Consider the following 143,249-nt stretch of genomic DNA (forward strand, 5'->3'; position numbering starts at 1 on the left):
TCTTTGCTCTGCTCAGCCTTCTCATCTACCTGCCACGCCCCTACGCCCCACACTGCTGCTGTCACTCGCCCCTCTGGGGCTAGCTGGCTGTTTGCGTAGGTGTTTTGCGTGTTGCTATTTGCATAACATTTTTACTATTTGCTTTCGACTGAGCAAACGAGCAGCTGTCTGTGCTAGAGAGGTCACACTGTATGTATTACTCGCAGATTGATACGAGTTGCCAGCAAACGTTCGCCTTTGAAATTTAAATTTAAATTCAGCTTCAGCTTAGGCAACAAAATAAAAACGAGTTTCGATTCGCTTGCGATTCTGTTTGGCTATAATAAGTAGACGCAATTTTATGCTAAATATGCAAGCAGACAGAGATGGAATGAAGTTCTGATAATATGTATAAATATATACAGATAAATATATATATATATATAAATATATATTCAAGTCTTTAAAGATCGATTGCAGCAACTGAAAAAGCAGTTCAAGCCTTGACAGCAGCAGCTTCAGCGCATCTTCGCCCTCTCTGCTGCAACATGTGGCAACTTTTCATTCATTTCTATTATCCTGCTAACAGACAACTAACACAGTTAGCAAATTGGCTACTGATTGCGGCTGTAACTTTTAAGAGGGCCAAAACAATCAAATAACTGAATGCAAACAATATTTGTTAAGCTGTCGGGTCAGGGGCTGAGGCGGGGGCGAGGGCAGTTTGATTGATTCTATCCAGTTCAAGACAGTTCGCATTTACAATGGGGCGCCAAAGTAAATGTGGGCTCTGCACCAACATTTCTAATTAACTAGTTAAGAGCCCTCACCTGGATGCTGTCTGTCAAGCAACTAAACGAAGCGAGATGTGAATCGAGATGCCGTTGTCGATGCCATTCCTGCTTGCCAAATATCCTTTGCCAGGCCAGGCGTGCAGGTAAAACTGTAGATAAATCATATATCTATAGAAAACGGAACAAAAATAAATATAGCCTGAGTAAAAAGAGTTGGTTTCTAGAGCGAAATATTGAAGCCAGCATTTTTTCTATTGCCATTTTCAAGTGAGAATCAGGTGAAAAGTAAGTGAACAGAAAAGCAAAGTAAAGAAAAGTCGAGATTTCGGTAGCTTTATAGTTTAAGAAACTCCAAATATAGCGAGAGATATGGGCCCTAAAAAATGAGACATTTTTTAGGCACAATAAAATGTTTTTGAATAATTTAAAAAAAATATTAAAAATTAAATAAGATTTAAATTTACAAAAAATGTTTAAGAGCATAATATAATTATATTAAGCATCATTATATAATAACTAAACATGGGACCTAGAAACACGAGAAAAATAGGTATTCAAAAAAATATTTGAAATAATTTTTAACAAATCAAAAAAAAAAAACAGAACTAAAATAAAAATTAAAAAAAAATATATAAAAAAATATAATAAAATAAAACTGAAAAAATAAAGCAAATAAAAATTTTATACTTTGTTAAATAATTAAGTTAAAGTTATAGAAAGCATTAATAAACTTAAAGCATAAATTCAGTCCCTAAAAATACGTTGATAATTTTCAATTATTTTTATTATTATTTTATTATAATGAAATATTGATTTTACCATAAATATTTACTCAAGCTTAAATAACCAAAGCCAAGCAAATTCCACTTCAAGACATTAACCCCAACAAATCGCTAGAGAAGCAATAATTGAGAATGTAATTGCGATGCCAAATCGATGCTAGATTTTGGCTTTCTTAAATATCAATAGCAATCGCAATGAATAGCCACAATAGCAAGGATAATGCTGCATAACTACAACAACAAGTTGGAAAACGTTTCATTTACTGTTAAAGAGGGGGAGGGCGGCAGGGCAGGCGTGTGGGTGGCTGGGTCAGTTAGCATTGCTTGAGTGACATGTCCTAAATTTTGTAAGCGCTGCTGTTGCTGCTGCTGTTGCTGTTGCTGCTGCTCGCCAGACTTTTACCGGCATTTCAATTAACCCAATTAATGGACGGGACCTAATTAAATTTTGAAATCATGCTGCCAGCCAACACACACACACACCCGTCCGCCCGCACACACACAGACAGGCAAAGACAGGCAGACACACAGACAGACAAATCAGTCAGCTGTTTTTGCCAGCTGCGTGTGTGTGTGAAGGAGATGGCGCGAAAGCTTTTACAGTTGTAGCATTACATGTTGTATATATATGCATGTGTGTGTGTGTGTCTGTGTGTGTGCATATACTAATGTCAGCGTCTGGCTAACTGCGACAGGCCATGAGTGAGCGTAGTGGCCCAATAGAAGCGGAGCTGATGACCTTGATTACAACATGACGAGCAGCAGCAGCAGCAGCAGCAGTAACAGCAACATTCACCCGCTCGCCGCTCGTCAGCGGAAGCAGCGGCAAATAAAAACGGTAAAAATAAAGGCAAACTGTGTAACAACTGGGGAATCAGGCAGCAGACTGCCAACTGACAGCTAAAACAAATCATCAGAGCAGGCGGAACTGGGTGCCAAGTCAACGAACTGGCTAACCGCAACAGCACACACACACACACAGTTAGTGGGGGGAGCAGGCGTGGCACATGTCATTAAAATTGCAACAGAGCCTTGAACAGTAAACGGTAAACGAGACACAAGCCCAAAATCAAAAGATCAATAATTATTATGATGTTAGCTACGAGGCCAAAAGACGTTGCCACAGCCGCAACAGAAGCTGCTGCAGCAGCAGCAGAGGCAGCCGCAGCCAAGAGTCAAGACAAGGTGCGGCTGTGGCTGCCAAAAACTTCGACAAGCGCATTACACAGCCAACAATTGCAGCCAAACATGATAGAGGGAGAGCGAGGACGTAGAAGGGTATTAGGTGGGAGCAGACTAGCGGCATTTGCTTACAAGTGCAACCATTTTGTAGTACAAACTTCGAAAACCAAAAGCGAAATTGGCAAAACAAAGGCAAAAGGCAGCAAAAAGGAAGAGCAAGCAACACACACTCACAGACACACACACACATACATACAGACATTCGAAAATAAAAAAGAAACGCAAGGCGAGATGGGGTTGACTGCCTCCATTGCCTGTAGATTGTGGCTGAAGTTAGCGACGGCAACGGCAATTGCAACTCAGCTGTGCCGCCCGCCAGTGGGGCGACTCATGCGCACTGGCGCCAACCGATTGGCCCGCTTGGACGCCATTTAGAAAACGTGCGAAGTGAGATGGCATGCGAGGCGTGCGAGCAGCACAGCCAAACACCTGTTCCTGTTGCCCGTTTTCGAACAGTGAGACGCGCCCCAGACCCGAAAACGAACGAAACCGGTTGCAGCTGCTGCAGGCAGCCAACATAATCGCCAAGCTAGCTGTGCTGCTCTAACTAAGCGCTTGTGCGGCTGCTGTGCGAACAGTGCCGAACTGTGACTAGCCAACGAGGGGTTAGCTGTGACGCTGGCGTTGACGTCGACAGCGACGCAGGGCACGAACGCAACGAGACGAGGAGAGACGAAGCGCGACGAAACGAAGCGAACGTTTCTGTAAGTTTTGCCTTTGTGAATCCGAAAGACACACACGGTCAGCCGGTTTAGTCGTTCAGCAGTCGCAGCGCCGTCAGCATCGTGTGGTACGCGCGTCGTTTCGTAAATATTTATCATTATTATTGTTGTTGTTGTTGCTGTGCCGTGCGCGTTACGTTTAGAGAAAGAACAACAACAACAACAACAGCAGCAGCAGCAACATCAAGCAACGAACGTACGAGCTCTACGCACCCCAAAACAAATTCGCCGTCGTTCGCCGTCGCCTTTCGCCGTCGTCGCCTTTGGATACGAGAATACGAAACTCTGCGCTTCCTCGACCTATGGCGTTATTACATTTACCTGTTCGCGTGTGTTACCAACTGTGACAACAACAACAGCAACAACAAGAGCAGTTCACAGCCAAAGAGCCCAAAGAGTGCGTGCAAAAATTAAGATACAAAAAAGTATCTTAGCCTAACTAAACTGTACAAAAAGTGCCTTAAAACGCAGCAGCTAAACAAAAATATCGCTAAAACTTCAACACACACACAAACACCTTCACACTTACACCCACACACACACACACATACAACGAACCAACACTTGATGCTCAATGTGGAAAATCGTGTTCGAATTTTGAGTTGCGCTTTCTTTTCTCATCATTTCTATAAAAGATCTGAAGTGTATTTTGGTTGGTTGCCGGTCTTTAAGCCAAATATATGGTAATGGCAGAGATTGGTGGCCATTTGGCTCACCAGCTACCGTTGCACAATCATAATCACAATCACAATCACAATCACAGTCACAGCCAAACTGGATTACAGCCATCGCTGGTGATGAATCATCACCTGGATTTGGATTGTCACGGCCACGATGTGATAAGTAAGTAAATCTATATACAACAGTCTAACTATATACTTATATGTAATGCAAACTAGAAATCGCTTCATGAATCAATCAGCTTTAACAGCCGTCGGTAAACCAGTTTCCAAATCTCAGTAGCTGCCGCATTTCTATCGCAATTTGTTGTTGTTTTCAAAAGCCTTTCAAGCACTGGTTTTTCACCTCTTCTTCTTGTTATCCTTAGAAAAGTTTCAATAAACAAATGATTTTGGTATTAACTAACTGATTTATAGGCCTCGGATGGATTGAAATGTTATTTAAGGCCGAGAATATGTTTCAGTGCCTTTTGGCATATTCCTTTTGTTGCACAAATTTAGCGAAAATCTTTGTGGAGAGTTAATTACAATAGTCAGACAGTTACAATATATATCATCCATATAGGATAGTTTCGATTGGGCTATTCTGCTATACTGTTTTGGCATTGACTTCTCACCTTCTATTTGGGTATCATTTTCTATATATCTTCATTAGTTCCAGTTTCCATCTTCTAATCTAATAACTTCTTTAATCTTTACTTTATTTTTATCTCTAATTTTACCTTCAATAGGGATAGATTGAAGGTAAAATTAGAGTCTTCCCTTAATCAAAGGTTTTCCTTCAACGTGTTCTTCAATCGTTTCTCCAAGTTTTAGCTGAACATTTTATTCATTTCTTTCTTTCGTAACATCAATCTTTACTTAAGTCTGTCTTTCAATGCAGTCCTTCATGCGGAATTTTAATCTTAACTCAATTCATGCCTCTCTTCTATAATTTTTTAGTTCAACTCTTCTTTCAACTTTCATGTTAAATATTCCTTCAATATTTTCTTCCTACTTCCGCTACATCAATCCCTAGCTTAACTTTTCCTTCAACATTTATTTCATATCATCTTTCAATACTGCCTTTATAACTCAATCATTCCTTCAATCTGCTCTTTTATCTTACCTTCAATGCTTTTCTAATACTTTTCCAGTTTTCATTCAACATTTAATTCAACCTTTTCTTCAATTTCTTCTTCAAACTCTTCTTTAATATCTTTTTTTTAATCTCTTCTTGAATCTCTTCATTAAACTTTCCTTCACCTTGTCCTTTTCAAACCAAATTGCCACACATATTTTATCGACTGCAAGCTTAAATAAATCTTCTCTGTAGTTTAGCCAATAATTTCATAACTAGCTCACCTGAAAAAAAACCTTTAACTAACCCAATTATTGTCACACCTGGTGCCCAACAGAATCAGAACCCAAAACCCATTCCGTAACATTAGCAAACGTATCATATGCGACTAATAAAGCTATTTAAGCGCGTTAATGACTTATTTATGGCCAATGTCGCACTCAAATACAAATTAGACACAAAACAACGAAAATTTGCAAATTAAATTGTCATTAACCTTTTCCACAAAACAACAACAAAAAACAAATAAAATATTAAACACAAATATAATAATAAAACGAAAAAAGCAGAAAGTAAAAAGTAATTTATGCAGCAAAAGCGAAAATAATTGAGAGTTGGCATCAAATGGGGAGAAATGGGGAAAATATTAGAAGTAGATAAAAGGGTAACTAAGCTAAGGAAGTTAAGATAAATAATATATATTAATAAAATTTCGAATTTCAAATTTCGAAATCAAATTTCTTCTATTACTTTATCTTTGAGTCATAAATAAAATTTTTCAGTTGAATTTTGTATTGAAACTTATTTCCTGATGACTAAACGTCAACTTGCATTTTTAATTAATTTATTTGAAATTTATCGTGGAACATTTCCGTTAAAGAAATTTCAAAATCAACATAATTGTTATTTGTTTTCATTCTATATGTCAAATATATAGTTTCATAAGCCCAAACTAAGCTTCAATAAGTGCAAAGACAGGAAGCTTTTATTTCCTTTATCGTGAATTTGTTTAAATTAATAAATTGTTTATCTCATTAAATTATTTAGTCGTAATTCGTGTTACAATCGACAATTTTAATTGCACAAATAAATTTTAGTTCAAATACAATGCAATTGCATTTTGATTAAAATTATTGAAGCTCATCGTCGATAAGAGCAAAATTTGTTTGATCAAAAAATATTTGTAATTAATGCAAAAGTTTGCCAATCTGCAATTAAAGGCAGTTTATGAGTAAATAAAAGTGTATATAAATAATATATGTATAAATAATATGTATTCAATGTGCATATAGAGTGTGTCTTAAGTTATAAAGAACCTAAGCAAAAGCAGCAGGATATAGGCTTGACTAAAGTGAGCTATACTAAAATATTTTACAGAGTCAATTACTAGACTTTGAAACTATGAAGAAAGCTTTCTGAATTTATATATATATATTTACATATATATATAATTATATATATTTATTTATTATCATATATTACATATACTTATATACCTGAATTTAAAAGCAAAATTGTTCATAGTTTGCTTGGTTTCGATTCGCCTCGTGCTTCGTATAGAGAATTGATTTTTATCCATTATAAATAAAGTTTTTCTATCAAAACTTGCTTTGACATTTTACTTTTATTATTTATTCATATCATTTTGAAATAATTTTTAATTTGTATAGCAATTTTTTCATATATTTTCTAAAACTTAAAGAATGAATTTGATTTTCTATAAACTGCGAAGCTGTCAATATTTTCAATTAAATAATTCGCTGAAGATTTGAGGCCTAAACAGTAATTGTAGCTGATAGCTAGATAATAGATAATATGTATCTAGCAAGTATCTGGCTGTGCTTTTTATATCTATAGCTTGCTTTGGGCTTTTGCCTTTCTTTTACTCAACTTTTCGCTCTTTTAAAGCCTTTTTATTGCAGTCAAATATGATTCGATTTAAAGCCGCTTACAGTAACTATCATTGGCTTCAGCTACGTTTCGTAGTTGAAAGCTGATTAGGAGAACTTTTTCGTGCCAGCTTCTGCAGTCATCAACTCTAGTTATCAATGCTTTGCGGTTGGATTTGTCTTGGAAGATTCTGGCCAAATTTTGCGCTCACCTTTCAGTTGCAACTGCATTAGCTAAAGACTCATTTCATAGCAAAAACTTTCAAGTTAAGAAAGTGATACTGACTCTTGCTCTCTAGTAAGGCTTCAAGGCCATTTGATATCTGCAGCCATTCATCGGTTAATTGCCATTGAAGCAATTTACTCTGCCTCTCACAGCCGAAAGTACTTGTAATTGTTTTTTATTTAACACAAATATATATATCTATGTATCTGTATCTGTATATGAAGTGTAAGCATTGGCATTAACTTGGCGAAATTATGGCTATATATTATTTTAAGTAGAATATAACTTTTGTGCCCCGCCGCCAATTAACGGTTGAATGACATTTTAATGCTTGGCGGCATTTAAAGTGCGATTGCAGCAGCAGCAAAAAATTTATGTCGCATGCGAGAAAATTAAATTCAATGAAAATTTGTCAGTTGACAAATTTGCCAAAAAAAGAAAACAGCAAAAAATTAAATATAATTGCTGACCATATATGAAACATTTGTTCCCTATATATATATGATTTATATATATCTATTGCATTTCTAAATTATATTCATGAATTTTTCAAACGCAGCCAAAAGTGTCATTAAAAAATGTGTGTGCGTCGAGTGTGTGTGTGACAAAATATATTTTATTTAAATTTAAATTTGACGCTAAATTGTGACAAATGTTAGCTGCCAATTTTGTAACCAGACAAAAGACCGCAAAAGCCAACAACAAAAATAAACCAAAAAAAAAAAAGAATTGAAACAGTTGCAAGTTGTGTGTGTGTGTGTGTGTGTGTGTGTGTGTGTGTGCGTGTGTGTTGTGTCGTGTGTGCCAAAAAAAGAGACAAAAAATAGACGACAAACTCATAATCATAAACACGTTGGCCCCGTCGAGCGTATTGAATTATAAATGAGCCAACAGCAATGCCAGCAACAAACTAGCAACTAGCTGCAGATACATTTGTATCTCATAGATGCATTTGGCAGCTTACAGTTCGGCTTGGCTTCAATGTAAATACGTTTCTTAATTTTAAGTTAGCTGAATTACATAGGAACAAAGAAACAACAAGTAGTGAAACGGCTGTAGATACACTAGTATCTCATAGTTACAATTGTATCTCAGTTTACATTTAGCGGTTTTTATTATTTTACTACGTGCATTCGAAATGAATAGAAAAAACTATAGCTACAAGTACTAGCTGCAGATACATTTGTATCTCATAGATACATTTGCATCTCATAGATACATTTGTATCTTTTAGCCATATTTCAAGCGCTTAGCTGACAAGTAATCCGGCTAAAAGTCTGTAATAAATTAAAGCATGGCTGCAGATACATTTGTATCTGATACCTTTGTATCGCATAGTGGCATTTGCATCTCATAGATACTTTAGACAATTTGTAGTCGCCTTTTAATTGCGATTCGTAATTTGTGTTTGCTCACGCATTAAATATATGAAAAGCAAATCAAATTTTCATTTGAAAAACTTTATTTGCCAAAGTCACAAAAACGAGGGAAGAAGAAGAGGAAAAACTAGCTGCGAGTTTGTCTTTTGAGATATTTGAAAACAATTTCAGTTGCTGTATTTAAGTTTGAACTTTTTTTGTTGCTTTTGTTTTGTTTTCGTTTCTGTTCAGTTTTTTCCTCATATTTGTTCGTTGAGTCGCTTTTTGTTGGGTTTCTGTGTTGATTTTGTGCGCCTGTAAACATTTTAATGAGTTTTTCATGTAGCTGGCCCTCTCTCACACACACACACACACACACTCAGGCTCGCACACACACTTTTGCTGACTTCTCAAGTAGTCGTTAAATTAATTAAATATAGTAGAAGGAAATATATACAACAAACCGCTCGACTTCAAGTTTTGTTTACACAAAAGCGCGACAAAAAATGTTTTTTTTATTTCAATGTTTTCTCTGAGTTTTTCCTGTTGCATACTTCGCGGCGCTGCAAGCTTTAAGTTCTAATTGCTGGAAAAATAGAATTCAATTGATTTTTGGCTCATACAAAATTGACAATTATTTGTGCCTGCAGAAAATCAAAACAATTTCAATGAATATTAATTAGTTTTAAATGCTTAAAAGTTAATTGTGAAAAATTGGCTGAGCAGCAGCTTAAAAAAAACATTTGTAATAAATTCAAAATAAAAAATTAAATTTGTATAAAAATAGAAATGCTTTGGCCATAAAAGTCGGGCCTGTGTTAAGCTTTAGCCATGTCATAGATGGATGGATTAACTGCTTATATAGAGATTGCCTGGCAGCTGCTGCTGCTGCTGCCGCTGCTGCTTTTATTTTTGCATTTATAAGCGTGCGACAGTCGTAAAGCTCGTGAAAGGCGTTTGGCTTTGGTTTTGCTTTTGGCTTTGGCTTTTGTTTTTCGGTTTTCGTTTTTGTTTTTTTAGCTGGCCATAAATGTTCTCAACACATCATTAATCGTCTCTCAAATTGGACAGCGTCTCTGAAACCGAAAGTCTTCAGCTAATTAAAAATTAAATGCATATCGAGCATAACTAGTTGTGGCTACTCGATTCGAAAGTGCACAAACTGAAATCGATTATGCTTTCAATGACAGCAGCTGAAAGTGAATGACAAAGTTACGAAATCCAGTTAATATAAACTCTTAATATATACAAAAGATTTCCAGTTTAATGTGATGTAAAAGATATGGAACAAATTATATAAATTCATCAACTATTCAATCTACCCACGTTAAAAGCTGTTGTAACTGCAACAAATTCTCGTCAATTCTTAAGCTTAAGCTTTGTATAACATGTTGCTTGTAATCTGCTTTAATGAGCTTTTCAGAGCTTTGAAAGCTATCTTAAGTTAAATAAAACTAATATAATTTAGGTTAAATAATTGGAATTAGTATTTATAAAATAATAGTTTATGGTCGTGACAGTAAATGGGCTTTAATGAACTTTTGAACAACATTTTGCCATAGAATTATATCAATATGAATGCTGTTTTTACAATTGTTGTTATTTGGGACTAAGAGCAATTCAGCTTGTCAGTGTTGGTATTACATATGAGTATTCCTTCACTTAAAAGCTTTAATGAGCTTTCAAAATCTGTGAGAACTACCTTAGTAAATATTTGCATAGACTGATTTACCTCAGAAATCAGTTTTAATAAGCTAATAAGTAGATTGTTGAATACTTTCTGTTTAGTCATTAGTACTTCCTACTATAATATAATATTCTTATTCTACAAGCTCTTTTTAAAGTCTTTCATAAGCCTTTGTTTTCCTACCCCACCTACTAAGCTTTGCAACTTTCAGCTATTTATTTTAGCTTTTATTTATAGCTTTTAATTAGCGCTCAATCTAAAGCTATTTTCCTGAACATATTTAGAGAAATTTTCGCTCAACGACCTTATGAATCTAGGCAATAAAAATCAAATTGTTCAACTCATTCGACTCATCAAATTGATTTCGAGCTGTAATTCAATCTAATTCGCTTCCTCTCCGCAGCAATTTATGATCTTTTTACTGTTTTATGATCGACGCAGAGTTAGAACTCATTATCATTTTTGGAGGCTAATCAGCAAGGCAAATGCGCAAAATGCTTGGAATTTATTTCGAGCGGAAATTCCAGGCATAATTTTCTAATTTCACAAGTCAAACCAGAGCTGTTAATTAACGACAGGCCAAAAAACCAGCTCTCGAGAGGCAAATTTACCTGAATTAAATTCAAACGTATCTCTAAGTCTCGGTTCTCTGTCCCGTTTTTTGTCCTTCTCTCTGTGTTTGTCTGCTTTGAATGTGACAAGAGGCGCAGGCGCAGGCGCACAGCTGTCTTTCCTTTGCTTTTCTTTTCTTTTATTTTGGGTTTAGGAATCTGTAGCCCGCACAGGTTTCCAGGTTTCCAGGTTGCCTGGCCAGAAACATATTGATCTAGTGCCCGGGGCCCAAGTGCAAAATCAGATAAGCTTCGTCGCGCTGGGTTTCTCGTTTTGGAATTTATGATTTGCGCCTAAATAACTTTATCACACCGTATCCAGACAGCCCGACAGCCTTAGAGTGGGAGACAACAACAGAACCAGAGCCAGAGCCAGAGTCAGGAATAACTAATAAAAAAAACTTTGACCGGAAACCCGAAAAAGCAAAGCCATAAAATATAGACGAATTTGTTTCGTATTTTTTCTTATTTTTCCTTTTGTTTTTTATCGAGTGGCGCATAAATTTTAGCATGTGGGTGTGCCACAGCCTGAACAGCTGAAGGAGCTATAAGCGAAAAGGGTTCAGATATATGTGTGTATATGCGTAAATGTATATATATATATATATGTACTATGTAAAACAAGAGCGTCAAATGTTGCCTGTGAAATACGAAATTTATTGATTTTTGATTTTTCATTGAATTTGTGTTACAAATAGAAACGAAAAGGCAAAGAAAATATATTAATTTTTATTTAAATATTCATTTTCAAGCTCTAAATTCATTGAAAATCGTAATTATTATTTTTTATGAATTTATATTATTTATTATTTATTTTAATATAAAAAGAATTATTTTAGATAATTACTTTGGCTTGCTTTTACATTTAAATATTATTTGCATTGTCAGTCAGTTAACAGTGTGCAGCGCTGTTAAATTTCATTAGCAGACCAATACTTGGAACTTAACAGTTCTCGCTGTTAATTAACAGAGTTTTCTCCCTTGAGCTTAAATTGCAAATGTTTTGCATGAGATTTGACTTCAATCAAGACTTTTATATATTTATATATATTATTATTATACTCTTATATATGTATTCAATAAAAATATATATATATTTAAAGAACTATTTTATATAAATTACGAATATAGCATGCCTTGTGCTCTTGTATAAGAATTTATATAACCTTTGAAAGATATTTAATAATATATACAAATTCAGACTACTTTCCCGTTTCAGTTCCAGTTTATTAATCTATTTATATGTGATTTATGCCATTTATATAGATAACTAATAAAATGTATAGTGAATATTTGTAACAGATTTGAAATGTCTTTAGCTCTAGACATCTCTAGTGCATAGAGATGGCAAGCGAATGATAATTATATGAGAGAAATTAGAATTTGTATATATATATATATATATATTTGTAAACTGAAACTAGTTGCCTGTTTCTATATTTATTCATGAATATCTATTGTGCGCCCTTCAGTTATTTCCATCAGATACTGGACCGTTGTGCCAACCTTTCTTTTTCTTTGTTATCTTATTGAGTGGTTCCTCCTTCGATGCCATCTTTATCTGCTCAATCGTAGCAACGCGCTGTTCTTTCATGCTACTCTGCAGTTTTGGGCACATGAAAAAGTCACAGCGAGCCAGGTCTAGGCATTAGTCTGTTGTTTTGAGCCCATCATTTGATAGAGATTCATTGCTCTATTTTACGGCATAGAAAAATATCAAGCAAAACAGCTGCCTAATGGACGAACTTGAAGGCATGCATCACAACCCAAATGAAAAATAAAAATTCTGTATACTTTTTGCGCACACCTCGCATATAGTAAGCTGTATCAATATAGCCTAAGCTAAAACCATTTCAATTCAAACCTTAATGGAATACAATTTTGTATTGGCTTATTTTAAGGTTTTTTGTGAAGTAGCTAAGCCCTGTTAAGTGTTGCATATAAGCAGTGTTTACTGTGCTTCGACATAGCTGCATAGAGACAAATATATTATTCATTCTCTCAATGTTTATGGAATCTCTCAAGGTTCAGCCAAGGCTATAAAGCCTTCTACTCCGTCTCCCCCCCTCTCCCTCTACCCCACTCGCACTAGACTTTTCGCTGTAAAAAATAATAATTCTCTGATGACATCATAGTAGCTGCAGCTTAAAGCGAACTGAGCTTCGCGTGGCCAGCAGACAGTGGAGTGCGCTGCACTCGGCGTCATTTAAAGACCAAATGGCCATTTTGGCCTAATTACACAGGCCAGGCCGGACCGGGCCGGGCCAGTGGAGCTGCTGACCCGGGCGGGCACAGTGGGCATATTAAAGCAGCGGCCAGCTATTAAAGTGCAATTAAAAGAAGACAAAAAAAGAGGAAACCAACAAATTGTGGAGCTCAAGTTCAGTCAAGGTGTCAGCGCTTGTCAAGGCGGCAGCGGCTACCGAAATGAATATTAAATTTCCACAAAAAAGAAGAAATTTAAAGGAGTGCAAGAGAGGGGGGAACGGCGAGGGGGCCCCGGCGAGTTGCACATAAATCAACTGATAAATAATGCCAAAATTTGTGGTGCCACGCCCGTTTATCGCGTGAGTATGTGTGTGTGTGGCAGTGGCAAGCTCAAGCAAGCAGCAGCAGCAGCAGCTAAAGTTCCGCTCGTGCCGCTCTCCAGGCGCTCATTAAATGGCGCCTTGCCCGCTGGGATTTCGGCTAAGTTTTGGCTGCGCAGAACACCCGCTGCGCCATATGACACCTCTAAAGGTACACACACACATGTGAGTGTGTCTGTGTGTCTGTGTGTGTGTGCTCAGGTGCATTCGCCTGGCTGCGCGTGCTGCATGCAATGTGCGGCACGTAGCGCGCTTTAATGGCGTTGCTTTTAAAGCTCTTCAGAGCCAGCAGCTGTTGCCCTCTCGCTCGCACGCTATTTACATATAGCTAACTCCCTCTAGCATTGCCTTTTTATGAGTGTCATTTTTATGTGCGGTCGCCCCCCTATTTTAATGACTAATTAAGCAGAGCTCCATAAAAACCAAGAGAGGGAGAGGGAGCGGGTAGATGTTGGCTCAACAGGATGCAACAACTGAGATTTGGTTACATCAAAAAAGTAGACGCCGCGCCTCGCTGCTCTTAACTCCAGACACAATTCATGGCGTCAGCGAGTACTCCAAAGCAGCAGAAATCTAAAATCAAATTCGAGGCGACACTTGAGGCAGCAGCAGCAGCCTCTTGCATAACTGCCTCAGTTTCTGTATCGCATTACAAGAACTACTTTAACGCTTCACTTAGAGCGAGAGAGGGAGAGAGGGTAGCGCCAGTGGCTTGATTTGTATTGAGAGAGCTCTTAATCTCAAGTAGCGTCTGTTGCGGCTATCAACAGGTTGACCACGCCCACCCCGCGCTGTCGACCGCTCGCTGTGCGCGCGCCGCGGGGCAACTCATTCAGAAATTAGAAGCAGACGACCACGGCTTGGGTTACGATTACGCTTACGCTTAGCAGTCTGCCAGACGGTAGCCTAGTCGCCTAATTACCGTTACCTGCTAAGAAGAAAAAAGTATTTTGACTCCACATAGATAGATGTCTGCCAGCCAGCCTACCTGCCACGCAACTTGTTGCCAAACACGTTTCATACTCTCTCCCGCCTTGCGTCACATAGAAAGCGGAACCAGAACTCACATCCAGCAAAAAGGAATTGCCAACAATATTATAAATCTTCCTATCAATGGATGTCACTCCAAGCCAAGACTTTGTTCTATGCCAAATGTGGTTTCAGTTGCTATTTATGAGAGAATCTGAAGGCAACAACAGAGTCAAGTCACGTCGAGCGCTGCTAACGAAAGGGAAATTTGTGATTTGAGTCTTAGAATTTAATCTGAAAATTCAGCCTGAGTTGAAGCTGGTTTTTATATGAGAAAATATAACTTTCATTACTATTATTATTTTTATATATTTGCTGAACTAAATTGTCAACTTAGTTTTGCAGTTGACTCTTGACAAATATTTATATTTTATAAATATATATTTTATTTATATATTTATATTTTTATAAATATATATCTTATTTATTTATTTATATTTATATAAATACATATTTTATTTATATATTTATATTTTTATAAATATATATTTTATTTAGATTTAGATTTTAAAAGATATTTTAGGGATAGATTTAGATTTTTTAAAGATATTTATTAGATATTTTTTTATTTATTTATATTTATATAAATATATATTTTATTTATATATTTATATTTTTTAAATATATATTTTATTTATATATTTATATTTTTATAAATATATATTTTATTTATCTTTTTATATTTATATAAATATATATTTTATTTCTATATTTATATTTATATAAATATATATTTTATTTATATATTTATATATATATAATATATAAATTTTATTTATTGAATATCTATAATTTTCCATGGAATATATACAAGCCAATTAATCAATAGGTTTGTTTTCTCAAGAACTTCTCTAAGACTGATTTCAGATTGGGCCTTATTATATTTATGCTTTCATCTTTATTTGCCTTTGTTGTTCACAGCTTCAAGACTTATTTTCAGCAATGCTAAACGTTGCTTAGCTTCAAGTGAAGTTTACTATATGACACAGCCAAGCTCTGTCACACAATTTTGATAAATATTCTGGCATAAAGCTTGGGATTGTTAGCTCAATAAGCTAAATAAAACTGTGAGTTATCCTTTGGCAGCTACAGAGGACTCATAGATGATATAATGATGCCTTTATATAATACCTAAAATATAATGCATAATATAATATATAATATAGATGTACGTAGCCTCAGCCTTATGTATAATAAACCTTCATCCTAGCTAGCTGAAGTCCAAGTAAACACAGTGTTAACTAACAAACAAAGACTCAGCCGACATTGGCAACATTGAATCAGGTCTAAGATGGCCTACAATGTGAGGCTGCAGTCTTAGCCAGCTCAGCTGAGAAGTGCTAAGCCTCGATAGTTTTGATAGATTGAGTCAGAGCCCAAAACACAGCCAAATGGGCTTACAAATGATATAACCCACAATTAAGTTGCTCTGTATTGATTTATGCGACTGTGTTGAGGCTGTTGCTGTTGCTGTTGCTGTTGTTGTCTCGGCAGCCCTCGCGGCCTGAGACTGTTTCTAGCTGAGGTAGCCTAAGCCGTATGTGGTAATGCCTACTGGTAACAAAATGTGGCTCATTATGTCAAATTGAAATGTTGCCAACGAGGTGAGAAAACTCGCTAAACAAGTTGCGGACATTGCAGATCGACTTGAAGAAAAGGCGAAGAAGCAGAAGCCGAAGCAGAAGATGAAAAAGGTATCATCTTTGCTGTGGAGCGGAGCAGGAGAAGCGACAGCCACAGCGTTTTGTCTCCTAAGTGGGCAGCAATAAGTCTTCACAGACAACAAGAACAACGACGATGATTACGACCACACAGCGCCAATGAATCATAGCAACAGCTACCTTGCTCTCTGTCCCTCCCTCTCGCTCTCACACTCTCCGCGAACTAAGCTGGATCTGAACTGCAAAGCCCATAAAGCAGGCCTACTTAAAACGCCATAAAACCAGCAATTTATATGCCTTCATTGGCCAAGACTTCAGAGTCGGACTCGAGACTTCGATCTAGACTCGAGCTGGACTTCAGTTCCACACCGCGTGGCAATCAACGCGGGTTGAACATGCCGCAGCGGTGCAATGCTCCTTTGAAATTCAAATTTTATGAAGCTCATTAAATATAAATTTGTCGTGCCAGATGCAGAGAGCAGCGCAGCAAAGTAAACACACAGAGAGCGAGAGGGAGGCAGAGCGTGTGGAGAGTGAGAGAAGTCACAACAAAATGGAAAATTCAATAAGTAAACACGACTGCCTAATACCTGCTCTCAGTGCACAAAGTAGGCTAAAGATTAAGCTGAAGATTACTATAAACTGATGCTGTTTTTTGACTTGCTTTGCCTCTATGAGAAGCTTATAGATCCATCATATTATATCCTATCTATACCTCATATCTGTAGAACCTTTTTCAATCTTGCTTTGAGATTGTGAGAGCTGAAGTTAGGGAGAAATAGTTCAGATAATAGTTAAATAGTTAAAAAGATATAGTTAGAGAAATATATATTTATGGAGTTATAGTTTATAAATAGATTTTTGGATCTGCTTCAAGTTGATATAGTTATATAAATTTGACATTGGACAGGTTAAAGCTGCATCTCGAGGGGAATATTAAACTCAAATTAACCTTTAATATATCTCCATATAATGTGTATGTAAGTCAGCTCTATAAGCATCTTCAACTTCAATTTCCAGTCTCTAGCCATAGCCCAAAGTGACTCTTTCAAAACCAATATACTCGCTTTACGTGTGTGCAGGGGCAGAGAGAAGAAACGTCTACAGGCTTGTCAACGATCGTCGCTTGTATACGACACCCAAATAAAATAATATAAATTAATTAACAAAACGAAGCCGAAATGAAGTTAAAATTTGCATGAACAACGCGCAGCCTTTGGCGGCTGCTGCTCAGAAAATAAAACAAAAACAAAAATAACAAAAAACCTGGCTAAATGCAGCTCAGCCCTTGCGTGCGCGAACAACCTCCACACACACACGCATATATATAAAGAGTAATATATATAGCCTTATATATACTTGCATTTAGTTCTTTTAAGCATCTCTTATAAAAGGACCACAACGAGGCTCGTAAGACGGCGTTAAATGTTCGACTCTCCCTCGCTCGCTCGCTCGCAGCCATAAAGCAGCGGCGGCCTCTTTTAATGAGGTTTTAAGTTTTTATAACGGTGCTTACACACACACACAAATACACAGAGTTATACGCACATACGCCAAGTGCATCCAGCTTAGGAATGTGGCAGCCAAGGCACACCCAGTTCAAGCTGCTTAACTAGAGATGAACTCTTGCCCAAGGCCCAGCCCAAGACAGCAAAAAGGGCTTCCTTTTTGCTCAGTGCTCATTAAACTCAATTATAAAAGTGGGCGCGAGAGAGAATCTATAGATGAGGCATGCAACTACAAGCATAGGAATAGGAGAGCTAGAAAATATATTAAATTTGTGTATATTAAACAAAGCTTTGAGCGAGAAATTAAATAAATAAAAATAGTTTAAAATATATTTGCAATGAATTTAAATTGATTTTAGCCGAGTCAATTTTTATTTGATATTATTTTCTAAAAAAACAAACATTTAAGAAAATACATTTACGATAGAAAAAGAATCAAATTCAAAATTTATATTTATTACTAAATTTGAACTCAAGATTAAAATGCTTGAAAACGAGTTTGAAATTTCTTAATTTTATTTTTTAAGAAGTTGATTTAAAATGTAAAATTTGTTCAGTTTTTAAGTAAAGGAAAATTTTCAAAGCCGAAAGAGCTTTGTTTTCTCTCAATATTTGTGAATTCAAAGTGAAAGAATAATATTATATTCAAATAGACAGAGCGAGGAAGATCCATAAATTACTGATTAGCAGCAACGCTAAGTCGCTTTAATTTTTTAATTCAATTTATAAAAAATTAAATTATAAAAAAAATATTTTTGAGGCAGTCAAAATTTGCTTTCATCTTATAGCTGCCCAGAATAAAATAGAAGCAAATTTGAACTGACTCCAATTTGTAATAAATGCAATTAAGAAACTTCATAGACTTTGTGATTAAATTTAAAAAAATATTAAACTACTCATATAAAACATATTTACTAAATATGAATCATATTCAGTTTAATATAAATTTTAAATTTAACAAAATACAAAATATGTAGAAATTTCTTTAAAAATTAAAAAAAAATATTATTAGCATTAAAATTATTTTTTAAAAATATTTTAAATTTTGTATTTCCTGAAATTCTTCCAATTTCATGGCGAGCTAGTAAGGAGTAGTATATATTTAAGCATGTGATTAAATGAACATATATCTTCAAGCTTTACTTTCATGTACTTCGATTATGGCTTACTTAAGTCGTAAAGCATAAATTTATCTCTATATAAATCTGTAGATATAAATATATATAAATCTATATATTTTTATATATATTTGCTCGCTTGACTCCTCTCTAGTTGCATCTGTTTGTAGAATTCGCACCATTCAACTGATATTTAGCCGACTGCAGAAAGTATGTTGCTAACGCATGTTGCATGCTGGCCAAGTAACAAGGCAACTACAACAACAACAACAGCAAAAAGAAGGCAACATTCACAATGCTCAAGTGCAAAAGGTGCGCATGCGCAACAACAACAAAAGCAACAGCAACAGCAAATGCAAACAAGGCAGCTTCGTTGTATGAAAAAAAGAAGAGGGAGGTAGAGACAGAGAGAGAGAGAGAGGGAGAGGCAGCAAGCTGAGATGAGGTGCTGAGCTGGCTCTGTTCATGTTTGCGCAATATTTGCGACAAATAAAGCATAAAAACTGTTAAAGTTCACACGCGTCGGGTCAAATATTTACACAAGCCAACTGCCAGCCAAGGCAAAAGGCAAAAGGCAACAGACAACAACAGCGACAACGGCGACAACAGCAACAATTGAATGCAACAATGTGGTCAATTCTTTTTTGACCAAAAGCGCTCTAACTTTGGCTAATTAGACAGCCGAAAAAATAAATGCCAAAAGAAAAAAATTTATGATAAAATATAAAAAATAGTTAAAAAATGGGAAAAAAATTAGTGGCTGCCTGTCAGCATTTGCAACATGTTGCATTGACCATAAAAAGTTTCAACTGCATTTTGATTGCGTTTTACGTATTTTTTGTTGATGAATTTCAATTTGTTGTTGAGCTTTAATTGAAATTGTGTAGCTGTTGCTGTGTGCGTGCGTGTGTGGCATGCCACATGTGGCTGCCCCAAGCTGACATTAATTTGACACTTTTTCGACTCATTACTGACGTTGAGCTGTCAGATTTGAATATACAAAAAGGGTTTTGCGGGCATCGAGGCGGCTTTCACCTTTGCTCTCTAAGCTGGCAGGCGGGGCGCCCTTGGCCACTGGCGACACTTGTGTTAAAGCAACATAAATAAATGTCGCGCTTATCTGGCACACACACACACACATATATAGAGATGTATATGTATATATCGATTCGATCCTGCGTCGGCGTTTGGTATTTTTTTTTCTCTTTTGGCCAAGACAAATGCGTTGTCAACGCAACCTGCCTAATAACCCATCATGATCATCACTTAGCCCGCTTGTTGCCACGGCCAAGCCATGTTTTGAGAAGTCGCCTGTCTCTGGGACACTATCGCGTCTTGTCATCTGTCTGCGCGCCAAGCAACACACGCAGCATCCAAAGCCGCAGCCAGAACCAGAGCCAGAGCCAGAGGCAGAGCGCGTCGGCATTTTGTTGCACAAAAAAAAGGTCATTTCCGTTGCAGCAGTGCAGCTATGTGTGTGTGTGTGTGTGTGTGTGTGTGTTTGTTGGCTGGCATAAATTGTGTGTTGCAGGCCCATGTCCATTTTGAGTCCAGGCACTCTTTGATGTCGCGGCATTGGCAGCTTCTGCCTCGACGGCTGCTGCTGCTACGGCTGCTGCGGCTGCATGTCTCGTATTCAAATTTGGCTTCAATAAAACGACAGCCAACAACTGCAACAACAACAACAACAACAACAGCCAGGCAAATCAAACACTTCAAAGCAACTGCAGGCGGCGGCTTCTTTTGGAGCTTCAGTTTGTTGTCGTCTTTTTGGCTCGTTTTCCCTTCTCTTCTTCTTCTTCTTCTTCTTCATCTTCATCTTCGCTCAATCCAATCGAAAATCGAACTGTTTGATTCAGAGTTCTGTTATATTTATATTGACTGCGCTTCAGCTTACACTCAAAGCGCTTCGAGACGAGCCGAGGCTGAGCGCGTGACACGATCAATTCCCTTTGGACTGTCCACTTCAATGAACAATGGAATCAATCAAACTGGGAGTCAGAAAAAAAAACACATACAATATAAATGCGGCTACAGCTATAAGAAATATTGAAGAAAGCAAACGTACAAATTGCTGCTAAACTTTGAAGAGTCAAACAAAAGAAAGAAGAAAAGAGATAGTTAAGCCAGAAGAGAAATGTTGACTTAGAGACTTGGAGAGCGGCGTAGGAGGGCGAAGTAGACAATTAAAAAATGAGAAAAATATTAATAATTAAATATATAATGTTAAATAATAAGATAATAATAATAATAATAATAATTTTAAATATTTAAAAATATAACAAATTATGTTTGTTAGTGAGTATCAAAGGAGCAAAGAGAAATACTCAAAGATAAAGCTGGCAACAAAAGGGATATATCGATATTGTTATATATAAATATTTATATTTATCTATTTATTGTTATCTATAAAAATATATATAAATATATAATATATAAAAAATATTATAATAAAATATAGAGAAAGATTTTTTAGCCTAGCGCCAAGGAATACAAGAAATATTACCAGCTAAAGTTTCCTAAAAAAGACAAATATCATGTGTAAGATGATATATAAAATATATAATAAAAAAATAAAAAAATATATAGATACAGATTAGCAGAGCTTACTGTCTTCAATTGTGAAAGGTGTACAGAAGAAGAGACTAATCTGGCAGAAACTGTAGGTGAGAGACAAAAGACTTAGACAATAAAAGATAAAGTTGCTTGGAATATACTCTCAGACTGAGGGCAAAGCAGAAATATATTGATGCAGCAGCTAAATTGAAAGCTAATTGAATATATATGAATTTAGATTAACTAAAATAATATGTATTAAATTTAGTATAAAGCGAAAAACAATTAAGTTAAATGCAGTTCAATAATTTGTAACTAGTGAAAGGTTTTCACAGATATCTATCTATATAGATAAGTCACTCTCATAGTCTCTTAGTCTGCCTATCTCTTCCTCTCTCTCTCGCACTCAGCCGCTCCTCTCTTTTGCTCACGCTACCATCTCTAGCTGGCACTTAAGCCGTGTCTCTTGCTGCGCATCTTTCAGTGAGACTTTTGCCCCCAATCGAAATGCTCTTTGGTGTTTTGTGTAATTAATTAGGCAAATTTATATATTGTGTACAAATACAAACAAATAAAAGATATAGATAGCTAAGTGTGCGTGTGTGTGTGTGTGTCTGTCGGAGCGGTACAATGTTTTTGATGTGGCTTACAGCTAAATGAAGATTACGTTGTCATTGTCAAAGCAACTGCACTTAATTAAGCCAACTTAAGGCAGACAATCAAAGCGCAGAAAGCACCAAAATTGCAGCCAGGCAGACTCACAGCGAGAGGGAGGCAGAGAGTGTGAGAAGGAGAGACAAACTGGTGGAGGACACATAATTGATAGGATCCCAGCCAGCGGAGGCAGACAAACAAATCAAAAACCACAAAAGCTTCCTACCAGCTGGACAGACATGGCAAAGGAGACACAGTCCACATCGAACAACGACGGGCGAGGGCAGGGCACAGGGCAGCGGTCAGCCCTGCCCACGCAGCGCTCAAAACAATGGCCAGCGAATGTTGCCTAATCAGTGAAAGGGTAGCAGAGCAAGGAGGCTGCCTGGCTGCCTCCTGGCTGCAGGATGAGCGCTCGTTACGTATCTACAAAATTGATGAGTCTGTCAAAATGTGAATGCGAGAAATCGAAAAGAACGAAAAACGAAAAACGAAAAACGAGGCGAAATCGACAAACGATGCACAGATACAGATGCGGCACGTGTTTGCCCAGCGCTGTCATCATTAATTTTTTAAAGCGGCCAGGTACAAAAAACTGTAAAAAACAAGCTGCAACAACTTGGCGTTTATTCCTGGAAAAATGACAAATTTTCGTAGAAGTCACGCGGCCCTGTGGGAGTCGTCTCCAACTACTGTCGACTGTGACTCGATTTTTATGGCCATGTGAAATTCCTAGTTGCGGCGGCACTTGCTTTTCAACTGTCAGTGGCTGCGCTTTGTATGGCCATTCAAGCAGCCATAAATCAAACAAATCAACACAAATATATATATATATATATATACATATATATGAGCATATATGCATATATAAAAGGTAGCTCTGAAACAGTAGTTGATTTGGAAATCGCGCGCATATCCTTAAGAGAGCTTCCATAATTTGGTGTCTGGTTGAGTCTTTGGGTTACACTCGCGTCTATCTTATCGATGCTTTGCATTTTGCATGTCGACAACAACACGAAATGATGCTGCAGCAGCCGTTGCTGTCCGAGGAGCCCAGGCAGCCATTGCAACAGAAACTGGTTGCAGCAAACACAATTTTTGTGCCCAACTTCGATTTGTGGCTCCTTTGAAAGATTGCCGACAACAGATAAGCAGCTGCTGCTGTTCCTGCTGCTGCTTAGAGCTTCGCATCGCAATGGACGCTGGGCGTTCATTATTTGGCTTTGATATGTTTATTGGCCTGGCCCACTAATAGCCGCCAAGACAGTTCCTCAAATGCTCATAGAGTCAGCTCCATGCCTAGCTATCCATCAAGCCTCAGCTCAACCCCAACTCCAGCTCCAACTCCAGCTCCAGCTCCAGCTCCAGCTGTACACGAGCGAAACGCGTGTAATTAGATAAAAACGCTTAAACGCGCAAGATACTTCAGCCAGATACGTATTGCTCAGCTCTTTGCTCTTTGCTGTAGATCACGACAATTTGCAGGTTTTACTTCTCTTGTTAGCTTCAGCTTCGTCTTGTAGATTTCTTTACATTTTATCTAGAGACACGCTGCAATTTAGAGCCGAGTCGCGGCTTTGCTTACACTTGGCAAATCAAATGTGAATTGAGATTCTTAATTAGCTGAAGAAAAATTGAGCTTAATAGAAATTGATTATAGAATATTTAGTTACATATATATTATGATATATTTAAAAGAATTGAAAATGGAAAATCAATCAAGCACCATTAGTTATGAATACAAATTCTATTGTATCTATATTATTAATAATTATATATTATTTAAGATCAATATTCATTTATTTACTATATTTTCTATGGGCAACTCAGTTCACATTACTTTATAAAACGATCTGATTTTTCATCAGAGATTAGAGATCAGATATCTGATAATTAAAAAATAATATTTTTATATATTAATTTAATTTATTTAGCGACATTTCTTATGCCAAAATAAATCTTAGATCAAGTTCGCTTTATGCTAAGTTCAATAGAGATCGAGAAAAAAATGAGAAATATTTTGATGAGCAAATTAAATGGAAAATGTAATGTTTTTGAACTGATTTCATGTCTCTCAGTCTGCTGTTAGCCACATCTACTCTTTGAGCACAAGCCTAATCACACATTCGGCATAGACTTTTTCGCTAAGTGTATTCATATCAAATGGTGCTAGAAGGAAAGGTTCAAGAACAGGCAGCAGCCAAAAGGTGCGGCCATTAAAAATTTAAGCACTGCCAAATAAAACTTGAAGTTGAAGCCAAGATCATAGCAACAGCAACAGCAGCAGCAGCAACAACAACAACAACATCTGCGCGTTTTCTGCTGTTGTTGCTGCCTCGCGTTGTCAGTTGTTTAATTGAAAAATTTATAGCCGAAATGAGAGAAAAAAATAGATATATATATAAGTAAATACAACAGCAAAATGGAATGACATGCAAAAATGACACGCAGCGTGCAAATGCGGCAAAATGCTGAAAATGTTGCAAGTGCTGCGAAACGTTGCTCGTTAAAAGTGAAAAAGCCGCAGCAGCCGCATGTGCTGCCACACCTCCGCAGCACCTCACCGCATCCCACCTCATCTCACCTAGCCACAGTCGAAAATTCCTAGACGACAAACACGAGACTAAAAATTGCATTTGTCCCCTTGCTCTACCCCCGGCCCCCCCTCACCCTCTCGCTCTTCTGCAACCCCAAAGTGTGCCGCAAAAAGCGCCGAAAAACGAAAAATCGAGCAGACCACGGCGCGCCAAATGCCAAAGCCAGCCCCAGCCCTAGCCCTCAGCTCCCAGTTCCGAGTTGCCGACCACCAGCAACCCTCAAAAAGGCGCGCACACACACACACACATTTTCGAGGGGGCGGTTTGGGCAACATGCAAAAGATACGCCACAAAAGCGGAAAGACCCCCAACAAAACCCTCAAACCAACAACAACAAAAAATGATACAAGCGCAGGAGTTGCGCTTAAATTCCCATTACGAGTCGTAATGGCTGCGGTGTGTGCGTGTGTGTGTGTGTGTGTGAAGAAAAATGAAAACGCACTGCGCAGGATCATTAAGGCAGACAAACACCTACACACGCACACTCTCACGCACGCACGCACACACACACACACAGAGAGCAACAAACAATGAATGCGAAATGTCAGTCAGCAAAAGATACGCAGCCTGGAAATTTATACAAAAGAAGCTGTCCAAAAGCGGCAACAACAACAACGAGAAGAAAAATGGTGGCCACGCACACACAACAACAACGAGAACAACAACTGCTACAGCTACAGCTTCAGCTTTAGCTACAGCTACATGACTGACTATATAGGGTAGCTTTGTGTGCAAGCGAGACAGTCAAGGCAGCGCGCACAAGTGCGACAGAGAGGCGGGCAGAAAAAAGCGCACATGCTACGCAGAAGAAAAAAAAATAAAGGCAAAGGCAAAGGCTGAGGCTGAGGCTGAGGCTGAGGCCGGGTAGCTTCAAGCTGCGCTGAAGGCCGAGCCAAGCGTCGGTTTAGGAGAGGGAGGAGAGCTGCACAGCACAGCACATGGAAGTAAATGCTGGCGTCTGAAGTGCTTCAAGCATGAAAGCAACAAATACAAGGCATACGCGAAAAAAAGCGCAGGCCAAAAAAATAATATAAATAAAAATAAATAAAGAAGAAAGAAAGAAAGACAGCAACAACAAAAGGCACAGCGAACGGGCAACGGCAGCAACTTGTCTGCTCCGCCTTTATAAATAATTCATGTGCAGAGGCTGCGAGTGCGAAAGATACGCAATATACAAACACACTTACACACACATTCACGCACACATAAACAGTTGCTACGCAGCTACGTTTAAAGACACAAAGAGGAAACAGCCACAAAGCTTCGTGTGTGTCGCTCGCTCACTCTATGTGTGTGTGTGTGCGTAAAGTATATATGTGTGTGTGTGTGTGCGAAACATTTAAAACGTGCTAAACGCGCGTCAAAGTTTTTCTTAATTTTTCAACAAGCAAAAAGTTTTTCCTGTTGCAAAAGTTTTTTTCGCTGAGCTGCCAAGGATTACAGCACACACACACATACATACATATTATATATATTTATATATATACATACATATATAGTACGTAGGGTGGCAACGCTGGCACTCGTACATAATGTGGCAATGATTGCATTGATTTTTTCTAGCTGTTTTTGGCACCCAAACCTTTGGCGGCGCAAACTTTTGGCTCGAACTTTTGGGCCAACTTAAATACTTGAAAATTTTGTGCAGATTTATGAATTTTTCAAATGTTTCTCCAACAAAAAGTTGTATTTTGGGGCGGCACACAGACAGGCAGACAGGCAGGGGGCAGCTCAGCTTATTTGATAACAATTTGTTAATTAGCGCCATCTTTGTTTTGCGACTAACTTATTTTTGTTTACAACATCGAGAGGCGCATAATTGGCTAAAAGTGCAGCGCCAGCTTCATGTAAAACACATCAGCAGATTAAATAAACTGAAAAGTGATTTACCGACGCTGCCAGCTGCCGACGGCAAATGCTGAAACTCATTGAAATTGTCGTTTAAAGTGAGTTCAATTGGGTGCTGTAAGTTAACAGCTTGAGCTGCTGTTAACTGTTGCTATAGCTAACAGTTGAAGCTGCTGTTAGGTGTTCCAGCTTTTCTTATTGGAATAGCACAGCAGACAGCTATGGTATTCCTATATGAATTTCATTAAAATTACAATTTAATATTAATCTTTTTGCTCTTTTGTTCTTGCAGAAAAACAACGCTTGTCACATTGCGTCGGCTGCGGCGGCCAGATACACGATCAGTACATATTGCGCGTCGCCCCCGACCTGGAATGGCATGCGGCGTGCCTGAAGTGCCAGGAGTGCAGGCAATTCCTGGACGAGAGCTGTACGTGTTTTGTTCGCGATGGCAAGACCTATTGCAAGCGTGATTATGTTAGGTAAGACGAGTTTCAATGCATCGCAAACCTATGAAAATGAATATAGTTATGTGCATATGAATATACAAATTGGTAAATGAATTCAATAACTCAGCTTGAGCTCTTCAGAAGTGAAGCTTAAACAGAGTATCGAGAAAATGGAGCAAAGAGCAAAGAAATCACATCTGCTATATATAACAAGCATTTACTAAGTTTATCTAGTAACAAAGAGTCGCAGTGTAAACCGAGTCAAACTTGAGTTAATTTCCTAGCAAATCTAATAAGCCATTTGACTCTGGCTAATTGGGAAAATTAGTTAGCTGACAGTTGAGATTATCCGCCGATACCCTGTAAATTTGGCTCGCTTGCAGGCAGCAATTGTAGCAGCTCGACACTTGTTAGCCATGTTAATTAGATGAAGCTTGCCAACTGGAATCTTGTTTTGGGCCAACTGCGACTAGCGCACAGATTTCATCATCAGCGTCATCTGATGGCAGCTGCTGCTGCCAACGAGTGGGGGAGGCCGGAGTCTGCCAACTATTTGCCATGCAAATCTTTGAATAATTGATTAGCACGTGCAAAGCTATAAATTAACACCTGACTTGCACAAATGATTGATGTTCGTGGCGGCGGCAGCCACAAAAGACGGCGCTGCGCTTACTTTACTCTGTATTCGCTTATTTACTCAGCTCTTCTTCTTCTTCCTCTGCTTGTTTTGCCTTCTATTTTTTTGATTTTTATACCCTGCGATCATAAAAAATAAAATTACTTAAGCTTAGTCAACAGCAGCGAATTCCTAGAGATTATTAATGTTAGCAAATCGATTAAATATACTATATATAGTATACAGAGAGTATATAGCACATATATATATATATATAGTACATAGTACTATGCAGCTGAGCTTAAAATGTTTAAGATCACTAAACACATATGCAACAAAAAATAATAATATAAATAAAAATAAATAAAATAAATAAATAATTAAATTAAAATTGAAAACAAAATAAAAGCAATTGACCTCTAGAATATTAGAATATAATATTACAATATAATTTTTTTTTCAATTTCAATATATAAAATTTTAAAGGTTTAAAAATGTCTTAAAAAGATTATAAAAAATATGAAATTAAAATATAAAAAAAAGAAATAAGATATATAAATATATAAAATAATATAAAAATAATAAATAATAAATAAATTAATAAAAATATATACAAAAATAAATTAAAATAAAATTAAATAAAAATCCCTAAGTTTGCTAAGTAAATTACCCCTTAAATACACGAAAACATATCAATAAATAAATGCATATTACATATAATACAGAGCAATAGTTTTAATATTCAGCTTAACATATAATATAATTATAAATATAATTATAAATATATAAACTTCAATTCTGCTCAATCTGCAAGTTCAGCTTGCTGAATAACATTTTTCTGTTAAATTAGAAAATAGTTAACAGCACGCTGTTAAGCCGGTATTGGCTGTCATGTTAGCTTACAGGGCATCTGTGGGGCGAGCATTTGGCGAGCATTTCAGCTGGCACTTGTTTTTTATTTATTTTCATTTGATTTGTTTGTTGCAAAGCCATAGAGAAGCGCTTTTGGTGGGCGCACTTGAACGCCTTCAAGGCTGTTTACACACACAGCACTTTTTCTCACATTTGCCTCGTATCACGAGACTCTCTAATCGTTCTTCCTCTTCACTCACAGGTTATTTGGTACAAAATGTGATAAATGCGGTAACTCCTTTAGCAAAAATGATTTTGTGATGCGAGCCAAGACGAAAATCTTTCACATCGAGTGTTTTCGCTGCTCCGCGTGCGCCCGACAACTGCTGCCAGGTGAGTTACCTGTGACTGCCACTCACTGTTTACCCAATCATAATATTGTCTTTGTGGGTGCCGTGCCACTCGTTCTTCAGGCGACGAGTTCGCGTTACGCGATGCGGGCGCCCTCTACTGCAAGGAGGATCACGACGTCCTGGAGAAGTCCTCGCAGAGCAGCCTCACCTCCTCCTCCGTGGAGAGCAACAACAACATTAGCAGTAGTAACAACAACAACACAAACCTTAGCAATAACAACCATTCCAGCGAACTGGGCTCAATGTCGGGTAAGTGCACTCCCCAATCCAACCACTTGACTCCAATTGGACCAATTGGAACTGCCTTTTGCACCTCAAGCTGAAGTCGAACTTGACTCTTAAATTATGTCAGAGGTTGATGAAGCAACTCCGCTTGAGTGTTGCCTGTTCAGATTAGTTTCTTTACCATTTATAGAGGACTTCCTATTGCTCACTTCATTCAAATTTATATTTGTGCTATTTAGTTCCTGCTTGCAGCTGCCTGTCTCTGACTTTAAGGCACTTTTCTCACTTTCTAATCATCTCTTCAGCTTCCCTTTCCCTTCTTCTCTGCTCCCTCCTGTCTTCTGTCTTCCCTTGTTTTCCGTGCTCCTGCTTTCTTATCTCATTTACCTACTCCCTTCTTCATTTTCCCCTCTTCCTTCCTGATTTTTCCTTTGCTCTCTTTCTTTATATCTCTATATTTCTCACTCTCTATATATATATATCTCTCTATTTTTCTCTCTCTGTCTCTATCCCCTCTCTCTCTCCCTCTCTCTCTCTTTCTCTATCTTTTCTCCTTTTTTCACATTCTTTCTCTGTCTCTTTCGTGTTCTATCTCCCAAAGGAGTCTCTATTTTCCTCTATCCTCTCTCTCTTTCTCGCTCTTCTACTCCAGGTCTCTCTCTCTATACATTTCTCTATTGTTCTCCACTCTCTCCCTCTCCTCTCCCTCTCTCATTCTCTCTACTGTCTCTCCTCACTCAATTCCTCTGAACCAGCCCCAAACCCGCTTCGACTGTCTCGACGTGACGTGATCTACTTAAGGAGGACTTATCTTCCGTGTACAACTGTGAATTCTGCTAACTTACCCAATTATGACAATTGCAAAAGGCAGTCTTGTAGCTTGAAAGAAAACACCTGAGACAACTGAGACACCTGGGACACCTAACTCAATTAGCTCGAATGGCAATAGACTAAATGATTTTTCGCGTAACTCGTGGATGCGTTTATCGACTGCTCCAGTTATTCGCATAGATTGAGAGCTCTAGCCCAATTAGGCTAAACAGCAGAGAGCGGGAGAGAGGGAGAGGGGCAGATGGGCTCGATTGAGTGGGTCGGCAAGCACAAAGGTTTGTTTTATTCTTAGAAAGACAGCGTTACATCCTTGTAACGCGATAAAGTGTCAATAGAAATCGGCAAACGTCAAACAATGTTCGACAATTGTCAAACCATATCGTCAACATAATCTTTCATTGTTTAAACTGCACGCAGGTGGGGCGAGGGGGCAGACGGGCCGAGGGGCAGGCAGTGGGAGACGAGACCTTATCAACATGCGGCGGTGTTGTCAAAGTCTAGGCGAGCTCGTGTGCGGGCTGAACAGAAAGGCAGAGAGAGAGTGAGAGAGAGAGAGAGGGAGAGAGAGAGAGAGTTTGATCTGGGGAATTGGCGAATGGAGCTTGGCTTGGCTCGACTTGGCCTGGCTGCTGTGGCAAACAAAGTCTTCAAGCTGCATTCAAGCATTCAGGCAGGCAAACATTGTCTCTCTCTCTCTCTGTCTCTCCCCGTCTCTTTCTCTGCCCTTCTCATCTTTGACTCAGCGTCCATTCATAGTTCCACTCGTTGTATTTGCGCTCAACTCGAATGAGGCACGCAGCAGCTTCAAGTGTTTGCCATGTGTCGGCGCTTTGATCTCTCGGTCATAGTCACAGTTCACAGTTCACAGTCACAGTCACAGTCACAGTCACAGCTTGTGGCTGCTTTAATTTGTATAAAAGTTTTTTTCTTTTTGCCAAAAACTTTTTTGCTGTTTGTCTTCAATTTGTTTTGTTCGTTCGCTTCAAACGAAACGCCGCAGATCGATTGTTGCGCGCGGCTCATTCATCGATGCGATCGTTATCGAAATTAGATAACGATAACAGCTTGTTCGGCTGTTGTGAAACACGACTTAATTACGAACCACGCACCACGACCCCCTCTGCCCCTGCTCATCCCTGGGACATCTGTGCAGCCTCCTCTTTGATCTACAGCGGAGAGGGGCGCACGAGCAGTTCCACTCAGGGCCGCCGCTATTTTTGGCTGTTTCTTGCGGTCTATTGGAATTCGACTGCGTCTTCGCCTGCCTCCTTTGCGGCTGTGCAATTTATCAACGCGCAGTTCAAAGCGAGTGCGAAAATAGCAAAATGATTGCGAATCGACAAACGATACGCGAAACACATCTCTCCCGAGATCAGTTCCAGATAATAGCGCTATATATATAGCATGTATACATATATATATTAATGGGTACAGCTATTTGTAAGAAATAATTAACTCGGACTCAGAGTCCTCTTCGCACAGTTGCCAGAGCCAAGAAGTCAGCGCGCTCTAGGCGGAAGTGAACGACTAGGAAATACCCGACAAATCCAATAATCGATTAATGTAAAGAATAAATGAATGTATCGAACAGAAATGATTAAGAAATAAACATTTATAAGGTCAAGTCTATAGCTTCGAGACTTATCAGAGATCAGAGATCGACTCAGGAATATCTACACTTTATGCAGTCCTCCACGTCTCTGAGTTCCCATTCCCAAAGAGCTCTGAGTTTTCTTTAATTTGTGATCCTTAAGCTTTCATTGTCAGCAACTACTCCACAAACCCCTAGTCATAGACAGCTAATGTGAACTTGTTCCTTATCCCATTGCAGATTCTGGCAGCGAATCGGGCTCACACAAAAGTATTAGGGATAAGCGTCCATCGGGTCCCTCGGACGGCAAGCCCACGCGAGTGCGAACTGTGCTCAACGAGAAGCAGCTGCATACCTTGAGGTGAGTGCCGCAGTTGGCACGGCCAGCAGGGCTCCACTAAACCGAACTTTGCTCTTGCAGAACCTGCTACAACGCTAATCCGCGACCTGATGCGCTAATGAAGGAGCAGCTGGTTGAGATGACGGGCTTGTCGCCGCGTGTCATACGCGTCTGGTTCCAGAACAAGCGCTGCAAGGACAAGAAGAAGACAATTCAGATGAAGCTGCAAATGCAGCAGGAGAAGGTAGACACCCAACACCAACCCCACCCCTAACCCAACCCCACCCCCCACCCCCATCTCTCACTCTCTGCGCTGCTTGCCTCGGCCTAGACATATCATTCACAAGTTCCTTTGCTTTGCTTTCCAGGAGGGTCGCAAGCTGGGCTATGGCGCCATGCAGGGCATCCCGATGATTGCCAGCTCACCTGTGCGCCACGACTCACCTCTGAATCTGCAGGGACTCGACGTGCAGACATATCAACCGCCATGGAAAGCCTTAAGCGACTTTGCCCTGCACGCCGATCTCGACAGCAACGGGGCCATCAACACGCACACGCCCGCGTTTCAGCAGCTCGTCAATCAGGTGAGCAAAGCTAGTTCCTGCTCTCGAGATATATATATATATATATATATATATTGTATATAGTGGGTAGAGTCTATAGAGATCCATATGCATAGCTCTTGGAGTGGAACCTGAAAGTCAATATAGAACAGAATATTTATATGAAAAGCCAGCACTATATTGAGCTTGTCTGGAACTAGTTCTTTTTTGGAACAAGTTCTTTATGTGAAGTGTTTTGGAGTAAATACACAATAAGTTGAAATGAGTTGAATCAGTCATTGTGAACCAGTGCTTAGGCTATATTGATGCGGAACTTGTTCCAACTAATAGTTGAGGTCATTTTGAGTTTATTCAAAATATTATATAATATATATCAAGGCAAGCAATTAACCAACAGTTGGGAACCAGTTAAGAACCAGTTGTGAACCAGTTATGAACCAGTTCATAATTTATGCTAAGCAATCTGTGCTAAGTTACAATTAATATTCCATTGATATGAAGATGGAGTCGTGTTACTAGTGAACTAGTTCCTAAACCAAAGTCAATTGGAACTAGTGCCAGCTTAAGCTTGAGCTTATTATTAGAATATTGTTTTGAAAGTACAGCATAATGTCTAAGCCGACTTTCAAGTTCATGTGAACTAGTTCGTAAGGCAAAGTCGAAGCAAGCAATTGTAAAACAAAGCTTAAATAGCAAAGATTCAATAGTGAACTAGTTCATGTAACTAGTTCATCGGCCTCTCTCTCCGCTAGTGCTAATCTCTGCCTCTTGTGCCTTTCAGATGCACGGCTACGACTTGAACGGAATGCCCGTGCTGCCGCCGCATCCGCCGCAGGGACCGCATCCTCCGCCGCCGGGTCAGCAAATGAACGGGCCGCCCGGCGGGAGCAGCTTGGACTCGGGCATAACGTCGCACCACCATCCGGACAGCACCGATTCGTATGTGACGTACCTGGAGAGCGATGACAGTATGCAAGGCAGTCCATAGACAAAACGTACCGAATCTAATCTCAGCTTCTTTTGTTGCTCCAGAATCCAAGCTGGCGCTGACGCCATCCTCCTCGTCATCGGCATCGGCGGCCACATCGATCTCATCGCCGCCGTCGTCCGCAGTGGTGGGGGGTGCAGGGGCCAATCTTGTGGGCGTGGGCGTGGGCGTGGGCATAGGTGTGGGCATGGGCGTGGGCATGGCCGATGGCAATCAATCGGCCACGGAGCAACTGATGCAAATGCTACAGAAAGTTACCGGCTCGCCGGCATCAGTTCTCTGAGCTTGGGAGCGTGGCGGCTGCGATGGCGAGGTTGAGGATGTAAATGCAGCTGCTGCTGCTGCTGTTGCTGCTTCTGTTAAACAGCGCAAACAGCTCGCGGGCTTGTGCAATGTGGCTAATGAAGCCGTTGCGCCTCGTCTCAGTTTTTGATTCGGTGCCAAAAACTAGTCTCTGGGCCAATTGGCTGGCATTCAAAAGTGGGTCTCCAGGCTCTCCCTCCCTCTCCCTGTTACTCTCTCTCTCTCTCTCATTCTCTCTCTCGCTCTAACTCTTTCTCTAACACTACCTCGGCCTCTGCCACGGTTGCGGGTGCGGGTTTCGGTACACAGAAAAAAAACATGGAGACAATTTCGAGTTTCAACTTTCATTTCATCGTTTTCTTTGTTATGTAATATACGTACGATTTTTGTTGTTCTTTAAATTAATTACGCAAAAAATGCAAAAAACAAAAAAAAAGAAATGCTCATACACTTGAAAAGTTTTAACAATAATTTCGCATTAAAAAACAAGCTCGTCAAGTAGGGAATTTCATTAAACACACACACACACACACAAATTGTAAATAATTTTTTATATATATACATACATATATATTTTCATTAAAAATGCAAAAACAAAAACAAAAACAAAATCGAAATTCATATGCGTACATTAAAAACCAAAATGGAAAGCAAAACGAGAAATTGACTATAAAAATTTAAAAAAAAACAAGAACCTCGTGTGTATTATATGAGTATATATATAAACTGCAAAGTAAACTAAACTATAACGAATTAAAAACAAATCGCACTTGGCCAGTTGTAAATCGAATTAACAAAAAACAAAAGTTACGTTAAGTTCATTAAATTGTATTAAAAACTAAAGAAAAATGAAGGAAAAAATATGACGGAAACGTATGTAAGTGAGAAAACTGTAACACTATATCTAGACTTATTTGTTAGTTTATATGATATATATATATATATATACATAAATATATATATATATATATATATATATATATATATATATTTCCATTAACACAAAAAAACAAAACGAATGCAAACTGTAAGGCAGCGAACGTACCAAGGATGTTTAATACATTGTTTCGTGAAACAACTAATGTATTTTCAATAATATTTAAATAATATTAATAATAAACAGTGCATAAGTAATTTTAGTAACTATAGAAAATGTTTAAATGAAATTACAAACGAAAATAAATAACAAAAATCAGCATAAATTAAATTATGGTACTTTCTTGCAATTTCAAATTCAAACTGCGCGCGTATATAATTGTTACAGCAAGTGCTGCCATCTTAGTTGATTACGAAGCACTGCTGAATCGCAGCCAACTTCAAGTGTGCGCAAAATTGCGCGCAGCCAACTTCGTGTGAGTTAAATTGTGCGCGCAGCCAACTTCAAGTGAGCAAAATAGTGCGCACAGCTAACTTCGCGTGACAGGCACATAAATAAGTTTAAAATACATTTTTTATTCGGTCTTAAAATATATATATTAAATATTGATAGCAATGTCTATAGCTAAGCGTGTGCAGGTTTGTATAGGAAAAACGTAGAATGTGGACATATTAATTAAGCATATTGCTTACAGCAATGGGCGACATTTGCGCGTACCTGGCACATTTACGATTGCACCTGGCAAAATCCTTTTGAGTCCGCGCAACTGGTGAAAACACACTTGATGGGCCTACATAAGCCTATTTATCATCCAATGAGTAAGTAAAATGTATAAATAATATGATTTATTATAGTTTTAAGTGAAAACGTGTGAAAACCCGCGAGTTGCTGTGCGCTTCGTTACGTCACTAGCGCCTTCATTGTTGTGGTTGTTGTGAATTATATGCCGGCTGCACGAAAGTTGAATGAAGAATTGTGAATTCCGAAGCCAGTTCTAGGTTAGCTTAATACCAATATGCTCCAGGCCTAACTTAACCAACATGTTTTTGTAGATGACTGCGGCGACCATGTGGTGCTGATCAACACAAAAGAAATAGCGCTGCCTGGCGACGAGTGGGTGAAGCGGGTTTATTTCCATCACACGGGCTATCCAGGTGGAGCGTCCTGGACACTGGCTTGGCAACTGCACGACAAAGATCCCACGATGGTCATGAAAAAAGCGGTCTACAATTCCATGAGGGGTAATCTGCAGCGCAGGCACACGATGCAGCGATTGCATCTGTTTGCTGATGACCAGGTGCCAGAGGAGATTCTCTCGAATGTAACAAACCAAATACGCACACCTCGCACAGTGCCCCAGCGATTGGATCATATTGATAAGGAAACGCTGGAGAACTTCCCTGCCATTATGGATTATCCCAAGGACTATGTGCTGCGCTAAGATGACTCAGTATTGTTAAGCAAAATATAATATTGTTATTTACAAACGTAAGCATTGAATTTTAATGCCTGCTGCAAAGGAGCTTCGTATAATTTCAGGAGAAATTATTGGAGCATCCCTCGCAGCAGGAACACAGTCCGAATTAAAATACAGTGGCAAGGGTAAACAGAAGTTAATAACAGCAAACGGTAATTTGAATAGCAGTGTATAGACAATGATATATTTAGTTATATCGATACATATCGTATCGATAGCGTCTGTGTAGCCCTGGTTTTACTTTGTTTTCGGCTGCCGGCAGTAAGCAGTGAATTGCATTTATACTCAATTTTATTAAGCAACGCCCACCTAATTTTTAACTGGTGTGATCATCAATTATTGCGTCTTAAGTTTTCCGCAAGCGCAACAGCTGGTGAGAATTGTATTAAATTGTTACTCGGCTATACTCTATCGCACATTTCGAACACTTGATTAAAGCTTACGATTTTATCTCGCTCTCTCCCTCGCTTTTCGCATTGTTGGCCGCAGTCTCCAGACGAACATTGTGCACGACACAACTGCAGAAAGAGTTTCAGCAAACGCAACTGTTGCCCATTTATCAGGTGAGAAAACGTAATATGGGTCGTTTGAGCAGCGTCGATCCCAGCTCCTACTCCGAGCCGGAGCTGATTACCACCGAGCACAGCGCTATCCATTGGAAAGTGGATTTCGACGCAACGAAGCTGCGCGGCAGTGTCCTGCACAGATTCAATGTGCTGTCCAGTAATATAGAGAATATTGTGAGTAAATCAGCACTAGTACTTTACGGCTAAACTAACTAAAAAAAAAAACTAATTAACTAACTAGCTTCTGGATGTACGTGACATAGATGTAAAGAACGCCACGTTGCTTGCTGGGGGCTCGGAGCAGCCTATTAATTACTTCATCAGCGATCCCGTGCCCGATATGGGTCAGAAGCTCACGCTGGAGCTGCCAGCAGGCACAGCAAAGGGCAGGTAGGGGAACACTCGATAAGCTAGCTAGCGATCTAATCTTTATGGCACCTGTAAATAATGCCACTTATAATCATATCTGTATCGCAGTCTTAACGTACGCATTGATTACGAGACGGCTAGCAACGCAAGCGGGCTGCAATGGCTGAACCCCAATCAGACGTTGGGCAAGCAGCATCCGTACATGTTCTCGCAATGCCAGGCCATACACGCTCGGTCCGTGATGCCCTGCCAGGATACGCCAGCTGTGAAGTTCACCTACGATGCCGTTGTGGAGCATCCCAAGGAGTTGACCGCACTGATGAGTGCGCTGATCGATAAGAACGAGCCGGGCAAGACCCACTTCAAACAGGAAGTGCCCATACCAGCGTATCTGGTTGCAATTGCCATTGGCAAACTTGTGTCGCGCCGATTGGGCGAGAACTCGAATGTGTGGGCCGAGGAGGCTATTGTTGATGCCTGTGCTGAAGAGTTCTCGGAGACATCGACAATGCTGAAGACCGCCTCGGATTTGTGTGGGCCGTATGTGTGGAAGCAATACGATTTGCTTGTGATGCCACCTTCATTTCCATTTGGTGGCATGGAGAATCCTTGCTTGACCTTTGTCACTCCCACTCTGCTGGCCGGAGATAAGTCCTTGGCTAATGTGGTTGCCCACGAAATCGCCCACAGCTGGACGGGGAATCTTGTGACCAACAAGAACTTTGAGCATTTCTGGCTAAACGAGGGCTTCACTGTTTTCGTCGAATCCAAGATTGTGGGCCGCATGCAGGGCGCCAAGGAGCTGGACTTCCGAATGCTCAGCAACCTCACTGAGCTACAGGAATGTGTAAGTAACAGCTATTACATATAGATATGAGCCAAGCTGATATGGACTTCTTTTTTGCAGCTACGCACTCAACTGGCTGGTACACCGGAGCTAACACGACTGGTTGTTGACTTGAGTAACTGCGGTCCGGATGATGCCTTCTCCTCAGTACCTTACATCAAGGGCTCCACTTTCCTGCGCTATTTGGAGGATTTGCTTGGAGGCCCGACTGTCTTTGAGCCGTTCCTGCGCGATTATCTGAAGAAGTTCGCATACAAATCTATTGTCACAGATGATTTTAAGAGCGCCCTGTACGATTATTTCAAGGACACGGACAAGAAGGATAAGCTGGGTGTTGTTGACTGGGATTTGTGGCTGAAGAGCGAGGGCATGCCGCCCATCATACCAAAGTATGCAAGCTAAATTTGTAACAATTGAAATATTTAATGGTAAATATAATTTTCAGATTCGATGAGTCCCTTTCCAATGTGACCAAGGACCTTGCCAACCAGTGGAGCTCTAAGACTGTGGATGAATTGGCCAAGAGTAAGGATATTAACCAGCCCATTTCCATACACCAGTTGATTGAATTCCTGGGAAAACTGATTGAGAGCAAAACCATTGTTGAGCTAAACGAACGCAAAATCGAGCTGCTGGAAAACACATACAATCTAAAGAATTCAAAGAATGCCGAAGTGCGCTTCCGTCTCAATCGTTTGATCATACGTGCTCGCCTTATCCAGCGTCTGGACGAGATTATCGAGTTTGCCAACTCGAATTTCCGCATGAAGTTCTGCCGTCCCATTTATCGGGACTTGGGCGCCTGGCCAGAGGCCAAGCCAGCAGCTGTGAAGAATTTCCTCAATGTCAAGGATCAAATGATGGCCGTCTGCTCGCACACCATCGAAAAGGATCTGGGCTTGAAGGAAACCTAAATTGCATTTTATGAAGTTCAACTTGAGGATGGTTTGAAAATCAAAGAAAAAGACTAAAAATTAAACAAAAATTTCAGTATATATTATTCTCTGGCTTTTCTTGAATTATTGTTTTTATTAAAAAATAAGCAAAACTACGTTTATAACAAGTTGATTTTCCATTTCCATGCTCATTGTATGCGACTCCTTTAAATGTATTTTGTCATCTCTCAAATTTAATTTTGTTGCATTTCGAATCTGTGGTAAAATTTTGTGTCTTTTGTTTTGTTTTTAAACATTTTGTGCAATTGGCCCAAAGCATTGCCAATTCTCGTGTTACTTTCCATTCAAATTGGGAATTTCTTTCGTCAGTTTTTGAATCAGTTTCGACTAACATTAAATTTTGTACAACTAACCAAATGTTGCTCAAGTTTTCGGGTCCTATGCGACAATTATACTTTTAATGCCTTTTAACTTAGTTATATTTTTTGTTTTGGTTTCTTCTTCTTTTCTATTTGTTGTTCATCTTGGTTTAAATTCTTTAAAGTTCTGCTCGTAAATACACACACACACACAGATATTAAATTTATTATTGTTTTTGCTTGCATTTTGTTTTTCAACTTTACGAGTTTTGCTTTTACTTTTGTTTAAACTAATCAACAATTTGTTTTGTTTCTTTTGTTTGTTTTACATTGACCAAAATGCAACTTCAACATTTTTGTTGTGGACAAAGTATTTGTTATATAAATTTGTTGTTGCTGTTGTCGTTGAGGAATAAAAACTATCACGCACTAGAATTATCATTGGAACGGGATGTGGATGGACCGGCACCCAGATCATCTCCCACAACGAACGTGGGACTCTGGCGGGACGTGGACGTGGCAACCGGCTGGTAGTGATAGCCCTCGCGATAACGCTGATTCGGTTTCATCCGTGCGGTTTGTGTGTGACCCAATGTTGGGCGCTGGTTTAGCTCATTGGGTCGTTTGGCTGCAATCGAGACGAGACGTCAGTAGAGTGGTCAATATAATCTCCATACAACAAATGAGTCAAACGTATTAAAATCTAATAACTATTCATAGTTAGGACATTTTAGGCCAAGTGCTGAACACTTAAGCCAATGCAGGCAACTCTTGCCAAGAAACTATAGCATACTTTTAAGCTGAGTTTCATTCTCAGATATTTGATACCTGATTTGTAAGAGGAGTTAAGATAATGTTTGAGGATACTTAAAGCGAATAGTCTTATTATATTCATCTGCACTTAAGCAAGTAGAAGAACAATTTGAATAGTCGGAAATTATGACACAGACTAAGAGCTAACAATTCTATCATCCCATCATTTTCTACTGCTACATACGTAGCTTAGATTCGCCTACTTACAACTTACAGCTCTACAACTCACCAGGTATATAAGGCTTTTGATTATAGGACGATTGTTGTTGTTGGTTATATGCATCGGGCGCCGTGGCATTGCCATTGGTCTGGCTGCTGTGCTGATAGGGCGTCAGACTGTGGCCAGTGTCTGGCTGTAGCTGCAGATCGGTGCTGTTTATGGGACTCATCGGCGTCATTTCGCGATCTTCGATAAACAGTTCGCTGGCATCGTCGGGCACCTGGCGATACTGCGACCAGGGCCAGGAGGCGATGCCCGACAACAGCAGCGCCTCCAAGGCGCAGATGTAGCCAATTAGCTAAGCAAAATTAAATTAGCTGAATTCGTCCTGTATAATCGCGGCTACTTACGCCTGTGGCTAGTAACGTGTCCTTGGAGTGCTTGGATACCCAGGTGTACTCGGTCGCATAGAGCACCATGTGGACGAGCAGCGTGGAGCTCAAAATAAATATTAAACCAATGCTCAGGTACGTCCACGTGTTCTAAGGGATGCATATAGAGATATAGTTAGTTCTTATACGCATTCCGATTAGAGTTGCCCACAGAGATTACGTATACGTACCACCTTCGTCCAGTTGAATGGGAACATTAGCGCTATGTGCGATATATCGAGAAAGATCATGAGGCATGTGATGAGTAGCGAGAAGAGCGCACAGAAGACCATCAGCCTCAGGCGCCCGATGAGTGGCAGTAGAAAGAGGCCGACCTGTACGGTGCCCGCGGAGCACTCGCAGGCAAGACAGACGGCCGAGGATAACTATCAACATGAGAGGATAGTAAACTAGTTATTAGCTGTTACGATTATAGTCTGGGGCATAGCTTACCACCAGTAGTATGCGCACAATCCCTGTAGGCGTTTTCAAGTGTTGCGGATCACAGTGTAGGGCGACGCCCCATGGCAGCGGCGTTTGTTGTTGCTGTTTGTAGTTGGCGTGCGAGTCCCAAGAGGTGCATGTGCCCAGTGGCGATTCGAGTGAGAGCGAGAGCTCGCCGGCTCTGCTGCCAGCTATTTCAAAGTCCTGCTCATCGTCCAGCTGACAGCAGACCGGCTCCAGCTCCAGCTCACGTATCTCGTCCAGCAGCAGTTCTATCTCGTCCGTGCCATATAGATCAGATACAGACGGTATATAACGTTGGGGTTGTTGCATTGCCCGTTGCGGGATGTGTCCCACATCACCGTTGCGTGGCCTGGGCGTACAAAATTGGATGCCTACAACGGCGTTCTATCGCGTCTCTGTCTAGCTCGCCTTTCCTCGAGCCTAGTCTAGTTACTAGTCTTGCTCTATGAATAGCTGTTGCCTGCGTCTGCAAAGGAGTACATGTTGGTTAAGAGTTGGCTGTATTGATATTATGTAGATAAGAGCTGTCTCTGCTTGCCTCAAGGCTCTCCGGTCTCCGTTAGGCATACGCCAGGTATGCTACAGCAAGAACAGAGTCGGGCAGTCAAGAAATGCTTGGACTTGATTATATTACGTTTCAGGACATTAATTCGGTTATTCATGATTTTATAAATCACATAAAAAAACATAAATATATATATATATATTAAATGGAATATAATGCACACGTAGCAGCATTTGTGATCCATTCGGTTATCCATAAGGTTTAGCCGTACCAACATTTTCTCATTTGTCTCCTGCCTGTCAAGTATTTCAATTCCAAGTTGTTGCAATTTTAATTGTTGTCAATTATACTAGTCAAATATACTAGGACATTGCATAGTTGGAAACCAATATGCTGGCATATTTAGCACCTTTTTCAGTCTTAGGGTATTTGGCTACACTGTTCCTGATTTTAATTTTAATTTTGAAAAATTTCATTGGAATTGAGTCATAGATTATTATCAATAAATTCCACCAGCCACGCAAGAGCATTTAAACGCCGACCTCACCTCTGTGTGCCACATAAGGTTTATTTTGACGTTGTCTGATTTTTATTGTGATACCAGGTGAGTTGTCAGTTGGCAGTTGGCTGCCAACTCGAAATGAAATCAAATTGAATTTCGACCTGGCCCCTGCGCGTATGCATGTTTTTTTTTATGTCACACACCCAGGCAATTAACACAGAGACAAATCAGTGTGTGTGTGATGTGATGCCTGCATGAAAGCAACTCCATGGAGAATTTTTGGTACATTTCAGGCCTTGCCAAAAGCTGACTGCCTGGCTGGCCGCATTTCCTTGAGTTGTCATAATCAGGACACAAATGAAGGTAGCTTTTCATTGCTGTTGTTGCAGCACAAGGGCTCGCTGCTGGCAGCGGGACAACAAAAATGGGCAGCTGCCACTGGCTGGCCAGTCAACCTGCTGCAGAGGATGCCACAGGCAGCTGCCTGACTGCCTGCTGCACATATGCGAGACTGTAGATGTTCGTATGCCTGTATGTGTGTGCGAGAGTCGACAGGCAATGTAACCATTTGTGCTCTCGTTCGTTGTTTGAACGTGAAGTTGTTGTCGTTGCTGCCGCCGTTGTCCTTGCTCCAGTTTAGCGTCAGGCTTTGCCGCTCTCGTACCCGCTCCCCGCTCCCCTCTCCCTGTTGCCTGCTGCTCTGCCTGCTTATCTCCGCCCTGTTATCGCTGCAGATATGCAGTGGCTGCATCAAGTGCCTAATGAGTGCGCGCTCGCCTTTCATCGTATCTTTCATCCCCATCATCATTCTCCTTACCATCTTCATCTTCATCTACAGACGTGCTCTATCTATTGAGGCAATGCGCTTATAACATTAAGCTCTTCAGCCATAGACAATGAAGCGTGCCCTTCTATTGCTCGCCTACCCAAGCCAATGCCTTTCAGGCTTTTTGCACAATTTGAAATCAATTATGCTCATCTGCATATAAACTGACTTGTTCTAGGGGCAAGAACTTCTGCCACTCTGATCCGCTGCGCCACCTAGTGTCAGTGCCTGGTTATAAACTGACTTAGAGTTGGAAAGGGGGCGGCCTGATCCACTGCTCCTGCAGCGCCACCTAGCGGAAGTGCTTTGCATGCAAATTTATTGTCAATGCTTCATTCGCTTCGACTTTGGACACCAATTGGGCGGGGCTGCAATAGCAGTTGGGGCACAGTTGGGGGCTCAGTTGAGGTGCCAACGCTGCTGCATTTCTTATTTATGAACGTGCATAGACAATGCTCGGCCTTTGTTTGAGTTTGAGCTCATATTACGAGTAGACCTCTATATAGCTTTTTCTACATATATGTACATAATGCTCGTCTGTCCGTGTATATAAGTCTACTCGAGCGTCAGCCTTTGTCGCATTCAATGGACCGAAAGTTGCACCGTAAATAACTTTTAATAGAATTTCTAATGGTCTGCTATTTGGGCGTGGGGCCAAGCCAGCGCACAGACATAAATATGGTTTATTTTTTTGAGTGTATTTTAATACAGCAATATTATGCGGATATCTTTGTCCAATCAATCATGATTTAAGTTAAGCTCAAGGCATTTTAATATTTATTTAATTGATTTTTTAGGTGTATGGATTCTAGATATGCATATATATACATATATATACACTGTAAAATATCATGGACAATTTCTTTTGAATTGTTTTCGGATTTATGTGTGAATTGTGAGACTTCAGCTCAGCTTCTCGTTGATATACTCTTTGTCTATATGCAGCTAGCTGAGCTGAGCCACATGCCGTATGAGCTATATTTTTGTATATTGTATTCAAATTAATTATTTCTTTTTATATATTTTTTTTGGGTCAGAAGCTTGGTTGTCTGTGTTCATATGCAGCTCCCAACTAGCCTTATGGACTAGGGAAAGTAAATGAAGATGATACAGACTGGAATGTCTAGCGAGAGTAATATTCATATAAATTATTATAAATTAGTTGGCAATGATACTCATGATCTTTGGCTAAAAGTGAGTAGCATAAAAACTAGATCGTTATGGCTATTAATTCAGTTGAATTGGCTTCATTATATCAATACATGAAAATCTGCCCCAACTTCGACGAGCTCAATTCTGCAGCAAGTTTTACACTTTTATCTGTTTACTACTTATACAATATTTATAGCATTAACTTTGTAAAACTTATAGTAAATATATGCAAATAAACTTGGGATAAAAGTGTGCTCTATGATAATATTGATGAGCCGAGCTGACCTGTGGCAGCTGCTGCTGCTGCCGCCGCAACTGTCAGCCTTTCACCCAGCCGCCACGTGTGCGTTGGGGCAGCATAAAATGATGTGGAGCAGCGCGATTTATGCATTCAGTCGGCGACTTTTGAACCCCGAACTGCGTATAAATTTGAGCTAAATTATGGGCTTTTTTCTACTATGAACTGTAAACTTTCGACTTGGACTGTGCTGGACCGTGGCCCGTGTGCTGTGCAGACAGCAAGACTCTCGGCCCAAATTCTCAATGGCGACGCTCAATGCGGAAGATACACACACACATACTCATGCATACATACATGTATGCATGTATGGAGGTCGCCGGACGGGCTGATCGGCAGAGGTAGGGGCTACGGCTTAGCTAGCAGTTGCTGTCGGATTGGCGCTGCCTGCCTTATTATGCCGCCGCGTGGCCCTCGCCCGTAGCCCCTTCCTTGTGCGGAATTATCGATTACGAATGAATATTTCATTAGCAGACGTGCAGCACAGACAGTAGCAGCAGCAGCAACAGCAACAGCAACAGCAGTGGCAGCTGAGGGAATAACAGCGCGGGTCATAGGACACCGTCAGCGTCTAGCTGCTAGTTGCTGTCTACCTAGCGCTTATGCTGACTTCATTGGCTTCCGTTTCCGCTGAGGATTCCGGGTCGCGTCATTTGTGGCGTTCAATTAAAATGCAGCATACTTTGCAGCTGCCAACTCTTCGCCTTCTGCCACTGTCCCCTAAAGCATAATGCATAATGATTTTTTCGTTTCTCCATTTAGACTTTACATAATTATTTCCACTGGGTAATTAATGCAGCCCAACACAGCAGCCAGAAAAGCTACCAAATGGCCTTTGACTTGCCATGGGTTGCTGGTGGAAGCAGCGGCAGTGGAGCTTGGAGCTTGAGTGTATTCCATTGAGGTTAATAGAAGGCTTCAAAGGTTGCATTAAAAGTTGCCTCCTCATTCAGAGTTTTTACTAAATTTTTTTTTGAATATGTTAAGAATGCAAAATGCAAAACGATAAAATAATATTTTAAATTCTTTAAAAATTATATTAGTTTCTTTTAACCATCGACAGTTAAATAATGGTTAACTACTATATGTAGGTAGAAGTCCTAAGCTAACATGGTAACTGGAGCAGTAAAGTGGAAGCAGGATGATCAGGCTTTGAGCTGAGTTCTAAAATCATGAAAACAGATGCAGCTTAGCTATACCCCTTAAGCCACTGATTTTTGTCTATTATACATAGTCTATTTTAGTATTTATTGTATAAATTGATTGATTAAAAATAGTAAATAAGCTACGCATAAAAAATGTCGAATAGCCTCTGGAGGCAACCGCCCGGTTAATTTGGTGCAATTTGTTGCCGAAAATGCTAAATTACCAAGCGAACAGAATTGAAAAGCAGCCTGAAAAATGTGCATTTAACAGTGGGTTAACAGTGCACTGTTATAATGCTGCTATCCGAAAGTGCTGCCCAAGTAACAGGCGAGCAGAAGTGAGTAGCAGTTGGTTAACATTGCAATGTTGTGCCACTGTTAATTAATAGCATGCTAACACAGCAATGTTGTTTTGAATTATGTTAGCGCAATGTTAATTAACCGTGTGCTGTTCATTAACAGTAGTCACACTACTACTAAGTTCGGCTCGCCTGGTACTTCAGCAGCACCAAAATCCTCTGTTATTTTCTTAAATTGAATTGAAAATCTCTGTATCAACTATTTTATTTTGCTTAGACAACTTGTTTATGTTGACTGTTTACTGCTGCTAATCCAATTGTGTAATGTAAACTTAAACAGATTGAAGTTCTCTTGAAATAACAGTTCTTTGTTCATGCTTAATTATTAATAAATAACCAAGTTAATATTGAATCGCTCACAAATCTATTTAACGATGCTCAAGGGTCTACAAAACACTCATATTTTGCAGAAGTTAAGGGCTAAACATTTATGAGTTTAACGTGAAGAGAAGCTAATAGAAAAAATAAATGCATTTTTATTTTTCAATAGTGAAAACTTCTATTGTTGTCAAGTCACAATTGTAGATATTTCGTAGTATAAATAAAAATAAATATGAAAAATTTTGAAGTGTGAAAGACTGTCCAAAACTAGGTCAATTGAACCTGTAAAACACGCCAATGCCACAGCCACAGTCAGTGGTTACCTATGAATATCTAGTATATAATGCCTTAAGCTAGGAATTTTCCGAATTGCCACGAGCTTGGCGAGTGTATCAAAATGATCTGAACACCTTATCAATCGAAGGTAGCAACAATTGCAAGTGCCTAGCAGGGCAAAGCTAATCGACTCAACGCACTTCAGGAACGTGTTAAACAGGGCACAAAGAGCAAGTTTTAGCTTTCCTTTTTGCCATGTTTCGTGCTCAGTTTATGGCCATAATTGCAAATGCTAATAAATAATCAATTACCTTTACTATTAGCTACTTAGTAAACAAGGCAATAAATTAAATATGCATAATAATTACAATAATAAAATAATACCAATAAAAGAAAATGAGAGAGGGAGAGAGAAATGCTGCAAAGCAAGCTCTGATAGGGATTTCAGACGAGCTTTACTTGTGTAACCCCAAATAACCCATTGGCTAGAGTTGACAACAGATTCTCTTGGACTACACTTCTACTTCTTTAAAATCCAAAAATATTCTATTTTTTCTTTTTCTCTTCCATTCAAATTTTTGTGAGTAAAGTTTTATTTTGTATCTGCTCGAAATGAGCAGCAAACAGGTAATTTAGCAATACGATACTATAAATGATTATATATAAATATATATATATATATAGCATATATGATTGCAGTTACAGTGTGAATTGTATCCCCGTGTACGAAACACGGAATATTATCGGTCGCCCGAGCCGAGAGCTTCCATACAGAGTCGCCAGGCCGAGCATCCCCAGGAGAGAGGATATCTGCCAGCCATTCAGAATCTTCTGTTGCCGCGCGTCATCCCCGCCCAGACCTCAAATATGCGCGTGCAGCGCGACAGTTACTTCTCCTAGGATGGTCGACTGCAGTTGAAACTGTTCGTGGCGTCTAGTTGATGATAGGTGTTTATCTTTGATTTTTTTAAAAATTGATTGTGGCACTTTTTTTTCGTACATAAAATCTGTAATGTAAAATCAAAGACGCAGCGGAGCCATTTCAATTTAGCTGTGAGAGCTGCGAAGTCAATGAAACTGATTTGCCCTGAGTTGGCTTGCTCGAAGTGTGGTTCGAGGTTTTAGGTAGGCTTCCTTTGGATCTTGGTTTAGCACATGATTCCAGGTTTAGTTCTCAGCATAACTTGCTTTATGCTTTATGTGGAGCTATGTAGTAAGACTTAATATGGTACATGACTCCGAGCGTGTTTTGTAATCTGTTTTGGAGCTTGGCTTGCAGCTAAATGTTTCATGGTTTCATCCTTAGCTCAGAGTTGGGCTGATGGCTTCGTTTGGAGCTCAAGGCTTGCTTTGAGTCTTAGTTTTGTGAATGCTTTCAAATTTTCCTTTGGCATTTGAATCACACTTTGTTAAGGAGTCGGATTCGAGGCATTATAACGAGACTTGTTTCTTGGCTTAATTCGGAATTTATTTTGAAATTTTATTTGGAAGCTCTCATGTTTCTATATTAGGTTAAATGCCTAAGGCAGTGTTTCGAAGTTGGGTCTGAGTTTTGTTAAGAAACTTCAGAGTTCATTTGATTGATGAATGGCTGCATCTTTGATTCATTTAGTTTATGGCCTACATCAGGTTAGGCAACTGCTTGAATATTAGGTTGGCTTAGGCTCGGTTTATGTTTACCGTCAGTTTCTATGCCAGCTGTAAGCCGACTGAGCAACAAGACGAAATATTGCTTTACTATAGCCTATCAATCAATATGCATTGTTCTAGCAACTGTTTCTAAAATACATTTTTCCCATGTGAAATATTACAGTTATTTTAACTCGTCAAGTGAAACGTGTTGTAAGAAAAGTTTTATAAATTTTCAATAGGCAAATCTAGAGCCCAAACACGAAAGAGAGTAGTTTGTCAACGTCAGTTTTATCGCTGTTATGTATATTATATAAGAGTTAACAAACAATATATATATGACTTGACATAAACAGAGCGCAACAAGGAAAAGCCTTATGAATAGTTCATTAACTCCATATTACTCAAAGTTTCGGATCTACGTAAAGCTTGCACGTATTTTATTCATATTCATAATATCCTTTGGGTAATATGTTATTTCAGCTATTTCATACTGTTAAATAGGCGCTACTAAACACTTAACTTCAGGATACGAGGCATGTGTGTGTGTGTGTGTGGAAGGGACCGCTCTTGACAGATCTATTAGGGACTCATTAAGCTGGCGCCTTGGTGAGCTGTTGCCAGCGCTTGTTAATTCCCGAAAAAAAGGTGCTCGACACTAATGATAGGCAGCTGCTGCTGTTGCTGCTGCTGCTTACGTAAGCTCCTGACGGGATATTTAGCGAGCTGTGTGTGAGTGCCAGAGTGTGTGCGTGAGTGTGTGTGCTGTGCATATCATTGCTTTATATGTGTTTATGCTCGTCTCGCTGAAATGAACACCGCAGTGGCTGCTAGCTGTTGGCTGTTGGCTGTTGGCTGTTGGCTGTTGGCTGTTGTTTGGGGCGCACCTGACACGTGAGCTCCATAAAGGAGGCCTCGACATGTCATGGACGCGAATGCCGTGGCACGCAAGCCCCCAAGTCCCAATGCGAACCCAAGCGAACGTTTTCACTTTCGCTACTCAAATCTTCGCTTGACTTTTTGCTTAATGCGGGCATTAAATTAAAAGTGGGATGCCAGCTGTAGCCCTCTACCTCGCGTTGGCTCTCTTGCACACTCTTCCCTGGCTTAGTGGTCGGTGCAACAACCTCGTTTAGCTATTGGATTGCTGCATGTGGCTCGGGCACGACCTTGAACCACTTTTGATTTCTAATTTTGGAGGCTAGACGACGCGCTACTTAGAATAACTTTGGTTGTCATCGCATGTAACTGCCAAGCAAGCGCCTACTCTATTAATAATGACCGAAGCCTAACTGCAACTTAATTGCACACACAAGTGGCTGGCTATACAATCAAGTGGGTGGGCGTGTGGGTGTCTGTGTGTAGCTACTATGACAGCAACTAAAAATAAACAAATGAGCCAAGCGGCCAAAAGCTGTAATACGAGTAGAAAAAAGTGTGAGAGCGCGTGAGAGAGCGCTGTGAACGGTGTATGAGGAACAGAGCGAATTGAAATGAGCGAAATGAAACAAGCGACTGCGTACAGAGCGACCAGAGCGACCAGAGCAGAGTGAGAGTAAGTGGACAGCATACCATAGCTGACGCAGCACAGCTATGAGAGTGAGTGCGAGTGTGAGAGAACGCGTCAGAGTGAGTATAAAATTGAGTGTGAGTTGTTGTTGTTGGGCAATGGGTTTCAAGGAAGTGAAATTGCTGCAGACAGGAGTTTGCCTAAGCACGCCCGTCGACCCGCTTGTCGCTTCCTGTATGTGTGTGTGTGTGCGTGCGAGCGTGCGTGTGCGTCTGTGAACATTTTGTTGTTTGTTGGAAAAACACGTTGGGCTTGCCTATGTACAACAGCCAGCTGCCTCACACACTGCTCACCTCTTCTGTCTTCTGTCTTCTCTCCTCTCCTCTCTGTACACTACACTTATTCCATTCCACTGCTCAGTGGCTCCACTTAAAAGTGTTATATTGACATTTGGCTACAATTTGAGCTGTCCAAAGCTTTATGATTTATGCTGTGCTGCATATGTAAATGTGTGCATATGCACATGACTCTGTGTGTGTGTGTGTGTGTATGTGTACATATGATTGTATGCGTGTGTGTGCTGTAATCGTTTGCTCTATTTTTGGAGCTTAGTCGAACAACAGCAGCGCGCTGCAAAGCGTGCTATGAATTTTTGTTGTGGGCGGCAACATTTCGTGTATACAACTAGTTAAATAAAATGAAATTTTCCTCTTTTTGCACTTGACCCACCTTCTTTTTGTGTGTTTGGTTTTACTATTTTGTATTTTTGTATTATTTTTCTTATATTTTATTCGATTTGCAGCTGCTGCTGCTTTTTCATATGGCAAATGCGCGGCACGTTTCAACTAGGAAGTTTCTTTTTCGATTTCTATTACTTTGACAAGGGCACGCAGAAATCTACGAAAATTGCCTTTTTATGTGCTTTTAAATGTTACGCGTGTGTGTGTCTGTGAGAGAGTGTGTGTGAGTCTACGAGTGTGAGTGTGTATTATGCTCGTCAAGTTTTATGTCAGTTCATTCATCGGCCAAAATGTTGGGCACAGGACGCAGGCTGTTGTCGCCTCTGCATGTGTGTATGTGTGTATGGTAGTGTGCGTGTGTTTGTGTGTGTGTGCTGCGTGCTCCTGCCAATGTCAGATTTGTATTTCAGCGTCGATTTCGTTTTGGCTGCCTGCATATTTTCGCTCTCTAGTTGATTGTTCTTTTCTTTTGCTTGTTTCTTTGTTTTTTTTTTCTATTTTTGTCACTTTGTCACTTTTTAATTAATTTATTTTTGTGGGTTTTCCAGCTGATTTTCAATTTGCATTTTGCATTTCATTTCGGCACACGTAAAAATCATTATTCGGTGCGCCCGCAAGTATGCAACGTTTTTTGCGCTGTCTTTGCGGGCCATGCTGCTGCCTTCAACACACACGCACACGCACACACACATACATATACGTGGGCTCGTAGAGAGATAGGCTAGGCTAGGCTAGGAGACACACGCGTTCGCGGCACGTTTGCGAACTGGGCGAAGGGGGTGTGGCGAGGGGTGAGCGACTTGCAACGCAAAGTAGCAGCAGCAGCAGCAGCAACAACAGCAACAGCAACAACAACGACCACGGAATAGCCTAAAATAATGGCAGTCAACAATGACAACGATGACGACGGCGACAGCGACAACCGACAACGTTGAAAGTCAGCAAAAGACTGAAGAGCCAAATGGCTGCTGAGTCCCAGTCTGCAAAAGGCGAATAGCGGAACAGAATAGAGAGCAGAAGAGCAGAGCGCACGGAGAGCGAGAGAGAGCGGGAGAGCGGGAGAGCGTAAGAGTAGAAGAGAGTGCTGCAAATCCTATGCAGAAGCTCAACTGATTCCGGAACTTGTTAAGCGCTTGCCACATGGGAAGCAGCTTAAAAGTTAGTTTAACGACGATAATGATGATTATGATAATGACTGTAATAATGATGATAGTAATTAACTAACCAAAAGTGTTTATGCTAGCCAAACAGCTCAGGGGAAATGTACATTGATGGCACTTAAGAGCTTTAATTAAATCTAAATACAAATTGTGTCATATTGCAATAGATTATTATAATTGAATTTGAATTTGAACTATTGAAATTCGTCTATAAATAGATTTATATTTCTATGAAAACCTTGACTCTCGCTCGATCCAGTGCCTGTCTGCCTTAGGGCGCTGCTCCCTTTCTATTTGGTCTGATGACTGATATAGCTTCCCATAATTTTTTTTTTCGTATGTGGAGTGCTTTGAATTTCGTATTTATATTGAATTTTCAACTCGATTTCAATTCACACATTTCTGCTAAACTGAACGGGTCCCTTTACAAACGAGCCTATTTATTCCGTGAGAGATTGGGTGCCTCGCCGAGATGGATGCCTATAATAAGTACCATAAAGGCTACCACAGCTACGCGACCACCCAGACGGTTAGCAACAACTGCTTTTAACAGAAGCCCATTCTATTGTTTCTTTTTATCTGCTAAACAGAACGCATCCCCTCTACACAATGAGCATAAGCACAGGAAGCAACTGGACCAGTATGCGGTGTCCAATCCGAAGGAGTCGATGCAGGGCATGCTGAAGTCGACGCAACCTAAGGAGCTGCAGCAAAAGGCAACGCAGACATGCTTACGTCACAACCACCAGAAACAGAAACAGAAACAGCAACAGCAACAGCGTCACCATCAGCAACAGCAGCATCAGCATCAGCATCAGAAAATGGAAGCTCAGTTGAATCGAGATGCGAACAGATTGAAGATTGACCCACGGCTCCGCTATGAGAAGTCAAAGTCATTCTTTAATATAGACCATGTGCCTCAGTCAAAAGGTACTTATCGGCTGCCTCCCTTACCCTCGGATGGGAAGCCAGATCGAGAGGGCGCCGACGGAGATTATTTGCTGTATAAAAATTTGAGGTTTGGCAAGGATTCGGCTCATGCGCACGGCGATCACGGCGATCACAGCGATCACAGCGATCACAGCGAACAGCAGCTATCCATACCTCTTGATCAGTCGCCAAGGAAGCCGAATGCTTCGTTGTCTATGTTCGAATCGGCACGCGAGCATTGCAGGCTAACCAAGGAGCAGTTCAGCGCCAAATATGGGGTCACAGAAAGCGGCTCCTCGAATTCGGCGCGAACTGTAATAACTACGAAGAGTGGGGAGAATTTACGTACTGTGGTGCAGTCCCAGATCGAAATGCAGGAACTGCTGCAAAAGTCGATCAGCAAAATTATGATGCTGCCCTCGCTTGGCTTGTCGGAAGAAACCGATTGCACTCAGGTCGAGCATAGGAAAAACTACAAAATCCCTGAAAGCGTGTCAAAAGATAATTCGGTTTCTATTCACGTTCAAACGGATAAAAGTAGTTTTAATTTCTGTGTCGAGGATATAGTCAGCTCTAAGGTAATTGCGCCCATGATGCGGCGTGTGCAGCGCATGTATCTCAACAATCTGCAGGAGGAAATGAAGCTAATGGAGGATCTGGAGCGAGTGCCGTGCCTGGTTGGTGAGCTATACAGATCGGCCGATTTGACGTTTGGGCCTAGCGAAGACAAGAAAAACACAAAAGACAAATTTTAGCTTGTTGTTACATATATATATTTTATAATCATATGCAAAAAAAAAAACACTTAATCAACAGTTTTCAAAATAAAGCGCCATTCACGCCATTCAAAACAGTGTGACCAGCTCTGTCAGTTGCATTAATGCATTCAACATCGCAATTATTGATAGGCTATCGATATCGAGACGCACCGGCTATCGCAGTTGTCTGTCATCTTAAAAGTTTAGTTTCATAAACTTGTGGTAAAACTTACAAAATTTGCAACTGAAATTACGTTATTTACAGTTGAAAGAAAACAGCGCGCTGTTAATAACAGTGGTAATGTTACTGAGTATCATCACGTAGCCCTGGTTTCAAAAGGAGGGGGGCGCTCGCATTCCCAAACATTGATTTTTCGTAGTGGACGCCATCGAATGCTGCCAAATTGGCTACTTTTGCACATTAGCTGATAGTGCTGGAATTTGGGTACTACAAAATGAGTGGTAAGTTAGTGTTAGAGCTGTTCAGTTGGCAAATTAAAGTTTGCTTGCTGTGATTACTGCAAGCGGCGCTTGAGACGGGTTTGTTGGTAGGCGTGCATTGCAATTCGCAGTCTACTTTTGAGGGTGGGGACAGAGCCACCCTCAACACCTGCCAGTGCACAGACGATGACTTCATCAGTGTTTACACGCCTCTGGTCACACTCCTCTCCTCTCCCTTTGCAGGCGACGAGAGCTGCAGCGAAAAGCAGACGCTTAATCTTTGCAAGCAGCAGCTGAAGAAGGTGCCAAAACAGGACGATGCACAGAATATACGCAAGCTGATACTGGATGAGAATGAGCTGCAAAAGATCGACAACATTGATTCGTATCTTAAGATAGAAACGGTGACGATTTAGCTTACATATACAAAACTGCAATATTGTGATTTTTAATGAATGTCCTTTGCCCATTCTAGCTGTCGCTGGCCAAGAATCAATTGCTGCGCATGTATGGCGTCTGTAGACTCCACTGCCTACGCGAGCTGAATCTCTCCTTCAATGGCATACTCTCGATTGAGGGCTTGAAGGAATGCGTTCATCTGCGCTTGCTCAACCTGGAGGGCAACAACATTAAGACCATCGAGCACCTCAATACGAATGTGAATCTGGAGTGCTTGAATCTGGCGGACAATAGTATTGGCAGCATATCGGATGTATCCTACCTTCGATCCTTGCGTGAACTCCATCTGCAAGGCAATCGGCTGACCCATCTGCGACAGTGTGACAAATATTTGCCCGTCTCTCTCGAAACCTTGAACCTGGCAAAGAATAATATAAACGATCTTAATGAAATTTGCACATTGTCGCATCTGTCGAATCTGCTCAGCATTTCCATAACTGAGAATCCCTGTGTGATCATGACAATGGGAGCAAATAGCATGGAGTAAGTAAAACTTGGACTTGGCTAAGCTCTCCTTTCTCACGCAGTTACTCTTCTCTCTTAGCGGGTTTGATTACCGCCCCTTTGTGCTGAACTGGTGCATGAGCCTAAAATACATCGATGGCTATGTAGTCGATCCCATTGAGAGCCTTAAGGCTGAGTGGCTCTATAGCCAGGGGCGTGGTCGTCAATTTCGCGTGGGCGAACAGGCGGCTTTAGCCAAATACCTAAGTTCTGCTTGTCCACTAGTGGGCAAGGCGTTGGAGAACGAAAACGATCGCAAGTTGCGTCTGATTTTAAGCAAAGCACAGCATCATCAGCGGCAGCTGCAAGAGGAGATCATGGACAATGCAAATGCCAGTTCAGCCAGCACATCGCCCTCATCGCATCGCAAGAAGCCTACGAGTCGCATTCAGTCGCCACGCTGTGAGCTCTCATAAATATTCCACTTGTTAACTAATTTGTAATTGATGCATTCTTCACAGTTACGCGCTTGAGCGGACGTCAAGGCTCGCCGGAGTCCATGACGAACAGTTACCATGGCAATAGCTGCAACAATAGCATTAGCAGCGACAATGGCATCTCGAACCACCATTCGCTGCAAATGAGCACCTCGCTGATAGAGAACATTCGCAACGAAGGCGACAACTACTCGCTGGCCAGTATGTCCGGCATGTCCAGCAGCGTGCACACCAAGACCTACAATTCAACAGAGTCAACGCCTCGCAACATAACGCCAAATCCTTACAATGGTATATATCTGACTCGCAGCCATGGCTAGCTCTAATTGTTGCTCCTCTCATTGCATTGTAGAACAAACGTATATTGGGCAAACGCCTGTTGGTGGTCCATTGGCTGCTGCCTCTAAAATGGTGCCTGTGCCGGAGACTTTGATGAGTCCCGATGTCTGTCCCGCCGTTGTCGCTCAGCGAGCCACTGTAACGGCGCTCAATGCGCAACTGCACAAAAGCAAAGGCAACAAGAACAAAGGTAGCCAAGTTTAGCTCTGTCTTAAAATCGAATATATTTAAAATTTATATTTCATTATCTACTCAATGTCAGACAACAAACTAAATTTGCCGCGCGTGCGTAGTCCACAGCAGCGGCGCATGCAGAGCCCAACAAGCAGTCCACGCAAGACGGAACGACTACAGCAACAACAACAACAACAGCAGCAGCAGCAGCAGCAGCTGAACTCGACTTCAGTCAGCATAATAGACGCTGGTGGCTTTAGCACAGACGAAGACGGCGAGCTAATCAACGTTGACAAGTTGAAGACTATACGCAAAATGGCAGCAGAGCGGGCGCAGCAGCAACAGCAATTGGACAACAATTTGAACTGCGCTGACCGCCTGATAGAGCATGTGACTGAGTCCTCGGCTGTGACCATACAGAAAATGTGGCGGGGCTATCACACGCGCAAGAAAACCAAAGACATTGCCGAGAAGCTGCACAAACAGCGCACACACGAATATATAGAGTAAGAATAAGCAAGCTATATATACATATACACGTATATAGATACTATATAGAACACTCTTTATATCGCATTCTCTCTCGCTATCTATAGCAAACTCAACAAGGATATGCTAATGACCAAGGTGCAGTTGCAGAACGAGCGCAAGATACAACAGCTGCAAATGCAGGCCATTAATGCGCTGTGGAAGAAAGTGTCCACCATGCAGGTGGATCCGAAAGCTGGCGGAGAGCATTGCACAAACCCGGAGGACGCAAGCAGCAGCAACAATGGCAACAGCAACAGCAACAGCAACGGCAACGGCAGTCAGTCTCAACTGTGCCTCGATCAGAATTCGGCAGCTGTTGTCAATGATTTGGCCAAGCGTTGCACAATGCTTACCGATCAGGTACAACAGCTGCAAAGCTCTATAGGCACCATTGTCAACTGCTTGACTATGGTCTGCAATTTGCCGCAGGATGCGCTTAAGAAGCACATCAACAATTGCTCCGACAGCGATGACATCGAATATAACAATTTTGAGCCGCGTGATACGAGCTCCACGCAAACGGATTTGATTGCTGTGCATACGCCACAGTTCGAGGATCTCAGCAATTTTCCTTTTACAAAGACCAGGCCATCGACATTGGCGCTGGAGTCTAAGCATGATGCAGTGCAGCAGCAGCAGCAGCCGCCGACAAAGCTGGAAGAGACTGAGGAAGAGGAACACAAGGAGAACATTGAAATTTGTGATGCACAGGAGTAGGAGGAGTGGTGTTGCAGAGCTGGATTGCTAGCCAATCCCACTGAACCCACTTAACACGCTTTATAGGGCACTGAGATCTCTAGCTTTTTAGCTTTTTGCAAGCATCGCAGTGGACGCAGCCGCAGAAAACGTAACAACAATTAAAGCCAACAATTTATGTATTTATTTTTTATTATTTTCGTTTCTAGGCCTATGTACGTATAGTAAACCAACTTTTTGTTTCATAGTTTCCTTATATATTTTTTAATTTATTTTCTATTTTTTTTTTACGTCCGAGAAGTGAACGTTTATTCTTTTCTGTTACTGTTTCCATATATTTTTTTGTGTTTATGGACGTACATAATTTAATTTGTTGTTACAACAATTGCGAGAGAAAAGTAATTCGTTAAAAAATATACATTAGCTAAACTTTTTGTAATGCACGATAAAATGCAGAATCGGAATTAATTCTTTCTCAGTCTTCAGCGCTGCTCTCCTCTGTATCCGTTTCCTCTTCCTCGTCATCACCCATATTCACAGGTCGGTTTGTATTAGGTGGCAGTGATTCATCGGAGTCAGAGCCGGCGGAATGCTCGGCTTGGTTGCTTAGCGTCGACTTCTTGGCAAAACGTTCCGGCCATATGCCAGCCTTTGTGTACTCCTTAATATGCTCAGGCGTTAAAATTTTGCTTATTTCCGCTTTTACTTTGTCGCCCTCCTCGATTGGCTCCACCAATATGTAATCACCGCGCTTTACCCAAACATTTTTGCGAAACTTGTTGGGCATAGAGACTGTAAAGGACATCAACAATAAAATCCAAAGTCTTTAAAATGGCTCTACCCCTGATCTCACCCAGAAAATTCTCTGCTGTCGCCGCCTCTACCTCGTGTAGATTGTTGCCTCGGCTGCTGACGACGCGCACGATCTGCTGCTGTTCGGTAGGCAGGGAATAGTCATCCTCCATCATCTCCTTGAGCACATGTTTGCGCCGCGTTGTATTAGGATGCGACATGCTATAAATATTAAGTTTATTCTTCCACGGAGCGCCAGGTTTTTGTTTACTCAATATGGCTCAGCGATAAGTCGTGCTGGTGGTGGTCGCCCGATAGCTCAAATTTAGATAACTATGCTGTTATTATTTTTGACTCCTTGTGTAATGAAGCGCCAGATTTCTGTTTACTCAACATGTGTGGCGGTCACCCGATAGCCCAAATTTAGATAACTAAGCAAAGTGTTATCGTTTTTGTTGAGTGTTGTAAAATGTCTTATAAATTTGGCGCTAATATTTTCGTTTTTTTTTTCATAATTTGAAATTGAGAAGTTTTTGATTAATTTTGAATGGTGCGAGGAGTTTTTTGTATGTTTATTATTAAGCAGCTTAAGCGAAATGTACGGCTAATTTTGGACTAACAACTAGTTTTTGCTGCGTCTCACACGAGCTTTACACGAAATTCGATCCTTAGTGGAGCTATCTCGGCGATTTTCCACCACCAATTGCTTCGGTTTTTTGATACTAAAAAATATAATAATAAATAAAACTGTCATGTAGGATCTTATAATTGGCTTACATTTCATTTCTGAGAATAGTAATTTCCTTTTTCCATATGTCCTTAAAATCATTGGTAAAATTCGTCCAATAACCAAAGAACTGATCGGGCGTACATTGAGCCAAGCTCAGGGTGCAGCCCTTAGGGGAGAAGTGATAAAAGCGCATGGTTTCCAAAAATATATCCCGGCACTCGTCAATTAGCTGATGAAGCTTCGCAACTGATTTCTCGGCGCTGGCGGTAAACTCCTCCATCTTGGACTTGAAAGGCTCGCGATGTTCACTAGATGCGCGTAGCACCAATACCGTAGTCTGTTTACAAGCTACAATGAGCAGGACGAGGAGAATCATAATTAGTTGCTGCAGAGATTGCACAAGCATTAATATTCAACTCACCCATCAGCTTCCTGTTTAGATCCTTGATCTGCTGTTGAACTTCATCAAAGTCCAACTGGGCAGCTCGCTCCACATCCGAGGGTTCAGGTATGGGCAGCGTCATCTCTTGCAGGGTCATCTCCTTGCGTCTCTGTGCTATGTAGGTGCGCACAATGAAGTGGAGGAGTGTGGTGTGTGATTCCTTGGACTTGACATCCTTGAGCTTGCCCAGAATATCCAGATTGAAGCCATCCGCTTGGCCACGTTGTCGATTGCCCCCGTTCATATAGTTGCCCAGTGTTAAAATTATGGAAAAGACCAGTTTGAGATCTTCGCTGTCGATAAGCTGCTGCGACAATTGGGACACTGTCTCCAGCTTGCGGACGAGCAGTGTGACAGCCTCCTCGAACTCCGCCTGGAAGACAATGCACGAGATGCGCTCACTAGCCATGGATATTAGGGATATATCGCGCAGGAATTGCTCCGGATGATCCAGTGGTATATCGCCCCCATCGGCCTCCTTGATGCGCTGCAGCTCCTCATCCGTGGCTCGCATAAAGCTGATCTGCTGCAATGTCTCCAGACTGATCACCGATGTGTCCACATGATAAATGGCATGTTCTATTTCACTGGAGGGCATGTGCAGACTCCTCGAGAAGATGCCCACATTACGTGATCGCTTCGGATCGAGTACTTTAATGGACTTCTCACGCTTCGGCTTCAGCTCCTTGGGTTTGCTGACTGGAGCAATGGCCTGCCGTGAGAAGAGCTCCGTAAATTCATCGATATTATCCAGCGGCGTCTCGTCAATCTCCGTCCACATCTCCTTGCTGGGTGGAGGAGCAGAAGCTGGACCAGATGGCACAGCAGCCGCTGGCAAATCCTCTGGCGAACTTGTGCTGTTATCTGCACTATCCGTCGAATTGGCCACCGACGGAGGACGCGGCACAGCCGGAGCACAGGTAACGATTCTCGTCCAATAAAGCGGACGCATCGGCTTGGGCGGATTGACAGCGCTCTTGCGCTGAACTGGAAAAGTTAGAAATTTAGTGTAAGATTCAGTTTTGTTGTAGAGTTGAACAGGCTTGACTTACTGCATGTGCGAAGGAACCAATTGCCCTCGGCAGGATCTGGCAGTGGTGCAGGCGCCAGCGATGAGCCCGACTTGGACGTACTTAAAGGAGGCGGTGGTGGCGGCATATTGCCTGGACAGGCGGGCGCTGGTGGTGGTGGTGGAGGTGGGCCACTGCCCGGTGGTGGGGGCGGCGGCGGCGGTGGTGCTGCTCCAACTGCCATGCCAGGCGGTGGAGGAGGTGGCGGTGGAGGTGGTGGAGGCGGCGGCGGTGGAGGCGGCGCTGCTGTGGTCGGTGGTGCATCTGCTGCAGCTATTTCGCCACACTTACACGAGCCCTGGCATAGCGGTTCCTCATCCGTCTGGCTGCCCGCATCCGCATAGCTTCTGCTCTCCGTCGGCCTGTTGTACTCATAGATGGTCGCCTCGCTGGCGTTGAGCAACTCGGTAAGATTGATGCAGCGCTTGGAGGGTCGACGCGGCGGCTCATCAACGCTGCTCAGCAGCTCATTGACTACCGCATGCACCTCGGCCAGGGTGGCGCAATTGAGCAGACGCTTGCGCAGGATTTGTTGCAGTGTCTTCTGGCTATCCGTCTGCGTCGAGCTGCCCTCGTAATGCGCCTTCTGCACGGCTGGCGTGCTGGAGAATGGCCAGGCGGTCACCTTGTCCAGCTTGCCAGGTGTGAGCGGCAACGAGGTGGTTGGCTGCTCCGTATGCGTCCACTGGTACATCTCGTAGGGCTGCACAGAGAGCAAGCAGAAAGTCACTTTATATTTAGGTGTAAAAAAGCAAGCACAAAGCAGATCATCTTGCATTAGCCCATTGACTTCTAATTGCAGCTCGAGTGCAAATCTCTTTCTCTCTCTCTCTCTACCTATTTCTCTTTTTTCAGCTGGCTCTCAAGAGCTTAAAAGCCAGCGCCCCCAACACCCACCCACACACACACACTCACACATGCTTGGTGTTGAAGTGTCTAAAGCTCATCTCTTCAAAATTTGTGCTCATGTCATTGTTGCTGTGCCACGCCCACGCCCACGCCCACACCCAACATCATCGTCCCCAGGCGCCCACTTGGAAGTCTGGGGACCACAGGTTGACAGTTTTATACCTTTTAAAAAAGGGTGAACTCGCAATACCTAAGCAATGCAGTTCGCTCGAACCAGCTAACTAGCTGGCAAATATTTTATCTTGCTGACAAAATTTGATGTCATGAACTTTTCTATTTCCGTTTTTTAAGCAGCTTTCTTTTGGTTTGATATATGTTATATATATTAAATTTTTTTGTTGATTCTTAAATATTTAAACTTAGCTTTTGTTGATTTTTCATGACGTGCTTTGCAGGCAAATCTATATTTATATAGGTATCTAACGTCCCAGCTCGCATCCCTTTAGATACCTATATAATGCTTCTTCATAAGATCTATTTGAAATATATTATCTAATATTGTGAAGTTGTTTAGGTAGCTAAAGATATACGTTGTACGCACTGTAGGTTACGTATAGTCGATGTTTGTTGTCAAAAGAATGTGTATCAAATTTTTGGTACAGAGCAACTGACTCGTGTTGCAGTTACTATATAAAGAGGATTGAGATTGAGAAGATTAAGCCAACATAGAATAGAAGGTGGAGCAGCTGAACAAGTTCTTAAAAAAATGATTTTTTGAAATGTTTCGAGTATCGGAAAATATATAGAAGACACAAGTGTATATCTGAGAGGTATTAGTTTAAAGTTCTGCGAGAATTGTAACGAAATTTGGCACTCATCAGATATTAGATGAGGATTACTTTGGGGAACAACAGCCAAGCTAAATAAGTAAAGAATTTACGTAACAGACCTCGTTTTTTAAAGTGGTTTAAAATCATACAAAATTTAGTGTTCTCATGGAATTATTCTATAGAAGAGACTCTTCTCATAATAAAAAAACTCATGCCCATAGAGAGAAGTTTTGTACTACATTCAGAGACTAGTTTTAAAGTCAAATATTTATATTTTATTTTATATTTCCTATTACTCATTTGATTTTTCTAACATTGTTTTATCTCTTTAAAGCGCATTTCAAATTCGTTGTTTATTCAAGTCTCTTTTTTTATGCAGTTTCCTCGTTTTATTGTTAAACTTTTTGCATCTTTTAGCTATTTTGCATTGTCATGCGTGAGCTTCAGTTGGGTTGTGGCTTGAGATTAGAATTATTGCCTGCAGAGAGCTGAGAGCTCTGAAGAGCGCTGGAGCAGGGATTGGGTTGGGTATGGATTCGGGTTTGGGCTTGGTGTATTTTGGCTTGAAATGCAAATTGTTTGGCAACGCCAAAGTGCAAACACTTGAGCAAATGGCGTCAAGTGCGATAACGTGACCACGGCACTGCGCCCACACACACAGACAGACAGAGAGAGGCAGTGGCAAGGGCAGGGTCAGCTTCAGCTGCGGCACTTTGCATGCATTCGTCATCCCAATTGGATGCCTCATCAGCTCTAAATGATTAGCGCAGTTTGTGTGTGACTGAGTGGGTGCATGTGTTATTGTGTGTGTGCGTGTGACTGTAAAATGATGCCACATAATTGAATTTCAATTTTTAATTGCATTTCGTGGCATCGAGCCAAGTGTTTGGTGAGGCACTGCGCAGCCACAGCTCGGACAGCAGGGGAAATATTTGAGGTTTTGGCTTGAGAATTTAGCTGTTCACAAAATTTGAATTAGTTTCAATGTTTCTTAGGTTTAAGTTAGTGCTGCAGCTCTACCATAAGCAGATCCAAGCAAGCTAAGCTCGGCTCGTCTTAGATCTGCATGGAAACATCTATTTGATTTTAGTTCGGTATCAACTAAAAAGAGTGCTCTGGTAGGGAGTGTCCGACTGATATATACCTTGAATTCTAGGCGCTTCATTTGTAGACACACATACAGCTTGGACTACATAGACTTTACTATGGCAAATTGATTAAATAAGTTTCGCTCTAGTTGAACTATTAAAAAATCTGTGTTTTCATGACAGATGACTCCACTTTAAAATGAATGAATTCCTCTGTTGTGGCTTACAAAAGAAGTTCATTTAAATTCAGTATGCGAAGCCCATGTTAAAGCCTCCTGAATAATAGTTAAATCCCAAGGAAACATCTAAATGAGTTTTCTAATCAGTTATCAGTTTGGTGGCTCCCTTAAGCAGAGCACAGCACACTAATACCCTGTAATGCAAACTATTTACGTTTGGCTGCGCTTAAAAGTGCCGCTGGGGTAGCTAAAGTTGTTGCTGGCCTCGTGGCTCTTGGCGCAGTGCCACACACAAAAGAATAATAAACGCCGAACTTGCCACAAAGTAATAAAAACGCACGAAACTTTCAATGAGCTGCAGCTGCGAGGGGCAGAGGGGAAGTTGAACAAAAATCTAGCTTAAGCTGAAAGCTGTTTCTGGCCTGTTGCCCAAAAACTTGATGACGCGCGCATTGACAACGGACAGAGGACACGCAGGACACGCCACGACACGCCAGGACACGCAGAAATTTGTGATATCATAATCTGCGGAGCTCAAGTATCATCACATAGAAAATCACTTAACGCTGTTGTCTGCCCGCTCGCAGGCGCTGCTTTGAGGGATTTCGTGGTTAAGCTGCTGTGGCTAAAACTTTTTGTTGTTTTTCCTTGGTTTTTGGCCTAAACTAATTTTTTGGCCAGACGGACGAGTGCTTGATTAGTTGTTAGTGTAATTCCCTCCCTCTCTTGCTGTTTGACACTTTTTCTTTGCGCTCGTGGGCGTTGCAAGCTGTGGGCGTGTCCTTTGGTTAACCAGCAATTAAAGCGTCGAGTCTTCTTTCTCTTATCCAGCGCTGTCCAAAAAAGCAAACGTATTACATAGTCCATTAGTCAGCCGCACGCTGAGCGTGAAGCCAACACACAGCTGCACTCGCAAGACACGCCCCCTAAAACGCCCCCTCCTGCGCACGCCTAGCGGGCAGTCAACTCTTTGGATTTCATAATTTAGCAAAGCAGCAGCAAGAAAAAAGTTCACTTTTGATGGGTTGTTAGCGACTGAGGACATACCCTGGAGGGAAATTGTTGCTAAAGTGACTCGTAAACTCTTATACAATATAACAATGCTTTTCAAACTGTGATTGCAAATTTAGTCTGAATGATTTTAAATCATGGCATTACTTTGGCCTTCTAGTTAAATATAGTTCAATATATAGATTAGCCTGCTTCATTTTTGACATGTATTTCAGCAATAAGAATAAACCATTTGAAGTGTTATACAAAAATTTATACAAAATGTAATAAGTGTTATACAAAGTGTTGTACTAACTGTTATACAAACAGTTATACAAAATGTAAAGTGTTATACAAAGTGTTACACAGTGTTGTACAAAGTGTTATACTAACTGTTATTCAAAGTGTTATACAAAGTATAATACTAACTGTTATACTAAGTGTTATACAAAGTGTTAAACTAACTTTCATACAATGTGTTATACTAACTGTTATACAAAGTGTTCTACAAAGTGTTATACTAACTGTTATACTAGCTACTACAGTACTAGTTCTCGATCTGTCAAATTCTCAGTTTTAAGTAACATACTCCTTTTTACATTTTCTAAACAGCGTATAAAAAGGCTAGAAAACTCTGCGGGGCTGCTGGGCAGTTCAAGCGGCAGAGAGAGGGAGTGAGAGCGAGACGGGAGACGGGAGAGATTGAGAGCTGCAAAGTTGACGGCAAAGTTTTAACAAGTTCTGACACTTGCAGGCTCGTCAGCTGCAAGGCAGGGGCTGGGGCAGGGGCAGGGGCTGGCGCCGAGGCACAGCTGGAGCGACGAGTGAGGGGGTGATGTTGAGGGTGCAGCAGCAGCTGCTGATGCAGCTGACATGTACAGCTAGGCAAAGGCTAAAATGAAAGTGCATTGCGATTTGCACTGGCAATGGAATTGCTAATTTCCGGGCACAACTTTGCGGCTCATTTTTGTAGTCAAGTTTTAAAGCAAAGAATTTTTAGAATATGCACAGGCGAAAGAAGCGGAGGCACTGAGTAGCGCGAGAGAGAGAGAGGGGGTGAGTGGGAGGTAGCCTGGAAGCAGTTGGCACAACTTGAACTGCTGCCTCATAGCTTATCAATAGCTAATGACTTGGACCAACTAAGTTACATAAGCAAAGCAAGAAGTCCCATCAAGTGGGGGTGGGAACAGAGGCTGTCTCTCTATTTCCGTTAGCACGGCGTGACAACTTCCGTTCGCTGACCAATTTCCCGTCCATGCAGTGACAGAGACAGAGAGAAAAAGTGAGGAAAGTTTGGGTTCATTGAACTTACGCTAAAGCCGGAGGGCGCATCCTGCTGCTGCTGCTGCTCATTGGAGATCTGCTTCAATACGCCCACATATTTGAGATTTTGACAGAACTGCAGCGTCATTGCATTCAGAGATTCCAGACCCAACAAGCCCAAGGCAGAGCTGCTCTGCAGCGTTGATATTAACCATTTGATCAGCATTTGACCTGCAAAAGACAGAGAAGACAAACAGATGAGAAAATTACATATAATTAATATATATTTAGTTATATTATAAATAATAAATGCATATGAAATATTGGGTATTAATATGTGTATCTATTGTATATAAAATATCTTTCAAGTTTCAAACTTTTAGTCGTACATACATCAGTGAAACATTCATTAATATTTATACTCGCTTGCGCAGTAAACAGAGCATATTGGCTTTGTGCAATGTTCACCCTACTGACTGTCAGTCTGTACATTTGTACGTCCGTCTGTCTCCCTGCCTCTCTGTCCATCCGTCTGTCTCTTCATCTCTTCCCTGCTTGAATGAATGTTATTAAAACTAAAGACTTGAAATTGAAAACATAAACTCGCATATAAAACATCGTCCATCAGATACATTATAAATATGGTTACGCACCTCGGAAAGTATTATATAATACAATATAAATGCGCTTATAAAAGTAAATATATCTACGCTCATTAGGGCGTGTCAGAGAGCTAGAGCCGCAGCTCAGATATTTGATAACGTACTTACTTACTGTTCAGATCCTATACAGAACGTACTGAGTATATTTCGAGAATTCTAATATACGTTACACATGAAAACACATACACATATACATATATATATAGATATATATATCATATTTTGCTTGTATATTTTGACTAAGAATTTAGCTAAATCGAAAACAGTCTGGAATGAACACTCAACGTATCAACATTTCGAATTGTTATGTTTCAAAATGTTGACTTCAATATGAACGTCAACATTTGATTGAAGAATCAGAAACTGAAAAACAAGTTTAAGCGATTCGACAACAAAGATCTTGATAAGTGAACAGAGCTCATTTGTGAGGAGTCTAGTAGTCTAGAGTCTAGAAGTAATCTGCTAGCAGCAGCAGACTTTGTAAGTCTAGTAAAAATTGATTGGCTTTAATTGGGCAGCTCCATCACACAGGTATTATTTACCTGTTTGCTTTATCTATTTTATATACATATATTTTCAATGTTGCACAAAATAATTTAATACAAACTGATTAAGCTCGAAATTTGTGGGAGTCAAAGTCTTGACTCGGTCTATTGTGCGCACTTTCACAGATAAGCAGGGGCAGGCGCTGGGGCAGGGGGCTCTACATGTAAACTTTGCGCACAGCTGCGGCTCGCAGCCCCATGTTGAGGCCGAGACACAATGATTTATGCGTGTGTGCGTTAGCAGAAAAAGTCGAAAAAAGGAAAAGAAACAGCTCTAGAGGAGGGTGTGGGTGTGTGCGTGTGTGTTTGGGTGGCTGTTGCAGACGTGTTGGCTACCAAAAATATTAGGCATAAATAAATTTAAGTGTTGTCCAAAGAAATGGCCAAGGAAACAAAATTAACTAAGCCAAGATTAGATAAGATAGTCCATGTGAGCGAATACTCTGCCGTTCGTTATTAAACAGCTGTTTATATATACCGTTAGATGTGAATATTAGTTTGTATTTAGTTTTCGCTTAGCACTGGCAGCCACTTGAATCCTTATTGACAGCTTCAATCAGTTGATTGATAGCACCCCTCAGTCAGCTGATCGATTATATATATATATTTATTTCTGGTAGATATCATATATAATATGCTACAAGCATTAAGCATTATTCTACAAGCTTTAAGATATTTTCTATATTCCTCTAATGTTTCAATATGGTTTTCAATATATTCTATTATAAAGAAATATATTTATTTTTTAAATAAAATATTTCCATTATATTTTTTTTAACATTTTTTTAAACATTTTTAGGACAATCTTCTTTTCAATACTATTTTAAAATTGGTAAATAATTAATTTAATTAATTAATTAATTAATTAATTAATTTAAATTGAATTCTCAATTTTCTAATGAAAATGTAGAGCACTATAAATTGATAAAATTTTCACCAGTAAAATCGATAAGCATTTTATAAATGACAATTCGCTTCGTATAGTCACAAAAATGAATCAACTTTTGACTAAGTTTTGACGCAGAAAAGAAATATGAAATGAATAATTGCTTTGATTACCTAAGAACCTAAGAGTCGTATATAGATGATTCTTATCTCGAACTCCTATTCCTGCTCTAAGCTCATACTCTGCAGTCCAAGTGAAATACCTCAACTGTGTTGTTTAGTGTATAACAAATAAAACTTACGCTGTCTGTAAGCGCGTGTTGTTGAAGCGAGTGCGCTATTAGGAACGGGAACGGGAACGTTAACGTGAGCGGGAGCTGGAACTGGAACTGGAACTGGAAGGGGCAGGGGCACATTGGCAATGGCCACTGCCAGCTGTGGACAAAGCGCGTGTGGGTCAAACCGAACGCTGACAATGTGAACGCTAATGCTAAGCGCACGAGGGCGACAGGGAGCCGACGCCTTAGCGGCGGATGATGCTGCTGCCTCTGCTGGCCAACAGAGGGCGACATCAGGTGTTGGCTGCGGCTTAGAGCGTGCGAGCTGCACGCGTTTGCCCGCCATTGACATTAGCTGAAGATAATGTGCGGGCGCTGACTGGGCAACGTCGAAAGCTTCTTCATCCGGCTGATGCCACATAATGCCACAATCTGGCACACTAATTGGCACGTGATGCTCCGGTGGCGGCTGCTGCTGCTCAAACTGTGGAGCATGTCTGGCTAGCAGCGGACACCAGACGTTGCTCAGGTCCAGCTTTATGCCGGGGCTGCTGGACATATTTATGCTGAGAGGGAAACACTCGAACTCGGAACTATTTGCAACTAAAGCGCGTTGTTGACTGTTGCTCGCAATTTAGTCATTCACTACTTTTCGCACGGACAAAATTAAAAGTGTCGACACTTATCAAATATTATCAACAACAAGTTGTACGAGTCAACGCTCGACTTTCGGTTTGTTTTCGTTGATAAGTGCCAGCTGTGTGGAGCCTATAGCTATACCTATATTTCAATGTAGCTCTAGCCACGAGCAGCTAGAGAAGTGCAGTTCCCGAACGCCCTGGCAAGGTCGTTTGCTTATCAGTCATGGTCTGATAGCAGCCACTGCAAGTATGGTACTTTTTTCTTAAGCATATACCCTGTAATTTTGAAAAGTCGATTAAAATCTAGTTTTACGAGCAGTAAATAAGATTCTTTTTCTCATATTAAAAGCTTAAAATTAAAATTAATATTCATTTAAGCTATAGTCATATTTCCATAAAGATCGATATATATCGATTGATAGAATGAATTAAGTTATGCAAGTAGATAAGTTCGATTCACAAGTTTTCAGAGCAGATCTCAATTCAGACATATATTTTATATATATTTATAACTTAGTAAAATTAGGCGAGATCGATAAATATCGATTTTAGCGAAATCCTTGATTTTTAAATATGTTTTTAGGTACAGGGTATTTTGTTAGTCTACTTAATTCTATTAACCATTGAATCATGTGCCTAAATTTATGGGTCATTTCTGTTATTGATTTCCAATTTCGCCCAGACTTCAATTTGAAAGTGCGTCAGAAGTCGTTCATAGAACTGACTCATTCACAAATGAACTCTGATATCACGTAAATTAAGTCAATGCTAATCTAAGAAAACTTGACTCGATAATGGAATCAACAGAACGGAATGATTTGGAGAAGCTTTCTTCTTTCTAAACTAAATGGTTTACGATGTTTTGACTATTGATTAATCTATATTGATTAATCAGTTAACACCCCCTCTTGGAAGTGTTTAGTCATTATGAGGCCTAAGAAAGTCAACGCATTGTAACTGATAGTCAGGCGCAACTGATATAACAGCCCAGTTGCTGCGCTAGTCGATTCGAAAAGGGAGAAGGTGGGAAAGAGAAATAGAGAAAGCCTGTCAGAGATAAGCGAAAAACCAACTCTTTATAGGGCCCTTGACAAACGAGCATGATATGGTTAAGCACTGATTTGGAACCATTTTTAGGCGCTAATTCATTTTATTCATTAATGATTAGCCAATTTTAGATCATGTTTTCAGAGTAAATGTCCTGTCATAACAAATATATATCTATTAAAAAAACGTATATAATAAACCAGTTCATTTAGCTTATTTAGTCTAAAATACATCTTTGATACTGAGCTTTAATCAGAGGATCTAATTTTAGTGAACTAATTCAATTTTAGTTATCAAATTTCTCATGTTAAATGAAAAAAAATCTTAAATTTTGCAATTTTACGATTGCTAAAAATTTGAACTACCTTTATTGAACTAGTTCAAAAGTTCATTTGATTAATTTTTAAAGTTGTTTAGAATGAATTATTATATAATTTTTTAGATTAAAGACTTGTGCAGTACTCAGCATTATTACAAAAGTATTACTTTAATGAACTGGTTCATTTGATTAATTTTAATGTAGCCTTAAGTTTAATGTAATTTAGAAAAGTATTATATTTTCCTATTAAACTGTTGGTAACAATTATATAAGACATTTGAACCAGCTCTTATAAACTAGTTCCATGCGAGACTCATTTTACGTCGTGTCTGAAATCAGAACGCAATAAATCCAAAGCCAAAAACGTCATCAAAACCCTAGAAAACCCGCACACTGATCATTAGGCTCATGTAATCAAAGCTGATAAGCGGACGCCATTGATCGACGCGGCGAGACGAGGCATTGCCTGCGGCCAGCTCTACACAAGGTAGACCTCAGTGGCCAGAGGGTGGGGTTTTGCCATGGGGCAGATGTGTCGTCGCCGGCATTTGGCAACTTTTGATGAAACCGCGTAAAGCGTTGCCCAACAAATTTGCATAACTGCTTCGTTCGTCCCAGCCAAGTGGACAGCTAGTTGGAGGGGGCGTGCCATGATTGCAGCTGGTAGGGGAGCCGTGACGCTGCACGCATGCATGCGCTGCATTCATCAACGGACAAACGCGTCGACGTCGGCGCAACGGCGTCGCTGACGTCGCGATGCGAACGCAGACAGTCCAAACACTTTCGCCCCAAACAACGGACAACAAAGCGCTGAAAATGAAACGTTGCACACAGGAGACCACAAAGCACTGGCAAGAGCAAGAGCAAGAGCAACAGCATGCAATGCAGCAGCACGACTAATAGATACCCTGTAGAAGGTCTTTAGCTCATAGCTATTTGTTTCTATGCTTTAAGTGGCACAAAAGGAACAAAACTAGTCATCGATATATATCGATTTATGTGCAAACTTTACGTTAAAGATAATTTATAATTGCTTAAGCTTTATACAACTATTTACACAGTTAAAGGATCCGCTCTCTTAGCCAATTACTATCAAAAGTTAAATCGATATGTAACAAGAGTAAAAGTTATCGATATTTGAATGGAATGGTAATTTATTAGTTGCTCACGACAAGTTTATCAACAGTTTTGCTATGTCCAACTCTATCAAGAACTTTATAAGAATCGATATATATCGATATATATATATATATATATATATATATATATATAAGATAAGAAATATTAAAAATACTGTCACCAATTCTAATAAGTACAGCAAAACTACATATCGATAGTTATCGATATATTTTATATAAGCTTAGCTGTAGCGATTGCTGATATTCATCAATACCATTTTCATTTGCGTATATTCTGTCTTGGCTTTGACGCATCTGCAGCATGCCTTTCATATATACACACATTCACAGGGTATCTATCGAGCAGTTGCAACCGCATCTCTAGCCCATCCTTCGCTTAAGCCGAGACCAGCCAACTTGAGAGCGCTATATCCGTCTACCAAAATATTGTTTCATTACGCGTTGCCCAAACATTGTTGAGGGACCAACCGATGCGGACGCGGATGCGGATGTGGTTGCGGATGCGGAGGCGAGTAGCAGTCACTATTCGCTAGTTGCAGCAGCACTGGTAGTGGCAGCTGCCTTTGGTGGCAAACGTGACGTTGCCGGGCATATAAATCAGATTTTGGGGGGGCGGCGGCCGCGACAAAAACGACAGCAAAGGAAGAATTGATGGCCACTTCAGACAAACTGACATGCAGGAGGAGATCGGAGTTGCACGAGGAGCAAGTAGTTGGTAGCTCAAAGATGCGAAGGACAGCAAATTGCGTTGGATTCCAATGCAACGAGATAGGAGGCAGCGGCTGTGGCAGCGGCGGAGGTAAAGCCGGAACGCTTTTGTTGTTTGTGCAGCGAGGCGTTAAAATGTTTGTTTGCATTAATTTGCGGCAGACGTTGATGCGACTCGTGATGTGGCAAGCTGCAGCAGCAACGAGCCGCAGGAGCAGGCCAGCAACTTGCAACCAATTAGCGTGCCACACGCGCCACAACAAAAACTGGCGCCTAACGGGCCACAAAAATGGCGGCAACTACTGGCAAAATGTGGGCGTGACAAACGCCCATTTGTTGCAAGGCCTAACAAACTCAGACAATTCGATTTTAAAGCGGCGCCGCCAAAAAGTATGCAACAACATTTGAAAACTTTAATCAGAAACGCGACAATCAGCAAGGTGGGCGTGGCTGCGGACAAAATGTTATACCCGAGGGGCAAAACGTGCGCGCGCTGCTCTAAGAATTTGCATAGTCGTAAGTTATAGGCGCTGTCAGCCGCAGCTCAACAACGAAAACTTACGGCCAAATTCTTGACAGAATTTCAAAGTAAATTGAACGGCATATGCAATAAGGGAATTATTTTTTGGTTTTTATATATTTAAAAATTTTTAATTTATTATTTTTTATAAGCTTATAAATTGTTTTTTTATTTTATTATGGCCTTTTTATTTTGCATTTGCATTTTTATATATTTGTATTTCTATAAATTTCATTTCATTATTAATTTCTGGCTTTTGTTTCATTGATAACATTGCTTATCAATGAATTATGCATTATTTTTAGCTCAGAGAAAGAGACAAATGATGTTAGTCAATAAAAAGTTATTTAAAATTCATAGAATAATATGAGCAAGAAAATCATTTCGCTTATATTGACAATCTAGCGACGCAATGTTCATACACCTTCGATAGCTCAGTTGGTAGAGCGGTGGACTGTAGAGTGTCATACAATATGTAGAAATCCATAGGTCGCTGGTTCAAATCCGGCTCGAAGGATGTTGGTAAATTAACTTTTTTATTCTTTTTTAATTTCAATTAAAACATTTTAAAGAATATTATTTAAATGTTTCGTACTGTTTGGCAAAAATGAGCCCTTTGATTTGATAAAAATAAGTATAATGCACTTATTCAACAAATGCTTTACAATTCATTGCAATTGCGACTTATTACAACTCAAGAGCATTAATGTAAGCAAAGGCTATAAAAAGTTAGCATAATTAAATTTTAAAGTAGCTTTTAAAGAGCACTTTAAAGTTAAATTAAAGCAGATAAACAAATTTCGTAGAGGCGCTCGCCCATAGATGGCGCCAGTAATGGTTTGTTATTTTTACCGTTTGTTACAATAACTCAACTAATGATTCAGTCAAGTGGCGCATTGTCTTCTGATTGGTTAACTGATTTCTGTTGTCTCAAGGGGTTACGGAGTGGAAGTGAGTGAGTGAGAGGGCAACTAATTGTTAACTTTGGGCAAACAACGAAACGCAATCAAACGTGGCGCAAAAATTTGCCAAGCTCAACGTAAAAGCCAAACAGCAAAGCGCACGAAAATCATCAAAATTTTATATATATATATATATATATATATATATATAAATCGGGTTGCGCTTGAGTTGTGTAGAGAAGACGTTGGGGTAGGGGGTAAATGTATATTTTGCTAGACTTACCTTCGAACTTTTCATATGCAGCGAAGCTTAACTTTTCCGGCACAAAAGATGAGCCGCGTCGCGACCCTGCGCCGGCAGCAACGCTCTGCTGCGACTGAGACTGCTCCAGCTGCGTGGCTGTCAATGTTGTCTCCCTCTCGTCGCCAGATGGCGCTGGCGCTGCCATGGCTAACGCTGGCGACTGAGCGCTAGGCGCGCAGCTGCTATTGCAGCTACTGCCCGTCGACGACGATCTCTCGACCGAGAAGCTGGCCACCTTCTTGAGCACATTGCTCGACAGCAGCGGATTTGTGGGTGTGCCATAGCCAGGCGGTGGCGGAACCAGCGTCGATGCATCAGCATCCAACTGCCTAGCCTGATCTACGTGCTGACCTCCCTCCCCAGCAGCACTGCTGTCAGGGGGCGTGACTGGGCGTTGAGATGAGGCAGGTGTTTGAGATGATTTAAACGAAATTATAACAGTTGATTGCGTTTCCAGCGGAGTAGTCGCTGTCGAAATCGAAGTTGGAGTTGGTATCGGTGTAGTTGTTACAGCTGAAACGAAACGGATTGCAAATCAAATGAAACGCACTGAACTATGTGAAGCTGGCTGCATTAGCAGTTCGAATTGTTGCACAGAAGCTGCGCAGGGGGCAAGGCTATCTAGTGATTTATCAATCAAAATAGTCGGAAAAAACTTAGCAACCAAATGAATATACATATTATAATATATATATTATAATAGTATTAAAATAGCATGAATACTCCAGGTGTAAGCATTCCATTCTTATTTCTATTAAGATATAGCCATAGCCATAGAATGATATGAAAATTGGTTTTACTGCAATACTTCAGTGCTCCACTTTAGTGTTTCATTTCAGTGTTTCACATATATGTTTCATTTTAGAGTTACACTATGTTTTATTTCAGTTTCATTTCAGAGTTTCATTTTAGAGTTTCATTTCAGAGTTTCACTATCGTGTTTCAGTTAAGATTTTCACTTTAGTGTTTCAATTCAGAGTTTCATTTCAGAGTTTTATTTCAGTGTTTCATTTTAGTGTTTCATTTCATAGTTTCAATTTAGTATTTCAATTCAGAGTATCTCTTTAGTATTTTCACTTTAGTGTTTCATTTCAGAGTTTCACTTAGTGTTTCATTTCAGAGTTTCTCTTTAGTATTTCAGTTTTGTGTTTAATTTCAAAGTTTCATTTAAGTTTTTCATTTCAATGTTTCATTTTAAATGTTTCATTTCTATGTTTCATTCCAGTGTTCCACTGTAGTGTTTCATTTCAATGCTGCACTTTATTGTTTCACTTTCACTGTTCAGCTTTCATTCCCTTTTGCTATTTTATTCTACTTCAAATATTGAAAAGCTTCGCAGTTAACGTTCAAATAAGCTCCATTAAGAGTTGCTCCTAAAATTTATATAAAAATATCTTCAGTAATCGCTTTACGAGCAAATCGTGAGCAAATTATATAATTTAAGAGGCGCACCATCCAATTTTTATGATATTTATATTTATATAAGGAAACGCGTTATTAAATCTCTTGTTCTGCCTGATGTCCACGAGGAGTTCAGTGGGAGTCCTCGATGAGTCTTAGTCGTGGCAGTGGCTAAAGCTCGGAGTACACCCAGTGGAGCGCTTATCGCGGCCATCATCATTGACTGTAAGCCCAAGTGGCTGCCACGCCCCCTCACCCACCCCGCCCAGTTGGGCCATTGCTCCCACGTGGATCATTTCGTACAACATGATTTAATTAAAATTTAAACTTTATTTTTCTCATATTTTTTTTGGGGAATCGAAAATGGTCTCCCATTTTCCCCGTTTTTCCCGTTGGCCGTGTTTTCCCAGTTTTCCCTGTTTCCGGCCGACATTTTGTAAACAATGAAGACGTGTTTGCAATTTTTAAGTTTTTTACAAATGTTTTTGGCGTGCTGGGTCACAATATACCGCCACGCCTCCCCTTTCACTCAGCGCCGCCCAACTTTCTTATGCCCGTTCGCATTCAGAAGGGAGTATATTGATTTTGTGTGTACTTTGCGACTTGTTAGAGACTTGAATAATACTCAAGTGAAACTTTGTCTGATAGACTGGTAGACTATGTTTGCAATAAATAACTCAAAAATGATCTATGTGCGTCTCTTGGAGGCGTAATGAATTTAAAGAAACCAAAGCCTTTACATATATATATATATATATATATATATATAAATATATATTTTTTTGAGCTTGTAGCAGCTGGATCTTTCTACATCTTAATCTAAATCCCAAAATATTTATAATTCTTATCAATAATTTATTTTTTCAAGTGCAGCGAACGAGCATTGCGCAGTCGTTGCAGCTCGTCTGTCGCACTTTTTACTTGTTTTGTTTGGACTCTGTTTGTTAGCCAAGCGACGGACGCGCAATTAGACGGGCATTAGAGGCAAAAGGGGCAGTGGGGGGTGGGAGTGGGGGATTGGAGTTACAACTTAAGGGTATGTTGCGGATTTTATATATACATTTTAGCTCGCAATTATATATATATATATATATATATATATGGGAGTATATATATATTAATGTATTTAAAATATCATGTGCGAGCACAGCACGAGCGCGAGCCTTTGCATAAATGTGCCAATAATTACTTTCGCATACCCTTTCCCACAGAGACTGAAGTCATTTTGTTATCAAGCTTGTAACAGAGCTGAACTTTGTATAAGACATCATCATGTCTATAAATTATATATATTATATACATCAAATATTAAGAGTAATTGAAATTGATACAGTATAAAGTGGAGTGAGATCCGATTTTATATTTGTGAATATGACAGAAGAAAGTGTGGCAGACCTTATAAGGTAAATATATATTATGGGTAAAGGACAACAAACTCTTTCGATCAAGCCATATTTATTATATAATATATAGCATATATAGGTAAGAATCTTGTTAGCATGGTTTTCTTGCTTTGACACACTTTTTTCGCTTTTTATATATTTTTCATGTGATTATTATAACTCAAGATAATAAAATAATTGCTTAAAGACGAGTCTCCGTTTTTCTAGATATTATAGATATTCGTGATTTCATCAAATTCTACATTAGATGACTAAGAATTTAATTTCCATTAAAAGAATCGCTCAATGAAATTAATTTAAGTATAGAATGTTCTAATGATATCATAAAGCCTTTCCCTTGCGCGCTACTCTATTCCAAATTACTTTAAATAAATATGTTCAGATGGGTTGGACAAAAGAATTAACTGAAAATGAACAGCTTGATTAAAATTAACAAATTTTTGTCATGCATGAAAATAGTAGTGTAAAAAATGTTTACAATATATAAAACTCTCAGCTGAGCTCTTTATAAAACTAGAGTGTATAACTTTCACCACTTTATTTGCTCTTTTTTTTTGTTTTAATTTGAACTTTTTATATTTATATTTCCTTTAAGCGCGTATTTTTTATGCGCCACACAGATCGCATCAGTTACAAAACATAAAAAATAAAAAACAATAGAGTTAGGCTTCTAGAACAGGCCGAAAAGTACAAAAAAAAGGAGAAGGCGAAGCGACACGAGTTAATTAAAAAACTTGAAACAAATTTTTATTCAAATAGCCGCGAGAGTAAAAATGGGTTGACTTTATTTTTGAGGAGGCGCAATTAAAGAAAGTTATAAAAGAGGCAATGTAGGGAAGTATATAGAATTCTTGCAAGCTATAGAGCACGTATTGTCAATTAGAAATTATAATTAAAATCAATGAAACCGAAATAAAATTCAATAAAAGTTTGTAAATTGCAGAAAAGTCAGCGAAACAAAAAGAAAAATTAACATATTTTTGTATAAAATAATCTTCAGATATGAAGTGGGGATCTATTTGTTACATCTTCTTAATAATTCTAAAGGAAATTTTGAGCACAAAGTTAAAAAGTTTATAAGGAGATATAAGATTTTAAATGAAATATATGTATAAATATTTGTTTTTATTAACCTTTAATATAAATATATTTTTGGTTTATTTTTATATTTTTCTGTTTTCTTTATTTATATATTTTTTAATATATTAATTTTAATATTTTTTTGAAATATTACTATTAAGAATTTTTAGCTATTACGCATTTATGTTTACCTGTTTTCTACCTTCCCCACATTAAATTTATATTAAAATAAATTTACCTTTTCTACCTATTTATCTATTCGATCTATTTCACAGAAAAAACTCAATTTTCAATTATATTTCGGTTCAACCTTTGGGCTCTAAGTTTCTGCTTCTCAAACCTTAAAGTTTGACCAGCACTTCGCGTAGATGCTGATGTTTACCTTTGGAATTGGCGTTGAGCCCAGACCAAGAGAAAACAAGCAGAAAAAATGTGCTCGAGTGTGAGCGACTGAGCAATGCTCTGTTAAGCAAATATTTAAATTATATAAAAATGGAAATTTCATTTAGTTAGTATTAAAAAGAAAATTCAAAAAAATAATATCAATATTTAAAGAATACAAAATTAAATATTGAAATAATTAATTTTAGGCTTTTCATTCAAAAGCTTTTTCTTACGAAAAGTAGCTTTTGGGCAAAAGCTCTGCAAGGCAGTTGAGCTGCTATGCATGTGTATTAAGAGCTTAGAGAGAAGGAGTAAGAATTAGTTCCTGGTTCGAATCTTGTGTTGCCTATGATTTTTTTACAAAGTAATTATTTATTTATAGAGGAAAGCTATAATTAGCTTAAACGCAACTTGTTTTCACATAAGAACTCTGCTTGGCATGCAAGAGGTTCCTGGTTCGATTCCTGGAACAACCATAAACATTTGCTTATTAATTGAGCAATTATTTTTAAATAAGCTTTCCGAGAAGGACTCTGAATGACAGCAGTGGTTCGTCCTGTGAGTCCTGGTGCGAACATTTAATTTGTTTCATTATTTTTACTGACGAAATAATTATTTATTTATAACTAAAGGCTTTATTTAGCTTGAGCGCTAGGATTAGACCTGAGAAGCGTAGGGTTCCTGGTTCGAGTCCAGCTGCTGACAGATAATTTGTTTCATTTTTAATTGTGACTTGACGACGCAATTAGCTATTTATAGCTGAAAGCTATAAATAGATCGGATGCAAGTAGCTTTCAGTGAGAGTGCTCTGCCCGGCATGCGGGACGCTCGAGGTTCTGATGCCATTAAGAAATTCTTTTTAATTAATTTTTTTTTACAAGTAAATTTTAGAAGCCAATATACTCTTATTATTCACTCTTTGGACAGCGTATCGAAAGGGACAAGGCTTTTAGTTATTCTCATTTTCATTTTCAATTTTTTTTTCATTTTGTTGTTATTTTCGGACACAAGGGCCACACACTTGAGCATACACATGGCGCTTCAAGTGCTCCCGAACAACAACAGCAACAAGAAGAAGAAGAGGGCAAACAGGAAGATTCGTGTTTTATGCCGCGCGTTTCGTTTGATTTGCGAGTGGGTGGCCGAGTGGGAATTTGAATAATTCCCGCATATCGCCTAAAGGCACAAACTCTGGTATCAGCCACGCCCCCAGTACCGCCATTCCGCAGTGCCCGTGCGCCCACCTCGGCTAATGCGTTTGTAATAGGGAAAAGCGGAGCAGGGGCGACCCTCACGTGACTTTAAATGCCGTCAGCCCTCGTCCCGGAATGTGAAATGAGCAAATAAATGCGCGAAGGGCAAAAGGGAACTCACCTGTCGCTGCCACGCCCACATCCGTTAGATTTGTGGGCGGTGTGGCCGGATTGACGGCGGCTGTGAAACGTGACGATAGATTCTGCAGTTCCACTTTCTTAGCCTTGGATATGTTAAAGAGGTCGCCCCCATTGCCCAGAGGGGAGTCGACCCGAGGCGTGGCAATCGTAACAGATCCCGTTGCCACGCCCACTGGCATCATATTGGCCTCGCCAAGTTGGGCTGGTGGCGTGGGGGAGGCTGAACTGCTGCCCAGCACCTGAGCGAGCTTTTTTCCCAGCTGCAATGCCATCCGCTCATCCGGCGAGCTCTCCGGCGTAATCAATAGCTCCGTATGCAACAGCTCCGCTTCGAGCGCCTGCTCAGTCTCTGGCTCCAACTCATGAGCGATGCTCAAGTATGTGATGCGACTCAAGCTCAAATTGGCGATCTTATCAGCACGACAGCGACGCTTCAGCTCAAGCAAGTCCTTATTGTTCAGATCTAAAATCAATTAGCAAATATATATATTATTTAGATACCGATAAGATGAACGTTTAATTTGAATTTGGCTGAAATACATAAAGGCAACGGTTGAAGTACTTCCAATTTGAATTCGCATAAGATTCTTTTAAGACAGTTGCATTAACAAGAAGTATCCATTTATAGTCACACTTATTCTTATAGGAATTCAATTATTGACCACTCTTTAGATCTTATTCGAATGGGCTTACTAAATGTAAATGTTTTGACTTCAACAATTTGTCGATTGTTTTTCAATATGTTGATTCAATTAGAAGTAAAATTCGTATAAGTAAAGATACTCCAATTAAAAAATCGTATTAGTAACTGTTGAGTACAGCACAACAATTCTAATATGACAGATTCTCTTAGCAAACATGTGCAAGTCAAATAAGAATTAAGTCTCATATGTGCTTAGTTACCAAAGAGCGAATCAGAATCATTGCTGGAAGATGAAGAAGTAGAAGCAGATGTAGAAGAAGTCATGGAAAGGGAGTGCAGTCGCTGCTGCTGCTGCTGCTGCGGCGCTGACTGTGACGCTGACTGTTCTGCTGGCTGCGTCAATGTGTTGGTCGATGCATAGCAGCAATCGTCGCTGCTGCAGTTGTGAAACTCAGCAGAATCGCTGTTGTAGTCCAGGCTGACGACGTCATCTGGCAGCACAGAAGAGGAAGAAGAAGTAAAAGACAAAGAGATAGAGAGATGGAGACAGAAGTGCGATGAGCTAAGTGCCCAAAAATATTTCAATTGAAATAGCAAAAATAAATATATATGTATAAATATGTACAGAGAAATAAAATTCCGTTGATTTATGGCTTGCGGCTCATTGAGAAAACCGCGACATGTGTAAAATATAACAAATAAATAAAAGTAAATTAAAACAAAGCACCACTGGAAGGCGGCACAAGAGAGACTGAGAGAGCGAGGGATTGAGAGCAGAGAGTGCGTGCTCTCATTGGAATAGGCCAAACAAAACGTAAACTGTAAACCATAACGCAGAAAGATTTATGAAAATCCATATGGAAAATGAACTCAAAAGCGAAAGGTTAAACATAATGACAAATAAGCAGAAAGAAAAACCAAAAAAGTAAAGCAAACAAAAACAAAACAAAAAACGAGGGACCCAGCCCGAAAACTGGTTTTTGGTTATGGCTCAGCGGGCGAAACGAGCGGGTAGGCGGGGAAGCGGGAAGTTTCGGGAATGGGCACGGGAATGCCAAAAGCGGCGTCACTTTTCTTTCATTTCATTTGTATTTTGTTGTTGTCCAACAAATTCGTTGTTTAATATGTTTAGCAAAACAAAGACATAAACAAACAACTGTAAAAGGTAAACTGTTCCATTTATCACTAACTCTTCTTCTCGCCTTCTTCTTTTCGCGTTTAGGTATCAATTTTCGTTTGTTTTTGCAAAAAAAACTTTACGCGTCGATTCTAACACAACTTTTCACTTTTCATACACACATTTTTCCAATTAGCCGCGGCGACAACAACAACGGCGAATGCAACAACGACGGCGATAACGACGGCAACTTCAACTTGAACGATCTGCGCGGCACCAAGTGCAAAGCGTAACTAACAACAACAAGAGCAACTGGTTTATAGGGGCCAGCACATGTGAGCGTAGCCTGGAAGTCGAGGCTGAGAACGCGTGAGAGCGAAAGCCCGCGAGCGTGAGAGCAATTCCGGGGGCTTGTTGTTGGCGGCTTAAAGCTGTAATTTAAACGGTGCACAAAATGAACAAAGGGCTTCAAAGCAAACAAAAGCAACTGGAATCAATATATAAATTAATAAATTGTACTAAGTGTTATAACCTGTTATAATTTCAATAAACGGGAAGCGCTGCTTGCGTTGCAAATAGCATAAAAACAGGAGAGGACATGGGAAGGCGTGAAAAGCCGTGAGAAGGGAGCGAGCTTAAATTAGAGTCATGCTCATGTTCATAGTGTGATCTGGTTCGGTTGCTTCCTTTAACTGCACATAAATACCTCGAAATGAATAAAATAACTTTTCTGTTTAATTAACTAATGTTTTTGTTAAAATCTAAATTCTAAAATCTAAATTCTCTAATTTTAATGTAGTGTTTTTTAATAAAAGCTGTAGAGGATCAGCGTTGCATACTTTTAGACGTTAGGTTTGAAATTTCGTTGCAAAGCTGGCAACGTATTAGTTGCATACTTTTAGGGAGCTTATGAAAAGCATTGAGAATGGAAAATTTAAATAAAATAGGACATTTTTAGGACTGCTAATTTTATATATACTTCTGGAAGCAAAAACGTTAAATGACTGATGGGGAAGATGGCGCTAGTATTGACATTAGCATTAGCAGGGGCATTAGCATTAGCATTAGTATTAGCATTAGCATTAGCATTAGCATTAGCATTGGTGTTGGCATTGGCATTTTCATTAGCGTTCACATTGTCATTGTCAGTGCAATTTTTCTTATGATGATGCCTATATATACCATTATCCTTATCACAACGTCTTAGCCATTTTATTTTCATTATGCTTATCCTAAATATCCTCATTGTAACCAGCATCTTTGTAAGTTATTCATATACCCAAAAATAAGTTTCGCAAATTTCTATCAAAATTGCCCCTAAAAGTTTTGTAGGATGAAAACCCTTGCGAAATAGTTGTTTGAAATTAAATTCCATAACACACACAAACAATTATTGTTAACAACATTAAACCGTTGTTAAAACTCCGTAACGAGCAGGCAGAGTGAGAGAGAGGGAGAGGGAGATAGAAACAACGTGGAGTGTTAGAAGTTTACAAGGAAAACTATTAAAACTAATTGCCATAAATATTAGCGGCCCGCCACGTGGCAGCCCCAACTTTTTTATATGCAGCACAAAGTGTGTAGGTGTGTGTGTGTGTGCAAGCTGTGTGTGTTGGTGTGTGTATAGGCTCTTAATTGAGCACGTCGTCAGTTGTTGTTGTTGTTGTTGTTTTGGTTGCAGTTGGCGCCCAAAACTAAGCCGCGAACGCATTTCGACCTCCCAATCGCCCCGCCAGGCTGGCTGCCCCTCTCTCTCTTGGCCCTCCTCTGAGCTGCTTTTTATATTTTTGCAAATGGAGGCGGCTTGCTGCTGAGTTGTGCTTGGGGCCCATATGAATTATGAATTTATGCATTGAAAGAGGCTCCCGAAAAAAAGAAAGCAAAACGAAGCGAATTTTTGTTGTGTGTATGTGAAATGAATGCGGCACGTCACAGGGGGTAGGGTGGGCACTGTCTGTGTGGGCGTGGCAGCTCAGCTATCTCACGCTAAAAAGGGAATTTTTGATAGCAGCTCTCTGTCTGCCCCCTCTACTCCCTCTCTCACTCTCTCGCGCCTTGGCACGTTTAGAATTTTTCGTTGATTTGATTTTGGACTTTGGAGTCGCTGCAATGGCAGCCATGCAGCCGCCTTTCAATTGCTTTTTGATATAGACAGCCGCCGCACCCACCCCCACCCACTTAACCGCCCACTCGACCCGCAGCCTCTCCAAATTCCCGCGATCTGCCAGCTTTTCTCTCCAGCTGGAAACGCGTCTTTGTAAACAGCCAAAAGCAGCGCCACAGCATGCTCCACCAGCTCTTTTGGCGTCAATTTCTATACCCTACACTCGGCATGGGGCTTGACTATGGTCAGTATCTAGTCACGTCGCAGTTGCAAGAACAATTTTCTTATGATTTTCTATCTATAAGAAATATGTTTTGACAGGGCAAGAAGCTATCTTCATGCCCTTGCATTTTTTTGATTTAATAAGGAAAAACTATTAATTCTAGATAGAATAATAGGGAAGAATAAAGATGCTTCCATATGATTCTGTGTAAAAATAGAATAGCAAGTTACAGGATACAGTTCTAAGGAATAGAGCTGATTCTCTAAACATTTAAAATGAACTGGCTTACTATTACTATTGCTGAATGAGGAATGACGAGCAAAAGAATCAAGAAAATATATCTAATATTGGGCCCATTTCTATCATTTCTGTCTAGTCTAAATAGTTTCTAATAGTACAATATTAAAAACTATATAAGATCAACTCATATATCAAATAAAATCTTTTCATTTTGCTTTGCTTTGCTTTTTATAAAATACATTTTTATAATAATTTTATAATTTATAAAAATTCTTAAAGACATTTCTGCAAAGTTTGGTTGAAGAAATGCTTGAAATTTTATAGATATTAATAAAAACTTCAAAAAATATTTAGGATTTCATAGGAAAATATTAATGGAAACTGAAATGAAATGCTTAGAATATTTTTGATAGGAATTTTGAAAAATATTTAAGCTAATTATCAATAAAGAATTCTTAAAAATATTTCAGAAAATTTTTAAAAATTCTTAAAATTATTATTGCATATTAAGAAAGTCTACAAAATATTTTAGCACTATTTTAATCAAGAATTTTATAAAATATTAAGTAAATTTTTGTGGAAAAAATGCTAAAAATATTATGGGAAATGTTTTAAGAATTTTGAAAAATACAAACAAGTTTCAAAAAGATTTAATTAAAAATTCTTAAAATTTGTTGATTAAAAGTTAAATATATTTAGGGCCACTTTGTGATTCAATTAATTGAATTTCTAAAACTATTAATATATATTATGCTATATACATACAATAAATACAAATGAATTTATAATCTAAAATACCTAATTCAACCTTAAAATTCTAGTTAAATCTAGTTTCGTGTGAGAAAATTTCATTTTTTTCTAGTTTTACTGCTGCGGCAAAGAGTCGTTTAGACTACGCAACCCACACTCAATTAGGGCATTAGAACGTCGTCTCAATAAGGATATTAACTCAATGCGTTTCGCTCATATTTCAATTTGTTTGTAGCCCCTCGCAGGATGCGGGGCGCTAGAACAGTTTGCAGCTTCTTCCACTTCTACTACTTCTTTTTTTAAGTCAGCGCGTTTTTATTTCTGCTTCTTCTTAATAGACAGTCGACTTTTTGAAGTGGGTCGCTGCGCGCTCTCTGTATGTGTGTGTGTGTGTGTGATATGATTGAGAACGTGGCCCGCTTTGTAGTGCGGAGTCAAAAGTCATACTCATATATTTTGCAGTTATTTTCTTACATATATGATATATGTGTTTTTTTTTTAAAGTCAGCATCTCTTAAAGATTTCACATGAATAACTAAAATCTATAAATTTTTGATTTCACTTTGGCTTGGTTGGGCGAGAGGCGGACGCAAGTAAAGATATTATTTTTGCCAGCCAAAATGCCAATAAGTTACGAGTGCCAACAGGCTGTAGGGAACTCGAAAGTTTCTCAAGAGAGACGTAGTGAGTGTGTGTGTGTGTGTATGAGAGAGAGAGGGGAGATATGTGGATACACAACTACTGTAAGCCAGGGCAGAAACAAACAACGCCAGCGGAAAAGTAAAGCTCAGAGAAATTTCTAACAGTCAAGAGCGCAGGCGAAACAACAAAAGCGGATTGCCAGATGGCGGGATATTCAGGCTGTAGAGAATGGGATATATCTGGGATGAACAAGGAAATAAAAAGAAAGTGCACAAAATTTCATAAAACTTCAATGAAAAGTTTCGGGCCTTGTTCCTCATTCTTTTTTCTATTTTCGAAAAACTTGCACGAAAATTCTTATTTAAACTACGCTTAAATTGCAATAAGTCGACGGGCTGAGAATGCGAAGGAGATAGAGCGACTGTGAGGAACAGAGATAGAGAGAGAGAGAGTGAGAAAGAGAGAGCGATACTAGTTACAGAGAACTGCACGGATTTAGTGTGAGCTGCAGGCTTCCAAGCGAACTGTGTAATAAAACAAAAGTCAGCAAAAGTTCAAAATGAAAACAATGCAAAAATATGAAGTATTTGGCATACTGAACTAAGTAATAATACAACAAGAAATAGGCGAGATATCGACTATGATATGCCTAGAAGTGATGACAATGTTAAGAATATTACTTCAAGCAACAGTTGTCTGATGACAATGACAATGACAATGACAATGACAATGACAAAGACAATGACAATGACAATGACAATGACAATGACAATGACAATGACAATGACAATGACAATGACAATGACAATGACAATGACAATGACAATGACAATGGCAATGGCAATGACAATGACAATGACAATGACAATGACAATGACAATGACAATGACAATGACAATGACAATGACAATGACAATGACAATGACAATGACAATGACAATGACAATGACAATGACAATGACAATGACAATGACAATGACAATGACAATGACAATGACAATGACAATGACAATGACAATGACAATGACAATGACAATGACAATGACAATGACAATGACAATGACAATGACATCAGTTGTGTTAATAATAAGCAAAGATCAGCTTGTATACCAATACACTCTGTTATACTTATAGCAAGTGCTGCATTGCTTAAGGCTAAACTGTTATACGCTTTCCAGCCTTAGGTGCGGGTATTCCAACGGCCCTGATTTGCTTGGTTTGGCGATTGAAACAGGAACACAAAAAAGTAAAAAAATTGAAATAAAATTTGCGGACAAACTGAATTTGGACAGCGATAAAAAAGGGGAGAAGAAGAAGAATAAGTCGAGTAATAACAATCAAAAGCAAAAACAAAAAACTGAACAAATATTGTTGGTGAACTTTGAAATTGACTTACGAAAATCCATTTGTTCGGCACTGGCATTCAATTGTCCGTGGCCCACATCCGGCGGAGTCCAGTCCGCTAGCGGTGAGGCGGGCAGCGACGTGGGCGACACCGGCGGAGTTGCCTGCAGGAATACATCTCGTTTCTGCTTGACATAACGGCTAAAAACTCGCGCCTGCTGATGGCTGCTGTTGCTGCTGCTGTTGCGTCTGTCCTCCAGCGCCGCCAAAGGTGGCATGCAACCAGGACCGTGCCGCCCACCCGCTGCCAGGCGTAGAAAACTGCCCGTTGCCTGCGGCGAGCTGCTGCTGCCTGCCGCCCGATTCTGACCATGTGCATTGCCCATTGGAGCTGGCTCTAAAAGATTGAGCTGACTTTGATTCGGAGCAGCACTTGGCGGCCACAACTGCTGTGGAGGAAGAGAGAAAGACAGAGGGTGAGTGGGTAGAGAACTTTTACGAAAATCAATTAAAAAAGTTTTCAATCAGCCGCATTGTTTGGGTTGATTTTCTACTTTTTCCTTCTCTCATTTTTCTTCTTTTTTTGGCTGTTGCTACAAAAACTTTTCTGTTGCAGAAATATGAAATGAATTAGTTCAGGTAGGGTAAAAGTTCTGTCTCGATTTCTATAGATATCTGTGCAATATATATATACATATATATATATATTTGATATATTTTATGACTACTTTTTGGCTGGCGGCCACCGCAACGTTGAGTTTTGTGTTCGTCTAGCGTCGCTTGGGCAACTTGCAGCGCGCAACTTGCAACAAGCTGCAAATTGAACTTTTACTTTTAACAACTGTGGCGCACTACAGCAACGACTCAATAATGATCATTAAGCAACAATCGAATTCTCATTCGCAAATGGCAAAAGCATTGAAAGCGACAAAATTTCGAAGCTTTTCAGCTTTGTTTGAGCACATTTCAAGGGTTTCCCATTTCAACTCTGAATTTTTTTTAGAAATTCTTATGAAATGCTTTTTAGAAATTGAAAAATATAAATTGAAAACAAAGTTCTTAAAGCTAAAATATTTAAAGCGACGTCTTTATAAAAAAAAAAACATATTTGAGCGCTTAAAACTTAATAAAAAAAATAATAAAAATAATATTAGTTTTGATGTATGTCTTCAATCAATTTCATTGAACTGAAATTTATACGTATATTATATATAGATAAATATATCCATATCTGCGAATAAAAATAAAATTTAAAGATATCTTCTTCACATAATTTATCGCTAGCTGATAAACCTATAAAAAGTTTTTGTTTATGAAAAAAAAAAAAAAAACAATTTTACGCGATAAAAATTACAAGAAGAAAATATGAAATTCAATAAAAAATAAATAATTGATAAAAATTAAATAAAAAATATATAATAATTTTACTTAATTTGTATTATTATTTATTTTGAAGAAAAAAAATAATAAAAAAATTTAAAATACAATTCAAATGTATTTATAAAAGAAAACCTTTAAAATATAATCTATAGTTAAATAAATGGAAATATGTATCTTAAAGATACAACATTAAAAAACGCAACTGTAAAATATAACTCAAATATTTGCCTATAAAATTATCCCTAATTGAAACAAATTTTATATAGCGCGTTTTCTCTGAAGTATTATAAATTCTATATATTTCTCTCCCTCCCTTTCTCTGTCGCTCTCGTTTTTTTCCACGGCGTCTACATAAATCACAATAATAAAACAAATTAGCAACAATATTTTTTATCGCCCAAGTATTTTATTTTTATACTAATTGAAATACTTGGGCGGGGCGGCATAAGGTGTGGCATGGCCCGGCGTTTGTTCAAAAATTTTTAGCTTAAAATTAATTGTTGGCCATAAATTTGTTTTAGTTGGTTGTCCTGGACACGGCAACAAAAATGAAAGGGCGGCATGGATCGCCCACAGTGAGTCACGCGCGCTGCATAATGAGAGGCATATCTGTATGTGTGTGTGTGTGTCCTTTGCCTAAATCAGTTTTCAATTATAACGAGAGAGAGGGAGGGAGAAAGCGAAAAATAATGACGCAAACACTTGAGCCAAATTGTGTCAAAAGCGCAATTTACTACAATTTGCTGTAACGAAAACGAAAGCGAAAGCAAACACACACACACATACGCACGCACAGTCTCTCTTTAACACACACACACACAAACATAAGCTGGCTGTTACAAACCTCAGCAGCACTTCCGTTGCAATTTATACAAATCTGTTTCGCCTTCTTATGCTCCTTTTCTTTTAATTGTTTTTGTTATTGTCGTAGTTGCGTTTTGCTTTGTGCTAATGCGGCAAGTTCGTGACAGCCTCAATTTCCGCTCTCACGCGCGCTCCTCTCTATCGCTCTCTCACTCACTGCCGCAACGCCTTGCTTAAATGCATAGGGGATTTTGTGTGTTTTGATTTGATTTCTGTTTATCACGACGCGTTTTTCTTTACGTTTGCGTTTTCGCATTGCAAAACACTGGGAAATTGTTTAATAAATTGCAACAAAATGCGGCACAACAAAAATTAAAATCTAATTGCAACTGCAACCGCTGCAGTAGTCAGAAACGTGGCGTTTGTGTCAAATGCATCACGTAAACAACACGAAGCGTGTTACGTTTGCCGAAGCGACGCAGCGGGAGCCGAACCCGAAGTTTTCGCCGTCGTCAGCTGGCTTTGGCCTAGGACAACAAGTAAGGCAACGGCGACGAGCGAATTTGTCGAAGCGGCGAGTGGAAAAATCGATGGCACACTGAACAGCAAACCAAGCCGCCAGCAAATCGCCGCAAACGCAGCGAATTGCCAAAGCAAAATGATGAGAGCGCAGCATAACAAGAGAGCAAGAATAGGAGAGAGTAAACGATAACAGCTGAGCGTTTGTTGTCGAAAAGTTGTGTTTAGACTGTTCTAATCTTTCTATGCGCTGCACTTCATATATGAAGAAACAAACATGAGAATATACTTGAAAACATTAATAGTTTATCTACGTGTTTAGTAATGTAGGATTCGATTATATGGAAATTTAATTTCCTACTTAATATTCTCTTAATTAACACATACTATGCTCACTGTAGCGCAAATGCTAGTCTATATAGCCTATGCCTGCAGATAATTAGCATTTAGAGCTGTGGACTTCACCTCAGACTAAGCATTATACGCTTTAAATGACTCATTGTCCAGTCACAAACACAAACACAGCCATAAAAACAATCGCAAACGTTATTTTTATGAGCTTTCCTCAGACTTAAACACTGATAGCAGAGCCCAAGCCTTATCAGAGGAGCAAGGGGAAAAGGGGCTGGGGCGAATTGTCAAATGCAAATAGGCACGAAGTACACAATATAAAAATAAAATTCCATTTACTCATTGGTTAAGTGATGATAAAATGTTTAAGCACACGGCACAATCGTTGCTGCTGCTCTTGTTCCTCTCTCAGTTTTCATTGTTCTAGTGGTCAGCTTTATTGGAAGGTTTTTTTATGTTTTTTGAATTGATAAAAAACGGGGGAATATCACAGTGTGTGAATAACCGACGATTGCATGCGCTATAAATAAAACGTGGGTCACATGTAAATTACCGGGTAGATGCTATTGCTATATATTAAAGGTCTGAATGACTGAGTGTATTTAATTAGATTATCTATCTGAACTAATTGATTGACTGGTTGACCGATGAGAAATGTTATAAAACAAGGCAATATATATATTTATATATAAGGCAATATATGTGATTAAGATAGTCTCTTTCTTAGTATGAAGGTTTTCTAATCTATACAAATTCTAGTGTTAAGTGATTAATTGATAAGTAACGTCATAAAACTCTTTAATGAAGACAGTATAGATTGACTGAAGTAAATTAAATAAGTTTTCGTTGACGTAGAATAAAGTAATAATATATATAAATATATAATAATTCGAGCTGAAGTGCTTGGCTGATTAATTGATGAGAAATGTGATATAATATTGCAATAGCTAATTTAGATAAGTTTTGTGTATATAACTTCGATATATGATTTTGAAGTAATTTATATGTAATTGTGACTGATTGATTGATAAGCAAACTTGTAGAGCAATATAATATAATTGTATTATAAAAAATTGGTTAAGTACGTTGACGTAGATTGGAACAGCAATCTATTCATGGAGATAAGTTGATTGATTGACTGATTGATTGACTGATGAACTGATTGATTGATAAGTAATGATACATCACATTGCATTTATAGATATATATGCATATATATGTATATATATATATATATATGTAGTGGTAACTTGGGTAACTTATTTGTCAGTGCTTGGATTGATTGAGTGATTGAACGATTGAATATCATTGTACAGCCCAAACAGAAACATCTAGAGAAATAAATTTTGTTCTTTCCATAATAATATTAGGTAATACTATATAGAAAGAGACTTCAATATCTACTCTTCATTTTAATATTATGTTATTGAAATATTCATAGCTGTGTAGAGCATTTGGACTGTTTGAGTTTCCCTTATGATGGAAGTGCTAATTTTTTTTTGGACTCTCCGATTTCGGTTTCAATTTGATATTTGTATATTTTTTCGCACTTTTTTGTCAGCGCGCTTGTTTGCTTTTGTGGGTCACGAGTGTGTCAATTGAGTGTAGGAAATGTTGCTGTTGTTGCCCGCTTGATAAGCCGTTTATGGCACTGATAAGGCAAGCGACTCGACTCGAGCAACGAGTGCAGTTTTTTTGGGAGCTCTGATGAGTTCGCTTGGGGTTGACTGTGCGCCTGGTGGCACGTAGCACAGTTGTAAAGTGTGTGCCTCATTTGAAACGAGGCAGACTAACAAGGGGCTTAATTAGCCAAGCGCCGAGAGATTTTCATATTAATTTGTCTAATGCAAAATGCATGCAAAATCCACACAAAAGTTGAAAGTCATTTAATTAATGTGGAGGAGCGACAGAGAGGAGAGAGGGGGAGGGGGAGAGAGGCGGCAGCCTCAGGGGTGGCACTGAAGCCATGTGACACATTGTTTGACAAATTGCAAGACGCACGATAAACTGCTAGCAAAGTTAACAAAATCATCAGAGCTGCAACAGCAGCAGAAGCACACACAAAGTTTAATGCCAGCAGGCAGCTAAAGCTGCTAAGCTCGGCTACAACACGTGCGCGTGCTGCACAGTTGCAACAACAACAAACGGCGCATGATCGACCAGCAGCTGCTGTGTAGCAATAGAAGAAATCCAAGGACTGCTGCTGGCTGTAAGCACAAAATATCATATCCCATTGGAGTCGTTCAATTATTACAGGGTATAGCAGACAACAATGTTGCACACGAGCCTCGCTAACTCCTGCGGGCGTAGCAAGCAAATGCTGCTGCTGCTGCGCTGTTGCTGCTGTTGGTGTTGTTGATGACAACGCGAAAAACGCGGCCACGCGGCGTATGAGCAATGAGACGAGTGCTGCCCGACAACAGCAACAGCAACAGGAACAGAACATGCAACAACAAACAGGAAACATGGCCAAACAGCTGCTGCAGCATCGTCTACGCTGCTGGATGGCTACCCTCCCCTCCCCGCCCCCTTGACGATGCGCCTTCGCCTTCAGCTCTGGGAAATACAATGACAAAGTCAGTTATGGTCAATAAAATGCAATGTGCAAAGCGACAATGACGACAACAACAATATCTGCTAACTGCAGTAACGACAACAACTACAACAACGTCTACAGAACAGCGCCTCGGCGTGCAGCCAACAGATGGCGCTTGAGTCGCCTGGCGGCCATTACTACAAACTATTGATGAGCGCGTGAGTGTTTAACACGCACATAACTGAACTATCGTATGCCGTTAAGTTTTCCAATATCGTGCTGAGCACTTTTCAAGTTTTTTATATGCAAAAAACTTTGCTGTAACTTGAGGCAATCTCCCTCTCAGGCAGTTAGTCAATCGCTTAGTTGTTGACTCAGCTAATTCTATCATCAGTCAGCTATTCTATAAGTCACGTTTTCGGGAAGCGAATCAGTCACTCGTACATAATCAGTGTATACACTGGTTGTTCAGTTGATCAATCAATCAGTCAGCTTTTGTTTTGATTACTCTTTCCATAAGTCAATCACGCGTTAATCAGTCGGTCATTAGTTCATAAGTTCATAAGTGTATTCAGTCAGTTATTTAGCTGATCTATCAATGAGGCGATCAATCACTATTTTCAACCAATATCAATCGGTCAATCAGCCTGTCAATCAAGTAGTTCATATTTCCTCAGTTAATCAAGCAGTCAGTCACTCAAGTCGTCAATCACTCATTCAGTTAGTAGTCTTCAATCCTTCAGTCATTTTATCAGTTAGTCAACCCGTCATTCAACTGCTCAATCAATATTCACTGCTGTCGAGTCAATCAGTCTGTCTCAGTCTGTCTGTCATTCAGCCATCAATCAGCTTTCAATCAGAGAAGTTTACCAGTGAGCGTGTCATTCAGTAAGTCTCAACTCATCAATCAGTTCTCATTCTGTCAGTCAATCAGTCGTCACTCTCTCTGTCAGTCAGTCAGCCAATCTCTAGCTCCGTCATTTAATTCATCAATCAATCAGTCAACCCTTCTGTGAGTCATTCCACAGTTATTCCCACTCATTCAGTGCCTGGCTAAATTGTAGCTGGACAGCACGCGCCCATCTCTAGGCTCCTCGCTTTATAGTTTTATTACATTGGGCGTTATGGGCGTGACCAATGGCTGACTATCCACGCGGTTAATATCGTTAAAACAAACAACGGGCTAGTTGATGCGAGCCGAACGCGCTCCAGAGACTTGCGACAGCTGACGGCCAGTCGCTGCCACGATGCTTAGAGCGTTTAAAAGTGGGCGTGGCAACGCCCTGTTACAAAGTTAACTCGCCATGGCGTGCAGCAATAAAGAAAATAAAAACTATTGGCGACAAGAGAGCGTATTGTTCGATGAGTTGAAGATTTAACACTAACTACAAAAGAAGAGAGAGCAGGAATGGGTGAGAGCGGGAAAGAGAGAGAAAGGAAGAGCTACAGAGAAAGAGGCAGCGAGAGCGAGAAAGAGAGCAGAAAGGACGGAGAGTGAGAAAGATGAAGCTAAAAGGAGAGAGAGACAAGCAGCGAAAAGGAGAAAGAGAGCGTGAAAAGGAAAGGGAGATAGAGAGAGGGAGAGAGAGAACAAAAGAGAAAGAAATTTAAAAAGACAGAGAAAGATAGAGAGACAGAGGAAGATAAGCATTATGAAATATATAGACACAGAGAAGAAAAGCGATCGAGATACGGAAAAAAGAGACATTAATAGAGAGAGAGGGACGGAGATAGACATGAAATAAAGAGAGTGACAGAGAAAGTAATCCAGAGATCTAGAAAAAGAGAATTAAGTAAGAGAGCGAGAGGGAACAGACAACGATAAAGAGAAAGAGAGAGAGAGCACGAGTGAAGAGGTAATGGGAAAGAAACAGAGGCAGATTGAAACCGAGTGTAAAAGGGAAGGGATGGAATAAGACAGAAGACCCACAATAAACGAGGGGAGTCCATAAAATTACCTCTCTAAACTACAAAATAAATAAGAATAAATCATTAAATTTATTCAAAAATTACTTCTATTTTCTCTAGAAGTTGTGAGACTACCCTCGTGTATCTTTCAGATACAATAAATCTTTCTATCTATGATTTAATAAAATATTTCGTCGACAAAAACTACATCGATGGAACCACAAATCGATATATATAATTTCAATAGTGTCAATCGCTGTGCAATAGTTTAAATTGCAATTGCTTTGCCTGCTTTGAGGCGTGCAAAAATATGTGAATAAAAGAGAAACAAAGAAATAAAACAAAATATGAATGGAAAAATGAGAAATGTGGAATGAAAACTGTAACTGAAACGAAACGAAAGCGAATGAAACGAAACGAGCAGCTCGCGAATGCTGGCAATTTGAAATTGTTTTAAATTATGACTGTGGCTGAGCATTTGCGGCATTGCAGCCACATTTTAGCCCCCATATGCCACCAACAGCAACTGGTTGGGGCAGGTAGCATGCAGCATGTGGCAAGGGGCAAGAGAGCAATGTGGGCGTAAGCCCAGTTTGTCCAAATTATTCGGCCACATGCATTGTAATTTGTATGCAGGCTACCAAAAAAAGTGTTATATGCTCGCCTAGCCAGCGCAAAGGGGTATATGGGGTTTGGTCGGGCTGTTTGTTAGCTAAGTACTTAAAGCTCGATAATCGAATGTTTCTTGAAATCTTTACCTGCATCTCTATTTGATCTTGCTCTTTTGCTCTCTCTTACTCTCTCTCTTTCTCTGATTAATTTGATCTCTTTCATCATATATATATATCTTTTTTTGCTGTTTTCTTTTATTTCCCTCATTCTCAATGTTTGTCTGCCTCTTAATTAATTTCCCTTCTTCCCCTGTTCTGTATCCAAATTCTAAAAATCCATTTCTCTTTCCCTGCATCTCTCTCTGTCTCTCTCTCTCTCATCTCTGATCTCCCCTTGCCTTCCTCTTTGATACTCAGACCTTCGGCTAACCATATCCTTCCCTCTTTTTATCTGTATTTTATTTAATTTCTTTCTCTCTCTTATTCTGTCCCTTCTTCGCTCTCCCTTTCGACCTATCCTTTCATCTTTTTTTCCTTCTCTTTCTCTCTTTTTTCTAGATTGTACCATATCTTTCCTTTATGTTTCTTTTCTCTTTCCTTTGCAATCACACTTTCCCCTCTCTCTCCCTCTCTCTCTCTCCCTCTCTCTCTCCCTCTCTCTCTCCCTCTCTCTCTCTCCCTCTCTCTCTCCCTCTCTCTATCTATCTCTCTCTCTCTCTCCCTCTCTCTATCTCTCTCTCTCTCTCTCTCTCTCTCTCTCTCTCTCTCTCTCTCTCCTCTCTCTCCTCTCTCTCCCTCTCTCTCCCTCTCTCTCCCTCTCTCTCCCTCTCTCTCCCTCCTCTCTCCCTCCCTCTCTCTCTCCCTCTCTCTCTCCCTCTCTCCCTCCCTCTCTCTCTCTTTAATGATTTTCTAATATTTCAATATTTGGACGAGTATCATGCAGTCGTGCATGTCTGCGAAGATGTGCTTTAATTTTTTTGAAAGAATCAAATTTTTTGTTGCGTGAAAATTAATTAAAACGCGTCGCATTTGTTGGCCAAATTGAGCGAATGCAGAATGCGCGTAAATCAACGGTAAATTTTCGTGCAAATTTGAAGTGTATTTATTGTCCATCACACACACCCACACCCACACACACTCGCACACTCGATTTGAGTGGTTCACACCGTTCGTCCGTTTGGCAACTTTAATTGCTTTGGTGGTTTGGGCCAAATTAGATTTTGCGGTTCTGTCGCGTCGCTCTTCGCCAATTGCCAATCCATTGGCCTTGCAATCGAGCGAGGGAGTGAGCTGCTCAAGAGGCGAGCGCAAGGGACGGCGCAATTTCATCTTGGCTCTTAACGTGCTTAAAAAGTGCATGCAAATGCGCGTCTGATGCTGACGCCTCATCAATTAATGTTGTCAATGGCTAAAGCAAAAGCCGTAAAGAAACCATTTAAAAGAGAGTTAGAAGGAAACTGAGCAGGGAGAACTGAATAGAGAGCTTAGCGCCTGGATTATTCATTGAAGGCGAATTTTCAATTCAATAAACTATTATTTCGCATCAAAGGAACTTAGTCCTTAGCAATGGAAGGGCGACATGATCAACTGTAACTGGATCTGAATCTGTGCCTATCTGTCTATCTGTCTATCTATATCTATATCTATATCTATATCTATATCTATATCTATATCTATATCTATATCTATATCTATATCTATATCTATATCTATATCTATATCTATATCTATATCTATATCTATATCTATATCTATATCTATATCTATATCTATATCTATATCTATATCTATATCTATATCTATATCTATATCTATATCTATATCTATATCTATATCTATATCTATATCTATATCTATATCTATATCTATATCTATATCTATATCTATATCTATATCTATATCTATATCTATATCTATATCTATATCTATATCTATATCTATATCTATATCTATATCTATATCTATATCTATATCTATATCTATATCTATATCTATATCTATCTATATCTATATCTATATCTATATCTATATCTATATCTATATCTATATCTATATCTATATCTATATCTATATCTATATCTATATCTATATCTATATCTATATCTATATCTATATCTATATCTATATCTATATCTATATCTATATCTATATCTATATCTATATCTATATCTATATCTATATCTATATCTATATCTATATCTATATCTATATCTATATCTATATCTATATCTATATCTATATCTATATCTATATCTATATCTATATCTATATCTATATCTATATCTATATCTATATCTATATCTATATCTATATCTATATCTATATCTATATCTATGCGAGAGCGAGAGCGAGAGCGAGAGCGAGAGCGAGAGCGAGAGCGAGAGCGAGAGCGAGAGCGATAGAGCGAGAGCGAGAGCGAGAGCGTAGAGCGAGAGCGAGAGCGAGAGCGAGAGCGAGATGCTGAGAGGAGAGCGAGAGCTAGAGCGAGAGCGAGAGCGAGAGCGAGAGCGAGAGCGAGAGCGAGAGCGAGAGCGAGAGCGAGAGCTAGAGCGAGATCGAGAGCGAGAGCGAGAGCGAGAGCGAGAGCGAGATCGAGAGCGATAGCGAGAGCTGAGCTAGAGCGAGAGCGAGAGCTAGAGCGAGAGCGAGAGCGATAGCGATAGCGAGATCGAGAGCTAGAGCGAGATCGAGAGCTAGATGCGAATCGACTATATCTGTATCTATATCTATATCTATATCTGTATCTATATCTATATCTATATCTATATCTATATCTATATCTATATCTATATCTATATCTATATCTATATCTATATCTATATCTATATCTATATCTATATCTCTATCTCTATCTCGTATCTCTATTTGTGTCTTTATCTCCACCTGTACCTGTATCTGTACCTGTAACTTAAAGTATGGGCACCTATTTTTATTGTCAGCCTCTACGTATTTCACCTTGCCGCGGGCCATTGACAGTGCGCGCAAGTTAAATGCTGTCGCTGTGGACTTGATCCCTAGTCGTCCTCTTTGCCTCTGCTGTTACGCACCATAAAGTTGATTTATTTGTGAAAAGTTTTTGCAGCTTCCCCCACAAATATAGCTCAGACTCGGTCTCCCTCTGTGCCTGGCCCTTGGCTAGTTTGTTATAGGCGGAAAATTGTAAGCCTAATCCTAATGCTCTCTAATTACATTGGAGGCGCAGAGCCGCCTGTCGAGGCCTTGACTGCTGCTAACTGCTAGGCAACTGCCAACTGGCAACTGGCAACTGGCAACTGGCAACGGCAACTGCTTTTGACCACTTGTTTGTTGCCTACTTTACGGCTACTTATCACATTTTTGCTGTAGTCTGCGTTAGCTTGAATTGCCCGCGCCTAAGCCAAAGATGCGCCTAATTATTTGCCTGCTGGCCCAGTCTGTGCCAGGACTCGGGGATTATTGAACTGTTCAGCGACAAACACAATGTGATATGTCCAAGACTGAGACAACTGAAAACAGTGCGACCTACGGGCACAATTAGAGCAGGCTAAAGCAGAAAGCTACATATTCTAGAATTTAGAGCAGCTTGCCAACATAGCTAAGTACTTTCTCTCTGTGTGTGGGGCTGGCTGTTAGCTTAACGCATATGTAGCTGGGAAATGCAATTTGAAAGCTCAGAGAAAGACCAAGAAATCGTTCCCTGCGGCATTTGCAGTTGGAAATTGTCATTGGAGTTGCAGAGATAGAGAAGTCTTTGATCTATCTAAGCCCATTTTCGATGAGGTCATTGTGGCTTCAATTGAAAAATGATTAAACTGACCTTCGGCAGCTACTAAAATAGCAAGCAAAATGTCAAACAGTCTCGCTTCAGCTAAAACTCACTCTTTCTGCTGCTTGCTGGCTTGCTTTAAGCTACTTTAGTAGCTTATCAACACACGCAAGGTCTTTTGGGGCATTTGATTTACTATAGAAAATAGCCTTGACATTAAAAGAGCAGCGAGCCCCAACTTTTCAAATATATGAAGTAAATATTCCAATGAAAAACATTATTTGTGACAATGTTCGAAGCCAACGCCCATGCATTAAGCAGCAGTAGAAATGTTGGCCTTTATCGGATGCCAAACACATGACAATTTCTGCTGTCATAATAAAGTTATATATACATTATAAATAGAGTGGCAGATACATTTTAAAATATGTGCATTATCTCAATTCACATCTGAATACCCTGTAGGTATTACAGCTGGCCTGAGCGAGTGGAAGCATTTCGCAATTTATTACTGATTAGCTTAGAGAACCGAATAGATTTATGGAATTGAGTCTAGTTATTTCTGCTCGTATGAGTTCTATAATATCGTGGACTTCTTACTTATGCTTGAGAGCAAAAATGCTAAGGCAAATGCTTCAGATATGCAAGAATCCATATAGATTGAGAATATATCACGTATACGCAAAGCAGACATAATAAGATACTGATTAAATACTACAAAATAACGCGAGAAAATAGTCAAATAAAAATAAAAGTTAAGAAAAAATCAGACAAAACAAATCAAAATTCTTAATGCTTAATATTGGTACGAATAAAAATAAATATATTAAAAAAAAACCGAAAAATGTTTAAAAAAAATTTTTAAGATGTAAATTCAATTGACAAAATGGTATAAAAATAATAATAAATAATTTTAATTATAATAATGTTAATAATCATTAATATAAAATACTAAGAAATATTTAAAAAAAATATTTATCTAAATATTTTTATCTTAGACCAAAGTGGAAGCTCACATGAAAGGCAATAGAAAAGCTTCACAGGCAGAGAAGCTCGACTAGAGCTTGTTGTTTTTATTTGTTGTTAAATTTATGATGGGTACTACAAAGTGGCGACCCCAGCACACTTGACTGTCGCCACTGCTATCCACCTACTGCCCTCGGCCCCAACTTCTGTTGCCATTTCGTCGAGTGGCTGGCAAAAAGGCAAAGCCGCAGCGCAAACAGCAAGCGAAAATGGCGAGCAATAAAAATAATTGCAAATTTCGAAATTTAAGTGTAGGCGTGTCTGCTACGTTTAAAGTACGTACAGCAAGAGAGACAGGTAGAGGGAGAGAGGGCGAGGTGGTGGGAGAGAACACACCTGAACCCTGACCCCTGCTACGCTGAGTGCAAACAATGGCCAACGAGGCGAATGCTCAACGTGCTGTAAAATCAGCGCGTCGCGGTTTTTTTTTGCTGCTGCTGCTGCTGCTGCCATTATTGTTGCCATTTTTTTGTTGTCTCTGTGTGTGTGTGTGTGTGCAGCTTGTGTCTGCGTGTGGTTTACAATCTGTTTCGCAACTCACGTAAAATATAAGGTAATTTGTGGAAATTTGATGTTTATCGTAAATTGTTTTTTATTTGCGCAATGTCACCATTTGCGGTTTGCCAACACACACACACTCACACACACAGAGAGAGAGAGCGAAGCTTTTTTTTAATTGCGCCTGCAAAACAATTGGAATAAATTTTTATTTCGTTTTCAATTTACCTGCACAGCAGCCGCAGAGGCAGCGGCAGCAGCAGCGGCGGCAGCGGCAGCGGCTCGACTTCTCTTGCTTCTTCTGCGTTTTGTTGATTGGCCAGTTGCGGTTGCTGCTGTTGTTTTTGATGTTGTTGTTGCTGTTGCTGCGGTGTTGCCATAGCTAATGGTTGTTGCCATTGCTGCCTTCAAACGGCCAGCAGCTTCCGCTCGCCGCATTACGATCTTGTTCAGCGCCTTGTTCAGCTGCCGCAGCAGCACGTAGATCAGCAGCAGCAGCCAAATGGCTGCCATTTCGGAGAGAAAACTCCATTTCCTGCCCATTTCTTGTGCTACATATATATGTGTTGATATATATATATATAAATATATATATACATATATATATATAAATATATAAATATATAAATATATATGATTGTTGTTGTGTTTAGAGCCTAGAATAAAAGCGACTGCTCTGTTAGGCAGTAAAACAAACAAAAATAAATAAAACGGCAAAACAACGAGAGTTTTACATTTTCAGTTTATTCATAATAGTTATATATCTCATATTCATGTAATATCGTACGTATATATATAGTAATTACCAGCTAAGTTACAGTTAAAATTTAGTTTAAGTAAAATGCTTGGAGCGCCTGGCGACCAACATCTACGCAAATCGTATAGAGATATAGTTATGCATACATATATATGTCTATATATATATATATATATATATGTATATATGTATATATTATGTATTTATTTTGTATTTTTTATTTTTGTTTTATTTTTATAGTTTACAGAGAGAAAAAGAGAAAATTAATTGCACATCAAATTCAAATTCAAATTCTTTTTGACTTAAAGAGCTACTTACGCTGCTTTTGTTGTTGGACTATTTTTGATTTATTTGTGAATTTCTTTGTATTTTAATTTTATCTTAAAGCTAAACATATAGATTCAACTGCTTATGCTGAGTATTTCAATATGACTTACAAATATGCAAAATGAAGTCGTGTAGAAAACACTCGAAGATTTTTGTTAAGATGGAAAAAATATTGTTTTACAGCTGCTACATTTACTTTTAAGTATTGTTATAATACTAGAAGATACAATAAATAAAAAATAAACAAAAAATTATTTGAATTATTAATTGAACACTTAAAATTAAATATATATATATTTAAGTCTACATCAACATTTTTATTTTAACAAATTTAATATTTATTTGCAGATCTAACAAAAAAGTTCGAAATATTTTAAATATATTAATATATGAAAAAAAAGAACTATAGAAAAGGGTATAATAATTAAATACAAAGAATAAATAAATATACAAATTATTTGTTTAAATTATTGAAAATGCATAAGCCTGAAACATTAATTTCTGTAATTTGGCTTACAAATTTTAACGACAAAAATTTATTTTAAATGTATTAAAATTAAAAAAAAATTTTAATTAAAATAAATTATTTGCTCAAGGAATTAAAACTAATTAATTTGAGGAATTCCTTGATTTAAAAAAAAAATAGAAAAATAAATTAAGAGTAATACATAATAATAAATAAATTAATTTAATGTATTTTATTTTATTTATTGGGAACAAAAATACTTTAAATAGATAAATGTGAAAAAGCTTAAAAATATAAAATAAATAATCACATAAATAATATTAAAAAATCACTGAAAATTATTGTTGAAAATGAACCGAAACTAAAAAAGTTTATTTAAATATTAAATTAAGTGAATTAAAAATTAAATGATAGCAAAAACTGTACCTTATTTATGCATTAAAATAGTAGAAATGCATTTCTCTTTAGTTTTATTTGTGTATATTTCGCTCACTGAATTCTTAAGTATTCAAATATTTGCTATTCTACTTTTATTGGCTTTCATTTTGGATTTTTTTTATATTTTTTTTTTTTGTGTATTTACATGAATTAATCAATTAAATTGTTGCACAAACTACAATACGTGTTTTTTTTTAAGTTTCTCTTATTTATTTTGATTAATTATGTAAATATTTGAGATATATACAAAGCGCTTACAGTTATTTTGCTAATATCAAATGTATTCCGCAGCATTTTTTTTATATATTTATTTTATTTTGTTTTTTATTTAATAAATATTTTAAAATACGGTTTAAATTATTTAACATTATTGTTGCTATTATTTAACTATGCTTAATATTAAATGCATTGAAATTAAGTTGACCCGTATTTGATCATACCCTGTAGACATTAAAATATATAAGTTTTAAATGGGGTATATTAGATTTGAATTCAGAGAGAAAAGCTTGAAATGAAATAAAAATTTTGAGTTGATTAAAAAAAGAAAAATATTTTAAAAAAATTAATCACAAGTTAGTTTCATGTGGAGTACAGGGTATCCTCACTTTAAGCAGTGCTTATTTATATATGTTTTAATTTACTTCAAATATCAAAACAAATTAGTTAAAGTCAATTACAGGGTATTTTCACTTCTGTCAGCTTATTTTCGTTCGTTTTCTATATATATTCCTTCATTTTGGATTTCTTGTTGAGTATTTTATTTAGTTGTTTGATATCAAAATAAATGCCTCAATTATGCTCTTTGCTGGAATTTAAATCATTTTTTATGTCATTCACTTTTTCTGATTTTTTTTATTTGCCAAAAATAAAACTAATTTGTTTCAAGTTTTGCATGAAACGCCTTCGCAGCTTATATTTTGCACATAGTTTTTAATAGTTTAGCATTTGTATATGCAAATATATAGAAAAAACTAATTTATTATTTTTATTTTCTTTGTTGTTTTCGGTTTTTTATTTTGGTTTTTTTACAACCTATTTTGTTGCCATGAACACGAAATGAAAACTGCATTTACCTACGCCTTTTTAGTTTTGTTTTGTCATTTATTTTATTTTATTTTGTTTACAGAGTAAATGGAGAAGTGTGCTTCAAAAATTGGTTTAGAGCAATGCGTGCAAGAGCTTAGATTCGGTTAGAGGTGGGCTTTATGGCAGCGTGCACTGGAGAGCCTTTGATTGGTTTTTTGCGAGTTAATAATCCTGGCGAGCAGATGAAAAAATATAATAAATGAAATCTAATTAGCTGTGCGCATAATTCAAATTGCAGATTAGACATAATGAATAGGCAGCAAAAATACACAAATATCATATTTAAAATAATTATAATTGTGTTAGATAAATAAATATAATTAGTTCTTATGAATTTTGACAGTGTTTCGAAATGTTTTTAAATATTTTTATTAACATTTAATGCATAATGTGCATTTTTATGACATTTAATTGATTTCAATAAAAAAGCATTAAATTATAAAACAAGATATATCTATAAGTATGGCTGCATATGTAGAATATAAATGAATGTTTTTATGAAACCTAGAAAAATGCTGAAGCTTAAATGTAGCTTAAAAGTTACATTTGTCTCTTTCAATTGTATCTTTCAGCAGTACAAAGTTCATTTACCTGCCAACACTTTTAAGAAATCCTAGCTAATCGCCTATCGCATTAGTCGAGTTTGTATCTGTCGATAGTTATGTAAAGTGGAAGTGTAACTATCGAAAGATATAGTCGACGGCTGTGCGTTAGTTTTATTAAGCTATACGAGACGATTGCTATTTTCTCTTATTTTTAACTGCCTTTTAAAAACTTGCAACGCTCACAGAGTGAGGTTTGTTTTCGTATCGAAACTAACAACTATCGAAATAAAACAAATATAATCGATAGTTATATAAAACTGGCCTTGACAATGAAACTAGAAATAGGTGTGCGCCAGTCCTTAGAGTTTGATGGACTTGCTAAGATTTTCAGCTTTATATTAAGTTAGTTAGCGCATTTGAGTCAACACCAATCGAATTTTAGAGTATCTATAACTTTTTAAAATATTTATAAAACAATTATTTCTATACTCTTTGGAAGTGGACTTATTGAAAGAAATGCGCTACTTTCTCTCAACTTTATTAAGGGGCAGAAGGGAACTAGAACGCGTCACGTATTGGGCTGCAGTTAGCTTTCCTGTCCAAATGATGTCAATAACCTAAGGAACTTAAGTGCACCTATTGATTTGAAAGTATTTATGATGTCACAGTGTTTCTGGTAATAGATGTGTGGTAAGATGCACATATACAAATAGGCTTTGCCTATTGTTGATAGACAGAGTGAAACTAGTTTCACTTTTGTGCTTATAGCTCAGCTCCCAACTTTCTCTCTCAAGTGGCAAATCATTAAAAAACCTATTTTAATTGAGCTCAATATGTCATGAATGCAGCTTTAGAGTTATTTCATTTGAAATTTTTGGCAATTTGTCCAGAAAAGGATAAATAAATGAACAGCACAAGCGAAATGTGGCATCGTTTTCAGGTTTTGGCTTAATGCAAATAAATTTTGTAGCAGTTCTGTTCATGAAAATAGTAGTGTTGCAGTACATAAAATATAAACCAAATGCAAAGGTAGTTCTTTAGTTGGAAAATTGAAAAATACCCACTTTTAGTCTAGAATAAATTGCAAACGAAGAGAATTCAAAGAAAATCCAGAACTTATTTGATTTCAATAATTTGGAAGAGCTGCTTTGCAAGTCAATTGTTCATAAAAATAGTAGTGCTGGACGAGTTGAAAAAGGTAAATCACAAAAGAAAATTAAAAGAAATATTAGATTCACTATTTATGTATCTTCCTAACAAATTATTTTGTGGCTTTTGGAGAAGCTCAAGACTCAAATAGAATTTTTTTTTGGTTTTTTTTGGCCTATTAGGTTTAATGCTCCTGGTTGTGGCTTGCTATGGAAACAGTGCCTTCGATATCATCATAGTCGACTAGGAATTCCTTGTGCTTTAAGGGTTTAGGAAATAGTTTTGGACTGGCATTTGGTTGACCTAGTTAATTACGAATTTGCCAATTAGTCCGAAGAATGCGGCAAATAAATTGAAATTTGCGCTTTGATTTTGTCAACGCAATTTCGGCCCTTGAAATTAATTTACAACATTTGCGCAATCTAATTTGCGTAAAAACGGGCCCTCAACAGTAATTTGTAATTACAATTTTCGTGATTATAAACGACGACAATGCAACAATTGAAATTAGCAGTGCAATTAGTTGTTGATCATCCTTCACCCGCGCATTGTTCGACTCAATAAGCCCTTCACTCGCCCACACAGTGACACACAAAAACAAAGGCTAATGAGTGGCCTTTGCCATTTCAATAGTTTTCGTTTGTGATTTTTTATGCGTGGCATACCCTATGCAGTGGGTACATGGAATTTGCTATCTGCGAATGGCTCAGCTGCTAAGTATTGCTGTTCTTGGCTGTGTTTTAAAATATTTTAATCTTTCTTTAACTACTCCTGTTATCGTTTCTGTTATCGATACAATAGTGAGATCAAAATCGATAGGAAAATTAATTTAATTGATGAATACCAAATGATTTACAAAACATATTACTAAACTAGAAATTCCTTTTTTAGGGTATTTTCTGTGCGACTCGCTAGGCCAATCAAATCTTTTTTTCCACACATATTGCGAATGCAATTAAAATACGATTTTGCTGTAGTTTGCATTAGTGTGCGTGTGTGTATGTTTGTCTGCAATAACTGTTTATTTAATTTTTGCTAAATTTTCCATATTGACCGCACAATTTTTGTATAGATTTTCGCACAATTGCAACCTCAAAGGTGGCTTTTGTGTTTGGCTTTTGGTTTTACAACGAATTCAATCCGAATTTTCTGGCTATTTGCATTTGTCGCACATTTTCAGTGTTCGCCAAATGAACAGCCAACAATTTGGCCACATTTTATAATTAAAACTCTCGCATATAGCACACATATTTATATAAATAATTATCACAATACAAGTGTGAATCAAATGGGCTTATTCGTGTTGTAGCAAAGAATCAATAGGGCTTAGGGAGATTTTTTTTTTTTTTATAAAGCATAGATAATCATAGCTTGAAAAGGGGGACACAATGATTTGAGATTCTATTTGTATTGAAATCAGTTTCTATAAAGAGTTAAGCAGTCATTAAACTGCAATAAGCTCGAGTAGCTTTGCAGTTGACATGCTTAGCCAACAGATGGCGCCAGGACATGAGCAGCTTTTTGGTAACTGACTGCGTATACTTGATGGAGCTAAAGATTTCGTTTGCTTTGTTAACGCTTGGTTAACAAGTCTAATGCTAGATAGAATCTTAATCAAAGCTAATAAAGCGTCTGTTAAAATTATTTGGAATCATTTCGGTCTGTACACCAAGTATCACGAAATCGATTTTTATTATTTATGAATGTCAATTGAATAGAATTTATGCAACTTATTTACCACACTGAAAGAGTTTCCATCAGAAACTAAAATAAAAATACATTCCTTAGCCTATCCTGTGATAACTTTTGGCTAATGCTCAAGAATTTGCCTACAAATTGCATTATTTAAGCAATCGTGTGCATAGCTAGGGCAGCTTAAGTAGTGTATTAAATATGTCGTATACGTTTCAATATTTTCTAGCTCTCTGTGTTTATGTTACAAAACTTAACTAAAGTGCACGCTTTGTATTTGTTTATATATGTATATTTTTTGAGTATTTTTAATGGTATTTTAAGTATATTTTTTATACACTAAATATTAAATCTAAGTTGAGTTTTTGGATTTTGCTTTGGTCGAAATTTTGTTTTAAATTGAACGGATTTCTCGTTTGTTTTTTTTTTATTTTTTTTTCGTTTTGTTTTTGGTTTAGAAAACACCTAAAAATGATGAGTATTTTTGAAATGCCACTTAAATTCCTAAAACAGTGCAAAGTTTAATGTATTTTGCGCTCGTTTTACTTACTTAATGCTAATGTCAAAACGTGTTTTTAATTTTAAATTATGTTTTTATATTTTGAAATATTTTTTGTTGCTTGTTGTTGTTGTTGCTGTTGCTGTTGTTGCTGTCTCTTAACTGGCAATTAGTTTAATTTGCTAAATCCTGTATAATGTCGGCTGCAATGAGAAGAAGAAGAGTCGGTAAATCGATATAGTTTAGTGTTCGTTAATAAATAATGTTAAAATGGCTAAGTTTAAATTAATTAAAAACTCTATTAAAATGCGCTTTAAATTCATGTAGTTGGCCATTAATTGGGTTTAATTTCGGCCATGGAATAAATGGCAAATATTGGCAAGATGACAGCGGTATGGCACATAGGAATACCCTGTGTACAGAGATTTAAATTCAATTTGTTAAAAATGATTTAAAATTTTGTTGTATGATATATTTAATACGAAGTCTAAATGATCTGCTGGACTGTTTAGAATACTGTTGAAGAAGTATTTGCTTCGCTTTGTTTTGTCATCTAATTTAATGATGTTTTTTAATCATTTAAATTTTTTGAAAAATAAAAAAACTTATTATGCCGTTAATTTAGTATTTTAAAAATCTAAAAAATCTATCAAATATCTTCTTGAATTTTAACTGTGATAGTGATTCGCCATAACTCTTTCTTGATCTAAGCTGTGCATTCTTTCTTTCATAGCCTTAAAAATATATTTAATTAAATTAATTTAAATTTAGTTGCCTTAAAGTTAGCAGTAGTCTATATCGCTATATCTATCGCTATTTTATCAAATTAAATACCAAAAAAAAAAAGAAGCAAAAACTAAAACTTAACTTTATATTTAGACTAAATTTTCTATAGCACATAGTTAATTCTATATAAGGGTAAACTCCTAGCCATATTTGCCTTCATTTATCTTTTATCTACTGCTCCACATAGATATAATACCGTCGCACTTTCACCCACTAGCCAACAGGGTATTATGTCACGCGTGTGAGTGCGTAACCCTATTCCATATGCAAATGGGTCAGCAAGTTTTTGAATGCCTTCGGCTAAGCACGCGATTTGAATACAAATACTTGTATTTCTATATGCAAAATATACAAATATAATATCTATATATATTTAATGAATAATACTGGAAATATATTTATAAAATATATATATATTTTGAATGGATTGCCGCTCCAAATGCATTTGCGTTCAATAAGCGCATCGGGCCATGAATGCAAATCGAGTCGACGAGCGATGCATTCAATATATCATTCAACTATATACATATATATCTAAACATATATATATATATATATATATATATATATCTGTATTATGTGACAAATGCTGCGAAACATAATCAACACTTGGCGACAGTTCGGCAATGCAAAACTCAATTCAAATACCAAAACACTCAGCTAGGTGTGCCCTGAGCTCGCTCCACAAGCAGTGACTGAGTGTGTGTGTGTGACTCTGTGTGTGTTGGTGTGTATGTTAGGATATTTGAAAAGTCAACGTTTGTCAAGTTTTGCGGTGTTCGTGTGAAAGCATAAGTATATGGGTTTATGCGTTTGACTTTTTATTGGAGTGACTTTACATCAGGTGAAAATTCTAAAATAAATATAAATAAAAACTGCAGGTAAAAACTGTGTCTGGCTCTAGGAATGTTATTAACTTGATTACATCTGAGAAGTCTTAAGTAAATCTTGAATGAAATAATTCTAGACAGCTTCAATTTATTTATCAATTTATTCTGAATACATTTGAATAAAATTGTTTAACATTTTAAAATAAAAAAAAAATATTTTTAAATTATATAAAAATAAAAAGAAAGAAAGCTTTTTTAAAATAGTTTTTATTGATTAAAAAAAAAGGCTTTTTAAATTTAAATATTTAATGTTATGACTATGTTTAATTATATTTTTTATTATTATTTCATTATTATTTTATTTAAATATTTAGTAATATATCTATTTATTTTAATATAGTTTAGTATCTTTTCAATTTCAGAATTTTATTAATTATTAATTTTTTATTTTTAAATTTTTGAGAACAATTATGAAATCTGGAAATTTATTAACATTATATGTTTTATTATTATTTTATTTTTATTTATTTTTATCTATTTAGATTTATTTTTTACATTTTTATAGCAACTACTTGACGCAAGTCAATTTTCTAGTAATTTTTCTCAAACAAAATAATCTTATTTTGATGCAGAGCATATCACGCAAACAGCCACGCATAAACTTGCCACAGTTTGTCTCTTATATATCTGTGTGTATATAAGTGTGTGTGTGAATACTTGCCGTTGATTTCGCGCAACACTTTTGCACTTTGCACCAGCGCTGACAATTGCAACTTTTGCATAAATACATTTTCTGCATTTGCCACGCACACTTCACAACGTGACAGTTACCCCCTCTGTCGAGCCAGCAGCCCCTTCCACTTAGCTCGTGCTGTCTATACTTTAAGTCAAGTGGAAGTGCAAATCGTCGCCTGCGGTTGTGACACGCCAGCACCGCCCCCAGACAATAATAAAAAGAAGCAGAAGACGAAAACTTTTGCATAGTTTGATGCGCACGCATTGAGAATTTATCAACGCTTCGTGAATTTGTTTGCCAAATGCGTTTGGCAACGGATTTGGCTTGTGACGATTGATCAGCAACAGAGTTCTATCCATATATATGAGGCTTAAAGTTGCGGGGAGTTAAGCAATTCAAATATGAGATAGACTTAAATAATATAATTTGATATCGATCTTATTATCGATTTTTTGGGAAGTGTGGAGGGATTTTTTATAACTAAAAAACTTTTTAAAAATATGAATACTTTTTTAAATTTGAACTCTGTACATTTTGGATTAACAGACAGAAAGATGGATTCTGAAAATTTTCCACAGCGAAATCTTAAATAAAATTCTTAAATATAGCAAAAGCTGACATATATCAGTAGAGTGGAGCGTTATTGATTCCTTTTTGACACATAATTGACATAATGTGCATAGTCGATTGTTGCTGGACAAAAGAGTTTCCGCTTCAAAAACGCAATTAACAAATTTTCCAATTTTCTTTTCCGTCAAGCGCAACGCAAACAGCGCTCGAGCACTGAAATGGGGCACAAAGTGCAAAGGCTTCGTTTGAAATTTATGTGCGCAGCGCTTGTTGTTATGTTTCATTACCTAATAAACATTTTATGAGCGGTCAGTCAACAACCGAAACACCCACACACAAACACACACACACACACACACACAGATAGACAAAGCGAAATTGGTAAATTGTTTGAATGATGCATAGAACCGATGTCCGGCTCTACCAGCTTGCCGGCTGCTGGCTGCTGGCTGCCCTCTGCTGACCGCCGGATAGCGCTCCCAGTTGGCTCTGCCATAATTAACAAGCTCCAAACAGACTCCGAACAGGCTGCCTGATGTTGCGCCATTTGGGGTTACATGTGATACTCTAACCTAATAGAGGACATCACAGCCAAGGCTTATGATAGGCAAGTTGACAAGTTGAGATTAAGGTAGATGGAAGATGAAAGATGGAAGATGGAAGATGAAAGATGAAAGATGAAAGATGGAAGATGGAAGATGGAAGATGGACGATGGACGATGGAAGATGAAAGATGGAAGATGGAAGATGAAAGATGAAAGATGAAAGATGAAAGATGAAAGATGAAAGATGGAAGATGAAAGATGGAAGATGGAAGATGGAAGATGAAAGATGAAAGATGAAAGATGAAAGATGAAAGATGAAGGATGAAAGATGAAAGATGAAAGATGTAAGATTCAACTATATACTATGCCATACTGTACTATCCAAAGTTAGTATACGCTACTCTAATATATTTTCCTTATACTCTCCCGTGCCAGTTTCTATATGAGCGAAAGAGTAGTAAAGTTTTCGCGACCAACCCATTTATCGGTTGGTTTTGTTTTTGGTTTCTCTTTTTTTTTTGGTGGTGTAGGTGTTGTCGCTTAATGCTCCCTTGTTGGGCGGCTTTACGTTCGTGGACCCGTTAGCTGGCTGCTGGCTCATAAAACATGCTTGGCCGCAGGTATTCTGGCGGAGGCTGCGTTGGCTCTGCGCTCGCTCTCTTGTATTTATGCCTATGAATATTTCATTTAATTGAAGCGCATTCATTACAGACCATGACCACGCCCCCACACACACGGAATGCACCCACTTTTTGGCGTTGTAATTAAAATAAATTTATTACGCAAAATGTTTTGCCAAAAAATTTGTCAAAAGTTGTTGCCGCCTCGGCATAAATAATTGCGACCTCTCTGCATAGCTCTTTATATGTGCATATCTTATACTAGCTGTGTGTGTGTGTGCCTGGGTGTGTGTGTGTGGCACAGTATTTGTGTGTGTATTTATTGCCTTTTGTATGTTTAATGATCTGCTGCTGCTGCTGCTGTGGCCTCTTGCTGTTTAGCTGGAAAATTGATGCGGTTAATATGCTTCGAATTGCTAAATTTGTATTGTTAGAAACGAAGGCAGAGACATGAAGTGGAGCATGCTCGACTAGCGAATGCTCTGTAGCGAGTTAAGAGTCAATTGAATATATGACAATTTTATTTATATATAATTTGGGCAAAGTATCTCAATTATAAACTTATTTTAAATCTGTTGAAGTGACTAAGTTAGAAGACGCAGCAATTTAGCAGCTGCTTATTACTTGAAGAAGCCATCTATTATGTTGCCTAACGGGAACTTAGGAATTTGTAAGAATTGCTGAAGCAAATATTTTTTTCCTTCTTAATTTGAATTTCAAATTACTTTGAAATGTGTTTTTATTATTGCAAAATATATAACAAATTTGCAGAGCAGCAAATTGAAGTTGTGATTTATTGAACTCAATAATATTTTTGTTATTTGGGATTTTGGGTAAATTTATATATATATATATATATATGTATATATATATATATATCTCACTTTTGGTAAGTCAATAGGATTGGTTAACTTTTAGCATAGGCTAACTTTGTCGTTAATTTTTGCTGTAAGTCTGTAGAAGAAACACTTATTCAAGAGCCCGCCCCCAGTAGGCGTAGACGTACAATATATTCTACTATCTGTAGTGTGCCTTAATAATAAATTTGAGTCAAATTTAAGAGTTCTAGCCTGAAAGCTAAGGAGTATACTATTTTAAGCTGATTTGCCACGCTCCCAATGGACGCAGATATAACTGCTGGATCTTGGGATTGACAGCCCAAGTATATAATCCATATTATAAGTCTCACGTATAGTATAACCCGTGCTGGAAGCATCGATAACATTTGAATGCTTTAAGACGAGCAAATGTTACCTATTTCAACTCGAAGAGATGGCTATGTATAGACCTGAGCGAGCATACATGCCTTAATGTTAGGCAATACTAATGAAAGAAGCGCTAGTCAAGCAACAGCACTTGCACACTTACAAACACATGAAATGTAATATATTTTCATAAAGTTTACTTTCAAAAGATTCTCGGCGAAAAAATGCAACAAGCGAACTTTAAGGAAGGCTGCAAGAAATTTGGCCCAAAGCAAAGTGCGGAATGCGCTCAAACAACAGCGGTTTTCTACAAATTGAGATATTTAGAAGGCGAAGCAGGCAGAGAGAGAAACAAACGGAGAGAGAAGGGAAAGCAAGTGAGATGCCTAGCATTGCGCTTGCCTCTGATTGCGCGCTGTCGGACATGAACAGCCGCAAATGCGGCAATTGAATTGCGCAGATCGAGAGCTCAAAAGCATTGCATACTTTGCAGCGCCAATAGAGAGGACTACCCTCTGCTCACCCCTCCAGGTCCAGCTACAGCTACAGCTACAGCTCTCCCATCTACACAAAAATTGCATCAAACAATAGCGAAATATTTTCGCCGGCTACGTCAAAAGATGCGCAACGACTAACAACAACTTTTCTACTTGCAACTCGGATTTTCGAGTTGCACTTGCAACTCAAGTTTACTTTTATTGTTGTTTCTTACTTTATTTGTTATTGTTGTAAAGGCAGAGAGCGCCACAGAGAGGGGAATTGTTGCAGTGGCTGTTGAAATGCTAAAAGCATAAGCACAAAAAGTAAGAGAAACGGAAATGCTAGTGCGCAAAATAAACTGCATAACTCGCAGTGCGGCATTGTCGATTATGATCGACTAGCAGATGCTCTACAATTGCGTCAGCTGAACTTGCGTTTGCAGTGTGCAGTTTCAAGAACTTAAAAAATTAAATGACTTTATATGGAATAATTTTGTGGTTAAGGAAAGCCTAAGACTTCTGAATTATGAAATTAATTTTTATTTATTTTTTTTTTATTATTTTATTTTTATTAATTTATTAGAAAATATTGATTCATATAAAATTCATTAATGATTATGTAAAATCTTTAGAAATTTTAAGTCCATATTTATATATTTAATCAGCATGAGGAAAGTGAGTTAGGTCCAGTCAAGTCATTCCAACTTAATAGATGTATAAGAGTAGTATATAAGGTGGTATATAGTAGTAGTAAATATAGTAGTATATATAGTAGTATATAGTAGTTGTATATATAGTAGTAGTAAATATAGTAGTTTATAGTAGTATAGTAGTAGTAGTAGTAGTATTTATAGTAGTATATATAGTAGTATATAGTAGTAGTATGTATAGTAGTATATATACCAGTACTGTATGTCTATCTAGTTCGCTCGACTAAATCTTTCTTGTGGCTTACAATTTTATATTTATAAGCTAATTGAGTTTTTAGAATAATTTGTAGAAATATCTAAGCTTGAACTTCTCTAAAAATATGCTCAAATATAAAAATAATATTAAAGATAATCATCTATAAATATACAGAGGTAATGATATAGAGCTTTCTTTCTTCTAATAGACTATCAATAATAAAACAGATTAGTCTAAAAATATATTTTAAAGACATATTTAAAATAAAACAAATTCAAAAGCTTTAAGCAAAGCTTGAAGAAGGAGCACAGCAAACTATGACAAAGCTTTAAAAAATATGAAGCTATAGAAATTTCCTTTAACTCTACCAAATATGAAAACTCAACCTGCTGAAACTTCCCAGTTCTCAGAGTCCATATCAAGCCCTACACATACAAGCTCTCACCCTTATGTGGTCAGTAAGTGGAGGTAAAAACTCCCTAGTCTATAAAATATATTGCAAAAGGGTTTTCAGTTAGCTGTTGCGCAATTTCAACAAGCTTATAGCTCTCTCACTCAACTGCAACTCTTTGCTTTCGTCCTTCGTCCTGCATAAGAAGCAGGAATCGAAGTTGTCCTCTTGCTAGGCGCCTTTTCATACCGGCCTCAGCAGCTGAAGCCAATCAATTCGAGTTTCTTTTATTTCACGTCTTCTGTTTGGGCTTTACCTTCTTATTGTAGCCAAGAAGTGAATGGACATGTACTTGGTTTTTGTGTTTGTTCTGCTGCTGTGGCCTGAATGCTGTATTCTGCTGCTATCGTTTGTGGCCAAAATGAAGAAAATGGGGCACATTCTGTGGCTGCCACAGCTGCAGCTCGACTACGACTGCTTTGTTTTAATTGAAATGTTTTTGCAATGGAGCTAAGCGGATTAGAAGCAGTTCATAATGCACGAGCATGGTAAATATGAATGGCCAACAGCAACAGCAACAACAACAATAACAGCAAAACAATTCAGAAAAACAACCTTCAGCAGCTGCTTGCCTCCTTTTGTCTAGCTAATTGAAGCAGCATTTAGCAGCGGAACCACAAAAAACAAAAGCGAGTAGCAAGAAGCCAGCTAACTCGACTCACAGATAGCCTAGCTAAAGGAGTAAGCTTATATTCCCATAAAGAACCGGAAACTAAGCGGAAAATACTTATGAATAGCTAGCTTATATGAGGAAAATATGAAAATAAAATGAAGTTCTTATTTATAACTCGAAAAATGTCGAATTTATATCAGGTATAAATTGAAATATTTTTTTATATTTAATAGTAAAGCCCACATAACAATTTTCAATACTCTAGCTCTGCTAGTCTTCGAGTTCAAGTTGGGGTTGTTCGAATATTATATACAATATATCAGCCGCAAGTTAACATTATTTAATATTTGTCATAGTAAGACCCTCATACCAATTTTTAATTCTCTACCTCTCTTACTTTCCAAGTTCCAATAGTCTAGCTCTTTTAGTCCGCAAGTTCCTTGAATATTATATAATAAATATATCAAAAGTGTATTAAAATTCTTTTGTACTTGTAATAATTTAACTCAATACTAATTCCAAATCTCCAAGTTTCTTGGGTCTAACTTTCAATTCTTGCTCTTTACAGAGTATCCCAATGCAGCCGTATACATCCCTATACCTATACTCTAGCTCATCTGGTCTCTAAGTTCATCAATGTTTATCTGCAATAGTTCACTTTACAGGGTATCTCTGTATTTTCCTATGTATCTGTATGTCTCTGCATTCATAAGCAGCCCAATCAAAGTGGGTTTTATACAATGCATAGTTTGGTTTTCTTTATGCCATGAAGTGGTAAAAACTCAAAATTATTGCGGAACGTTTTAAGCTCGACTCGTGAGCTTTTCAACAATAAATTGAAATCTATTGTGGTCAGTTGGGTTAGCTGATTGCCAAACAAAAAATATGTTGATGGCAATTGAAATAGAGATTTTAGAGATTAAATTGGTTGAATGTAAAAGCTTGTCTATTATAACAAAATATTTATTTCTGAAATAAACATTTTTAAAATATTTTTTATTAAATCTATATACAGCTCTGTGGGCTATAGCGAGTTGGGCATTTCTTTTGAATGAAAATAAGATTTAATAAAATGATTTCATTCAAGAAGCTAAGTTTTAAAACTTCAGCAGTAAGCCAGCAGCTTTTAAAGCTGTTGAAAGCTTTTAAAATTGAAGCTTAAGGAGCAAATGGAAAGCAAGCTCAAATCAGTAGAATTACTTCTGACAAGCAGCTTTTGACAGCTTCCAAAAGTCTTCAATCTGAAGTGAAGCTTGAGAAGATTAGCAGTTAGGCAAATTTATATTAAATTTATATTATTATATTTGTATTATTTATGTTATTATATTTATATATACTTAGAGTTACTTCTGCTTGCATAGTGCATATATCATTAGGCCTTTAATATATATAACATAATGTAATATAATTTAAATAATAATGTATATAATAACTCAAAGCTTTCGAAGCTTTTCTGAAGTTTTTGCTCACATTGCTCAGCTTTTCAAAGAGATTAATGGCTTAGTTATATGAAAGCTCTTACATATCTCACCTAACTCAACTTAACCTACCCGAAACTAACCTAAGTCAACTTGTTCAAAAATCTACTCTAGCTAAAGCACTTTTAACTAATCTTGTCTTTTTTCGGTAAAAGCTCTTCGTTAGACATCACCTGCTGTTCGATAGTAAAAGTGTGAATGATGACTCTGCTAACTAAACGAATCATAAGCGTAAATCGAGTCGTAAATATGGAAATAGCCCCAAGCCAGCGATTGATTTTCGCCCATTTCTAACACTGCCTTTCCCCATTGTATGTGTGTGTCTGTTTGGCTGTGCCCATCTCCCCGTTGTTCTTTTCTCCTTTTCTCCTTTTTTTATGGGGCATGTGGCGCTGCATTCTGTTCAGTGATTCACTTCACTTATAGCTCGCAGCGTTGTTTGATTTTGATTTTCTAAAATATTTTGTGCTCGTGCACATTTTACATTTTTCGTTTGCTGTTGCTTTTCCAGTTTGTTTGGGCATTTCTTTTTATCTACACTTTTTACGTATTTTATCGGTGTTTTCTTTAAATACCCTGTACGGCTTATGAGAGGCTAACGGGGCATATTACTAAGGTGTGCAAATGTATGGAAGAAGTGCGAAAATATCTTTATTATTTTGTGTAATTTATAATATAAATCAGGCATCGATATGTTTTGTAGCATGTTCTATTTGTGTATCGATAACTTATGTTTAGAAATTGTTTTATTACCATCAGATGAATAGATTTTTCAAATTCATAAGTTTCTTCTCTCTCTCTTATAGTATCAATTCGTTTTCACATAGTGTTCGCTTTCCAAAAAAACGATAATTATCGATATTTTTAGGATTTTAACTGCCAATCTATAGAGCTTTCACAGCAAAAATATTTAGTGAGCTGCAGACACGATAGCATTTTTTTTAGATTAATTTAGCTCAAAAGTCGATCATAAAACCTAACTATGAAAACCGATAAATATCGACTTTTTATATAAATTTTTTTCAACAATATTTAAAGACTAGATAACTGAAGTAAAATTACATTGCACATTTTAATTTTATGATGTTTTTTAAAATCGATAATTATCGATTTAGAGAACATTTCATTCTTCTGTTTTTGTAAGTATTAAAAGGTTAATATATGTGAAATTTGATAAGTTGCCAGTTGTTTGCACATTCTTAACAATATTTATCGATTAGTTATCGATATGATATCATATATGCACAAAGAGTAAGAACATAACTCCTGAACGCATGTGAATATATGTCTCATGTGCATAAAATTTAAGCCAAGTTATTTTGGTAGAGTCAAGGGTAGTTCCTAGTTGCGTATACCCGACTTATGCAAACGCACTCGCATCTTTTTTGCAGTTGTTTCTGTGCTTCTATTTCATGTTGGCGTTTAAAGAAGCGCCATGGAGCGCCAGAGCTGCGAGGGACGAGGAGCAACTGCGTTTGTTTAGTTTGAGGCGGGGCAGCAATAGTTGTCGCTGCAAGCGATTTGTTCCTTTTGATGAGTGGCGAGAGGGGCCAGGAGTAGCAGGAAGACTACAGCGGCAGCAGCAGCAGCAGCCAGAGCTGACTATTTTATGTGCATTTATCTGTTTATATATGTGCGTGGGTGTTTGTTTGTGTCTCTGGTGTTTGCGCGCAAGCTGTGTCTGAGTCCTGCTGCAGTCGCTGCTCATGCATAAAGGATACAGATGCAAATTGTACACATCCTAGTGGCTGCCAAGCTACCAGCTCAAGCTGAACATGCAAAATCTATTTTATTTATAAGTGTGCAACAATTCGAGTTGCTAGCCCCCGCCCGGCCACTTGCAACACTTAGTTGCATTATCAATCAAACTAATTTCCTTGCCATTCATCTCAGCTGCTTATCTGACAAGACAAACGGTCAACACTCACCCAGCTGCTGCTGCTGCTGCTGCTGCTGTTGTTGCTGCTGCTGCTGTTGATCCTTGCGCTGCGGCGGCAGCGGCGGTTGCTTCGATTTGCGCAGCGTTCCATAGCGCTGCGCTGCCTGCAGCATCTCATGCGGCGTTAGCGGCTGCACTCCAACCGGCTGCTGCTGCTGCGGCTGTCCAAAGCTCTGCTGGCTCAACGAGCTGGTCACCGTATTGATGTGCGGATAGCCGCCATAGTCGACCAGGCCGCTGAATGCCGACGGCGGCCGCTGCTCCACATAGATCTGCTGGCTTTGAGCGGCAGCCAGCTGGAGACGCCACAGCGCCTCCTGCGACAAATCGCGTGCATTGCTATAGTTGTTCTCCTGACTGCCACTGGGCATGTTGTTCGACCCTGCAAAAAGCAAAGGCAAGCATAAATTATTGCAGCTGCTATAGAAATATATATAGATATATATTTCAAGTGTGCGTCAGGTAGAGTCGAGCAGTTGGAAATGTGAAAGTCACAATGGCTAATTGGAAATATAAAAGATGCCACGTCATGCTCATCAGCCAGGCAGGCAGCAAGGCAGCCAGGCAGCTGTCCAAGTGGACCAACGCCTCCGACTTGGGTTACGCTTTTTCGTTTGCCCATCTGCATTTGATATACCCCGACGTTTTTGCATAATTTAGACTGAAGTTGATGGACAACCCAATTGGATTAAATTACTCGACCAACTCGACACACACACACACACACACACTTACAAGATCCCAGAACTTTAAAATATTAAACACTTAAAAAGGTGCGCTTGAATATTGTTTATATCTGTGGCAAGGCAAGCATTGAGACACGTTTTATATTAACAAATATTTATCGTGGGTATAAATTAAATAAAATAATAAATTAAAAAAAAAAAATAAATTACTAAAGTAATAAAAATGGTTAAACTACATTTTTGCAGAAGAAAAACTTTCGAGTTCTGCATGTTTATAGAGAGTTCATGTCTAAGTGGCTGACTAATATTTAACCTGAGAGTAAATGTAAAAAATCATATAGGCAAATAGTTTAACAGCGATTTTCCAGTTTAGACTTAGTATTAATATTAGCTTCAAAGGACAGACAATATGTAGCTAACAAATATTTATAGGGAGGATAAATACATAGCTCGCAGCTAGGCAAGTTACTGGAAAAAGAATATTAGTTAGACAGAAACTTTAAAAATACCTTGTCAAATTTATCCTGAAGATAAAATTAATATTGGAAATGTTTCATAAATAATTGGCATATTATTATTGAAGCATTTGAATTGTATGGCACAGAAGAATATAAAAATTCAGCTTACACATATTTAACTTGAGGATAAATCTTATATGAAATAATAATAAATTTTTGATGCGACACTTTCTATATAAAAAACAAACATGTCAGAAAAAATATTTATTTCGATTATCAAAGTATTTATTTTTGACTCGTGATCAACAGATATTTATCTAGAGGATAAATGTCACACCGGATTTTTAGTTATGATCAATGTACAAAAAGGTTTTACATGAATCTGATGTTGACCATATCAAACTACGAGCGAGTGATACTTTTTTAATTCGATTTTGTTTAGAGGGAAAATAGTAACTAGGAATTTGTATTGATATGGGACATACAGAAGACATGCATGTAGATATGTATACATACATATATATATATATATAGTGTAACTGTAACACAACAAAATAAAACCGAATGAGTTGAGGAGCGTAATTGAAATCTGCGCAGATCTCTTGTGCTTCTAGCGCCATTTGCCGAAATCTTTATCCTTCAGTTTCTGAATCAATTGTATGGTACCGGCCACCAGTTCCCTGGAGCCAGTGACGAGTACATCCAGTTCGTTACGCATACCGTATCGCTGCTTGCCGTACTTCTCCTTCAGATGATCAAAGAACGCCTGTATCGAGATGGACATGTGCGAGTTGTCTCTGGTGCCGTTCTCCTCGCAGAGGGAACGCCAGTTGCTAGCATTGCGGCGCGCGCGCTGCAGCTCCTCCATGCTGTGCCAGTTAATGGCATCTTGGCTTTCCTTATCGAGACTTTCCTGCTCCTCCATCAACTCGCCCTCAAAGCAATTTGGGCTCGGCACAAAGCCGGCCTCCTCGAAGCGCATATTATGTCTGAGAATTGTGAGAAGATCTTTGGCATTGAACTCGTTGACCTTGCTGAAGAGCAGAATCTTGGGCGAGCGACTGCTGCGAGTCCGCGTATAGAACCACTCGCGGCACATCATCATGCTCTCCAAGGTGTCCGCACTGTCCAGATAGACATTGAAGATATCATACTTCATCAGCTCGAACTGCCCGCGCTGCTCGAACATCTCTAGACCCCGCGTGGCGCCCGGCGTCAACTGGACGCTATTGTGATCCACGCCTACGACGTATTCGGGATTGTAGCGACGCAGATAGTCGTAGGCCAGCTGAATAGCTAGCGAGCCATTTAGCTTGACGGAGTAGTTGGCACCTGACAGCAGTTTCTTGCACTCCATATTCGCTTCGATGTAATCGACATAGTTGGGCACGCGGTTCAGCTGCACGCCCACCTGCTTGGCACGTTGGCTGAGCACCTCGCAGCATTCCGGCTGATTGGCGCTTGTGTAGACGCTTGCCTCCGGCTTCATGATTGCCGCCTTGGCCCAGGCAATGTCGCGCATCGAATTGCTCAAGCTGAAGCTCTGCTCCCAGCCCAACGAGCTAATGCCAATGGTACGGGCATGCGACGTGATGTTGGTGCAATCGCTGGCGCAGCCGCTGCCGACCTCCACGATGGCCACATCGACTTTGGCATTATGAAAGGCATGAAACGCCATTACAGTTAGTAGCTTGGTATAGCTGGGCGGCGGTTGCATGTCCACCAGTTTCTCGTGCAGCTCGCCGAAGAGCTGCGTGAATTGTTCCTCTGGCAGCGGCTCGCCATCGATGCGTATACGTTCATTGGTCAGAAAGAGATGCGGGGCGCAGAACACGCCCGTCTTAACGCCGTGCGCACGTAGTATGGCCTCCACTAGCAGACAGGTGGAGCCGCGACCCTTGGTGCCGGCTACCTGTATGACAGGCATTCTCTCCAGCTGCTCGCGCTGAAAGCCCGTCTGGCTGAGGCAGAGCAGCGTATGCTCGATATTTGGCTCTGTCTTGTCGCTGTGGCTGCTCGCCTTCGTTTGCGCACGTCCGGCTGTGGGCTCGTGTATTTGATAGTTGTTCAGCAGCTTGACGGTCTCCAGGTAGGCAAGACGCTCTGGTGTCTTTGGCTCGGGTGGCTCCTCCACCGCTGGCTCGGCAGCTGCGGCCGCAGCCACTGCCTTAGCTGTTGCGGGCATCGTTGCAAGTGGCTTCTGCGGCATCGGGATCTTTATCTGTGGCATATTTTGCGGCTGTATATCGCATAAAGCTTGCTGCTTGGCTTTCATATCCTGCACCCACTTCGCTTGCTTCGACTGCTGGGCTCCGTGCATGCGATTCACCCAGGAGCTGCGCTCCGCTGACCCTTTGCTTGAATCCTTTTCGGGCATCTGATTCTTCTGTTGCTGCTGCTGCTGCTGCTGCTGCCAGGCTGGCGGCTGGAACGATTTGGGCATGCCAAAGGACTGGCTATTGCTTTCCATATTCAGGTGAGCTGGCATAGCTGAAGGCGACGCCTGTCTTGGCTGATTTATCGTGGCGCGATTTGCTTCAGCTAGCCCGTTTGACTTGCGCTTGCCACCCTGCACCTTGGCTAGCCATTTGTCACGCTGATCTTTGATATTGAAGCTTGGCGGTTGCACCGCCTTCATTTTGGAAATCTTCGGCTCATTGGGGATCTCGTCCAGTATCGGGGGCTGCTTAGTCGGATTTGTTTCCACTGATTTATCGCGTGCCGTTGGATTGGTCGCCTTCATTTTCTGACTGCTCTTGAGAGCTTTCGGCGACCATTTGAAGAAATGGTTGCGGTATTGTAACGTACTGATCCGTTGCCTTAACAGCCCAAGTCGATTGACCGGAGACTTAAGCAAAAACATTACAAAACCGGCGTGTATAAATAGTGGCTAGAAAGGTGTAGATTTTGAATCCGAACTAAATTTCCTATGACCGAATAATGTTCAGTAGTTTATGTTTACTTATTTTTTATTTTTTTTTTTTCATTTCTTTTCGGCTATGATTTTAATTTTCGAGTGAATTTGTCAGGCAAACAGACACTTAACGAAAAGCTCACAAGTCGCTGGTCACATCGATAGAGTATATGCATATATTCATATGTATGTATTTCGCATATCTATTGTATTTCGTTCTGATCTGATCAAGTCGATTGTGATTGGTTCGTATTGATGCGAGCTTGTGTAGAGTTGTAAAAATATTATCCGAGTGAGTTTGAGCGGCATTTCTCATTGCGAGGGAGAGAGAGAGACAGACCAGTATAGCTGTTGTTGCATATTGTGCTGCGTGTTGGTGAGTCAGAGCGAGATGACTACTTAGGCGTTGGAGAGTGTCGTTTCATTTCAGTTTATAAATAGAACATGACTGGAAATGGAGTCTGAAAAGCGCATGGTGGCCGACGGCACAGTGGGAATTATAGTAAAATTATATAATTGGAATGCAAAGCTATCATATTGACACATCACTGATATATATTTAAGCTGCCAAGTTAAATTTTTGAAGGGTTCTCAATGGATCAAGTCTCTTTATCTGATAAATAAAAATTTTTCATGTTTTAGTGCACTAAGAATTTAAGTTGAGCTGATCAAAACTAAAAAATACAACATTTAAAATATTACTTTGTTGAGATGTAATGCAGAATAATGTTGTTTTTTAACCTTTTTCTAAATTTAAGTGCGTTAAACTTGCTTAATCCTTAAAATACTTTTTATTTAAAAATAAAAACCAAAAAGTGTGCGCTGACCAAATCAGAGCTGTACAAAAAGAAATTACATTTAAAAAAAATTGTTTGATATATAAAGTTTTTTTAGTTTTCTTTTGAAAGTGTGCTCAAGCCATTATATGTGTACTCGTAGTCCATTCAAACAGTTAACCAGCCTTTGTAGCAGCTGCTTTAAGCGTAAGGCTTTTTTTTTAAGACTCGAGGCGCGCTCTGAGTCGATTTTTCTGTGTCTTCTGCTTTACTGCTTATTGCTGCAGCTATGTGAAATGCATTTGCAAATGCACTTAAACGAAAGAAGGAAATATTGAAGCTATTCAAGTGTGCCTAAATTAGGCTGCATTTAGTTTTATGTTTTAGTTTGAAGCCTGTTTATCAAATGGCAATTTTTAGTAAATATTTTAACAGTTGCAAGTTATCCATATTTTCAACAGCTGCTGAAATACAGTTAATTCAAATAGTATCACTCTTGCTTGGTCACCTTACATATTCCAAGCTAAGCTTTTAAAATATCATTTTAGAATTAAATTTTAGCTTTCTTTTTGGGCAGAAACTTGAAATTGTTTTTGAAGTCATTTTATTATGCTCTAGCTCCAAATTTTTTTTTTTGCCAAGTAAGTGTGAAATGCTCAATAAAAGCAAATTGAATTCAACAGAAATCAAAACGTACCGGGCTGGATTTAAGCTTGCGCAAAGCTTAAATTAAAGCTTATTTAAGTTGAGCTTTATATCTCTGACAATTTGTCTCAATCGATCAGCTGACACACATATATATTCGCTGCATTTCAGTCTAGCTTTCACTTTCTTCAAAGCTAAATTAAAATTCCTAAATCTATTTCCCGACTGAATTTACACAGAAATTATGCGCAACATATTTTAGGCTCGCCCTCGCAGTGGCATGAAACGCATTTGGTGCATAAAAGTGTTGATAAATGAAAGGCGTGCGTGTGGCAAGTGAAAGTGGAGGAAGCTGAAGAAGATGTAGATGCAGATGCAGATGCAGATGTGGAACAATAGGTGCATAGGTGCATTAAGATTGGAGCGTGCGTTGCAAGTGGCAAGTGGCGTGAGGCAAGAGGCAAGTGGCAAGCTTTGCTTGGTGCAAGTTCTTATACAGTTAGTTATTGACGTCGTGTGTGCATTTTGTGGTGCAAAGTTCAAGTGTGGTGCTGCTGCTTCTCTATAAATTGCCACAACATTTTCCTGTGCCTTTACCTGAGATGGCGAGCGTTGTTGTTGTTGTTGCGGTTTTGGCATTACGTGATGTTGTTGTAATTGTCGTTGCCAGCGCCGTGGTGGTAGCTGCCGTAGCTGCGGTCACCTGCTGCACCAGCTGCCGCCCCCTCACCTGGCCACGCTTCAAGGTGGAGTTGTTGTTGGTGGTGGTGGTGTTGTTGGTGGCGTTGTTGTTGGCGGTGCTGCTGCTGGTGGGTATGATGCTGCTGATGGTGGGCTGTTTCGTTAGTTTGGCGGCGCGTGCTGCTGCTGGAACGGTTGTCGCCTCAAGTGGTCCTGCTTTGGTTGCAACCGCATGGACCACACACACAGAGTGAGGCAGAGAGTGGAGGTGTAGGTGTAGGTGTGTGCGTGTGTGTGTGGGTGTGTATCACACGACGTTTTGTTTCCGGTTGGTTGGCGATGCAGCAGGATGTGGGTAAAGAAATAGTAATTAAGTTGGCGTTGGCAACGCGAATTCAAAAGCTGCCCAAAAAGAACTAAGAAGAAGCAGCGGAAGACTAAATGTTGGCTTCCTAATGAAAGCAGCCAAAGGCCACACACACACACAGAGAGCGACTGTCTCACGCACACAATTAAAGTGCACATTTTTTGGTCAAATTTGTTGGCAACTGAGGCGAGGCAGCGCTCTATAGCTGCTAACATGTTGCCTTTCACTCAGTCGCACACACACAAAAAACTTTTCGTTAAAAAAAAAAGTTATCAAAACATTTTTCAGGCTCTGCTGCGCACCTGCTATGTCTGTCTCGGGGGAGGGCGAGCGCCTGCTGCTCGACTATACAAATGGAACATAATATGGCTAAAAAATGAAATAAAATTAAAAACATACACAAAAAGCATTTACTCTAGTTAGAGAGCCACATTATGCACTTGGAATATAATTAAAAACTATTTAAATCCTTTAAGCACATTGCATTTGGCATCCTGTGACCTTCGTGCGGCGCAACAGAATTGCACATTCTGCCACACTTGTTGAGAATTAGAAGAAAACTAAGATTTGTATAAGAGCTAAATTTGGCTTGCCCCATGAATGAGCTGAGCCAAGAAAGGTGTGGCGGTAGGCAGAGGCAGCTCTGGCTAAGGTTTCTAGAGCACAGGTTGATTAAGTTACAATTTAACTAAGCAACTAGCAACTATAATAAAACTATATATTGCGATCAGCTAAGTAAATATAAAATTGCTGTTGCTAGAGCTTTCACAGCTAACTTATGCTTAGCTCTTGAGACTCGAAGCAGTTTCGTTTCACAAACTTGGCTCAAATGAAACTCGGCTTAAGTACTTTTCTTTTTATCAAAGCTTAAATCTTTAATCTTTTAGTTGCTTTTTGAGAAACTCTTGTTAAATAACTCGAAGTCTGGCGCTCGATGCCGTCTTATGCGCAGCTCTTTGTCAGATTATTTTCAGCTTTGTTTCCTGCTTTTCATTTCCATTAATTTTTATATATATTATATATAGACTCCATATATATATAGTAAGTATAGTCCAGTTAGTAGCTGTCATTTGGCAGTTTAAGACTTGGCTTTAAGCTCATTGGGCTGCCTGACTGGCCAAGAGTTGTTTGTAGCTAGTTTTATTTCGGTTTTTTAATTGTCGCTGAGCTGGAGATGGCTCGAGTGACAGGCACTTGAGTGTCTGCGACTTTGTCGCAGGACAGTTTTATGAGTTGCAGTTGTGAAGGAGTCGGCTTAAAGCCAATTAAAAGCACAAAAGAAACGGCTAACGGCTTAATTCCCACTTAATTGGAATTACGCCGAAATGCAGCGAACAGCACGGATACGGGATACGGGCGACGGGCGACGGGCGACGGGATACAGGATATACAGGCAACGGGAGACGGTGGACACAGCGAATCGGATAGTCGCCAGATGGATGTCATTTGGTTGCCAAGGAATTTGCATTGCCTGCTGCTTATGCAAGGACATTTGCATGATGAGATGGCGCAGGAGCAGCGGTAGAGGCATCTACTAGATTGACATGAAATGCAATTACGCTTCGCTTCGGCCCAGCGCCCACGCCCACCCCACAACCCGCCTCTCGGCAGCAACAAGAGGCGTCAAAATGGCCGCCATAAATCTGCGCAAACCCTCAAAAAAAAATGGAAAAAAATTGGAGGAAATTGCAACGCTTAATGAAGAAGCCATCGTGTAGAGCCCACTCGGCCACGCCCAGCTGCCTACTTACACTCGCCATGATGTCCAGCGACGGAGGAGGGCAGCACTTGATAGCTGTCGCCATCGATGCCAATGCCACTTGCCACATGATATCCATAGCCATTCGTATGCTGCTGCTGCTGCTGCTGCTGCTGTTGCTGCTGGTAGAGTCCTTGTTGCTGGCATTTGGATTGCGTTTGATATTGCTGCTGCTGCTGCTGCTGCAACTGCTGCTGTGTGTGCATCTCTCCTTGCTGCATGTTTAGCTGCTCGTCGGGATCGTGGAGAGCTGTTAATGTTAGCTCCATGCCACCATCCAGCTGCTTGCTGTCCAGGCTACCGGTGGGATAGTAGGGCGGCGGTGGCGGCGGCGCCTGCTGTTGCGTGTCTCCAGTTGCGGCCACCAGCGAGCCGCATGTGGCATCCACATCGTAGTCCTTGGCGCCATTGCTGGGCGTGGCTGTGGCAGCAGTGGCCGCCGCCTGCTTCTTGGCCGCATGCGTGCGCCGGCAGCGGCAGAAAGCGTACAGCAGCGCCAGCAGCAACACAAACGAAAGTCCAGCTACGACGATGGCTACCCAAGCGGAGGTGGTCAGCGAGGAGCTGTGTGGCATGTACGATTTTCCAACTGCAACGAGAGAGAGAGAGAGGGAGAGAGATATAGAGAGTGGGCAAGAGCAGCGAAAGATTAAGATTTATTGCATTTCCGTTTGGTATGAAGGCCGTTTTGTGCGAAAAGAACTAGTTCGGTTTAGGGTTGCTTAAAGTAACGCATACTAGTTCACAGCGACTCAGTAGCTAAATGCCTTAAATATTGCTATATGTTATATAAAGCGCTGAGAGCTAGTTCAGCCTCTATGCTTAAATATAATCCAGTTCTTATGGGGTTTATTTGAAACAAAATGAACTAGTTCCTTATAGTTTTTCCCTATATTAACTGTATTAGCAGTTGGGCTCTATGTAGTTAATTGTATTTAGCATAATCTCTGCATATATTAAAATGAACTAGTTCCAAAAAGATAGTTTCTTAGCAATACTACATTAGTAACTACGTATTAAGTAGTTAAGTGTTGTTAGTATAGTAAACTCTGTTTTGCCAAAATGAACTAGTTCCGCATAATGGTTCCATATAGTGAATATAATAGTAGTGAAGTGCTACGTGGCTTATTGTTACCCATACACTATTCTCAATTCCATAAGGAGAACCTTTTGAAAGAAATGAACTAGTTCCGAAAAGAACTTTTCTTCCAAGTCTTATTAGCAGCTGAGCATTATTTGACGAAGCGTTTTCATAGTTCATTTGATATGGACTCTATGTTACTCAAAAGAACTAGTTCCAAATAATATGACAGTAAATGAACTAAATTACTAATTGAGTGCTATGCAGCTTATTTGCTGTAGTTTAGTCTATATAATACCCTTGAAAGTGCTTTTAATTAAAAGAACTAGTTCCGAAATGTAGTTCTTTTAGAAAACAGAACTTGTTTCTATTAAGAAAGGCTAGATCAATATAGTGACTAAGATTGGTTCACACTGATAATTTGAGATCTTAAGGTCTAATAAATGGAACTAGTTCATAAAAATATTGAGGGGTCTACTATAAAGCATGTTAGATGATTCACTTTCAAGGACTTTTCATGTACATTTTTTATGCTCTAGAAATGTAACAATTGAACTAGTTGAGGTTCATTTCAATGTTCTATTTTTGAACTAGTTCAAAATACTCACTTTCTGCATTAGCATAGGCACCGCAATGCTCGTGATTGGCCAGCAGGCAGAGTTTGACGCGCACCACCGGACCCGGACCCGCAGTTTCCGCCAGCGCCATGGTGCGATCCTCTCCGTGGTGCCCGTTGCCCGGACTCAGACTGCGTCCCGAGGTGGTGGCCGTGGTGTAGTGGGCAGTGCGTGCTATGTGATTGATGACAGCTTCCTTGAAGGTCGCCTCACTGCCCGACGGTAGCAGGGTGAGCGTCTCGACAATCTCCCACATGGGCACGGTGGCATCTCGCGTGACCAAAGATTCGACGACGGCGATGAGCGAGAGACAGGTGGCGGCCACATTGATGCCCAGCACATGCGAGTTGGGATCGTAGCTGACGTGAAGCGGCGGCGGAATCTTGCTCACCTTCGTGGTGGCGAGCACCTCGTTCGAGTAGCCGGACGTGCCCTTCGAGTTCAATGCGTAGACCTTGAACATATAGCTCTGATGCTGATCCAATGGCGCCAGCTTGCACGGATTCTCGTGGAAGCAGTTGAACTCGATGGACTCGTGGGCGCCCGCCTGTGCGGCTGCAGAGCTGCTCACCTGGTAGCTGGCCGTGTACGCGTTGCCCGAGCAATCCGATAGCAGCTGCTCACGCGGCGTGGCAACGCGACGATAGTTGACCAAATATTTGGTGTTCGACAGGCCGCCATTGAAGCCCGGCTGCCAGTTGAGCACGGCGTAATTGTGGGCCACCTCCAGCACCTTCAGGGCGTTCGGCTTCTCCGGCGCACCTTTCGGCTGCAGCCGTATCTGAGTGCGTATCGTGTTTTGGGAATTGGCAGCGCGACAGGTGTACTCTCCGTAGTCCGAGTGCTGCAGGTGAGCGATGCGCAGGATGGTTGTATATATGTCGTTGCTCTCCATGCGCGTGCTAATCTCATAATGGCCATCGGAGGACATGGTCAGTGGCGAGGGATTGCTGCCGAAGAGCCATTGGAACTCTGGCTTGGGATACGCCTGCACCTTGCAGACCACCTCAGCTGACTCACGCACGTCGTAGGCCACTTTGTTGTATGGATGCAGCACGATTGGCTCGTGTTCGATGCGCAAATGCATCGAGGAGTTGGCAGAGTTGACGTCGTTCTCATAGAGACAGGTGAAGAGGCCGCGATCCCCGGGCAGCAGCTGGTTGCCGTTGGGCCGTGCCTTGCCGCGAAAACGCAGCACACTCTGTACCGTCACGACGCCGCCGCCGGCGTCGGTGGGCGTGGTGCGTATCTCGTAGAGCCGCCGAGTGGGCAGTATTTCGGTGCCGTCCTTGATCCAGCGTATTTGAGGCTTTGGCTTAGCCTTGGCGCTGCATGTCACCGCATAATCCACGTCGCCCACACGCCGTGTCATGTGCTGCTGCAGCTTGGCCAGGAATTGCGGCGGCTGATGCACCTCCAATGTTATCGTGGCGATTTTGCCAATGCCCAGCTCGTTGACAGCGTGACAGTGATATCTGCCCTCGCTGCCCAGATGTGCCTTGGGTATCGAGTACTGCGGTCCCTGGGCCAGTATCTTCTGTGTGTTGCTCATTTCGCCGTCGACGTCGCGGAACCAGCGATACTGCGGCACCGGCCAGCCAGGTGGATTGGCCGAGCAGCTGAGCGTGACGCCATTGCCCACATGCACCACCGGCTTGTTGGGTGTTATGTAAGCCTGGCCGGGTCTGTGACGCACTAGCAGCGCCACCGTCGAGTTGCCCACGCCCTCAACGCGCTTCAATCCAAACGGCTGCATTAGATTGACCGAGCGACAAATATAATTGCCCGCATGCTCCGCTCGCACCGAGACCAGGGTCAGCAGCTCGCCGGCGTAGCGAAAGTCGGTGGCACCTTCCTTCAGCCACTCGATGGCAATGGGCGGCGGATTGGCTGTCACATTGCAGCGGACGAGCACAGTTTCTCCCTCCTCGGCCTCGTGTGTCTTCGACTCGATGGTCACAACCGGCGGATAGAGCACATCCAATATGATATCCTTCTCACCTGTCTTGCCCAAGCCGTTGTCCGCGCTGCACGTGTACTTGCCCGCATGGTGCCGGCTCACGCGATAGATCGTATGACTGGGCGTGGCACTCACGTATTGTCCGTTGCGTGACCAACGCACGTTGGAGACTATCGGCTTGGCGTCCACGCGACAATCCAGCTTGGCAATGTGATCGCGTTCGATGCGCAGTGGGTTCTGCGGTCCCACCTCCACGCGTGGATAATCTGCAAGAGTCAGAGAGAGAGGGAGAGAGAGGGGTAGCGAGTGGAGGTTAAAGTGGGTTAATTGCATGGGGTAAGACTCTGTGGGGCCAGCATACAAATAGTCAATTAAGGAGCCAAGTTTGGTTCGTCGCTTGAATGGGCCATTAACTTGCCAATAACCATTTTCAATTACACGACTATACTAACTACGTCTAGTGCTCCTGGCTGCCAGCACATTCAGGCCGAGCACATTGACGAGAAGCGTGACCCATCGACATTTTTAAATAATACCAATTTGAGGTATAACAGCCGCAACAACTAGCAAATGGCCAGCTCTGGCCTATTACATTGTTCCAGTGCATTGGCCCAAACAAGACCAGCACAGTGGTCAAAAGTCGATGAAGCTGTGATCAAAATAAATCTGGATGCATTTCTGCACAATTTTCATAAATTCAAAAATAATTTGATATATAAAATAATTTACAGTAATCATCAAATATCAACGTAAAATTTAAAAATTTAATATTTTTCTGAAGTATTATTGTACAGAAAAAATGATATACAACAAATTAAAAATATATATTTCTTTATTATAAATTATATTTATTAAAACTTAATTAAATAAATATTTTAAAATATTTCTCATCGTAAAATAGAAAAAGCAGAACAAATTAAAAAATATTTGTTTAGAATATCTTAAAATATTTAAAAAAAAATTTTAAGTTAAAATATATTTTTAATATATTTTTTTTTTAAATTAAAAATCTTAAAGTATCAAAATATAATTAAAACAAAGTAAATTTGGTAAAATAACAAACAATAAACAATAATAAAATTAAAAGAAAATATTTTTGTCATTATATAGCAAAATATATTTTCTTAAATATTTATTTTTAAAAATAGAAACTAAAAAGTAGCTGCTTGCATTAAAAAAAAATATTAAAATATTTTATTTAAGTATTTTATTTAACTAAATATGAAATTAAAGTGTAAAATATAAATATTAAATATTATAGTAAATCAGTTAATTATTTTTTAATAATTTAACCACTGTGCATTGGGCCATTTGGGCTAACTGGCATGCTAAAACGTTAGTTGTTGTTCGTTTAGAAATCGGTTTTTTGGACTCGTTGTTGTTGCTGTTGTTGGCCACTTGGCTGGTTAGTCAAGCGTAAGGCTAACATGTCTCAGTTATTGTTGTTGTTGTTGTTATTTCATTGGCAATTAACTTTGAAACACTTTAGTTTAATCACCGACTGACCAAATGCTTAAATGCCCATTGTTGCTGCTGTTGGTGTTGTTGCTGTCGCTTTTGTCCCACAAAATTCGCACAAAAATGCTCTAAGTCCGCCCTTAAATGGGGCGCCTAAAAACGTTGCGTTCTCCCGGACCCAATTACGAGGCAGCCAACACATTAAAGCCTGCCCATGTATGTGTGTGTGATGGTGTGTGTTGGTGTGTGTAATTATAAAATAAAATTTAATGAGCAACGCTTGTCAGCTGGGCACACACACACACACACACCGGCAAAAAAGAAAAGTAGGAAAAAATGTTCCGTTTTGCATTTCAACACATGCTGCCCAACTGGTCGTAGATGCCGCCCCCTCGCACCGCCCCTTGCTGCTCATTTGGCAACCCCCTTCGGCATTTTCATGCCCAGCCAGCCATGCAGTTTCACGCTGATGGGTGTTGCTGCCACACACCCATCGAGGCCCACAGAGTGCCCAAGCCGCAAGCAGAGGGCACAAAAAAAAAAAAAACGAGAAAAGGAAAAACTTGCTGACATTCGCCATGAAGTTCCCAGCGCAATTTTTCATTTTTCATCCGGTTTTTATATATTTTTATTAAATTTTCTTATGTTTTTTTGAAGGTATCATGATTTTGACACCTTTTTTGCTTGAGCTCAAGCGGCGGCCATGGCAAAGCTCTACCAATTTTAAATATTTGCAAATTTGGCATGCGAAGGCTGCAGCTTAGATATGTTTCATAAATATAATGTAGAAATATATCTGATATATATATATAGATATATATAATGACTTTCGCTGACTTTCATCTTGTTGGGGCGACCGAAGTGGATCATGCTAGGATGAAGCTACGCTGCGACACGGAGGAGCTGAAGAAGGCAACAAAGGTGCAGCTAAACAAGATCGCAAAATATTAATTTTGAAATGGGGCCAAAGATATATATAATAAAATATCTGTTAGAAATTACATTGAGCGCTAAATAGATATTCATAAATAAATAAAAATAATTTTTAAAAAAATAAAAAAAAATTTCAAAATTTTGTGAGCAGGTTTCGTTCAGAGCTGTATATGCTTCACATCAACTAACCTATTCTATGTGTATAATGTGTATTTAATAAAATATTTAATATATATATATATATATATATGTACATGTATACACACATATTAATACCCTTTAAATAACAAAAAATATTTGTTTTAGCTGTCAACATTTTGCTTACTTCATAAATTATTATTCATCGACAACTTATTCCGCTGCCTCTTCACATCACGTTTAATCGGATTACAACTTTATTATTTTAATTATTATTTTTTTGCAATATTTTGAAGAGTGTTTTCTTTGCAGCTTGCTAAATATCAAATAGTTTTTTTCCTGTTCCCTGTGCTTTAACTGGTTCCTTTTATTTTTTTAACAAGGCTGTCCCGCGACGCAACGCAGTGCTCGGCTCCCATTTCACAGCTGAATGTTCACATGCATGTTGCCACGCCCACGTTGCCCCGCATTGTGATTTTATGACTGGCTACATTAGTGCCATGAAATATGCGTCGCCTGCACCTGCCGACGCGGCAGCGCGATCCCATCTGCACATACCAGTTGCGAGCCCATGCATACCAGGTGCTGCTCCTACACCATCCACACTGCCTACTGCCTACTGCCTGGTTACACGACGCGCCAAACGAGGTCCCGGCTTCCGGTTAGGCGGGCGTTAAATAAAACTGCGCGTTGCTCATACGCCGCGTGGTCGTTACTTATGCCCGTTGGCCATTTTGCAGCCAAATTAAATTATTTAACCCGGAACTGGGCCGAGCCCCGTTCCTGTTGCTGCTGCTCTTGTTGCTGAAAGCAGGATGTATCACACAACTTTGCTTGGAGTAATTTTAATGAGTCGCGTTTGCGTTTGCATTTGCATTTGCTTAAAGCTGCACTTGCTGCGAGTCCACCTTGCAGCTGCCTGCACCTTCGCCTGCCTCATCATCTTGGCCAAATTGAAAAGTTACAACAACAACAACAACAACAACAACAATAGCAGCAGCAAACAGCAGATTCTGTTGCAGCTCGCTGACTGCAGCTGCTGTCGCGTACGTGTCACACAACACGTCACGTGACTTCCGCTGCGCGTGCTTGCAACACCTACCCAAACACACACACACGCACACATATATGACTTATATATATATGTATAATCATATATGTATAATCATATATATGTACACAAAAACCCCTTCGATTGCGACGCAGCCCAACAGCAGAGCAAATATTGAAATAATATTTCGCTGCGTCTGCTTAAATGCTTAAATGAAACTAGAAGCTGTGAAGCATTCGCTGTGAACTTTATTGATTGAAGCTAGTAATAAGAGACTTATTGTTCATCTTTGATCTGCTAGGCGAATTTACGAGTAGCAGCTGTGAAGCAAGTGTTTTCAAGCTGTGAGTCTGCGAGCAGAAGTTGCCTTGAAAGCAGCTCTTAACTTACTTCCATATCAATTATTTTATTAGCAGGACAAATGGGTTTAGAGCCTATTTGTATTGGATATTATTGTACCTTGAATACTTACATATTTAAATAATTTTTCTTTAAAAGTTTTCAAATCTACCTGAGCAAAAACTGCATGAATCATCAACAATGACAGATGCTAAATTGAAATCTCCATTGGCAGCTCAAGGCGTTTTACCAGCTAAATTATATTGATTGTTTTTAAAGACATTCACTTAAATATATATTATGTTATAAGTGTATTTTTTAAAGGCTTGCAACTTTGTGTTGGCAACATAGATATATTTAGCAAGCCATTTAACAGCTGCTAGTTGGTGTTTGTTGAGCTTGGCTTGACATTTAATAATGACTATACTTATGACAGAATCAAAGCTTGCAAGTTGTTTGAAATTTGTATCATACTTAGACATTAATGTCATAAGTTGTTCCTTATTATTAAGTCTGTTATTAAAATATTAAAAATATTTATCATTACTTTACTTTGATTTTAACTTGTGCAAGTCTAAAGAAAACATAATATATATAATATTATTTCTGGATACTTGCTAAAGGAAAAAATTTATTCTACAATTATTTGCTTGCTCTAAACTAATTTTCAGAGTATTTTAAATTAATTTTTTTTGTAAGTTTAATATCGTATATGAACTATGAACTATTTATGAATTAATATTTAAAATTATCTTATTATAGACTCTTATAATGAAAATATACATATGTCAAGTAGCTCTGTAAGCTCCAGTTGCTCTCAACAAAGCTCAAGTTATTCTTTCAGATTCAGTTTAGCCTGCCCAACACAACTTCAAGAGAGTCTATTAAATTGGTTAGAGAAAGCAACACTTAAAGACTCTGCTAATGTATATATATATATATATATATATAAATTAATATGTTGCTGGTCCAGCGATGAACTAGGCGTCGGTGGCAGGTCCAGCGTTGATCGGGTATTTATAGTCTTAATCAATAAGTTGCTGGTCCAGCGATGAGCTAGGCGTCGGTGGCAGGTCCAGCGTTGATCGGGTAATTATAATCTTCTTATGATGATTATGTTGGAGGGTTTGACTTCACCCCCTTTTCTATTAACTGGCCTTGTGGCTCAGCAATGATCAGAAATATAACAATTTGATTACGGCGGTGTGCCGGAGTAGTGCGAGTTTATTCTTCAAACTTCAATACAAAACTGATTTTTAGCTACATAGAATATTTCACTTAAGCTAAGCCAAAACTCGCATCACACCACAATGTCATGGTCGGCAAGCCGACTCAGCAATCTTAGGCAATAACGGAAACTCTTGCAGTAAACAAAAGTATCTGGTTACCGCCGCTGACCATTGCAGTTATAGCGCGCTGATACAAAGTATGCAGTGTCGCAATTGCGAGGGCTGTTTCTTAACTTACGAAACACGCGATAGCGAGGGTTGGTTATAAACTTATGAAATACCCTATATTAAATGTTATGTGTTAACTACTCCCCCTTCAAGTGTAAGGCCGCCCTCGGCCGACCCAATTCCGGCGACGACTTCTCGTAATTGCTTCGCAGACTTCCTTGCGTCGATGAACCGCCAAAGGGTGAGGCCAATGCAGATTAAAGCACAGCATATACCTCCAATGATGAATGCCACACGATAAGCTTGATCAGTTCCGGCGTCTTTCTTGAATTGCTGTATCTCCTCCAAATTACGTTCATTTAAACGATGAAGATAAGGGAGGCTGAGGACATCTTGGCTGGCAGTGATGTTCAGCAAGGGAGAGTTGGCAATGCCCGGGACTCTATTGCGTACGTTGTTGTGGTTGTAAAACAGAGTCCCGTTGATCGCGACTCGGTCCCCGAACGTAATGAGATGCGTGCCGTGTACTTGGATTTCAGTGCCGTTATCCACCTGGATCCTTGCGGACCCGTCGTTAAGAATGATGATTCCATCATCTACGTGGGTGATTATTTCCAGGTTGCTCGGCTGGATTTCACAGTGTGCCGTGCCACCTGCATGGAGCTCTTTGGCACATGAACTCTCTAATGCCAGACGACAAAAGGTGGCTCCAGGTGAAGCGGTGCAACTCTGCAGTGTGTGGGTTTTTCCATCGCATTCGGCTATGACGTTGTCAGGCAATCGCAATATGAAATTCTTGTGAATGACAGGATAAATCGTAATTTTTCTGCAAGCTTGTTTAATATGATTTAAATTCCAAAAAAAAAAAAAAAATTTTTTTTTTTTTTTTTTTTTTTTTTTTTTTTTACGTTGGGCGCCAATTAATATGTTGCTGGTCCAGCGATGAACTAGGCGTCGGTGGCAGGTCCAGCGTTGATCGGGTATTTATAGTCTTAATCAATAAGTTGCTGGTCCAGCGATGAGCTAGGCGTCGGTGGCAGGTCCAGCGTTGATCGGGTAATTATAATCTTCTTATGATGATTATGTTGGAGGGTTTGACTTCACCCCCTTTTCTATTAACTGGCCTTGTGGCTCAGCAATGATCAGAAATATAACAATTTGATTACGGCGGTGTGCCGGAGTAGTGCGAGTTTATTCTTCAAACTTCAATACAAAACTGATTTTTAGCTACATAGAATATTTCACTTAAGCTAAGCCAAAACTCGCATCACACCACAATGTCATGGTCGGCAAGCCGACTCAGCAATCTTAGGCAATAACGGAAACTCTTGCAGTAAACAAAAGTATCTGGTTACCGCCGCTGACCATTGCAGTTATAGCGCGCTGATACAAAGTATGCAGTGTCGCAATTGCGAGGGCTGTTTCTTAACTTACGAAACACGCGATAGCGAGGGTTGGTTATAAACTTATGAAATACCCTATATTAAATGTTATGTGTTAACTTATATATATATATAAATGCATACATTTGCATACACAAGTTTCTCTTTATATAGCCCAACTGCTGGCTGATAAGCTTGAGCTCTCGCTGCTGTCATTCGTGCATTTCTTTGTGTTTCATTTTTGTGCAATTGTCAGCAACCTTTTTGCCAGTTGCCTCACTACAGGCTACTTTTTTTTGGGTGTCAATGTTTATCGTGCGATTGCATTGCTTATGGAAAAAAGTGTTGCCTACTTTTTTGGGCTGCCCGATGCGAGTCGCCTGTGCAGTGCACTCGTGTGTGCAGTGGTCCATAGGTGTCATATGTATGGCCATTGAAATTAATTGAATTGGCTTTGTGTTGTAACAGTCGCAGCTACAATAACAACAGCAGCAGCAGCTGTTGCAACAACAAAACTTTTATTCGACACTTGCGGTTGCACACACACACACACCCACACACACAATTGGCTGGCCTGTGGGTCGAGCTGCTGCAAGTTAATTGAAAATGGGCAGCAATTAATTTGCTTTGTCGCAAAAGCTGTTAAGTACGCTCCCGCACCCGCAGCAGCTGTTGCAAAGAAAAACATTTTACACAACTTTTATAGCAGATAATTTGATTTAAAGCTGCCAGCTGAAATTTCAGCTAAAGGCACCGAACACTCACAACTGCAAAACAGCTCAAATTCTGTGAACTGAGCTTAAAGTAAACCGAGCGAAGGCCAAAAGAAGGCGCTGCTGGCTCAAATCTTAAAGCACAACAGCATTTCTTTGTTGGACGTCTATGCAAATGTGCCCGGAATGCAGGCCAGCTTGGCCAGGCGGCAGCGGCAGGGGCAGAATGCCAGCACACTGACACTAATTGCAATTGTGTGCGGCATTAGCACGTGTCTGTATCGTTCCCTACGGCTACCATGCCAGCTCCACCACCCCCATCTCCCAGCTCCTCCTCCTTTTTCTTGGTCTGCAAAATGCTTTTTGCGCCCGGATTGTGTCCTTTGGTTTTTTGGCACTTTGCCTTTTGCCTTTGGCAATGGCATAATCAAAAAAGACAAGCCGCAGACCCGCTGCCGGGCTGCACACACAGTCTCCGATATTGGCAAGCAATAACAGGGCGACCTGGCAACTGAGACGCTCAGCGACTCCTTGTTGTTGTTAGCCTGTTGTTGTTGTCGTTGCTATAGTTTAGCTGCCTCAAGGATGTAAGCCAACAAATTTCGTTAGTCAAGGTGTCGTGGAGTGTCTGTTGTACAGTGGCATCAAATATTCAAATACAGCGCACAAAATTTCAGCTGTCAATCGGCTTATTGATATAACTAAATCGACTTGATTCGATTGAATCGATAAGTGTCTAATCGCAGTTGCCTAACAGACGCCAGTCGATTATCCATTGAAGATGCGCAAAAGATTTTGCATATTTGACAGCAGCTGCAAATCGAGCTTGAGTTTTCGATTCAGATTGAGATGAAAGCTTTATCTGCATAGACATTTGGAGCATTATCAAATAAGAATCAAGAAATTACTATATTTAAAATCTTTTAGTTGAGTCTTTAGCTAAATAATGACATAGGCTAAGTGACTTGCTTCGATCTTCTTCAATGAATCATTTTGAAATAATAATATATATATAATATATTCATATAATAAACAGTTTATTGTTCAGTACAAAAGAAAGATTATTCTCATTATTGATCACTAAAAAAACTTATTGTAAATTATCGATAACGATATACACAGTAAATATCATCAACTTTTGGTAAGCTTTCGATAAGTCATATCGATAATTATCGATGCTTGTTCAAAATAAAGAAGCCTATGGAAATAAATTCGGTACTTAGGTCTTTTAAAATAAATATATTTTAAATCATTTGTCATAATCGATTTTCATAAAATTTATCGACTATTGTTACATCATTTACTCTAATTAATATGGTATAAATTTGGTTTTATTATTTATAGAGAACATCTACACTTATATATATATTTATCAAGTTATCGAGAATTTATCGATAAATAATGATCATTAAAATTTTACTTGGCAACAAAACAAAGCAATTAATGCGCATATTTAGCCAAAGAATGCAAATGTTTACACAAAAGCAAACTTCACATAGATCGATAATTAATCGTGCATCGATAAACAAGCACTTGAAATCGAATCAAAGCAAGCTCTATGCAAATGTTTGACCAGCAAACACAGAAGGAACTTTGCTTGCATTTTGGCTGCTGTCGCATCGGAATTCGTGCCAAGAAATTTCACGCTAATGCGCATTATTGTCAGACTGAGAGCGAGGGGGAGAGAGAGAGAGGGAGGGAGAGAGAGTGCTTGCATTTGCATGCCACCTGAGTGGGTCGACTGTCAACCGAATCCGCGGGCAGCAACATCAGCGCTCAGCTTTTTTCTAGCGTTGTTTCTTATTCAAATTGAAATGTCTTTTCAACGGCTTTGGTTTCCACTTCAGCAGGCCACGACACATGAGTCCTGTTTGTCTACGTCGCCAGACGCGTTTTTCTTCTCTTTATTTTTTTGGCCAAGGACTCGCGCTGCAAATGGAGGCAGGCTTTATTACGTGAGTTGCATGCAACTGCACAAAAGTCACGCGCTATGCACAGGCAATCACACCCACACACACACTCACACACACTCACACTTGCATATTTGAATTTCTAGTGCAATTCGCTTTGCTGGCAACTGAAAATATGTGAAAACGTGCCTCGCACGTGCCCGCCGCCAAAGCGCAAAAAACTGTGCCAAGTTGATGCCACGCGTCGCTTTCCCGTATTTGTTCTTGCCGTTATAGTTTCGCCGGCGGGGCATAATTATTTTGTTATGGCTTGTGTAACGCATGCCAGCGCGAGATATTTGCTAAATATTTATACATCTGCGAGCAGAACTACAGCCAAATGCTTTTATCTATTTCGTGTTTATCTAACGAGCATAAATTGAAAATTCTCTTGAACATGTTAGACTCATATGAAAAATACGTATGGGTAGATAAATGATTGGCTATATTTACAAATCTTTATACACACTTAAAACTCTTAGAACACATTTCTAGAAATCGTTATAAATGTCATAAAATGGACGTAGCAAAAGCAGTAGAAGTTAGGAAGTCTATTCTTCTATTTCACTTATACAGGATGTCAAATATTGTGAATGAGTGAAATGAATTGAAATATAAAAAGGCTAAGGAATCTTCTACCACTCTTATTCTACTCCTTCTACGTCTCTCAAATAAGTTTAATGCAAGCTTGAATTTTTTCCCGCTAGTTTTCATTGTTCTCTCCCTCGCTGCTGCTACTCTCAATTTAATTTACTATAAATATTTAAATGCCTAAACATCAATAAAAAATATAAGTACTCAAACGCTCTCCCTCTCTTAGATTTAATATTTTTATTTCCAAGAATTCTTAATGAATTTCATAAGGAAATACATTTTTGAATATTTTTCTAAAACTCTGACTAGCCTTCTCTTCAGCCATTCAATTTACCACAGCTAAAGATTATTGTGCAATAAAATACCAATTTTTGATTAAGCTGATATCAGCTCAAGTGGTTTATTCAAACTGTTTTACTGCACATCAAAACTGGAAACTTGCACAGAAAACAAAAGAGCAGTTGAAGCTCTGGCAATAGTTAAGACTAAGCGGATTTAAATTTTCATTATATTTTGTATTTAATATTTAATTTAAATATTTTATTTTCTAAATAAGAAAAGTGAAATCTAACAAAGAAAATAAAGAATTTATTGCTAATGTTGGCTAAATAACGGAGCCTTATGAGAACTTTCAACAAAATTTTTAAATTTTTTAAGCAATTATATCAACTTAAATATTATTAATATTTTATAAATACAACTTTAAATATTTTATTAAATTTTTAAATATTAATTTTAAGTTCAAATAAAATATTTTTTTATAGAAAACCATAGAATAATTTAAAATTTGTATATAATATAATATAGGTAAAGCTCCTGCTAAATAAAAATTAAAAAAATATTTTTTATATATTTTACTGAAATTTTACTGACAAATAAATTAGAATTTTATAATACAACTTTTTTATTATTGTAAAAAATATATGTTTTATTATATTTAAATTACAAAACAATGTAAAACTTTAACAAGAGAAAAAAGGAAAGAAAAACTATTTTATAATAATTTTTTTTTTTGAATTGTGTTGTTATTATTATAAGAATTAGAGACTTTGATCTTGCTAAAATAAAAGCCGCAATCAAACTAGTTAGCTATGCTTTCCGTACTCACTTTAGCCTAACTTTAAATGCTATATTTTACTTATAGTCTAGTCTCCTTGCTAGAGTATCTATTGGATGACACAGTCAAAAAAGTATAACCGTCTCTCACCTAGTTCTACTTGTTGTTGTTTGTTATGCTGTTGGCTATGCGCCGCCACGCTGCGTATGCGCGATTTCCCAGCCATATTTCAGCTAAATTCGCTGTGCGCGCAAAAGTATGCAACACTTTTTAATTTGCCAGCTCAGACAGAACGAGCGGGACTTGGAGTTTGCCAAAAATGTTAATAATTTCATTTGAATGGATTTGCGCACGTTATAAAACACTCAGCACTCAACACTCAACAGTCAACACTCAGCATTTGGCAGTCGACAGTCGACAGTCAGCACTCGATGTCGTTGACGACATGACGCATTCGAAGTTTATTTTTTGAAATTCCAGCGAATATTATTTTTTTTCATTTTGTAAAAGATTTTGACTGCGCCCAGTTGGTTTTTCTGCTTGTTATGTTTGTTGCCATTTTTTTGCCATGCAGCGGCTTTGCAGTCGCATAAATCAATCAAATGCAGGCACAACACGCAACGCACACAAAGATCAACAGCAGCTGTGGGCGGCAGGAAGGGCGTGTTGTGGGCCAGAGCGGGGCATCTACATGCCTCACATCCCATTGCCAAGAATCCATGCAAACATTTTCAATTAAAAATTGCTTTGCCATTTGTCAGCACACACACAGCTCTGTGTGTGTGTGTGTGTGTGCTTTCTGTGTCCAATATTGCCAATTGCTTATCCATCACAATCACAGTCAAGCATTAGACATCAGACAATGTCGTCTTTGCTTGCCAAACACATTCGTATGGCCGCAGTGCTTGCCAAACTCTCTGTGTGCGTGCCTGCCAAACTGTGCTTGAACTTTAACTCTTGCCCATTCCGAGTGGCTCTCAAACTGTGCCAAAACACTTTAACATGTGCGGCCTTTTGGCCTGCTGCCTGTTCAAAGCGCTGAACTGCGCTCTAAATTCAATTGTTGTTAAACGTCTTGGCCAGGTTGTGGTCCCTCAATGGTCCACGGTCCACTGGTGGCCCAGTCATTGTGGCCGGCATAAAACACATTTGGCTTCCAGCTAAATGTACCTTGGAGGCACTTTTGACTTTGGCCCATAGCCCAAACACACATTATCTAATCCATATATACATCTATATATATATATGAGAGTGTGTTTGTGTTTATGCCTTTATTTGCTGTTGCTGCTGTGGCCTATGCTGCTAATGGATTTTAAATGAGCATCATAAATACTAAACCCAAAATTTCTCCAACGCCTCCCAACATACACACTCATACTTATGCCTTGTTGTTAGCTCTGTGTAACAAGACGATTTGCTTTGAGTCCTAACTTGGCCTTCAGCTTGAATTCTCATTTGGTGTCTGGTTCGTTTTCTCATATTCCATTTATTCTTCTTTTCTCGGTTTTTTTTCTGTCTTGTGTCTGTCCTGTGTCTGCTTTATGCAGTGGGATAGACCGAATGGGGCCCTTAACCAGCTTTCTGTAATACCTTTTGTGCCGTTTAAGTGTGCCTTCAAATTTGTCATTAGCTTTGCTACGTCTCCAAGGATTATTTTCACAGTTTGCTCAATTTGCATAATTTTGGGGAATTAAGTGTTAAAGTTTCATAAACTTTCGGCTTTTCTAATTGTTTTTAATCGGAAATGTTTTTTTTTTTGGTATTTCTTCTGGTGTTTGTTGAAGAGCTGGCAGAAAATATGGGCAAAATCAGAGTATAGTCAGAGTATTGTAGTGGGTGAATGTAGGAATACGGATAAAGATCACAGTATCGTCATTGTCATTGTCATTGTCATTGTCATTGTCATTGTCATTGTCATTGTCATTGTCATTGTCATTGTCATTGTCATTGTCATTGTCATTGTCATTGTCATTGTCATTGTCATTGTCATTGTCATTGTCATTGTCATTGTCATTGTCATTGTCATTGTCATTGTCATTGTCATTGTCATTGTCATTGTCATTGTCATTGTCATTGTCATTGTCATTGTCATTGTCATTGTCATTGTCATTGTCATTGTCATTGTCATTGTCATTGTCATTGTCATTGTCATTGTCATTGTCATTGTCATTGTCATTGTCATTGTCATTGTCATTGTCATTGTCATTGTCATTGTCATTGTATTGTCATTGTCATTGTCATTGTCATTGTCATTGTCATTGTCATTGTCATTGTCATTGTCATTGTCATTGTCATTGTCATGTCATTGTCATTGTCATTGTCATTGTATGTCATTGTCATTGTCATTGTCATTGTCATTGTCATTGTCATTGTCATTGTCATTGTCATTGTCATTGTCATTGTCATTGTCATTGTCATTGTCATTGTCATTGTCATTGTCATTGTCATTGTCATTGTCATTGTCATTGTCATTGTCATTGTCATTGTCATTGTCATTGTCATTGTCATTGTCATTGTCATTGTCATTGTCATTGTCATTGTCATTGTCATTGTCATTGTCATTGTCATTGTCATTGTCATTGTCATTGTCATTGTCATTGTCATTGTCATTGTCATTGTCATTGTCATTGTCATTGTCATTGTCATTGTCATTGTCATTGTCATTGTCATTGTCATTGTCATTGTCATTGTCATTGTCATTGTCATTGTCATTGTCATTGTCATTGTCATTGTCATTGTCATTGTCATTGTCATTGTCATTGTCATTGTCATTGTCATTGTCATTGTCATTGTCATTGTCATTGTCATTGTCATTGTCATTGTCATTGTCATTGTCATTGTCATTGTCATTGTCATTGTCATTGTCATTGTCATTGTCATTGTCATTGTCATTGTCATTGTCATTGTCATTGTCATTGTCATTGTCATTGTCATTGTATTGTCATTGTCATTGTCATTGTCATTGTCATTGTCATTGTCATTGTCATTGTCATTGTCATTGTCATTGTCATTGTCATTGGTCATTGTCATTGTCATTGTCATTGTCATTGTCATTGGTCATTGTCATTTCATTGTCATTGTCATTGTCATTGTCATTGTCATTGTCATTGTCATTGTCATTGTCATTGTCATTGTCATTGTCATTGTCATTGTCATTGTCATTGTCATTGTCATTG

General features: G+C 39.2%; 10 protein-coding genes and 1 non-coding gene across 20 annotated transcripts in view; 6 read left to right on the plus strand and 5 right to left on the minus strand.

Moving 5' to 3' along the window:
* Positions 1 to 3,541: 3,541 nt before the first annotated feature.
* On the plus strand, positions 3,542 to 34,063 carry LOC111601950 (insulin gene enhancer protein isl-1). Its single transcript, XM_023318806.2, has 9 exons — positions 3,542 to 4,362; positions 26,882 to 27,071; positions 28,769 to 28,899; positions 28,980 to 29,168; positions 31,807 to 31,927; positions 31,988 to 32,150; positions 32,275 to 32,490; positions 33,251 to 33,437; positions 33,502 to 34,063. The coding sequence occupies exons 1-9, from the start codon at positions 4,200 to 4,202 to the stop codon at positions 33,738 to 33,740; spliced, it is 1,599 nt and encodes a 532-aa protein (XP_023174574.1). The 5' UTR covers positions 3,542 to 4,199; the 3' UTR covers positions 33,741 to 34,063.
* Positions 34,064 to 35,133: 1,070 nt separating this feature from the next.
* Positions 35,134 to 38,891, plus strand: LOC111601925 (39S ribosomal protein L13, mitochondrial). 3 transcript variants are annotated; one of them, XM_023318775.2, is made up of 7 exons: positions 35,134 to 35,275; positions 35,332 to 35,455; positions 36,604 to 36,854; positions 36,922 to 37,070; positions 37,158 to 37,896; positions 37,957 to 38,285; positions 38,342 to 38,891. In XM_023318775.2, the coding sequence occupies exons 1-7, from the start codon at positions 35,252 to 35,254 to the stop codon at positions 38,808 to 38,810; spliced, it is 2,085 nt and encodes a 694-aa protein (XP_023174543.2). In that variant the 5' UTR covers positions 35,134 to 35,251; the 3' UTR covers positions 38,811 to 38,891. The 3 variants fall into 3 exon arrangements, with proteins under 3 accessions (XP_023174543.2, XP_023174546.1, XP_023174544.2); XM_023318776.2 differs by lacking the exons at positions 35,134 to 35,275; positions 35,332 to 35,455 and adding an exon at positions 36,342 to 36,487; XM_023318778.2 differs by lacking the exons at positions 36,922 to 37,070; positions 37,158 to 37,896; positions 37,957 to 38,285; positions 38,342 to 38,891 and adding an exon at positions 35,690 to 36,125 and having other exon boundaries at positions 35,252 to 35,275; positions 36,604 to 36,680.
* A 626-nt stretch (positions 38,892 to 39,517) lies between these two features.
* On the minus strand, positions 39,518 to 50,309 carry LOC111601910. The gene is made up of 6 exons (XM_030223333.1): positions 50,276 to 50,309; positions 41,009 to 41,489; positions 40,747 to 40,941; positions 40,535 to 40,666; positions 40,194 to 40,482; positions 39,518 to 39,779 (listed from the first exon to the last, which is right to left on the minus strand). The coding sequence occupies exons 2-6, from the start codon at positions 41,330 to 41,332 to the stop codon at positions 39,574 to 39,576; spliced, it is 1,146 nt and encodes a 381-aa protein (XP_030079193.1). The 5' UTR covers positions 41,333 to 41,489; positions 50,276 to 50,309; the 3' UTR covers positions 39,518 to 39,573.
* Positions 46,903 to 47,440, plus strand: LOC111602165. 2 transcript variants are annotated; one of them, XR_002751595.2, is made up of 2 exons: positions 46,903 to 47,034; positions 47,092 to 47,187. XR_002751595.2 is itself a non-coding variant. In XM_023319122.2 (2 exons), the coding sequence occupies exons 1-2, from the start codon at positions 47,020 to 47,022 to the stop codon at positions 47,305 to 47,307; spliced, it is 216 nt and encodes a 71-aa protein (XP_023174890.2). In that variant the 5' UTR covers positions 46,903 to 47,019; the 3' UTR covers positions 47,308 to 47,440. The 2 variants fall into 2 exon arrangements, 1 of the variants encoding a protein (XP_023174890.2); XM_023319122.2 differs by having other exon boundaries at positions 47,107 to 47,440.
* A 1,454-nt stretch (positions 50,310 to 51,763) lies between the features above and the next one.
* Positions 51,764 to 53,229, plus strand: LOC111602172 (homeobox protein B-H2-like). Its single transcript, XM_023319133.2, has 2 exons — positions 51,764 to 51,975; positions 52,037 to 53,229. Exons 1-2 carry the CDS (start codon positions 51,919 to 51,921, stop codon positions 53,129 to 53,131), a joined length of 1,152 nt encoding a protein of 383 aa, XP_023174901.2. The 5' UTR covers positions 51,764 to 51,918; the 3' UTR covers positions 53,132 to 53,229.
* A 181-nt stretch (positions 53,230 to 53,410) lies between these two features.
* LOC111602170 (centrosomal protein of 97 kDa) lies at positions 53,411 to 56,963 on the plus strand. Its single transcript, XM_023319132.2, has 8 exons — positions 53,411 to 53,596; positions 53,819 to 53,979; positions 54,051 to 54,517; positions 54,579 to 54,940; positions 55,000 to 55,266; positions 55,328 to 55,504; positions 55,577 to 55,994; positions 56,085 to 56,963. Exons 1-8 carry the CDS (start codon positions 53,590 to 53,592, stop codon positions 56,734 to 56,736), a joined length of 2,511 nt encoding a protein of 836 aa, XP_023174900.2. The 5' UTR covers positions 53,411 to 53,589; the 3' UTR covers positions 56,737 to 56,963.
* A 78-nt stretch (positions 56,964 to 57,041) lies between these two features.
* LOC111602173 (probable RNA-binding protein EIF1AD) lies at positions 57,042 to 58,048 on the minus strand. The gene is made up of 2 exons (XM_023319134.2): positions 57,569 to 58,048; positions 57,042 to 57,507 (listed from the first exon to the last, which is right to left on the minus strand). Exons 1-2 carry the CDS (start codon positions 57,726 to 57,728, stop codon positions 57,191 to 57,193), a joined length of 477 nt encoding a protein of 158 aa, XP_023174902.1. The 5' UTR covers positions 57,729 to 58,048; the 3' UTR covers positions 57,042 to 57,190.
* Positions 58,049 to 58,113: 65 nt separating this feature from the next.
* On the minus strand, positions 58,114 to 99,582 carry LOC111602169 (protein cappuccino). Of its 5 annotated transcripts, XM_023319127.2 has the most exons (9): positions 99,230 to 99,582; positions 85,676 to 86,069; positions 78,541 to 79,023; positions 72,878 to 73,411; positions 64,998 to 65,179; positions 59,732 to 60,452; positions 58,659 to 59,666; positions 58,285 to 58,585; positions 58,114 to 58,229 (listed from the first exon to the last, which is right to left on the minus strand). In XM_023319127.2, exons 1-9 carry the CDS (start codon positions 99,542 to 99,544, stop codon positions 58,130 to 58,132), a joined length of 4,038 nt encoding a protein of 1,345 aa, XP_023174895.2. In that variant the 5' UTR covers positions 99,545 to 99,582; the 3' UTR covers positions 58,114 to 58,129. The 5 variants fall into 5 exon arrangements, with proteins under 5 accessions (XP_023174895.2, XP_023174896.1, XP_023174897.1 ...); XM_023319128.2 differs by lacking the exons at positions 72,878 to 73,411; positions 99,230 to 99,582 and having other exon boundaries at positions 85,676 to 86,072; XM_023319129.2 differs by lacking the exons at positions 72,878 to 73,411; positions 78,541 to 79,023; positions 85,676 to 86,069; positions 99,230 to 99,582 and adding an exon at positions 67,343 to 67,910.
* On the plus strand, positions 72,116 to 72,209 carry Trnay-gua. The gene is made up of 2 exons: positions 72,116 to 72,152; positions 72,174 to 72,209. It is a non-coding gene; the product is annotated as a tRNA-Tyr (tRNA).
* Positions 99,583 to 106,085: 6,503 nt separating the features above from the next.
* LOC111602152 (hemicentin-1) overlaps positions 106,086 to 143,249 on the minus strand; it is a 138,790-nt gene continuing 101,626 nt past the window's right edge. The window contains exons 5-9 of one of the 3 annotated variants that reach the window (XM_023319104.2): positions 127,094 to 129,328; positions 125,397 to 125,993; positions 123,195 to 123,494; positions 117,108 to 117,500; positions 106,086 to 106,163 (exon numbers count right to left, since the gene is read on the minus strand). In XM_023319104.2, coding sequence (XP_023174872.2) covers positions 106,135 to 106,163; positions 117,108 to 117,500; positions 123,195 to 123,494; positions 125,397 to 125,993; positions 127,094 to 129,328 — 3,554 coding nt within the window. In that variant the 3' untranslated portion in view covers positions 106,086 to 106,134. Of the gene's footprint in view, positions 106,164 to 117,107; positions 117,501 to 123,194; positions 123,495 to 125,396; positions 125,994 to 127,093; positions 129,329 to 143,249 lie in introns of those variants that run through there. The other 2 variants (XM_023319102.2, XM_023319103.2) reach the window with 2 other exon arrangements.
* On the minus strand, positions 118,627 to 121,256 carry LOC111602153 (folylpolyglutamate synthase). Its single transcript, XM_023319105.2, has one exon. The coding sequence runs from the start codon at positions 121,123 to 121,125 to the stop codon at positions 118,873 to 118,875; it is 2,253 nt and encodes a 750-aa protein (XP_023174873.2). The 5' UTR covers positions 121,126 to 121,256; the 3' UTR covers positions 118,627 to 118,872.

This window comes from Drosophila hydei, unplaced genomic scaffold, assembly GCF_003285905.1.
Source record: "Drosophila hydei strain 15085-1641.00,03,60 unplaced genomic scaffold, DhydRS2 tig00000172-arrow-pilon, whole genome shotgun sequence".
Taxonomy (NCBI): domain Eukaryota; kingdom Metazoa; phylum Arthropoda; class Insecta; order Diptera; family Drosophilidae; genus Drosophila; species Drosophila hydei.

Excerpts from the sequence above, each read along its gene's own strand:
- LOC111601950 (XM_023318806.2), top strand. The coding sequence starts at position 4,200 with ATGGTAATGGCAGAGATTGGTGGCCATTTGGCTCACCAGCTACCGTTG. Across the intron at positions 27,072-28,768 it reads TGCAAGCGTGATTATGTTAG|GTTATTTGGTACAAAATGTG; the intron begins GTAAGACGAGTT and ends CTTCACTCACAG. Across the intron at positions 31,928-31,987 it reads AAGCAGCTGCATACCTTGAG|AACCTGCTACAACGCTAATC; the intron begins GTGAGTGCCGCA and ends TTGCTCTTGCAG.
- LOC111601925 (XM_023318775.2), top strand. The coding sequence starts at position 35,252 with ATGTCTATAGCTAAGCGTGTGCAG. Across the intron at positions 36,855-36,921 it reads CCAGTAATATAGAGAATATT|CTTCTGGATGTACGTGACAT; the intron begins GTGAGTAAATCA and ends TTAACTAACTAG. Across the intron at positions 38,286-38,341 it reads ATGCCGCCCATCATACCAAA|ATTCGATGAGTCCCTTTCCA; the intron begins GTATGCAAGCTA and ends TATAATTTTCAG.
- LOC111601910 (XM_030223333.1), bottom strand. The coding sequence starts at position 41,332 with ATGCAACAACCCCAACGTTATATACCGTCTGTATCTGATCTATATGGC. Across the intron at positions 40,942-41,008 it reads TTGTGCGCATACTACTGGTG|TTATCCTCGGCCGTCTGTCT; the intron begins GTAAGCTATGCC and ends TCATGTTGATAG. Across the intron at positions 40,483-40,534 it reads ACACGTTACTAGCCACAGGC|CTAATTGGCTACATCTGCGC; the intron begins GTAAGTAGCCGC and ends AATTTTGCTTAG.
- LOC111602172 (XM_023319133.2), top strand. The coding sequence starts at position 51,919 with ATGGATGCCTATAATAAGTACCATAAAGGCTACCACAGCTACGCGACC. Across the intron at positions 51,976-52,036 it reads GCTACGCGACCACCCAGACG|AACGCATCCCCTCTACACAA; the intron begins GTTAGCAACAAC and ends TCTGCTAAACAG.
- LOC111602170 (XM_023319132.2), top strand. Across the intron at positions 55,267-55,327 it reads AACGCCAAATCCTTACAATG|AACAAACGTATATTGGGCAA; the intron begins GTATATATCTGA and ends ATTGCATTGTAG. Across the intron at positions 55,505-55,576 it reads CAAAGGCAACAAGAACAAAG|ACAACAAACTAAATTTGCCG; the intron begins GTAGCCAAGTTT and ends ACTCAATGTCAG.
- LOC111602173 (XM_023319134.2), bottom strand. The coding sequence starts at position 57,728 with ATGTCGCATCCTAATACAACGCGGCGCAAACATGTGCTCAAGGAGATG. Across the intron at positions 57,508-57,568 it reads GACAGCAGAGAATTTTCTGG|TCTCTATGCCCAACAAGTTT; the intron begins GTGAGATCAGGG and ends TGTCCTTTACAG.
- LOC111602169 (XM_023319127.2), bottom strand. The coding sequence starts at position 99,544 with ATGGGCAGGAAATGGAGTTTTCTCTCCGAAATGGCAGCCATTTGGCTG. Across the intron at positions 73,412-78,540 it reads TGTGGGCGTGGCAGCGACAG|CTGTAACAACTACACCGATA; the intron begins GTGAGTTCCCTT and ends GTTTCGTTTCAG. Across the intron at positions 60,453-64,997 it reads ATGCGCCCTCCGGCTTTAGC|CCCTACGAGATGTACCAGTG; the intron begins GTAAGTTCAATG and ends CTCTCTGTGCAG.
- LOC111602153 (XM_023319105.2), bottom strand. The coding sequence starts at position 121,125 with ATGTTTTTGCTTAAGTCTCCGGTCAATCGACTTGGGCTGTTAAGGCAA.